The sequence below is a fragment of the Bos mutus genome, chromosome 3 (genome assembly GCF_027580195.1).
Source record: "Bos mutus isolate GX-2022 chromosome 3, NWIPB_WYAK_1.1, whole genome shotgun sequence".
Taxonomy (NCBI): Eukaryota; Metazoa; Chordata; class Mammalia; order Artiodactyla; family Bovidae; genus Bos; species Bos mutus.
Window position 1 is genome coordinate 110,733,145 of NC_091619.1, and position 110,410 is coordinate 110,843,554.

The window sequence follows — 110,410 nt, forward strand, 5'->3', positions numbered from 1 at the left end:
CCGTTCATTGCAAATGCATTTTGTTGCCATTTAATTGGCTGTGCATCTTGGCATCAGACCCTCAAGCAGCAAGGCAAAACTCAGATCTCATGAGGCAATGGTCTTGATGATGCCCAGGTTCGAAGACCACTGCGTGTGCCTGCATGCCATGTCTCTGCGCAGTCCTATGGACTGTAGCCCGCCAGGCTCCTCTTTCCGTGGGATTCTCCAGGCAAGAATACTGGAGTGGGTAGCCATGCCCTCCTCCAGGGGATCTTCCCCACCCAGGAATCAAACCCGGGTCTCTTATGTCTCCTGCATTGGCAGGCGGGTTCTTTACCACTAGTGCCACCTGGGAAGCCCCAAGGACCACTATTTCCTCATCTTTGACTTACCTGACTTTCAGTGACATGTGCAAAAGGGTTTCCGTTGTTCCTATAAATCATTATAATTGCCTGGAGAATCCTACGGACAGAGGAGCCTGGTGGGCTACAGTCCACAGAGTTGCAAAGAGTTGGACACGACTGAAGCGACTTCGCATGTACATGTGATAATACATGGCTTGAGGAATATTTTACATAGTATCATTACTAATCCTAGATGACATATAATAAGCTCCAAATTTTGTGGTCAGTAAATAGCCTATGAATACTGCTTGTTATGGGGAATAAATTTAAGCTGCAAACTGCTCTAAGCAAGCCATTCAAAACATTTATTTGTCACTTAGGTGCAGAATCTACAGTAACCTGTTAATGACTGTAAAATCTGATGTGGCTCTACTGGACCTTCAAACTCAGGTGTGCATAAGAATCATCTGAGGTGCTGTTTAAAAATACAGATTCTGTTATGGTTGCAGGGGCTGGAGGGGAGGATGGATAGAAAGGATAGTTAGGGAGTTTGGGATGGACATGTGCATACTGCTATATTTAAAATGGATAACCAACAAGGACCTACTGTATAGCACAGGGAACTCTGCTCAACCTTATGTGGCAGCCTGGATGGGAGCGGGGTTTGGGGGAGAACAGATACATGGATATGTATGGCTGAGTCCCTTTGCTGTCCACCTGTAACTATCACAACATTATTAATTGGCTATACCCCAACACAAAATAAAAAGTTTTTTAAAAAATAAAAATACAGGTTCTGGGGCCACCCACAGAGAAATTGACTCAGTAGCTCTGAGGACAGGGGAGAGGTAAACCCAGGAATGTGCATTTAAAACATCTCCTCCCCAGGTAAGGCTGGTGTAGCTAGTTGGGAACTAACTAGTCCATTTTTCCTAAAGACCCTCCTCCCTCCTCTGTTCCTGCCCAGGGCCACTCCCAACCCAGGTATCCTTTTCAGCACTGGCCTGGAGGCAAGTGTATATCTAGGATCATAGAATGTTCTTCCAGATCTCCAACTCTTGGCTTGCGCACATGCCAATCTAATCACAAGCAAGGTAAATTCACACAGATCCAGGAGGTTACCCATGGAGAATGCTCAGAGAAGTTCTAATACTGGATGCCTTCTGGCCAAAGAAAAAAAATGCAGTGTCACATGCGTTCATTTTTTGATCCTCATTACTCTGCAGGGTGGGTCTTATTTGTACTTTACAGAGGAAGAAACTGAGGTTCAGAGAGGTTCAGGGTACTTGGCAAAGCTCACACAAGAAAAGTGGAGAATCATGAGCCATGCGGCAGGCTCCAAATTGGTGCTTACCTTGTCAAGAGCTTGGTTATGTTGCCAGGATATGTGGAGGTGGGTTAAGCACTTTACATCAAAAAATAAACCAATTACCTATCAGAATTAATTTTCTGTACAAGAGGAGATTACCGTGTATTCACAGAACAGCAGCTACACAGGAAATGATTAAAATTCTAAGAAATGTCTCCCTCAGTCTCTAGCTTCAGACCTTTTACAATGCTTCCATCTTATGGTTAGGTGTGAAAATAGAAAATTAAGTCCTGGTTTGCCTCCCGTTTGTAAACCCTCCGTCAGTCGCCCAAGGACATCCTGGCTTGGGTGAGGGGCATTGCAGGAACTGTCTCCCAACAGGATCACAAAAGTGATCTTCACAAACATGAGGCTGGAGTTTTCAAAGCTGATGTTTGTGGTGCTGATGGTTTTGCAGTTTTGATGGTCTGCTCAGACTCCATAACAAAATATCATATCATTTAGTTGCTGGTGAGAGACTCCTTCCTGGTTCACAGATGGCTATTTTCTCCGAGTCTTCACAGCAGAGAGAGAGAAAGAGAATTCTCTGTCCCTTCTTCTAATAAAGCCATTGATCTTATTGGATTAGAGCCCCACCCTTATGACCTCATCTAGCTTTATCTCCTGAAAGCTCTTTGTTCACCTTGAGTTTAGGGATTCAAAATACGAATTTTGCGGGGGATATTGTTCAGTTCATAGTAGATGGATTCTGTAATCTTCTAGGAAAGCAACTTTGGAAAGATGCAAATAGGTAGCTTCTCCTAATTGAAGACAGAAAATTCTTTCTGAGAAGGTACCCTTCCAAAACTTAGGTGAAGGAATGGATGGTATACAGGGGCTTCTCCCATGGCTCAGCAGGTGAAGAAGCTGTCTGTGAGGCAGGAGACACAGGTTCGATCCCTGGGTTGGAAAGATCCCCTGGAGGAGGAAATGGCTACCCACTCCAGTGTTCTTGCCTGGGAAATCCCATGGACAGAGGAGCCTGGAGGGCTACAGTCTGAAGGATCGCAAAGGGTCGAACATGGCTGAGTGACTAAGCATGCATGCACAGATTGTGTATCAGGAAGTCACCTTGTGGGGCTACCAGCCCTCAGGCAGGAGCCCTGGAAGATGCCTTGGCTGCTGAATCCAGTTCCATAGTGTCCGAGGCAGAATTATAGGCAAGTGTGTTTGAATGTGTACATTCCTCCGGGAGGTGTGCTCTAGCACCAGTGGCTTCCTTGCTGGTTTTTGGACATTTGAGACAAGCTCTGGTCTTGGGGTTGTCTTAGGTCAGACTCCCTAGAAGCAGAGCCTGAGACTGGGCTTCTTGTGCCTGGCAATTTATTGACAAAATACTCTCACTCCAGGCAGCAGGGCAGGCATAGAGGGAAGCAGGATAGATCAGGGGAAGAAGCTAGGCAGAACTTGGAGAAGTCTATCTTCAGTCTGTCCTTGGGGCGCTCCAGAACACACGCTGCATCTCAGAGGCAAGGACACCGGGCACCTGTGCCCCCTCCCATCGGCCAGTCACTGACCACCGCTCAGGCATCTCATGGAGGGGAGATGGCTCTGGTCAGCCAAGGGCAGCCCTCCAGGGACGGGGACTGTCTTCAGCTTAATGCTCACTTCAACACAGGCCGGATGCACTGGCTGCGGAGGACCAGGTGGGCTCCTGATGCACCTGCTGCCGAGCCTGCGCTAGCTGAGCCCTCTGCCTGGCTGCTCTTCCCCCAGATAACCTCTTAACTGATTCCCTCCCCTCCTTCGGGTCTTTACTAAAACTTCACCTCTCAATGACGTCCACCACGCTGGCCATCCTGGCCACGCTACTGATAGACAAACTACGCCCCCACCCCCCACCATTGCCTGCACTCTGCTCCACCCTCTCTTTTTGTCCACAGCTCTCATCACACTCAGACATACATAACTTACTCCATTATATGTTTAGTTTTCACATCTCCCGTTAGAATGGAAGCTCTTTAAGGGCAGAAATTACTGCTCTAGCCTTAGTCCCGAGAGTAGTGTTTCACGTACACAAGGAACTTGGTAAATGTTTGTTGAGTTTATTATTTAAGTCACAAAGGGACCCAGATCCAAAGAAGAAAAGAGGTCAAGACTCTAAAGAAAAGATAGTCTAAAAAGCACACCAGCCAATCCAGTAGGTCCTACAGGAGAGGCACCACCACCTCCATCTTCGGGTCCAAATGAATGCAAAGCAGCCATCACCGTGTCCTCTGTGGACTGCTCAGAGCTGTCTGCCCAACACGGCTGCCACTGTGGAGGACTTACTAGACTACTGCATGTCCTTCTTAAATAGATTTGTCTAATTCTCCCTCAGAAGACCACCCTGATAATAATACCTTAGCAGAAATTTTCATCCAAAGATCCAGAAATGCTGTGCTGTGCTTAGTCGCTCAGTCTTGTCTGACTCTTTGCAACCTCCTCTGTCCATGGAATTCTCCAGGCAAGAATACTGGAGTGGGCTACCATGCCCTCCTCCAGGAGATCTTCCCAACCCAGTGATCAAACCCAGTCTTTTGCATCGCAGGAAGATTCTTTACCATCTGAGCCACCAGGGAAGCCCAAGAATACTGGAGTGGGTAGCCTATCCCTCTCCAAGGGATCTTCCCGACTCAGGAATAGAACTGGGGTCTTCTGCATTGCAGGCGGATTCTTTACCAGCTTAGCTACCAGGGAAGCCCACAGAAATGCTAAGCTATGGAAACACTCAGATATGACAACACTTCAAAAAAATAAAATTCCAAGTGAGGAACTTTCACAACTTCCTTAGAAGATGTTTGCTAATGTGCACACTCTCATTGGTTCAGCAACCAGTTTGACCACATCCTATCTGCCTTATAAAGAAAGGATCTGGACAAATTGTGAAAAAAAAATGTTTCTTTGATCAGCTCTTCCTGGCTTTCCCCCCAAGCAATTCACAGGAAATTGTCTATTTCTTGACTAGACAAAATGAGCAAAAGATTTAGATAGAGATCACCCCAAAGAGAATGAATCATGAATAAACAAGTAGATGGGAAAATGTTCAATTTTACCAAATTAAAGCAATTGTCAGGTACAATTGTCATCTGTCAAATAGCAAAGTTTTTTTTTGTTAATTGTACTACCAAAACTGGCAAAGAAGTGATTCTACACATGGATGGAAGTTTAAAATTGTAAAAACGTATGGAAAGTTACATGGCCAGATGTATTTAGACTTCTCCGTTTTTATAACCGACTAGAGTCAGAACCTTTGTGGAACCCAGTGCTACCAAAATGATCAGACATTCAGGGGGAGAAGCACCTTTTTAAAACCAGCCTTAGAGGGACTTCCCTGGTAGTCCAATGGTTAAGACTTTGCCTTCCAATGCAGGGGGTGTGGGGTTGACCCCTGGTCAGTGAGTTAAAATCCCACATACATCGAGGCCAAAAAAACACAAAACGTAAAGCAGAAGCATATTGCAACAAATTCAATAAAGACTTTAAAAATGGTTCACATCAAAAATAAATAAATAAATAAACGAAACCAGCTGTAAGTGTTTTCATCAGGACTAAAATACCAGCAAGAGAGAAGGCGAGAAGTAGACTACTTGGGTAAAGTGCTGCTGCTGCTAAGTCGCTTCAGTCGTGTCCGACTCTGTGCGACCCCGTAGACGACAGCCCACCAGGCTCCCCCGTCCCTGGGATTCTCCAGGCAAGAACACTGGAGTGGGTTGCCATTTCCTTCTCCAATGCAGGAAAGTGAAAAGTCAAAGTGAAGTCACTCAGTCGTGGCCGACTCTTAGCGACCCCATGGACTGCAGCCCACCAGGCTCCTCCATCCATGGGATTTTCCAAGCAAGAGTACCAGAGTGGGGTGCCATTGCCTTCTCCGAAAGTGCTGATAGATTCCTTCAAAGTTTCTCTTGGTTTAACTTTCCATCGCTAGGACACATTTTTCAAAAACCAAATCTGTCAATAAAAAGTGCTTCTGATCACAAGTGTGTTTTCAGGTTCCTAAGACATTTTATAAATCTCCAGATAATTGTGTGATGAAAGGTCATTTGCTCTGTCAAAAACGAATCCTATTAACTCAGGCTGAAATGTCACTTGTTTGCATTCTCCACATTTAACTTGACTCCGCCCATGAGTTGGATAATGGATCTGAAGCCAGCATCAGAATACGCACATCACTCCACCTGGGATACAGATGTCAAATACGCAGAGACAGACTCCAGAAAACATCTTGTGTGTGTGTGCGTGTGTATGTGTGCTCAAGGACAGCTTTCATCACATCTACCCTGTGACCCAGCAAGCACGCCGCTGATACTTAGTTTCAGGGTTGGATTTGCAGCTCTTACGTGCTCTTGACAGTTGCACCACATTTCCAGCAGTCCCCAAAACCTCCCCTGCAAGTGACTCTTATTAACCTGGAGCCATGTTGATAGCTTTTTTCAAAATTCAAGAATTCAGAATTCAAAACAGCCACTTAAAAAATTATGAATTTTCTTGATATTTTCTCTTTAAACCTCACTCACTAAATATCAGCAGAAATTATAGAGGTTTTTTTTTTTTTTTTAATCTCAGCCAGAATAGACTCAACAACAATAGATATTTTATCTTTCAGTAAAGGCACTCTTTTTTTGTTTTTGTTTTTTAAAGTAGCATCAGCCCATAAAACAAGCGCTTACCCACAATGGGATTTAAGTTTTTGTTTCTTAATTTTTAGCAGAAAAGCTGCTTGAAAGGTTGCTAACAGGTCCTGGTTTCTGGAGGTGGAACCTCCATAGCAGAGGCGTTCCCTGATTTTTTTTCCTTTAAAAGATCTGCCCAGACTGCATTTACTTTGGAAGAACTCAGAGAAATGGGCTATTTAGTTATCCAAAGGTAAAGCAAATTCACACTCATGGATCTTAGAGATGCTGTGATGACAGACCAGAAGTGCAGGATTGCTGGGGAGGAGTGGAGAAGACCCCATTCGCCCCCTCCTTGCCCTGCAGGAGACCTGCCTTCTTAGCCCTCATATGAGAAGTCACCCTGGGACCTGGCAGGCAGGGTGCCAGGGCCCCCCACAAGTGGTAGCATGAGGAGCTGTCACCTCCCCAGTTATGAACCCGGACCTGGGAAAGGACTCCGTGAGACCATCCTCCCCTGCTAGGAGCCCCTACTCCAGACCCAGGAGCTGAAGCCGCACTTGGTTCATTTCCTCTGATCCTGGCAAAGGAAGGCAGGACAGGGAGGGAACTCCCTGCTTTGAGTCTCTGCCATAAAGCTATGTTTAAGGGGCTTTCCAGCTGTGAGGTTCTAGATTTCCATTTTAGTCAAGGCTCTCTGCTTACAAGGAAGAGAAACGAGCTACAGGTGGAGACGTGGCAGTGCGAGGCGAGGAAGTGCTGATGACTCACAGGCTCCAGCACGCGGCATGGAGAGCAGGGCTCCTCCCTGACCCCCATCTTCCCTGGACTTTACCTCTGCCCGTGTTCCTTGCTCCTGTTCACAGTCAGCTCCCCTCTCACTCCTGGTCTCTCTGGCTTTGCCCTGGCTCCGCCTAGCTACTCCAACCCTACAGTCCAGCTCCCCATGCCTGGATCTCTGGAGGAGGAATCTGGCCCATCTTGGGTCGAGTGTCCATGGGTGCTCCCAAGAGCAATGGGTCAGAAAGGTCTAGCCCTGCCTGTGATGGAAACAAGGCCCCTAGACCCATGATGTTGTTAGAGGGAAAGAGGATGCACTTGGGGGCAGGACCCCCAAAGTGTCTATAGCAGGGCTGGCAGCTCCTTCCTCTCCCATCCTCCTGGTACTTGGGTTTCATCACCATCTCCTCTGCTTTCCTGAGAAGCACATGTCAAGGCAGGATTAGATGCAACAGATTTACACAGGGAGATGCCTGGGAGGAAAGCAGGAAGACGGGGGTCACTGGATGAGGCCGGGGGAGCTGTCAGACCACAGGCCGGCCAGACCCCAGGAGGGAGAGAAGGAAGAATGGAAATTACAAAGGAAGGCTGTCAGCCTGCAACAAGTTCTAGTGATGCTTCATTTAGATGAACATCATGTGAACATCTAGCACTAAACACGACTGGGCATCTGTCTTCATCAGCTCTGGCTGCTTTAGGAGGACACCACAGCCCGAGGGGTTAAATAAAGATATTTCTTTTTCACAGTCTGGAGGTCAGGAAGTCCAAGATCTAGGTGCCAGAAGTTTTCATATCCAATGAACGCTCTCTTCCAGGTTTGCAAACAGCTCCAAAGAGAGAAGTCATCTGTCAGACGGTCTTTTCCTATGGGGGCACTAATCCCATGCAGGGCACTAATCCCATTCAGTGGGGCTCCACCCTCCTAACCTAATCACCTCCCAAAGGTCCCACCTCCTTGGTTTCCTAGCATGCTCTGTCATGGTTGAGCTTCCATCAGAAGCATATGTATGTATGTTAGTTGCTCAGTCATGTCCGATTCTTTGCAACCCCATGGACTATAACCTGCCAGGCTCCTCTGCCCATGGAATTCTGTAGGCAAGAATACTGGAGTGGGTTGCCATTTCCTTCTCCAGGGGATCTTCCTGACCTAGAGATCAAACCCTGTCTCCTGTATTGCAGGCAGATTCTTTACCATCTGAGCCACCAGGGAAGCCCAAGGGAGGGAAGCCCAGGGAAGGCTTATTGTCCATGGTGGAGTCAGAGAGAAGCATCAAGGGCTGTCAGTCAATTTGACTGCCCAGTAGGAGATCTGAGGGACATAAGCTCAAGGCCAACTCAGGCCCTTCTTTATTTAAAAAATGCAAAAACTCTCCTTAGTCTGAAGACCACACAAAAGCAAATGGACTGGATTTGAGCTACTGGCTGTATTTTGCTAACCCCTGGTTTAAATTACAAGTTAAAGATTTCCGTTTGCAGCTGAAATCCTCCTAACTTCCACAAGGGCTGAGTACTGCTGACATTGGGAATGCTGACTTCAGTCTGCTTGCCATTCTAATTCCCCTAGTAAATTAGTCTACCCACACTCAGACTTACCACATCTTACTTAAGTTCTTGCTTGAGTGAGATGATGAGTGGTTTTTCTTTTTCTCCTGTCCACTCCTCACACCTCTTGAAGCAGGAAACGTTCAAAGTTTCGGTAATGGGTGTGGGGTAGGTGCAGGGTTTCCGTAAACAGAAGTCAAGACCTGAGAAGAGAAAGATGATCTTAAGCTTTTTTTTTTTTTTTTTCCATTTTGGCTATGATGCCTGACACATGGGATCTTAGTTCTCTGACCAGGGATCAAACCCGTGCCCCCTGCAGAGGTCCTAACCACTGGACCTCCAGGGAAGTCCCAATAAGCTTACAGTTTAATAAGGCGCCAGAGAGCCACTAGCAGGAATTCAAGATCTGATTGTCTTCTAGATACATCCCTACCACCCCTCTTCCCAACCAGAGCAGAAAGGTCATTCACCCTTGCCTCCCGGGCTGGCCAGCTCCACTTCCCTTTCTCCTCATCTTCTCTGCCGGTTTTTAAAAATAGCTACGCACTAACATTCTGGAAATGAGAGGAACATATTTTTTTTTAACATTTGGTAGCTAAAGTAGGCTATCGGTTCTATATTGTTAGTATTTCTTGAGGCATGTATTTAATTTTCTTAAACCCCCTTTAAGCTTAATTTTATGTTTTATTTCAGGTTACAAACATTGATATCCGCAGCAGCAAGTTCTCGGTTTTGCCACTTGTTTTACTGCCATGGAATCAACTAACATTGTCTATGGGCTCCAATGTGAGGTATGCATTTTACTTTATGTGTGTTTAATCATGAAATTTAATTTTGCAAGACCGTGATGCTGGGAGGGATTGGGGGCAGGAGGAGAAGGGGATGACAGAGGACGAGATGGCTGGATGGCATCACCGACTAGATGGACGTGAGTCTGAGTGAACTCCGGGAGTTGGTGATGGACAGGGAGGCCTGGCGTGCTGCGATTCATGGGGTCGCAAAGAGTCGGACATGACTGAGAGACTGAACTGAACTGAATCATGAAATTTAATTTTGCACACTTATTTGTAATTTTTTTAAACAAAAGGGACTAATTTTGTTGGAAACAAACACACACACACACCCACACACACACCCACACCCCCCCTAACTGGGGTGCGTCAGCGAATAGCAGACAAACACAGGACTCCCCAGGTGGCGCTAGTGGTAAAGAGCACACCCGCCCATGCAGTAGACGCAAAAGATGCAGGCTCCATCCCCGGGCGAGGAAGATGCCCTGGAGGAAGGCATGGCAGCCCACCCCAGCATTCCTGCCTGGAGAATCCCATGCAGAAGTGCCTGGCGGGCTACAAAATAGGGTTGCAGAGAGTCAGACATGACTGAAGCGACTGAGCACACTCATGCATGCTCCGGAAGGTGAAGTGTCCGGGCATCCGGATCTGTAGAGAGAGTTCAACACATTGCTGCCTCAGTTGTTGGCCTTTTAAAAGACAAAATGTCAACTTGTTATCTTGACAAAGAACCCCATCTCCTGATAGGCAATATTTATTTCAGTTCAGTTCAGTTCAGTCCAGTCGCTCAGTCGTGTCCAACTCTTTGCAACCCCATGAATCACAGCACGCCAGGCCTCCCTGTCCATCACCAACTCCCGGAGTTCACTCAGACTCACGTCCATCGAGTCAGTGATGCCATACTTTGTTGTTTAATCAAACACCTATTCCGAGGCTGGGTGCTTTCTATGCGCTTCTACCGTGTGAGGACGCAGTGGTGCCTAGACACTCTGCAGAACTATGAATATCCTGAGTCGTGGAAATGGTGTGCCTTCACTTTCCATTGAGAGGGAAGTGGCAACACAGTTCTAACACATGGCAATAGTGTTTGCTAATATCTCCAGGCTGACTAGGAATCACTTTGAGGTTATTGAAATTTTCTCTCACCAGCAGACACTATTATTCAGAACAGAGTTTCACTTGGAAGTTCATGAGACCTCAGATCCAGAAACTTTTCCCAAGAAATTTGGAAATGGGTTGATGGTAAATACAAAACATGCATGGTGAGAAGAGTGGGTTGACCTTCCTGCTTTTGTCAAGATTTTAAAGTGGAAAACCCACCTGTGGGGGCACTACTGTTCTGTTTTCCCAGTCCTAGTGTTTTCCTTGAGGCTTCCCTGGTAGCTCAGCATGGCAGGCGGATTCTTTACCAGTTGAGCTACCAGGGGTATTGATTCCTGCCCTTAGGAATGGTGGAAACTGGGACTCTAATGCCGTCAGGTTCTTGGTTTCTTGTCTCCTCTTCCCTCCATGTGCTTGCTCCATTTTTTTCAGGCTAACCTTTCCATGAGATCTGGGAGGGGACATGGCCACTAGCAGGTCCCCAAGCATAGCCTCACATCCTAACCAAAGGAGAAAAAGGATCTCTCTCCCAGATCCAGTTTAAAACTTCCTATGGAGGACAGTGACAGGCAAGGATTCCTGTGCTTACCCCTGGGCCCAGTTTGTTGCATGAAAGGTCAGAGGGAAAACAGGACTATAGCCAGGAGCATGCGTGCATGCTTGGTCGTGTCTGACTGTGGCTCCATGGACTGTAGCCCGCTAGGCTTCTCCGTCCACGGGACTTTCCAGGTGTCGAGGGAGTATGTAATTTCCTCGGTTCTGTCTTGTCACAACAAAAATTTGAAGGGACAGACCAACGTTAAAGCCCTTGGACAGATGTGTCACAGCTCTGGGACAGATCAGTGTTATAGCTCCGTGTTACAGCTCAGTTTTATTTAGAAAATAAAGGAAAATACACTCTCAAAGCATGAGGGCATGCCAACCCAAAGGATGTGAAGAGAAGAGAGAGAGAGAGCAAAAGAGAGAGAGCAAGGGCGAGCCCCGGCCCTTTGGCTCCTCTTTTTATATGTTTTTTCTCCCCCTGGGCCTGCCCTGTGGAAATTGGTCTAGCCAGGAGTGCTGTTTGTTCTACCTGAGGTCTTCACTCTGGTCCTCAGACCTTCCCTTGTTCTATTTTCACGGGCTTTTCCCTTCTTTGTCTTTTAGCCACCGCCATTCTGGACTCCTTTTTCCTATTCTAATTACCTAACACAGGCAAGAACACTGGAGTGGGTTGCCATTTCTTCCTTCAGGGGATCTTCCCGACCCAGGCATTGAAACTGCATCTCCTGCATTGGCAGATGGATTCTTTCAGCACTGAGCCCCCTGGGATGCCCACAGCCAGGAGGGTGGATTGTTAATAAAAGAATGGGGGTGTGGAGCTGGACAGCCTGAACAGTTGTGTCCTATACTTCCCTTCTCCTGGGAAATGTCCCTTCCCTGCCATCGGAGGGAAGACTGACCCTGCCTCTTTGCCACACGGATCGTTGGACACAGGCAAGTCCAGCAGCCTCTCCTCCCAGGAATTTAGACCTGGGACTCGGAGATGCCAACTTGTTCTACGGCTTGCTTGTACTGTGGAGATGCTGGAGGAGCCATTACCCCACCACCAGGGAAACAAAAAGAGCTGGACCACAAGACGAAGGATGCAGCAAGTGACAGGGAGACAGAGGCAAAGAGGCAGAATCTGCATCCGGGTTCCAGTCCAGCCACATCCTCCTGCCAGCCTGATGCTACACCCATACTTTCCCTTAAGGGAGTGCGAATTGCATGTCTGTTGCCTGTGATCTTAAGCATTCTCACTGATTCTCTCTCTCATCCTGAAAAACCCCAGCCGGAACCCGGACTCCCTGACACACAGCACAGACATGGATGGTTAAATGGCTGGGTTCTGGCAGAGAGCTTCCTCCACTGAATCCAAGCTCTGCCTCTTACGATGTGACATCAGACAAGCTACTTGAGCTCTGCGTGTCAATTCCCTCATCTGTAAGAGGAAATACTGACAGTACCTACATGGTAGTGTTGTGAGCATCCAGTAAGCTAATCCACGTACAACAAAGGGCCTGGCATGAAATATCATCAATTAGGTATTATTTACCTAATTTTGCAAACAATACTCAAGTTGGTATTATTTATATTGGGCTTCCCAGGTGGCTCAGACGGTACAGAATCTGTTTGCAACACCGGAGACCCAGGTTCAATCCAGTGGGAGAGGGCAGTAGTGTCTGGGAGACGTTTTATCATGTCTTCAAAGAGTAAAGAGGCAAATCAAGGGGGAAAATTCCCAGAGACACACACCCTCTCTAGCCGTTGTCCCAGCTGGTTAGATGTGCCATCTTGAATCCTCCAGCCACCATTCCAGACACTTGGCTGTTAATTTATAGAAGGAATAGAAGGACTTTCTCTTAAAAAGTTAAACTTTAACGCTTGCATTGGGGTATAACAATACCCCATGTCAGATAACACCCATGTCAGACAGTCATTTTTAAAATATGAAATCTATATGTCAATATATATATGGAGTGGATGAGGAGAACGGCATGGGGTTTAGTCCATGGGCACAGAGAGTCTTTATAATGAAAATGTTCTGTAGTACTTACTTGTATGTATGCAAACACAATAACACTAAGAAAAGGGAAACGAGGAAAAGCCAATGGTTAAAAATGTTGAGCGACACATGCCTGAAAGGGAACATCATTATCATCCAAAAAGTGACATTTGGATGAACCATCAGCATGTCTGAAAACCCATGTCAGCTGGATTCTTGGCTATCCTTGGTGCACTCTAGCAATCACTAGGTTTACTAGGCTACAATAAACAGTTAACACAGGAACATGGTTAACTTATCTTGTGTGCGAGCATGCTAAGTTGCTTCAGCCGTGTCTGACTCTTTGCAATCCCATGGACAGTAGCCTGCCAGGCTCCTCTGTCCATGGGATTCTCCAGGCAGGAATCCTGGAGTGGGGTGCCATTTCCTTCTCCATTACTTGGCTTACTTTCACTTTAAGTGATCTTTTGAGAAGGAGTGGAAATAGAGAATAAAGATCAAGAGCCATATTTTTTTAAACCAGGAAATTATATTTTTAAAAAAGAATAAAATAGAAAAAAAGAACAGAAGAGAATCAAAACCCCTGGGCACTGCCTTCCAGCTGGCTCTTTTTTACTTTGTAAGTCCTTATATTTATAAATAATCACATTCAGATTCTCCTTCTTGCATAGTGAGCTCCTTGAGGTCAGGATCCAAGCCTGGACCGTCTTTGTTTCCAGGCAGAACTAACTGTAAGCCTGACCCATATTAGGACCTGACTGTTTGACCACTTGCTGATTGAAAGTTAAAGGAAAGCAAGAGGACCCAAAGGGAAAAGACTGGAGTCAATAGGCCCATCCTCGGAAGGTTGGACTTGAGTTCCTCAGAACCAGAGCATAATTTTCACGTTTATCGTACATCCATTCCAGACTGTCAGAATCCATTTCATAGATGCTGCTGCTGCTGCTGCTAAGTCGCTTCAGTCGTGTCCAACTCTGTGCGACCCCATAGACGGCAGTCCACCAGGCTCCCCCGTCCCTGGGATTCTCCAGGCAAGAACACTGGAGTGGGTTGCCATTTCCTTCTCCAATGCATGAAAGTGAAAAGTGAAAGTGAAGTTGCTCAGTCGTGTCCGACTCTTAGCGACCCCATGGACTGCAGCAACCAGGCTCCTCCGTCCATGGGATTTTCCAGGCAAGAGTACTGGAGTGGGGTGCCATTGCTGCTCCCCAAAAAAGCATGCTGAATCCTTAAGACACTCACTATTTACCAGAAAAGCAACAACACAAACCACTCTTAAGATCCATAATTTGTTTCTGGAATATTCAGACAAGCCACTTCCCCCAGCCTGCCTATTACTCATCCCCCTCCAGCCATTCCCCTCAGGGCCCTGGGAACACACCTGCTCCCCGCCAGGATACCCTCTCTTTTGGGCCCTGGTTTCAAATCATTTCAATTATTCTTGGTTTTAAGTATTCTAGAGCCAAACTGCAATGTCAGCTGACTCAGAGATTGCACAGTGGAGTGCAGTAGTTCGGGCACAGAGGCTAAGGTCAAACTGCCTGCATTTGAACTCAGGTGTGCCCAGATCAGTGACTCAACTCCTGCATGTCTCAGATTCTTCATATGTAAATGAGGCTAAAGATGCTAACAGTAGTCAGTAACAACCTACTGAGCATGATTGTTGAGAGGGTTAAAAGAATTACAATACATGAAATTTTCAGAAGAGTGCAAGGCCCTTAATATTGTAGAAGTGTTTCTGCTTATTAGTTATCTCCCACAGAGCTGAAGAAATGATTTTATCAATAAATCTATGTTCATTTCTGATGCTAGGAAAGACTCTGATGCTGGGAAAGATTGAGGGTGACAGGGGAAGGGGGTGACAGAAGATGAGATAGTTGGATGGCATCACCGACTCAATGAACATGAGCTTGAGCCAACTCCAGGAGATAGTGAAGGACAGGGAAGCCTGGCATGCTGCAGTCCATGGGGCCGCAAAGAGTTGGACATGACTTGGTGACTGAACAACCCCAATTTTGTTCCTATAACTTTTTCTTGCGTATTTAGTACATGTATGTTGTTCAGTCAATAAGTCATGTCCAACTCTTTGCAACCCCATGCAAAGGACAGGCTTCCCTGTCCTTCACTATCTCCCGGAGTTTGCTCAAGCTCATGTCCATTGAGTCAGTGATGCCATCCAACCATCTCATCCTCTGCCGCCCCTACGTACACGTATAATGCACAACAATTAGGAAATGCATATAAAATATAGAAAATACATACAGTAATATAACACCAGCAATGCTACTGCCCAAATATTTTTTTTATATTTCACTCATTGTTTAAACAACATTTACTGAGCACTTAATATATGAAAGGCTTCAAGGGAATTCCCTGGCAGTCCAACTGTTAGGACTCTGTGTTTTCACTGCCAAGGGTCCCAGTTTGATCCTTGGTGGGGGAGTTAAGATGCCACAAGCCATGCCACAAGGCCAAGGTGGGAAAAAAAGAGAAAGGCTTCATACTCTTACTGGAGATAAAGTGATGAACAAAGACAGATGCCGCTCTTGCCATGGAGGTTACAGTCTGGTGGGGGTGGGGAGACACGCCTTAACCAAGTAATGAATGATAAAATACATGTAAAGCTGCAATTGTGTTAAGTGCTAGAATGGAGAGGCACACGTGTCATGGGGAGATCTGACCTGGATGTGAAGGTCAGTTATTTGAAGGTTGTGAGGAAGAGACTACTGAGCTGAGAATTAACTCAATAGGAATCAACTCAGAGAAGCCAGAAGGGAAGAGTTTGCCCAACAGAAGCACAGTAAACCCAACGGTGGTGCAGCGAGAGGGAGCAGAAGAGAGGAGGCGCCACCATTGAGGCTGCAGTGGGCACTAGACACAGCTGGCTGGTTAGGGAGAGGGCAGACCTGCAGAGCTTTATAACCTTAACTTAATCATTATATTCTCTATTCATTCAACAAACGTTGCCTATGAGGATCCAGGGACATTTACATCAATTCAATTTACATCATATACCGTTAAGTCGCCTATGTACAAACAAGTTCCATTCCAAGAGTGGGTTCGTGAGTCCAATTTGGTCGTAAGTCCAACAAAGTTATAATAACACTATCAGCTATGTAGTACTGTACCGTAATAGCCTTATAATACGTTTCACCCAAATAGTGCTTAACAAACACAAAAATAAAGAAAATATTTTAAACCTTACAGTAACATAAAAAGTACGGTATTACAGTACAACAGCTGGCATCGAGTGACCAGGCAAGAAGAGTTACTGACTGGAGGAGGGAAGATGGTAGAACTGAAGGATCACCAGCAACAGGAGATGGAGGGCAAGCTGCAACATCACTCATGCCTGACGTTGATGGAACATACATTCCCATCTTTGAAAGTTCAAAACGTGACGATTTGTATGTAGGGAACTTATTAATGCTTTTATTATAAACTGTTTTTGAACAATAAATATACAGTAATTTTATTCTAATTGGTGGAAATTAGGACTTCCCTGGTGGCTCAGGTGGTAAAGCATCTGCCTACAATGCGGGAGACCAGGGTTTGATCCCTGGGTTGGGAAGATTCCCTGGAGAAGGAAATGGCAACCCACTCCAGTACTTCTGCCTGGAAAATCCCATGGATGGAGGAGCGTGGTAGGCTACAGTCCATGGGGTTAGGACTTCCTTTCTTTCTGGTGAAAATACAGGTTTCCACCCCCGCCCCCGCAACTTTCCATTCTTATTAACAATGCTGATGGCTTCCTCTTTGTGGTCATTTGTCCAAGTATCTGTTGGATACATTCCTGTAAGGGGAACTGCTGTTCCTGAAAATTCATTAACGTGTTTTAATCACAGTCTTGTGTGTTGGGGGGGCGGTGGGGGGCGGGGGTGGAAATCAGCATACTCAGCTGTCAAGAGCTGAGGCTAGGCTCTTCTGAGATTGGTACCACTATTACACGTAGAGGCATTTTTGTTGACTTTCAGAACCTGCTTCTTCATTTGCTTCAGTGTCAGGAAGTCCCTGCTATTTCTGATCCCCATGGGTTTTTCCTACTCAGTACTGGCTGCCAACGAAATATCTTTGTGGCTCTAGAAGCTTAACCACCCTACTCCTGAGCTCCACAGGAGATCAAAGTCTTTCTTATCTGCTTGTGAAGGATCGTCCTCTGAACTTTAGACAGAGAAAGAGAAGGCAGTTTCTGACATTCCTTTTCTCTCCTCTGCCTCCTACTTCATCCAGTTCCAGGCAATAAATTCACTGACTTGTTAAAGACAGATGGAGCTCAAGTGATTCTACTACAGACTAGGTTTTCCATTCTACTTAGTTGACACATACCATATTCTCCTGAGACTTCCATCTCCCATTTTTCTCTACCAGCAAACTTTTTTTTTTTTTCCTTTCTTTCTTTCAAAATCCTGTTTGTATCCCCACCCTTAAAATACCTTCTAACGACCCATTTACTTTTAGGTCGTAGACAATTTCTAGGCTTCTAACGATTACATTTTCTTTACCTGTTCTTTGCAATCCATTTCTTCATTGAAAAAAAAAAGTCTTTTCCAAGACTAATGCGGTGCTCTTGCTAAAGCAACCAAACTTGATTAAGACTTAGAAAGAAAAGGAATATCTAGGTAAAGTTAAGCTTACCATGCACAGGCACAGTGTGAATTGCATTATATAGGTACTACTTTTAACCCTCACGGCAATCCTGTGCGGTAGGTATCATTCCTTCCCCATTTAGGGGCCGTCCCCATTTCACCTGGGCTTCCCACGTGGCGCTAGTGGTAAAGAACCCGCCTGCCAATGCAGCAGATGTAAGAGATGCAGGTTTGATCCCTGGGTTGAGAAGATGCCTTGGAGGAGGAAATGACAACCCACTCCAGTATTCTTGCCTGGAGAATCCCATGGACAGAGGAGCCTGGCGGGCCAAAGTCCATAGGGTCGCAGAGACTGTAACACAACTGAAGCGATTTAGAGCGCGAGCAATTTTACAGACTAGAAGCTGAGGCTTAGGAAGGTTGTCACTTATCCTTGATCACACAGTTACCATGTGGGGAGTTTACTTCTGCTCAGTAAACTGAAGAAAACAGAGGTAGGCTAGGAAAGAAAGTATAAAACGCGGAAAAGCAAGCAAAGGGGACAGCAAGTGGGCGGAAGCCGTCCTTTGTTTCCTTCCCCCACCCGCGGACCAAGCCTCCAACGTGGCCCCCACGCCTCCCAGCGGCCACATCTCTGCCACAGGCACTTCCGGTATAGGGATGATGTCATCAGCCAGCGCCGCAAGTCGGCGCCGGACGCCGGCGTGCGCGTGGCGCGAGACGTCTGATGAGAAGGCGGGCTTTCCGGCTCGGTTCAAAGCCATTTCCGTCAGGAGCCGGAAGTCCGTCCTGGATGGCTTCGGGGCGGCCTCTGCGTGGAGCTGATTGCAGGGGCCGCTGGCCTTCCCGCGCCCGCTGGTTCCCTCATGGTGCGGGCCGCGGCCGCCAGTCTGCGCTCGGATCAGCGGCGCTGAGGCGCCGGGGCAGCAGGCGACATGTCGTCGGGCCTCCGCGCTGCCGTCTTCCCGCGTTGGAAGCGCCACATCTCGGAGGAGCTGAGGCGCCGGGACCGGCTGCAGAGGCAGGCGTTCGAGGAGATCATCTTGCAGTGTGAGCGGCGGGCGGGCCCGGAGGGCGGGCGGGCCTCGGGGGCGGGCGGGCGGACCCCGCCGAGGCACGCGGGGCCGCCAGCAGGAACCCCAGGCCGAGCCCCGGCGCCTCTCGCGCGCCTCGATGCCGCCCCGGGTTCCCAACGCCTGGCACGGCCCCGTGCCTTTTTGTATCTTTTCCCCTTTTCCGTTTATCCTTGGGTGTTACTGTGGAGGGTTTCCCTGTAAGCCTTGGATTTTCTTCATGGGCAGGCGCCGTTCACGTTTGTATGTGTGAATCCCAGGTGCTCCGCACACAATACTTGTGTAATTAAATAGGCAGCTTCCAGAAACGGGCTATTTCGGGCATCGTGTTACTGAAGCGGTCACTGACTTGAAGCATTAGCATAGTGCTCTGAGTATCACGAAATGTTTGCCTTTCATTTCTCAAGACCTGTCCTTACGCTCCGCCTTGGTGTTCTTTGTGACACATCTTGAGTCTTAATTCACTTTTTAGTCGGGACATAGTAGGCTTTACTGTTACTGAAGACTTGGATATGAAAAAGGTGGCCCACACCCACCGCCGCCGCAGCAATTTGAGTACAAAAAAGTTTGTGCCCTTCAGTTCAGTTCAGTCACTCAGTCACGTCGGACTCTTTGTGATCCCATGGACTGCAGCAGGCCAGGCTTCCGTGTCCATCAGCATCTCCTGGAGCTTGCTCAAACTTACGTCCATTGAGTCAGGGATGCCATCCAACCATCTCATCCTCTGTCTTCTCCTTCTCCTCCTGCCTTCAGTCTTTCCCAGCATCAGGGTCTTTTCCAGTGAGTCAGTTCTAAGCTTCAGGTGGCCAAAGTGTTGGAGTTTCAGCTTCAGCATCCGATGAATATTCAGGACTGATTTTCTTTAGGATGGACTGGTTGTGCCCTTAGACGTCTTCTAATGAGCATTTCCTTACCTTGCCCCCCATTTTACCCTAACTGATGACACATTTGGGGGAAGAAACGGGCGCTCTTGGAACCTCTGGTTCCAGATCTACCCCTTGAAGTGTGCCTTTAGGTCTCAAATTCTGTTGATGATGAGGTTCAGTGTAATAGTAGTTAATGTCCTTCATTGAATTCTGATCCTGCTAAATTTGTGGTTCCTACCCATACCTGCAGGTTAGAATTAGATGGGGATCTTTTAAAAAATTAGAAAGTCCTGGCCATACCCCAGACCAACTAAACCACAGGAATGGGCTGGGACACAGGGGTCAGTATTTCTTGCTGCTCCCCAAGTAATTCTGATGTATAGACAAGCTTGAGTTCTGCAGTATTTGGCACGTATTGTTTCACTTTCTTTCTGAAAATTCCCTGAAACAGGTCCTGTTGCCCTTTATACAAATGAGGAATCTGAGACCGAGAGAGGTTAGGTAGTTTTTCTGGGCTCCGGGTAGCACGGCAGAGTAGATAGGGTCTGGATTAGGACCCAGACTTGATGGCTCCTAACTTTTTTGCATTTTTTGCTTTTCTCACATGTTTCCCCAAGAAATGGTTCTAGCTGAGCTCATCCTCTTAACTAAAATGGAGGAAAAGGGAGATGATGGGTGTGCCGCTGTTGCGCTAATTCCTTACACTCTTAAGAGACTGGCAGCCCAGTTCAGAAAGCCAGAAGCACAGGAAACTCCTTATTCAAATGTGACTCCTCATGGGTTACATAGATTCTAGTCACCAGGTATTTCATCACATGCTTATTCTTCAAAAGCTGATAACACACTAAAAGTCAAATCGGATTGACAGTCTGACCACAATCCCCTTACCAGCCTCCCTTACCTGCATCTATAAAATTGGGGTAAAGCTTGCCTTGCCTGCTTCATAAATGCAGTGCTGGGCATACAAGTGCTTTGAAAGCCATCTACTTAATTGCCTATAAATGGAAGGTGCTTGCTTGTCATCGCATTGACACAATTGAATGTTTTTCTGCACTTTGAAAATGGACATCTTGAAGGAGGGTGGAGGATGCTGAAGGCTAGTCAGAAAGACAGGTCAGTCCTGTTTTAAGAGGGACCATGTCTTAAAACAGCCTAGTGAGGAGTACAAGCCTGGGCGGGGGAGCGGTTGGAGAGGAGACCAGGGTGAGGAACAGTAGGACGCGGCTGCCCTGGCCTGTGCAGATCTCTGGGTTAGGCAGGGGTTGACTGCGAAATGGTCCCACTCTTCATTGCCCCGCTTCTCAAAGAGGGGGGCAGAGTTTGCTGTCAGTCCTGCCTCTGGGCCTGAAGAGGAAGATGAGAAGAGGCCGTGGGGACTGCAGGAGGCCTCCCCTCCCTCTCCATCCTGCTCTTGAGTGAGAGGAGCTTTTAGGAAGGATCCCTTTTGAATACCTCCTGTCCTTTGAAAGACCCGATATCACCAGGCATCCCTCTGTAATATTTTCGAAGATCTTTATCAGGGCTCTTTGACACAGGGGAACATTCAAGGTTGGAATCCCTTCCCTCTTCTGAGGTAGTTTATTAAATTAATATCGATGAAGACAGTGTTTCTGTTTCTAACCAGGCTTTCCGTCTTCAGAGATCAAAAAAGTGGGGCTCAACTCTTTAAGAGGAAAGACAAGCTCTTCTTGACCAGGAATGGTCCCTGGCATGAATCCTATGGCATTTTTGTCATGAAGGCGCTGTCATCTCAGACGTGTGGGGTTAGTGAAAGCCCACATCAAGTGTGGGTTTTCTGTAAGTTTCCCAGCGTCACTTTCTTGTTCTGCTTAGTGCACCCCCTTCCACTTCTGATCTCACTGGCCCCCTGCGTCCACGTCATTTCTAGCCCTGACTTGACTTTTGGCTTCCTTTATTGTGCTCCCTGTCACATATATTATGGTTCGAGAACTCCCTATTTTGAACTCTCTGCTCCTGTATTCTTCAGCGTGTTAGGATCTTGCACCTAGTTGGTCAAGCAGGGAACCTCAGGATAACCTTTGACTTCTTACTGGTTACTATCTGTTAATGTCACTTGTTGAGTTGCTAAGTCATGTCCGACTCTTTGCCACCCACGGACTATAGCACACCAGATTTCCCTGTCCTTCACTATCTCCTGGAGTTTGCTCAAGTTCAGGTCCGTTGAGTCGGTGATGCTATCCAACCATCTCATCCTCTGCTGCTCCCTTCCCCTTTTGCTGTCAATTTTTGCCAGCATCAGGGTCTTTTCCAATGAGTTGGCTCTTCGCATCAGGTGGCCAAAGGATTGGAGCTTCAGCATCAGTCCTTCCAGTTACTACTTGCTTTTAAACTCTGTTGTTTCACCGTTGCCAGTAAGAAGAGGTCTGAATTTTCTCATCCTGCCCTCTCATGTGTTGGAGTGACTTTATTTCTGGCCACCTGCTAGGCAGCTCTAGACCTTCTGCCTGGACTGTCTGTCTGCTTCACCTGTGAAACCATCTGAGAAAATGAGTAAAACTCACTTTTTCTCTTCCTTTTTATTCTTGACCTGCACCCTCCCCACCCGTGTGTATTTCAGCTCCTGTGGTCAGGGACTCTGGTTTGTGTCTGTGTCCCTAGCGCCCTGCCCTGACTTTAAGGTAGAGTTTTCCTCTTGCACTCAGTGGTGCACAGCACTTCATTTTCCCGTTGTGTTTTGGTGTGTTGTTTGTTTCTTCTTCCCCAGGTAGGAAGCTGTGGGGGTAGAAAGAATGGAGGGGGAATGTTTTGGGGGGAGTTTTCAGATTCCTTTGTCTGGCTGCCTGTGCTTAGGCCAGGAAGCATCTAAGGAGTGTATGTTCTGGAGTTTGGACGACTGCTACAGTTGGTGACAAAGTGCAGTATACCTAGGATTGTGATACCTCTTAAAAGTGAAACCAGCCCTGTCATCTTCTGATTATTTTTTTTTTTTTTGGTCCAGATCTCTATAAGAGATTGAGTAGTAATTAAGTGTACATAGGTTATATTAACTTTTTTTTCTTTGATAGATAACAAGTTGCTGGAAAAGTCAGATCTTCATTCAGTGCTGGCCCATAAGCTACAAGCCGAAAAGCATGACGTACCAAACAGGCATGAGATAAGGTATTTGGAAACTGTCCTCTGTTATTTATGTCCCCCTTTTAATTGAAACTTGTCTCAGTTCAGTTGTCACTTCTCTCATTTCGAAGCAAACCGAGTACTGTGTTTGTGCTCCAGTTTTGTTGGGGCCTCCCTTGTCACTCAGCTGGTAGAAAATCTGCCTGCAGTGCGGGGACCTGGGTTCCATCCCTGGGTTGGAAAGATTTCCCTGGAGAAGGGAAAGGCTACCCACTCCAGTATCCTGGCCTGGAGAATTCCATGGACTGTATAGTCCATGCGCTCGCAGAGTCAGACACAACTGAGCAACTTTCAGTTTACAGTTTTTAGTTTTTGTCAGTTCCTTTCAAATCGAAGCTTCTGAAGCCACATAGCTGAAATCTTTCTTTTTTTTTTTTGAAGGCATGTAGGTACTTCCCCACCTAGAAGGCTCATCATCAGTACGCTGTGAGCTTGAGAAACTGCTTCAGACGAGCGGCCAGGCCAGCTTCTCCTCTAGCCTACGAAGCCTCACTTTTTCTAAATAATAAGGTTTAAGTACTCTTGAACAGATTCAAATAGATCTTGCTGGTACAGGATTGAAAGGCCTGTAAACATAAGCGGTACAGGTCTGTTTAATCTTTTTTAGTTCAGTGTGTTGCAGCATATTTTAGTATGCGGTCACACTAGTGAGTTTCAGAAAGCTTTGTTTTTTGTTTTTTTAAAGAAAGACTAGGGGGAAGTCTGCATTTTAATAGGAAGGGTAAGTATTGCTTCATTAAATGTGTGAGTGTATGTTCATGTTAGGGAGTTTGGTGTGTTTACTTGGGTCATTCACTCTCTGAGGCTCCTAAGTAGCTTAAATGGAATCATTCTAGAGTCTTACTGTCCTTTTCCATTTGTTCATCATGTTTCTTCAATAGCTCAGTGGGTGAAGAATCCAACTGCAGTGTAGGAGATGCAGGTTCAATCCCTGGGTTGGGAAGATCCCCTGGAGGAAGAAATGACACCCACTTCTTGCCTAAACAATGCCGTGCACAGAGTAGCTTGGCAGGCTACAGTCCAAAGGGTTGCACAGGGTCAGATATGACTATGCATGCATACAACTTACATGGTAGCCATACCCATTCTTGCTCTAAAATCTACATGTTTTTTGGTATGTCAGTTACATTTTACCCATTGTAAAAGCAAAGTTGATGGTAACTTGGGGTTTTAGAAGAAAAACAGAAATGCTTGGGGTAGCTTATTTCATTTATTCCGGTCGCCATATCTGCTCATTACCTGCCATCCATGTTTCCTCATCTGGCGAGATGGTCTCCGGAAGGACTGGAGTGGAGAGAGGGACAGATGGCCCAGCCTCAGCTCCATTTCTGCCTAAGAACAATTCAGGAGATCGTGCCTAAGCTGTGGCCCTGGGAGGCCTTCTCAGTATTTAAAATAGTAGTTGCTGTGTTCTGGTCAAGTTAGGTGTAGAGAAGCCACGTGACCTTTTTTCATCTAAATTCAGTCAACTGAAATCCTGAAACATTTTATTTCTATTTAGACTCTTGGTGGCCAAGGTAATGGCGCTTCAGCATCAGTCCTTCAAATGAATATTCAGGCCCCAATACTTGATGCAAAGAGCCAACTCATTGGAAAAGACCCTGATGCTGGGGAAAATTGAAGGCAGGAAGAAAAGGGGGTGGCAGAGGATGAGATGGTTGGGTGGCATCACTGACTCAATGAACATGAGTTTGAACAAGCTCCAGGAGATAGTAAACAGTAGGGAAGCCTGGTGTGCTGCAGTCCTTGGGATCGAAAAGAGTCGGACACGACTGAGCGGCTGAACAACAAGACTCTTGGTGACTATAGTCCTGCATCTTTTATCTATCAGCCAAATTCATTTGCTTGGAAAACTACTATAAATAAATATACAACATTCTTTTAACTGAGTATCACTGGGGTGGTTGGGCTTCCCGGATAGCTCAGCTGATAAGGAATCTGCCTGCAGTGCAGGAGACCCCGGTTTGATTCCTGGGTTGGGATGTTCCCCTGGAGAAGAGATAGGCTACCCACTCCAGTATTCTTGTCTGGGAAATCCCATGGACAGAGGAGCCTGGCGGGCTACAGTCCATGGGGTTGCAAAAGAGTCAGATACGACTGAGCGATTAAGCACAGCACTGGGGTGGTAATGTAAATGGAGGTCCTTGCCTTCCTGCAAACTTGTGTTCCTAACCAGGCCTCCTCCTGACTGCCTCATTCCTGTGCTTATTTTCCACAAGTCAGCTATGGCTTCTTTGCCTCAGTGTCGCGACACTCCCCCTCTGCGGTCACTGGGCCAGTTGATTCCTTGCCCACAGCATCCTCTGCGTCTGACCCTTGGTTTGCCCTTGAGTGCCGCCCCCTTCCTTGCTTACCTGTGCTTCCATTCCGGACTGTGGCGGGGTCTTGTTCACTGAGACAGGTTGTGACTGCAGTGTGGGCCAGGCGCTGGGATATGAAGATGAACAAGCCAGAGTCCTTGTTCTCAAGGACCTGAGCCGCGTGGGGAAACCAACTCAAAGAGGTGTGTGCTGGCGGGTGTTCCAGAGACAGGGTCTGATGGGTTGCGTTCTATGTTTTCCCGGCTGTCCTTAAGTCCTGCCCTGCCCATCCCATTCTAGTTAATTCTAAAACACACTGTGCTTAAAACGCTTTCTGTCATCAATTATCTGGCTCCCCTCTTCAGTGTTTTAATCCCTTTGCTAACAGAAGAGATTAAAGTGAAACTCTTGGCCTGGGATGTAGTTGACTCCAACCGTTTTCTAAGTACGCTACCTGGACTGCAGCCTCAGAAATTTGTTAGAAATGTGGAATGTTGGGCCTCACCCCAGACCTCCTGTTTCAGAAGCTCTCGGGGTGGGGCCCAATAGTCTTGTTTCAGGAAACCTTTTAGGTGATTCTGATGGCCTCTAACATTCAGGAACGACTGTCTCAGTGGCTGCTCAGTCCTTGTGAGCCACCCGAAGGTCCCAAGAGCGTGTTGGAGACACAGACCATCAGCGCAGGTTATCAGCCCTTTTCTTGGACCTGGTGAGTCCATCTGGGATGAGGCCCAAGAGTCTCTTAAAACCTGCTGTCTGGATGATTTCTTTTTCTCTGCCTAGTAGAGCACTCGGCTTTTATGAGAAGTTTGACTTTTTTGGTGAGTAAAATTGGAAGCAGTGAAAAGGCTTTGAGCAGAGGAATGAGCGCCCTGGGTCCTTGCCTTTGTCTCAGGAATCTTTTCTCTACAATGCCAGCTTCTTGGAAGAAGGGACTAGTTTGATGTTTTGCTTTGCTTTGCATTACAATGAGAATTTGATAGCAGTTATTTCTTATCTTCCTAATTCTCACACACAGTCAGTTACCCAGGCCTGTTGCTTTTATTGCCTCATTTAGGGTGGTTTCTGATAAGGCATGTGCCACTTTCTAGTCTCCAGACTTTGACCTCTTGGGCCAAGATTAAGGAAGCACTGTTGCTCAGAGAACGCAGCATTAGGGTATCTTAGCACCTGTGATAAAAACACTTCTAGAGATGGAGGGAGCATCACTCTGCTCCCCTTTCCCTCTTTATCGCTTACTAGTCACTGGGAGGAGATGCTCCCCCCATCCACCCTTCAGATGGTAGTACCCTAGGTTGCCAGCCGTCTTTCCTCTGGGTGGTGGTTTCAGCTGCTCACTACAGTCTGATGATCTTCATCTGTAGCTCCAGCCGAGACCCATTTCCTGAATCACCCACCCACAGTCTGATCACCTACTTCTGGTTCTGAGGTAGTCTGCACACACCTGCAGACTCTCCCGAGCTCCGTCGACTCTCAAGGTGGCCTGAACTCAGTCCATGGCTTCAGATGCATTTGTTTGCTGACAGCGTCTCTGTGTCAGCCTCCAGCTTGGACCTCTTTACTTAAAGTCAGGCTCTAATAAATGTGCCGTTTCCACTCGGCGTGCCCTCATGGATGTCCAAGGTGACCTCATTCTTCAGCCGCCGCTGCCCCCCCCACCTCCTCCCACAGCCCTTCCTCCTGAGGTGGTGACATCTGCCTTTGATCAGCCTCTCAGGCCAAAAGCCTTGAAGTCATCCCCGACTCCTGTCTTTCTGTTGTTCCCCACGTCCAGTTCAGAGGCACGTCCTGCAGTCTCTCTCCGCGGTGGATCTAGCTTGGATCTGACCTCGTCTCACCATGTCCCCTGCCGCTGCCCTGTCCTGATCTGCACTTCCTCGAGTCCAGACTGTAAAATAACTTGCTAACTGATCTCCCTGTTTCTGCCCTTGCCCCGCTGCAGTCTGCTCTGCACCCAGCCGCTATAGCGATCCTTTGAAACGTAAGTCATTCCTCTGCTCAACACCCTCACTGGCTTCCGGTCATGCAGAGGAAAAGCCACAGCCCTCAGGGTTCTGGGAGACTGCGTGGCCTCCCTGCTCCTCTCTGACCCCCTGCACCCCTGCCCTGGGGGTGCAGGCACACTTACCCTGAGCAGCCCGCCTCCAGCCTCTGCGACCCTTGCTGTTCCCTCGCTCACACGGCCCCGTCCCCAGGCCCGCACGGCTAGTTCTGCACTGCTGTCACGTCTCCAGTCTGGCGTCACCTCTCGGGCTGCCTTGGTCACTCCACGTGGAGCAGGAGCCCTGTCGTCCTGTCCCTCTTTATTTACGCTGCTACGTTTTTCTTCACAGCGCATCTGACCACCAGCCTCTGTGCACCCTCTCGCTTGTGGTCTGTGTTCTTGGCCGATCGCAGCGTCACACGGGCACAGCTTCGTGTCCCTCCCTTCTGCCCACTCCCAGAACAGGCCCGGCTCAGAGCTGGCTCTCAGACACTTGTTGACTGAGGGAACTGCGTTGTCTCCTCCCTGTTCACCTGAACGTCATTCCAGAAGCCATCTTTTATTCCTGACACGGCTGGTGGTTTGGGTTGTGACTGGTTGGTTTTACCTGTGTCTCACGGGTCCCGCTTTCTACTTCAGGTTGGTAGTGACTTAGGACTCCACTGGCCTGGAGAACTGAACTGCTTTATTGGCTGTGTTGTCATGTACAGGCTTCAAATTCCAAAGTTACTATTCCATTGTCTGACGGAAGGGGAGTAAGGTCTTATTTTTTTCTTTTTTTTACCCCCTCTTTCTTGCATGTTCTCCTCATCTGCCTGGTTGGGGCATTTAGTCCCGGACATGATGGTTCATGGAATGATAGTCAGCTGCAAGAAATGGCCCAGCTGAGAATTAAACACCAAGAAGAGCTGACTGAACTGCACAAGAAACGTGGGGAGGTAAAGAAAGATAGCCCTTCTCATCTCTCCCTGCGGGTGGGGGCAGCGGGGGACAGGCACTTCACGGGCATTTGCAGCCATCCACGTTGCATACAGCATCGCCAGCTCTATCTGTGGGAATGAAACAACAGGAAAGGTGAGGACCCCCCCCCCCGCCAATATCAGCAACCCTCGAGTTAACTCCCAGGTGGCATGAAAGGGACAAGCGGAGAAAACGTGGAAAGAACCCTACTCCTCGATCGACTGAACATTTTACTGATAACCATCATGAACTGTGAACCCTGCAGTTTCAGGAAAATTCATTAGGATGAAGCACCTTCTGGGCTCTGTTTGCCCTGGATGGTGGTCTAATGGCAAGTTATAAAGATCTTCAGCTGCGTTGATGGTTTCATCAGCTAAAGAATCCGGAAAGGTAGCTGGGGTGGAGAGGTAGACAGGCGCTCTCAGCAGGAGCCCGGCAGGCAATCTGGAGCATCACGGGTCTGTCCCAGGCTGCCTGCAGTGGGAGGCACACGCTGAGCTTGTGAGCCTTCCCGTCGGCCCTTCTCTCTTCCACCAGCTTGTTTCTTCTTCCTGCCTTGGCCCAACCCCACAGGCACAGGCACCTGGTTTTTGTTTTGTTTTGTTTCCTTTAAAATAAGTCACTGTTACTAATTTCCAAGTGAAGTCCTAAACTGTCTTGTTAATGATGAACATGTTCTTTACCCCCCCCAGTTAGCCCAGTTGGTGATTGACCTGAATAACCAAATGCAGCAGAAGGACAAGGAGATGCAGATGAACGAAGCCAAGTGAGTAGAGACCAGGCCTCCTTCAGGACCGGGCGTGGGGTCACACTTGCTGTTCTGCCGCCCTCTTGCGCGTGGGACCCACAGCCCCCACACTGGACGCAGCACCAGCTTCATTTCTGTGCACTCATAGCACGGGGTCCTTTTCTACCCTCTGGGATGCGAAAGGCAAGCACAGTGCCCCCAGGCCGCCGGGATCCCTGCACCCACACACCCGCCTGAGGTGTAGGCTTGGCTCTGGGAAGCGAACGCGAGGCAGTCCCAGCTCTCCCCACGGCCACTGCCACCTGTGGGAGCGGCGTCTCCTGTGGTGGGCGTGGGACCGAGAAAAGGCTCAGGAACAGGGGCGCGCTTATGAGCAGGTTATCCCTCATCTGGGAGAAGCCTGCCAGACGAGATAAACAGAGCCTCCAGACCTGGGACCTTCGAGCTGGAGGGGAGCCTGGGTTTCCTCTGGGCCTGTTCTCCAAGTCTGCTGCGAGGGCTCTCCGGAGGCTTAGAGAGAAAGGTGGGGAGCTTGCTCAGCCTCAGTGAGGGCGAGATCAGTCGGAATGCATGGATCCCTGGCCTCCTGCTGAGCTCCCATCACCACTGTTATTCAGCATCAGAAGCTCCCTCTTCCTTCCCACCCTGTTTCTCTGAACGGTGCCTTAGCTTGTCATTCAGAGTCTGGAGAACTTTGCCCGAGGTGTTGCCTTTGCTAATGGAATTGTCCCTAAACCACGGGGGCTGGGCTTGGCCAGGTGAGGTGCCTGTGCTGGTGGCTGAGGTCACTGCAGGGCCCAGGCTCACGCAGCTCTATGGTTTCGCTCCTCTCATGCTTTCAGAATTGCAGAATACCTGCAGACCATCTCTGACCTGGAGACCGAGTGCCAGGAGCTACGCACTAAGCTTCAGGACCTTGAAAGAGCCAACCAGACCCTGAAGGATGAATATGACGCCCTGCAGATCACTTTCACCGCCCTCGAGGAGAAGCTGCGGAAAACTTCCGAGGAGAACCAGGAGCTGGTCACCCGGTGGATGGCCGAGAAAGCCCAGGAGGCCAACCGCCTAAACGCGGAGAATGAAAAGGACTCAAGGTGGGAGAATGAACCCGCAGTCTGAGTCTCAGCGTTGGTACAGTAGAACCTAGCAAAGCAAGGCACACCTGGCAGCTCTGACCACGGGGAGGGGGCGTCAGGGAACACCGACAGAAGGAGAAGGGACAGTTGTGGGTATAAAAGAGACTTGCGTTTATGAGAACACTTTTATAACTGAGCCAAGGATTACCTCCCTGAAGGGCTTTGGCACATTACTGTATTTGCCAGTGAATTCTTTCCATGTTTCAAGAAGAAAAGCTAATTCTTGAACATTATAAATTAAACCAGAATTAGAAAAAGATTAAAATCCTCCCCCCTCATTTTATAAAATTGATCCAACCAAAAATTCTGATCTTGCCAGTGTACAGAATGACTGTGGGCCAACGTCACTAGTAATAAGTCTAAAAGATTTAGAACATTTGATTTTAAATCCCCACGTCAGTAGTTTAGAATTTGAAAAGATTATCGTAGTTAAAATCTAAAAGCACAAATACACGGAATAGGAAAGAACCTTAATAACAATGAGCCTTAGTCCTACCAAATACTGTGTGCAGAAAGATTTTGAAATCTGTGTGAAAACAGAAAGCAAAAGGTAGAAGGAAGAAATTTTACTCTCTGTTGTTTTGTGAAAAGTTCCTAAATAGGAGTATTGGAAGGCTTTATAAACATGAAAGGTAATGGTAATAAAAAATGAACCGTATGAAAACCGTAGGTTTCTTAACATTGAAGGACACTGTAAAACAACCAACGAGGGTGTGCAGCTGTAAAATGCATGTCCTTAGTATAGTCTATTAAGAAACAGGTGAGCATTCAGACAGATGGATGTAAAGCATAGATCGTAAAAGAAGTGGATGGGCTCCGTGAATTTGGTTAAAAGGGTTGTTGGGAGGAAGGTAGGTGGGACATTTCTGATGGGAGGCGGGCTGATTTTCCAACCCTCTGGAGGGCTCTGGTTATGGCGGGTGCCTGCAAAGCGTTCCTCTTGCTGGAATTTATCCTAAGTGAGTCATTCATCCTAAGTGGCTCACAAATACGATTCCGTGATCATCTGTTATTCACAGAAGTGAAAAGTCAGAAGCAGTGTCTGCCTTGGGAGGAAAAGAAACTGATATTTTTGTACAGTGGGGTTTTATGAAGTCATTTTAAAACAGACATACTTAAGTTAATATTAAGAAAAAGTGAGCTATCCTTTTCATATTCTTTCTGTCTCACGTTTAAGTTAAATTGTGTAGCTTATAAGGGCATCCCTGGTAGCTCAGCTGGGAAAGAATCCCCCTGCAATGCAGGAGACCCCGGTGTGATTCCTGGGTCGGGAAGATCCGCTGGAGAAGGAAACAGCTACCCACTCCAGTGTTCTTGGGCTTCCCCGTGTGGCTTATATGTGGAGCTCTTAGGCAGCTGGGGAGCGGTGAGGACGCGGGGGTTTCCCTGGACGTTGATAGGCTGCAGGTGAGAACCTGCCTGACGGAGAAGCTGACCTGCGGCTACGCGGAGGGAGCGTGCTGGAACGTCTTGCAGACAAGAACAGCCCGGGCTTTCTGGTGACAGCGGGGCGTGAGGCGGGTGGCACACCGGCCCCAGGTGTGTCCCAGGAAATGTTCTCCTGGGAATGTGCCCTTGTGCGAATCACCCTCTGGCTGCGCCTGTGGGGCCTGGGCGTTCTTTTCACCACCTGACGCAGCTATTTCCTCCTTCTCGGAAGCCTCTCCCCTACCCCTCTTCCTACCAGTTTCCCAGATTAGGTATCCTTCCCCTTCTAGCAGCTTCTGTTTACCTGGGTTGCAGTGGAACGCTCTTTTGAAATAGCTCTCATCTGGGTGTGTCCCTGCAGGCACAGTGACCGCTGTGTGGGACGCTCCTGGGGAAGCTGTCAGCTCTCAGAGAAGGTTTCCTGTCGGCCTTTCTGATGAAAGCGGGCTGCGGCCGTTTTCTTCTCCCCGTGCCTTGAGCTGTGTGCCGTACCCGCCCCTGCCGGGTGGCTGCCTCTCCTGTAGAGGAGCGTTACACACCCCACGCTGAGACTCTGCTTTTCCCTCAGAGATGGTTTAGAGGTCACCTCTTAATTCCACCTACGAAAAATCTGTTAATTTTTGTGTTTTTTGTCACTTACCCTGTAAACTAAAACTGACTTTTCATCTTCCAGGTCAGGCATGGGATTGAGAGTGTAAAGCATTTTGTTAAGCTACAGCTTTGTTCTGTCCCAAATTCTGCTGTGTCACATGCAGGACCTTGCCCTATTTGAAAGTTCCCACTATGGTAGAAGCATTTTAGAAAAAAAATTTCCAGCAGAATTCTTGACCTGAGCTCAGGAGCAGGGCTGGAGTTGTAGGTTGGGGGGGTCCCCCCACTTTAAAGGCAAAACCACAGATAGAAGTGAAATCGCCGTGGAAAAGCAAGGGAGACCAAGGCTTACAGGCTAAGAAGCTCCTGAATTTAGGACTTGGGAAGGAAGGCCAAAAATGGTTCTGAGAGGTGGGAGAGAGTGAAGCAACTGCGGACCCCGTGAAACTTCTGCCACAGCCGAGACTTGGGTGTCAGCCCTAGTAAATTGAAGCTGCATACATTTTTGACAGCTGAAGAATCTCACTCTACCTCAGCTTCCGCATCTGTAAAATGAGAATCGTAGTATTCACCTTCAAAGCTTGTTATAAGTGTTAAATGAGTTAAAACCTGTAAAATAATAAAACTGTGCCAGGAATACGTACATTTTTATTTATCCGTGCTCTTGATATGTTAGTGTGAGACTGTTTACTGCAGAAAACTAAGTCTCCGTCATGACTAACCCTGGATGAACCTGGTGCACACTTCTGTCCTGAGAGGCCCTGGGTCCCGATGGACAGGCTTCTCTGCTGGTTCATTGCTTTCTCTAATAACATAATCCCTCCTAGGGCTTTGTTCTAAAATCCATTATAATGGGGTCCTTTCTGATGCAAAAGTGTGGGTTTGGGCCTCTGGGTATGGTTGCCCGGGGCAGTAGTTACTTGAATATTCAGTGCATCTAAAATATATTATTAGAGCTAGTAGTCTTTTGAGAGCCAAACCCCTTGTTGGCTTTAAGTAGACCTAAATAGTGGACTTTTTTTTTTTTTAATAGGAGGCGGCAAGCCCGGCTGCAGAAGGAGCTCGCAGAAGCAGCGAAGGAGCCTCTGCCAGTTGAGCAGTGAGTAGAGAAGTGCATATTAAAACTGTGCTCTTAGTCATTTGGTTTGCTCTTCTGAAATAGCTTTATAATGTTTTGTTTCTGTGAAACCATTTTATAGATTGTAGAAAGAAAAGTAAAAGACTTAGAGAAAATGAAAAACACTCATTACTTTCCAGGAAGTTGTTGGTTTCCAGGAAGGGTGAGTTCTGACTTCCTTCACCCTTAACCAGCGACAGCCTCGATGTCTTCCTGTTGACATCCTGACCCACTTTCTACCTCTAGTTGGAGCCGTTGCAGTGTGATGCTGGGCTCCGGTTGTGTCTCCTGCTCTCTGCTTGGTTTGTGACTTTATGTGGAGTTTGGGCAAACTTTTGAAGCCTGAGTAAAAACTGGGATCTCCTGGAACACAAGGAATTGAATCAAGATAGAGTTTTTCCTAATCTGGAGTCAGGTGGAGGGTCTTCCCTGAGATTTGAGGCTTTGTTTTGAGAGTGGTGGGTATTTTAGTGACTAAATTCCCTTTGCTCTGGTTCAGGATTTGTTTCCCCCTGCCCTCCCCCCCCCCCGCCCCCCTCCCGACACTGAAATAATATCGTGAAATACAGTATTATGGTTATGATCCTTTTAAAATGTTGGTTGCTTCCTTATAAAGGGAGGGGAATGGTTTCATTTCATCTAGGGGTCATCGGCCAAAGGTCTTGACTTATAGCAGATCTCACACCAAGCCTTTGCTTTTAGATGTAGCGTGTGTGTCTATCTTCTGCTTTCCCACATGGGGAAAGTGAATGTCAGGTATTTTTGCCCAGAGCTGCAAAGTAGATAAATAGTTGATCTAGAAGTGAGATTTGGTTCTCCTTAAAAGTAACAGCTGATGAAAGCATTGTTTGTCTTGCCTGCTGTTGGCCAGTGTGAACAGGTGAGTAGGTGTAGAAAGGTCACGCGTCCTGCCCCAGCCACAGAGCAAGTGGTGGGGCAGGCTGGAGACCTCAGGGTGTCTGTAAAGTCCTGCTCTTACTCTCCCGTGCTTCCCTAATTGTAGGGCTTCTTCCATCTTTGAAGGGTGTTGATAAGTTACCAGATGCTGGTGTTTTCTCGTGGTTCGCGGTCTTTGCGCAGTTTCAAGTACCTGCAACTATTCAGCTCTGTCTTAAACCATTTACATGGGCTCAGCTCATGTTTATCACTCTTGCTGTCTCTGCTCTTCTGTTGTTACCCTTGTGTGAACACAGATGGCTCTCCCAAACCACCAGTGAGAGGAGAAGAAAGCCCAGCCTGTTCTCTGTCTCCAGGCCCGCCTTTGTTCTCTCAGCCCTGGCCAAGATGGGGGTCAGTTACACGGGATCCTGGAATCAGTAGCCAAGGAAAATAAATTTACTTGCACTTGGTTTGACTTGCTTGGTAACAGGTTCTGAAGTATAGATTACATTTACATAATCCAGATAATTAATCATGGGAGAAGCTCTTCCAAGTTCCTATGAATCCAAACATTTGGTAATAAAGTCTCAGGTTATTAGTTTTTATCAGTTTACTTCTCCATGAAGATTGCAACTTGGTAGGAGGTCGTTAAGACCAAACTAATTACTTGCCTTTCCTCCAACCAGGAAAATGGGGAGGAAGGGGAATTCCAGAGGGGCTTTGCGTCTGGTGGGATAAACAGCAGAGGATCACATTCTTTTTTTTAGTATTTATTTGGCCATGTCAAGTTGCGGCACGCAAGATCTTTGTCCTTTGTTGTGGCCTGTGGGATCTTTAGCTGAGGCATGTAAACTCTTAATTGCGGCACGTGAGATCAAGTTCCCTGACCAGGGATCGAACCCAGGCCCCCTACGTTGGGAGCACAGAGTTTTAGCCACTGGCCCACCAGGGGAGACCCCAGGAGCACATTATTGTGACTTATTTTGCATGTAATGTGATGAACTTACCAAATGTCAGAAACACCAAGTACTTAAGCATCAAACAGCCAGAGTCAAAGATGAACTGCGTTTAGACTCCGCTGTCCTGTCTTCTGTTCTTAAGTGGTACTTAGCGCCGGGTTGTTTACGCGCCTATTGGTCTCTCGGCCCTTCAGCAGTCCATGTGCTTCCTGCCCTGGACGCTCCCCTCGTCCTGACGTTCTCCTGCGCACCGCAGCTGCCCCTCGCTGTCCTCCATGTGTTGCTGAGCCCGCCTCCTGGGAACTGTTTCTTGCTGAGTGCCGCAGTCTGGTGGTTGGCGTGCAGGAGACTTCTGAAAAGGAAAATCTTCCTTGCTCCTGGTTATGTGGTTAGGGACTTAATAAGCCATTATTTCAGTGCTTTTCAAGTGGGAGCTGTCTTTAGACCTGAAGAGATCCAAAGCTCCCTTCTCAGGTTATTTTCAGCTGGAGTTCTGGATCCAACTTAGATTGTTTCTTTTCATGTTGCTCTGATGGAAGTTCCTTTTTCTTCAGAGAAGCTGAAACCGACTCTGTCCCAGCCAAGACTCCTGGGCTGTGTGTGATTAGGAAGTGGTGTTGCCTGTTGGCCTTAGCAGAGCAGGCCCATCACAGAGCTTCTGTTCAGCAGAAGCAAAGGCTTGGCCTCTCGCCCTTCTTTCCAGGGATGATGATATTGAAGTCCTCGTGGATGAAACCTCTGAGCACCCTGAGGAGACCTCTCCCGTGCGAGCCATCAGCAGAGCGGCCACGTAAGTAGACAGGTTGTGCCAGGAATGGGGGGCACCCTGGCAGCCGCCGTGGGCAGGACCAGAGAGCAGTGCAGGGCCCCTGGCTGAGCGTGCAGCCCCCCTCACTCGACCATGGAGGGTATGGGCTCCAGAGCGTCCCCATCTTTCTCCAGTCGCCCCTCCGTAAGTAGGAGGGAGCCATCCCTCAGTGGTGCCTCCAGCCGTGAAGAGAAGCAGAAAGAAGTGGTAGCAACTTCCTGAAAGAGGGACCTTGTTAGGCTGGGTGATTGTTTAGCGCATACTGTTTAATTCTTACCAGGGCTCCAGGATTTTTTTTTAATTTGCCAAAGCAGGACCAAAACGATGGGGTTTGTCCTTAACCATACTAGAAGTTGTTAGGTCAGTTAGTTTATTGTCCAAAGCATCATTTCCGGGGAAGTTAATTTAAGCCTAGGGAATCTTACTCTTTTTGAGATTTCGAGGCTGAGTGTTCCCTTTATCTTCCCTCTGTTTTCTGGTGGTTCAGTCCCTGGAGGGTTTTCTCTGCTGGAGTTTGGGCACTCGGTGGGAAACATACCCCCAGGAACGAACTTTTGTGGACTGTTTTTGATTGATTGTTTGGGCAGAATGTTTCTAAGGTTTAAACCTATCCTCCCCTCCTCTTTAGTAAGCGACTCTCGCAGCCTGCTGGAGGCCTTCTGGATTCTATCACTAATATCTTTGGGTAGGTTAGAAAACCTTCACCTTTCCTTGTGTGTATATATATGTGTGTATAAATATACCTAAGTACATGTATATGATTTGTTAGTGTTTTTTAAACGTGCACCAGAATCTCAGTGCAGAGTATATGCAGATGCCTTAATTTCAGCTTTTCATTTAGCTTCTTCCTTTTTTCCCTCAACTTCCTCTCTTAATCCCGCTGCGTGCTGACCTCTGGCCTTACCCTTTAGTCTGTCCGAGTCTCCCCTTTTGGGACATCACTCTTCTGATGCTGCCAGGTGAAAACATTATCCTGTCCTAGCCCAGCATGCGAGTGTGGGTCACTGATAACCACGTTCATCACCGCTTCACTGCCCAGCCATCACGCGTCCGTGTGCCAATAACCAGGACGCTTTGCATGCGCCTAGACACCGCGTCCGCCCTCTGAGCGGGGCAGATAGGTTGAGCTCTTTGTACAGTTAACTCAAGCTCTGGCCGCTCTTCCTTTTGGCATGTGTTCAGCTCCACCCTGACCACAAGCGTACCCCGAGGATGATGGTAACCAGGCATAGGAATCATGTTGAAATAGTTTTGTGAAAATACCCACAAGCCCCCTTGGAGCACGTGGTCACTTTAAGCTGAGGACGTGTCTAGCGGTTTATTTGATGGGGGCAGCGGTTGTTCAGGCTTGCTTTTCAGTGTTGTGTTTTGGAGTCCGTGAGTTAGCGAGGAGGAGAGCGAAGGTAAGTGCTGTCTTTCCAGTTGTCACTGCGTCAGGGGGCTTCCGACTCGGGGGGCTCGTTCTGTGGTTTGGAGGGTCTTGAAGGGAAAAGAAGCTACTGATAAAAGGTGTCTTTGAGTCCCTGCTGAGAGGTGGGCGGACAGTGAGCCCACACAGTCCTAATATTGTCCTTTATGTTACTTCTTAGGAGGCGCTCTGTCTCTTCCTTTCCAGTTCCCCAGGATAACGTGGATCCTCATCCCGGTGCTGGTAAAGAAGTGCGAGTGCCGACGACTGCAATGTCTGTCTTTGTAAGTGTGGTTTATCATCCCCAAGCCTCATCCAGCTTCTCGTGGAAACAGAACCTGACCATTGAAGGATCTTTTCTCCTGTTGCAGCTAAGCTTTCTGTTCCTATTTCATTTACATGGAACTTTTACACCCGTTGGCTCTCTGATAGAAGCGATTGATAATATTTTGATAAGCAAAGCAAGATTGCTTTGTTAAAATAAGCAAAATACATTAATTTTCCTCATCTTTAGAGAACAGAATTGATTTCCAGCCACCCTCTGTGATATGTGGGACTGGCTGAGAGAAAGGATGGGAGGGATGGGACAGGGGAGCACTAACTTGGGATAGTGAAACTTGAGAGAATAACTGTCATTTCTTGTCACTGGTTGGCTCCAGTGCAGAGTTTTTAGTCAGCTATCTGTTCTGGAAGGTCCGTTGGGCAGCTCTTGGCTTAATTATGTGCACGTCCGTATGACTTCTGACCATCAGGAGCACCTGGTTGGAAGCAGGACACAGGCCTGGGCGAAGCTGCTGTGATGCCAAAGCCGACACTGGTGTCAGAAGCTGGGTCCTAGAACTAAAGGCTGATCCAGGTCCCAGCTGGTGTGATTGAGCAGGCATGAGACCTTCCCAGGGAAACAATCCCTGGCTCAGGGCTAGCAGAGGGGGTCGGGGGGTCAGTGGGGACAGCAGAGCCCAGTTAGTTGGGCTGATGCTCGGATTGCACTGGGAGAGCCAGCTTTTGGAGAGAGAAAGACTTGCTGTTAAAATGGGATGGAGTTTACATGGCGGGAGCTTTCAGTTTCAGGCATAAAGGGGAACTTTTAATAGTTACTTCTGTCCAGTGAACTGGCTGACTAAGTGGCCACCTTGGTCATTGTAAAGAGAGTCCTGCTGTGGAGGAGGAGGTAGATGGGGAACTATTACAGCCCCTTCCCAGTGCTCCTGTGCTTCTCTTAACGGGCCGGGCCCCTCGGAGGTCAGTGATGATTGGTAAAAGGTCTGATTGCACGTGAGGTCACAGTCCCTGCCCTGCCCTCAGCTCCCAGCAGCCCATTTTTCCCTCCCATCACATTTAAGTCATGTGTATGGGGTAATGGAGCAGCTGACAACATGGGATTCTGTCAGTGTGTGTTTCTGAAGAGTCGGCAGTGCACAGCAGACCAGTATCCAACAAAACCAGCTACACAGGGGCTTGATGAGCAGCAGCCGCGGGTGTGATGGTGCATGATCTCAAGTTTTCAATCTGAGACCTCCCAGTGAAAGGGAGCACTGGGAAGAGAACGGAGTCATGTGGAGGTGGAAAGTTGGACCACCTGTCAGATGGCTTTCCAGCACTGGGACTCAAGAGGATGGTGAGAAGGCAGAGCAATCATAAGTGTTGTTTATATTCCAGTCAGCTTTACGAGTCACTTTCTCAGCAGTTGAGGTACCTTTTTCAGTCCCAAGCAAAGGCGAAGATGAGATTTTGTGTTCCTAAAGTGACCTTTTTAGGCAAGTGATTGACCTGTTTAATGATTTAATATTTATAATCCATGTGTTGAAGTCTTCCCCTTCCCCTGCCTTGTTATTATGAAAATTTTCAAATATAAGCGGAGATAGGGATTAAAAACTGCTGTTGGGCAGCTTCAGTTAGTCATATTAGCCAATCTTATGACCACACACATACACAAACTTTGGCTGGAGCAATTTAAAGCCGATCTCATAGTGTTTTTTACTCATGGATATTTTGAAATCCATAGTCTTTTCAGACAGGAGATGATAGTGACGTCCACTATTCTCTCACCCCATTCTAGGCTGGGGAGCTTCCTGTCTGGTTTCCCTTCTCAGCTTAAACACAGATGCCATCTTTTCAGACGTGTCCAGTGTGGATGCCAGTCTCAAGGCATTTCTCTGAAAATTATTAAGTTCTCCCAAAATAACACCTGTTACTTTTATTGAAGGCCTGGTCGTGGTCAGATGTGGTCTAAGCTTACAGGAGCTGCGGAAGTCTTTATTGTATAGATGAGCAAACTAAGGCTTCAGGAAGTTAAGAAACTTGGCAGAGGCCCCCTGCTGCCGACAGTGCACATGGGTGCCGTTGTCCCCAGAGGGAGCTCCGGAGCCCCTCTGACACTGACTGTGGCAGGACCGGCGCCTGCTCTTGTCAGGACTCTCCCTATTAGGGCGCACTCTCACTGGGACGACCAAAAGGAAAGGCTTTTTTAAAAAGAAAAGGATTGTTTTCACTAATTTGATACAGTTTCATGTGTGTTATTAATGCAGTCTGGACCAGAAGAGAGGCAGTTAATCACAGACTTACTTTTAAGCTGTGAGGATCATAGTATAGATTAACATTACTTTATTCTTAGAAGAAATAAAATTAACTCAAAGACAAACTTTAGGCAGTTAGTCTCTGTAGGTTTTGAATGCTTTTTAAGAAGTTTGCACAGTATTTAAATAAATAGAAAAAGAACTGTAAGAGTTTAATGATAATAGAATCTTTGGAGACTCTGGGCTGGGAACCCAGGAGTGTGACTTAATGACCAGTGTTTACCATGTGGTAAGCGTCCCCGTCTGTATTAGCCCCGTTCTTGGGGGTGACAGTTAACCCAGTTTGAAAGTGGGCGTTTGTTGTCTTGCAGGACGCGCATGACGGGGAGGTCAACGCTGTGCAGTTCAGCCCAGGTTCCCGGCTCCTGGCCACGGGAGGCATGGATCGGAGGGTGAAGCTCTGGGAAGTGTTTGGAGGTGAGGTCCCACCAGAGTGAGAAACAGAAAGAAGCGTGTTGGGGATGTCTGGTTGGCAGTCTGAACTGTTCATCTTCTTGAAACGTGCAGTATTTTGTGTCAGGAATCGTCTGACCAAAGCATTGTTGCTCTCTGTTACCCTTTACAGCTGACACAGTCGAGTCTGTGTTTGTTCTGGGTTTCCAAGTAGTGACCAGAGAATGCTCTAAATTCCAGATACTTCAGCGTTTGTGTTTTCTCAAGTGTATAGCAATGAGAGCGTCTTCTAAGATAGGGCAGGTTTTAGATTTGAAATAAAAAAGTCTTAGTCATGGACTAGTAAAATTGTACATAAAAATTAGGAATAAAATTACATATCAAGTTGTGTATTTAATAATGCCAATGGCCATCGCCTAGGAAAAAAAATGACATTGTATCTAAGCTTGAGACTAAAGAGACGAGTATGGGACTTCCCTGGTTGTCCAGTGGTTAAAGGTCTGGCCAGTGCAGGGGACATAGGTTCGATTCTTGGTCCAGGAAGATCCCACAGGCTGAGGAGTGACAAAGCCTGTGCACTGCAGCTACTGAAGCCTGCTCACCCTCGAGCCCGTGCTCGACAACTAGAGAAAGCCTGAGCGCTGCAACGAAGACCCAGCACAACCATTAATTAATTTAAAAGGAGGGTGTATCGTCTTGCTGCTGTTGTTGTTCAGTGGCTAAGTCATGTCTGACTCATTGCAACCCCATGGATTGCAGCATACCAGGCTCCTCTGTCCTTCACTGTCTCCCAGATTTTGCTCAAATTCACGTTTGCTGGAGTTGGTGATGCCATCCAACCATCTCATCCTCTGCCGCCCTTTCTCCTTTTGCCTCCATCATTGGTGGTGGTTTAGTTACTAAGTCATGTCCAGCTCTTGTGACCCCATGAACTGTAGTCTGCCAGGCTCCTCTGTCGATGGGATTCTCCAGGCATGAAAACTGGAGTGGATTGCCATTTCCTTCTCCAGCCTTCATCAGGGACTTTTCCAAATGAGCAGGCTCTTTGCATCAAGTGGCCAAAGTATTAAAGCTTCAGCATCAGTCCTCCCAGTGAGTATTCAGGGTAAATTTCCTTTAGGATGGACTGGTTTGGTCTCCTTGCTGTCCCAGGGACTCTCAGGAGTCTTTTCCAGGACCATAATTCAAAAGCATCAATTCTTCAGTGTTCAGCCTTCTTTCTGATCCAGCTCTCACATCCATACGTGACTACTGGAAAAACCATAGTTTAGAGCAGACAGACCTTTGTCAGCAAAGTGATGTCTCTGCTTTTTAATGTGCTGTCTAGGTTTGTCATAGTTTTCCTTCCAAGGAGCAAGTGTCTTTTAGTTTCATGACTGCAGTCGCCATTCACAGTGATTTTGGAACCCAAGAAAATAAAACCTGTCACTGTTGCCACTTTTCCCCCCTTCTGTTTGCAGAACAGAACAGTCCCATGAAGTGATGGGACTGGATGCCATGATCTTAGTTTTCTGAATGTTGATTTTTAAGCCAGGTTTTCACTCTCCTCTTTCACCCTCATCAAGAGGCTCTTGTTCCTCTTCACCTTCTGCCATTAGAGTGGTATCATCTGCATATCTGCGGTTGTTTATATTTCTCCTGGCAGTCTTGATTTCAGCTTGTGATTCATCCAGCCCAGCATTTTGCATGATGTACTTACTCTGCATAGAAGTTAAGTAAGCAAAGTGACAATATACAGCCTTGTATTACTCCTTTCCCAGTTTTGAACCAGTCAGTTGTTCCATGTCTGGTTCTAACTATTGCTTCTTGGCCTGCATAAAGATTTCTCAGGAGGCACATAAGTATTCCCATCTCTTTAGAGGTCTTTAGTGGTCTGGTATTCACCTCTCTTTAGAATTTTCCACAGTTTTTTTGTGATCCACACAAAGGCTTTCACATAGTCAATGAAGCAGAAGTAGATGTTTTGTGGAATTCCTTTGCTTTCTCTAGGATCCAGTGAATGTTGTCAATTTGATCTCTGGTTCCTCTGCCTTTTCTAAATCCAGCTTGTACATCTGGAAATTCTCGGTTCACATACGGCTAAAATCTAGTTTGAAGGATTTTGAGCATTACCTCGCTAACATGTGAGATGAGTGCAAATGTCTGTTAGTTTGAACAGTCTTTGGCATTGTCCTTCTTTGGGATTGGAATGAAAACTGACCTTTTCCAATCCTGTGGCCACTGCTGAGTTTTCCACATTTCCTGACACATTGAGTGCAGCACTTTAGTAGCATCATCTTTTAGGATTTGAAATAGCTCAGCTGGAATTCCATCACCTCCACTAGCTTTGTTTGTAGTGATGCTTCCTAAGGCCCACTTGACTTCACACTCCACTCTGTCTGGCTCTAGGTAGGTGACCACACCATCATGGGTTTGGTCATTAAGACCTTTTTTGTATTCTTGCCACCTCTTCTTAATCTCTTCTGCTTCTGTTAGGTCGTTACTGTTTCTGTCCTTTATTGTGCCCATCCTCGCACAAAATGTTCTCTTTATGTCTCCAGTTTTCTTGAAGAGATCTCTCTTTCTCATTCTGCGGTTTTCCTTTATTTCTTTGCAATGTTTACTTAAGAAGGCCTTAGGTCTCCTTGCTATTCTCTGGAACTTTGGATTCATTTGGATATATCTTTCCTTTTCTCCCTTGCCTTTTGCTTCTCTTTTCTCAGCTATTTGTAAGGCCTCCTCAGACAATCACTGTGCCTTCTTGCGTTTCTTTTTGAGATGATTTTGGTCACTGCCTCCTGCAGAGTGTTACAAACCTCCGTCCATAGTTCTTCAGGCACTCTGTCTACCAGATCTAATCCCTTGAATCTGTTCATCACCTCCACTGTAAATTCATAAGGAATTTGATTTAGGTCATATCTGAACGACCTAGTGGTTTTCCCTACTTTCTTCAGTTTAAGCCTGAGTTTTGCAATGAGGAGTTCATGATCTGAGCCACAGTCAGCTCCCGGTCTTGTTTTTGCTGACTGTATAGAGATTCTCTATCTTTGGCTGCAAAGAATATAATCATTCTGATTTTGGTATTGACCATCTGGTGATGTCCACGTGTAGAGTCTTCTCTTGTGTTGTTGGAAGAGGGTGTTTGCTATGACCAGTGCGTTCTCTTGGCAAAGCTCTGTTAGCTTTTGTCCTGCTTCATTTTATACTCCAAGGTCATCTTGCCTATTACTCCAGGTATCCTCTTGACTTCTTTTGCATCCTAGTCCCCTATGATGAAAAGAACATCTCTTTTTGGTGTTAGTTCTAGAAGGTCTTGGAGGTCTTTGTTGAACCGTTCAACTTCAGGTTCTTTGGCATTACAGTTGGGAGATAGACTTGGATTACTGTGATACTGAATGGTTTGCCTTGGAAATGAACTGAGTTCATTCTGTCATTTTTGAGATTGCACCCAAGTACTGCATTTCGGACTCCTGTTGACTATCGGGCTATTGCATTTCTTCTAACAGATTCTTGCCCACAGTAGTAGATATAATGGTCATCTGAATTAAATTCACCCAATCCCATCCATTTTAGTTCACTGATTCATAAGAATGTTGATGTTCACTCTGCCATCTCCTGCTTGACCACTTCCAGTTCACCTTGATTCATTGATGTGACATTCCAAGTTCCAATGCAGTAATGTTCTTTAGAACGTCGGACTTTACTTTCACCACCAGACCCATCCAGAACTGAGCATCATTTCCACTTTGGCCCAGCCACTTCATTCTTTCTGGAGCTATGGTAATTGCCCTCTACTCTTCCGCAGTACATATTGGACACCTTCCTACCTGGGAGACTCATTCTTCTAAGATCAAAACTGAGTCTCTTTGATTACGTTTTATTTTAGGAATGAATGACCTTATAGTACTCAAAATGGGATGGCATTGAAACAGGAGAGGGGAGTTAGTGAACCCTCTCGCAGATGTCTGAACTGAGGCATAGCCCACTCGCCACATTTTGATACTCAGTTCAATATACATGTACTTTTGACAAGACGCGGTCAGAGAACAGGCTGCAGGGCTCTGTAGGGAGCATGTTGCCGGGCTTCCTTAGTGGGGCGCACGTGTGCTCGTGGTCCAGCTGAGGCAGCACGGTCCCGCCTGTGTCTGCTTCATTTCCTCTGAGCCGCGCCATAGCCCTGTGCTGTTAGGCAGCTGGGCGTCACCCCTGTGTGAGAGGTGGAAACTCAAAGACGCTTCTGGATTTGTGTGGGTGATTTACGTGGACAGAGTGGTGAAGTAGGACCTGAGCTTGGGTGAATTGCTGAAACTTAACAATAAAATGATAAGAACAGAGATTTGGTGATTAAAAAAAAGTATCTACACAGATAGTCTGTTTCAATTATACCTTGCAAATAAATACAAATAGCTCTAGAAATACTTTTATTTTACTCCTTGGTCAGTAAAAATACCTATAAGAAAATTAGAGATACCAGCCATTAGTAGAAGTATTACCTTTTTGCTGTCGAAGAGGAAGTGAACACTAATCAGAATTAATACTGACATAATTTGTGCCGGAGCATAAACTGTGTTAGTAAAATGAGAGTTTCTACTAAATCTACAGAAATAACATAGAGCATCTGGCAGCATTATTTTTTATAGTTTTCAGGAACAAGTATCAGTCATGTTCTAACTAATTATAGGACCTTTCCTCCACAGATGGCTTACTTGGTGTATAATTTTCTCCCTCTTTGCTAATATTTACTGAATCTTGGAAGAGACCAAGTCCAAAAGGCCTTTCATGAAATAAGACGATCTTTGGTCTTTTGAGCTCTGTCTCTTGGTAGACTGGCACTTAGTGATCATTTCTGAGGTTTTGGCACTTTGTCACCTGCCAGACAGAGCAATGTTTTAGGCATGAGCCACGGAGATATTTTTTAGAATTTGCAGTAGTATTTTTGTCTGTAAAGATCTAATCTAAATAAAATCTTTAATTAGTAGGTGTTGACCTTTTTTAGACTCATGAAAATCTAATGAAAGCTAGGATCCAGGAAAAGGCATTAAATGTGCTGTATTTTGCAAATTAATTCAGGGATTTACTCACCAGCTTAATAGTGCTGGCCATAAATGTATTTGACAGCTCCAAATCCACATTTATGTCATTTTTATTAGCATTCAGAAGTCCTGAAAGAAAAGGCTGTCCATTGAAATGTATACTATTCTGTGCTCCTATCTTATGAATTTGATTTGAATGGTTCCCTAACTATTTCCCTAGCTTCTCTATCTAGGTTATCCTTAAGATACCTTTTAAAGAAGGAATTTAATCACAGCATCATTGGGATTTACCCTTTGATCTGTAAAGTTGCCCTCAGGGTGGCCAGAGTCTGAAAGCAGAGTCCAGGGATGAGTGGCTGGGCCTGGGGGTGAGATGGGCTTCAGGAGAGCACTGGCAGGCGATTGGTTCGCTGGAACCTTGCTTCACATAGGTAGAGTGGACAGATAAATTCCAGAAACTCCAAACTAGTTTTACTGGAAATCTAATGACTAGCCAGTTTATATAACTACAAGTAAAACTGTTTTTCGTACTTGGGTTCTGAAATTTTAATGGTCAGTTTCCATTAAAGTGATAGTTAAATTGACAGAGATGTGTTTATGTAAATTAAATAGCTAAATAAACTCTAGGTCAGTTGACATGTTTTTAAATCCCTGCACTTTTATGAAGGGAATTGATGACACTAAATTTCTTAAAAAGAGCAGTGTAAGAGCCAACCGGAAAATGCTGGGCTCCGCACCCTCTTGTGCGTTCGTTGCTTTGGGGACTGGTCAGCCGAACATTCCCGTCTCATTGTGCTGTTTGTCCTGCTACTTGATTCTGTAAATATGCGGGGAAGTTGCTTTTGACCATGTAATTAGCTTCCCTTGTGTTTCAAGTGCCTCGTTTTAATTGGTATGTTGGCATCTTTGTTTTTATGCAGACAAATGTGAGTTCAAGGGCTCCCTGTCTGGCAGTAATGCAGGAATTACAAGCATTGAATTTGATAGTGCTGTAAGTACCTAATATCCATGGAAATGGGTGAGTTGAGAGGTGTTTAGAAACCATTTTTGACATCTGGTTCTTGAAATTTAAAAATAACCTACCTGGTTTCTCTGCTGTTTTCTATCTTAATGTTAGAGAAGGATGCCAATAGGTTAAAAATTCAGTGCTGATCACGAGTAGGTTGAAGATGGGTAGGGGAGACAGGTCTTGGTAACCCGGTTGGTCAGCATCTCTCCAGACTCGATAAGGCTCTGGTTTGGGCCGAGTCGGTGCAGGTGGAAAGGAGAGGGTCTACAGCTGGGGGACAGTGGGGAGGTGAGGCTGGGGAGTCGGCGCCTCTGGGCTCGTGGACTTGGGCGGGTGTAGAGAATTAGTACTTGATCCTACCGAAGTGGGGTGGAAGTGAGCACAGGGGGGTGAGTTCCATTTTGAGCTGGAGGTGTAATATCTACAGCCATCAGGCGAGGTTGAGCAGGCTCAGGAAAGAGGCCTGAAGTTAACGGGATTGATTAGTTAACAGAATTCTGGTTATGACGGTATTCAGATCAGGTATGTAGCTTTAGTCATCTAAACAGTCTTGAGTTTGGTATGAGGAAATTTGTATCATGTGAACTAAAGTTCTGTTTTTCCTTCTCCCCTTCTTTCCTGTAGGGATCTTACCTCTTAGCAGCTTCAAATGATTTTGCAAGCCGCATCTGGACCGTGGATGACTACCGGTTACGGGTAAGACCCAGTTAAGAAAGAAACTACAGCCTCCAGGCTTCCTGTGGGTGCGTATCAGTCACAAAATGTAGGAAATGGCAGGGTGATGCGTTAGGAGAATTTGTGTTGTCTGACCATCAGACTTGATTCCCCTTGCCCTTTCCTCGTTAGGGAAATTGATGTTTCCACTTCACGTTCTTTGTCCAGTAGTCAGCTTTGAAATATTCGTGATAGGAAGCCATCACATTTCCATGAAAGACTTTGGATACTCCTGTTCATAAGAGCTAAGGTTTTTAGGTAGGTGTCAGTGTTAGCTTAACTTCAGCTATTTTAGCACCAGCGTGTGAAAGGTTGTTGTTGAATCATGCGAATACACCAGGATTCTTGGCCCCCGGAGGAGAAGAATTCAATCCGGGACCAGAGATGAAGCTTGATCGCTCAGAGCTTTTGTGTAATAAAGTTTTATTAAAGTATAAAGGAGATAGAGAAAGCTTCTGACATAGGCATCAGAAGGGGGCAGAAAGAGTACCCCCCTGCTAGTCTTTAGCTGGATGTTATATAGTCACTAGCAGTCTGTTAATGAAAGAAAGGAATGTCTTAAAATTCAGAATGGCACCAGGCCCCTCACCCATAAGATGCATTTTGGGATAATCTTGGCACCAAATGGTTTATCCTGGGCCATAAAACGATTAACTTGAATCTTGAAGAAAGGCAGACCACCATACAAATAGTTTCATTTACATAGATTAGGGGAACAATATCCATACTGGTTTGTCAAGTAGGTTCTGGGCCAAGAGGCGGAACAGACTTGGAGACAGAGTTTGGGGTAAAGGCATAGTACATTAGCATAGCTTAAGACGGACATTTCCATAAGAAAAAGGCATTGGTTATCTCTAGGCTCGAGAATAGCTAACTTCAGGCAAAACCAGGTGTCATTATAGCAACACAGTATTTTAAGAGAAACCTCCCTTTAAATTTGTATAGAGAAGGAAAAAATATTGCTAGTTTGTTTCCTCCTGCCGCTTAAGAGAGATAAAAATGTCTGACACTTGCAGGCTGTTTCCTCCATTTGGAGACCCCTGGCCTTCCTGCCTGTTACCCTCTCATTGTAAGCTGTGTTTCTTAAGGACCCCAAGACTTAATCACCTCACAAAGTAGAGCTGGAAAGTAGGCTATGGAGAAGTTTTTTGGGTGCAGTTATGATAGAGTTAAAACACCTCACATGAAGCCAGGAGGACGATGTACAGGAAATCAAGAACTGTGGGTTCAGATGTTGAAGAAATCTGCAGTCTGAACCCACACTCGCCAAGAAGTCTCTTAGATTCTAAAACAAAGACAGAAATTTAATGGTTATATCCCTTTTGTTCTAGTTGCTGCTAAGTCACTTTGGTCCTGTCCGACTCTGTGCGACCCCAGAGACGGCAGCCCACCACGCTCCCCTGTCCCTGGGATTCTCCAGGCAAGAACACTGGAGTGGGTTGCCATTTCCTTCTCCAGTGCATGAAAGTGAAAAGTGAAAGTGAAGTCGCTCAGTCGTGTCCGACTCTTAGCAACCCCATGGACTGCAGCCTCCCAGGCTCCTCCATCCATGGGATTTTCCAGGCAAGAGTACTGGAGTGGGGTGCCATTGCCTTCTCCATTGTTCTAGTTAGAAGACATACATTAATTTAAAGACAGGTTTTTCTCCTTAAGCTTGAAGCAACCTTCGCATGAGCTTATTAAATAAAGGCTACAGAAAGATGAGGTGGAGGATTTGCTTGACACTGATAAGCATTTTACCCCTCCAGAAAAACTTGACACAAACCTGAACTCACATGAAAAGCAAAAGCATGATGTGAAGATGAACTTTGTAGAGATAATCTACAGGGAGGTGGGGAGCTGCAATACAGTGGTCTGTGATGTGTTTCCAATGGCCTGAGGCTGGTGCAGGGACGGAGCCAGAAGAATGGCTAGAAATCCACTGCTCAGTCACCCCTGGTCTTTCCATTTCCTTCAGGGAACTGTATGGAAAATAGCCAGTGTTAGGTGCTAGCTAGGAAGATCCCCTGGAGGAGGGCACGGCAACCCACTCTGGTATTCCTGCCTGGACAGTCCCCGTGGGCAGAGCTTGGTGGGCTATAGTCCGCGGGGTCGCAAAGAGTCGGACATGACGGAGCAACTAAAGCATGGCATAGCACAGGTGCTAGCTCACACATACAGGGTTGTAATTCCTGATTCTTAGTTGAGAGACGATCCGCGTGCAAAGCACGAGGTGTGAGGATGACAGAGACGGCTGTCTAATGGCAGCTAAAGGGCCTGTTCCTGGAGAAACGGGGGTGGGTGGACTGCTGGACGCCTGTGGGCAGGGCTGGGCGCCAGGGGAGGGACTGCTGGATGCCTGTGGGCGGGGCTGGGCGCCAGCAGGGGGACTGATGGACGCCTGTGGGCGGGGCTGGGCGCCAGCAGGGGGACTGATGGACGCCTGTGAGCGGGGCTGGACACCTATGGGTGGGGCTGGACACCAGTGGGGGGATTGCTGGATGCCTGTGGGTGGAGCTGGACGCCGGGGGTTGGGGCAGGGGGCGCTGCTGCACGCCTGTGGGCAGGGCTGGGCGTCAGGGGGGGCTGCTGGGCACCTGTGGGTGGGGCTAGGCGCCTCTGAGGTCCCAGTGCACGTCTGTTCAAAGGCTCAGATGCGTTTCCAGTTGAGGCCCGACGGTCCTGCATCCTCAGCCGGGAAGGCTGGTCTGGCCTGCTCTGGTAGTGTCACGGTCAGTCCTGGGGCATGCCTTCTCTAGGTAACCACCAGTTACTCGGTGGAAATTTATGGTGGGGTTGGTTACTTCTGCAGGCATTAATTTGCCTAAAGGAGAGGGCATTTACCTGGGTACCTTCTGTGTGTTAGACCCAGTAGTCAAATGTGTTATGTGCATTGTTGCTATTGTTCCGTCACCCAGTCGTGTCCGACTCTTTGCAACCCCATGGGCTGCAGCACGCCAGGCCTCCCTGTCCCTCACCACCTCCCAGGGTTTGTTCATTTGATCAGTGATGCTATCTAGCCATCTCATCCTCTGATGCCCTCTTCTCCTTCTGCCCTCAGTCTTTCCCAGCATCGGGGACTTTTCCAGCGAGTCACCAATACGCATCAGATGACAAAAATACCGGAGCTTCAGCTTCAGCATCAGTCCTTCCAGTGAATATTCAGGGTTGATCTCCCTTAAGATTGACTGGTTTGATCTCCTTGCTGTCCAAGGGACTCTCAGGAGTCTCCTCCAGCACCACAGTTTGAAGGCATCAATTCTCTGGTGTTCTGCCTTCTTTACGGTCTGCCTTCTTTACGGTCCAGCTCTCACAACCGTACGTGACCACTGGGAAGACCATAGCCTTGATTATATAGACCTTTATCGACAGATTAGTCTCTGCTTTTCAGCACACTGTCTAGGTTTGTCATCGCTTTCCTGCCAAGAGGCAGTCTTCTAATTTCATGGCTGCAGTCACAGTCCTTAGTGATTTTGGAGCCTAAGAAGAGGAAATCTGTCACTACCTTTTCCCTTTCTATTTGTCATGCAGTAATGGGACTGGATGCGATGATCTTAATTTTTGTTAATGTTTAGTCTTAAACCAGCTCCTTCACCCCCATCAAGAGGCTCTTTAGTTCCTCTTTGCTTTCTGCCATTAGAGTGCTATCATCTGCATATCTGAGGTTGATGTTTTTCCCGCCTGTGTTGATTCCGCCTTGTAACTCACCCAGCCCGGCATGTCTCATGATGTGCTCAGAGTATAGGTTAAACAAACAGGTGACAGCAGACAGCCCAGTCGTACTCGTTTCTCGATCTTGAGCCAGTCGGTTGTTCCATACAGGGTTCTCACGGTTGCTTCTTGACCCACATATGGGTTTCTCAGGAGACAGGTAGGATGGTCTGGTATTCCCATCTCTCAGCTTTCCATAGTTTGTCATGATCTTCACAGTCAAAGGCTTTCGCGTAGTCAATGAAACAGATAGATATTTTTCTGAAATTTCCTTACTTTCTGTATAATCCAGTGAATGTTGGCAATTTGACCTCTAGTTCCTGTTCCTTTTCTGAACCCAGCTTGGACGTCTGGCTGAAGCCTAGCATGCAAGATTTTACTTACTAGCATGACCTTAATAGCATGGGAGGTGAGTGCGGTTGTACAATGGTTAGCACATTCTTTGGTACTACCCTTCTTGGGAATTGGGTTGAGGATTGATCTTCTCTAGTCCTGTGGCCACTGCTGGGTCTTCGAGATTTGCTAACGTAATGAGTGCAAAAACTTGATGGCATCATCCTTTAGGAATTTGAATAATTCTGCTGGAATTTGATTGCATCCACTGGCTGTATTATGTTATGTACGTTACTGCTTTTAATTCTCAGGAATCCAGGGGAGGTAGGTGGGAGGTAGGAGGTAGATGGGAAAACCAAGGGTCAGGTAAGCCCACAGAATTGCCTGGGGTCATGCAGTGAACACATGAAAAGATGAGACTTGGGAATGAGGCCTGTGCTATTTCCTGTGTTCCATTGGCCTGAATCATTTTCAACTGAGATACAGCAAAACTGTCTAAAGAGTGCAAAGGGACACACAGCCTTCCTTACAGTTTAGGCCCTTCGATGAGTGAAGCAAGGAGTTGGGTGCAGGATGGTATTTGTAGCTGGTAGAAGAGTTCTGAACAGGTAGGTGTAAGTTTTTGGGTCTGAATTAGGAGGAGACCTGGAGGTGGAGTGAGCTGGTTTGCAGAGGTGGGCACGTCTCGCTGGAGGAGCTGCTGGAGCCCCGAGCTGGGTGCTGACGAGCTGGGGGCTGGTGCCAGGCCTTGTAGCCGCCTGTGCTGGACCAGGGCTCACAGCCATGCCTGCTCACTCGGTAAATGTATGACGGAGGTCAGGAGGCCTTTTTAGCAGGTTCCTATGCCCGCAGAAACCACATGAAACCCTTACCAGGGCCCAGGAAGTAAGTAGGCTCCCTGTCCAGGAGGCTCTGGCTTCTTTAGTTCGCAGAGGATGTTAGCGGGCTTGAATGGGCATCCGTGTTCTGAAACACGAGATCCAAGCCCTGGTCGGCGTCTCCTCAGCTCGTATGCTGAGGGGTGGTGTTGGGCGAGACCAGAAGGCTGGGGAGGCTGGGCAAGTGCTTGCTTTAAATCCCATCAGGAAAGGGGGCCTAGAAACAGCCTGGCACTGAAGGGGTCCCTTGCAGAGGACGCCTTTCACGGCGGGGTGTTTGCAACTGCCGAAAAAATCTTAAAGTGAAGTTGCTCAGTCGTGTCCGACTCTGTGACCCCATGGACTGTAGCCCACCAGGCTCCTCCGTCCACGGGGATTCTCCAGGCAAGAATACTGGACAGGGTTGCCATTTCCTACTCCAGGGGATCTTCCCAACCCAGGGATCGAACCTGGGTCTCCCGCATTGCAGGCAAACGCTTTACCATCTGAACGTCCAGGAAAGCCAGAAAAAAAAAAACTCAAAAGATGAGTGTAAAACTGAGGAACTGGGTTGAAGAAGCTGCCCTGTCGACTTCTGTAACGCTGATGTGGATAAAGGGCCTCATTGTGGACTGACTCTCAGATGATGGTTTTTATTTCAGAAACCTCCTCATCAAGGTCTGCATTTCTCTGAGGTCACTTGTCTTAGTTGCCGTTGATGGTTACTGCCTGCGTCGTGGGCGGCCCTGCAGCACGGGGCAGGCCGTGCAGAGCCCGAGGACAGAGAGCGCTCTGCTGGGAGACTCGGGCTGCTCTGACTTCAGAGCCCATGTCGGCTCTGAAAGAGGAAGATAAAACCTTGAAGTAGTGTTAGAAGTTAAATGTTAAACTTTTTTTGTGTGGCTGTTCTGGGTCTTTGCTCGAGCTTTCTCCAGTTGAAGCGAGCAAAGACAGCACTTCCTTGTGTGTGGGCTTCTCTTCGTGGTGGATTCTCTTGTTGCGGAGCACAGGCTCTAGGGTGTGGGGGCTCAGTAGTTGGGGCGCACAGGCTTAGTTGCTCTCCAGCATGTGGAATCTTCCTAGACCAAGGCTCGAACCCACGTCCCCTGCATTGGCAGGTGGATTTTTATCCACTGTGCTACCAGGGAAGTTCCAGAAATTAAACGTTAGATACTAATAAGTGTCAAAAATACTGAATGGGTAAAAGAATTGGAAATAAATCTGATCCACTTAAATTAACTTAAAAATCAATTTTTAAGTGAATCACTTCAGTGCAGTTCCATTACTCAGTTGTGTCCGACTCTTTGTGACCCCATGGACTTTAGCAGGCCTCCCTGTTCATCACCAGCTCCTGGAGTTTACTCAGACTCATGTCCATTGAGTCGGTGATGCCATCCAACCGTCTCGTCCTCTGTCATCCCCTTCTCCTCCCGCTTTCAATCTTTCCCAGCATCAAGGTCTTTTCAAATGAGTCAGCTCTTCGCATCAGGTGGCCAAAGTATTGGAGTTTCAGTTTCAACATCAGTCCTTCCAATGAATTTCAGGACTGATTTCCTTTAGAATGGACTGGTTGGATCTCTTTGCAGGAGCTACATTCCATACCATTGAGAGCATGGAGATGGAACTAGCTAGCTTCATTGAGGTTTTTCTGACTGGACAAGAACAAGATAAACAGAAATCCAGAGTTTTTAGAAGTAACACATGTGAAAAGCTAGGAAATAAGTCACAAGGAAGCCTTATAATCATAGATGTTCATTGCAGTATCATTTCTGATTGTGAAACTTTTAAAGGGATCTAGGTGTCTGCTGGCCAAGGAAGTTTCAATTAGATTATAATCTCATTACTTGAAGACCTTTTACCTATTATAGACTGTTTGCCTATATTAATTACATTACAAAAACTCTAGAGGGTCAACTGTGTGCGTGTGCACGGGTCACCCTTCTAAGCAGCATGAGGAAGAGATTAGTGTTTTATAGACTTAGAGACCCAGGGTATTCTGGCCAAACAGCGGGAACCCCAGACTGTGTATTTTCAGCTGTCACATGGAAAATTGCTTGTGCTGTGAAGTTAAAAGAGGATTCCCAGGCTATGTGGTTTTGAATGCAGTGGGTTACAAAACTAAAACAACATTGTAAAGCAGTTATACTCCAATGGAGGGAAAAAAGTGTACAGAAACAAGCAAAAATGTAGTGGATAAATATGTAGGGATATTTCCATATTAACATGTAGTTAGGGTCAGCACACGGAGAAGGCAATGGCACCCCACTCCAGTACTCTTGCCTGGAAAAGAGCCTGGAAGGCTGCAGTCCATGGGATCGCTGAGGGTCGGACACGACTGAGCGACTTCACTTTCACTTTTCACTTTCATGCATTGGAGAAGGAAATGGCAACCCACTCCAGTGTTCTTGCCTGGAGAATCCCAGGGACTGGGGAGCCTGGTGGGCTGCTGTTTATGGGGTCACACAGTCAGACACGACTGAAGCGACTTAGCAGGGTCAGCACAATGAGTGCATTGGCATTGCCCACTTAATGAGCAGTGTCTTTTCCTCCCTGTGTGTGTGAAAAGTGATTTTAAATTTTTGGTGAAATAGTTTTTTACTAACAGCTTACATAGCATGAGAAGTACCTGCATGAGTTTTTGGTCTCTCCCCAGGGTTTGTGCAGATTAGATGACATCTACTGAGCATTGCTCAGTAGAGCAGGTTAAATGTACTGTACTTAACATAAGCTTTGTTGCTAGAGCTTTCTTGATCTTTTCAGAAGGATCAGTAGGGAGTTGTCACACAGCCTCAGCGTGGCTGCCACCTGGCTGGCCGCGACTGTAGGATGCTGTTCCAGCTTCAGAGGTTTAAACGTGAGAGGAAGGAGTCGGGGAGTCCGGGCAGACTTCCCTTTCTAAAAGGGGAAGCACATGCCGCCCTGAGTTTTCTGCTCCTGTGATAGTGTGCAGTTGTTCTACCGGGCAGAGAGGGAAGGTTGGTTTCTAAAATGTTAACTCTCAACTTTGAGATCTCAGCTCAGGGATTTGGAGTGAAACCCAGGAAGGTAGCAGTTACAGTAAGTATATTAGGGTCTTTCAGAAGCTGCTTTTTGGGGTGGTGAGGATGGTATTCCCTGGCGAACCAGTCACTGCCAAGGGCCCAGGTTCAGTTCCTGGTTGGGGAACTAAAATCCTTCATCAAAAAAAAAAGCCCCTTTAAAAAAAAATTATAAAAAAACACTGGTGAATACCTGAATGCCTTCTGAGCCTCTGAGATTTCCACACGTAAATATGTTGATCCATGTTGAGAAATAGGAAAGGGGCTGACTCCCCAAATCTTTTCCTGGCATCCCTGCCACCCCCAGCCGGCTCTCCCCTTGGGCTCCAGTAGTGCAGGGATGGGTAGAGGGCAGCGATCCTCAGTTACGACTCAGTGCTGCGTTCCTTGGCCACTCAGGGGAGATGCCATGGCTGGCACCCCACAGCTGGTCACAAAAAGATGGGATTGTTGGGAATACTGGACTCTGTGGCTGTGGTCTGACGTTTCAGGCTGAGACCTCTGATTGAAAAACTCCTGGAAGTCTAAATTGTTTATTTAAAGAGTCCTATGTTTCCTTTTATAAATTATACCTCCAGTGATCCTGCCTGGTCTGACTTTAAATAGGAAACTGACTTTTTATAATTCAGACTTCCAGAAAATGGCAAGAATAGTACAGACAAGTATCTGTAATAGAGCTTATTTCAAGAAGGTGCTTATCCCCTCCCCCCTTTTTGAAGTTGTGTAATTAGCCTCTATAGAGGATGCAGATTCAGGAAGTTTCTACATGTATTTTTGTTTTAACGCTTAGGAGAAGACAAACGTTATTTTTCTGTAATACACAAGATGAAAGAGGCAGCGTAAATCTAATAATATTAAATAGATACCATTTGTGTATGCATCGTTCTTTTCCATTTCGTTGGCTGATAAGACTAAACGCAGGTATCCTGTTTTTATTTGCGTTCTGTGTGCTGTCTTTAGTAGAGCCTTTACTGAGTACTTCATTATACTTCTTTTATGCGTCCTTTTTTTTTCAAATTGACCTACCACACTGTTAGTCCCAGATGCACAAAATTGCAGTTCATTATTCCTATACATTGCCAAACGATCATCACCATACATCCAGCTATCATCTGTCAGCGGAGTCATTGCAGTATTATTAACTGTACTCCCGGGCTGCAGATCCCATCCCTGTGAATCCTTTTGTAACTGGGAGTTTGTACTTCTTAATCTCGCTCATCTTTTTTCTCATACCCCCCACTCCCCCCACAACCATCAGTATGTTCTCTGTATCTGAGTCTGTTTCTGTTTTGTATGGTGTTAAATTTGGTTTTTAGATCCCTCATATAAGTAAAATTGTAAGGTATTCGTGTCTGTCTGACTCATTTCACTTAGCATAATACCATCTAGGTTCCTCCATGTTTTCACAGATGGCAAAATTTCATTCTTTTTTTATGACTCGATACTCCATTGTATATATTTACCGTGTCTTTATTCATTTGTCTACCACTGGGCACTTAACTTGCTTCCGTATCTTAACTGTTGTGATTAATGCTGCAGTGAAAATAGGGGTGCATGTATCTTTTCAAATTAGTGGTTTTGTTTTCTTTGGAAAAAGTACCCAGAAATAGAATTGGTGGGTCATATGGGGTTTCAGTTTTTTTAATTTTTGGAGGGCTTTTTCGTACAGTTTTCTTAGTGGCTCCACCAGCTTACGTTTCTCATATATCTGTTGGCCATCTGGTGTGTGTTTTTTGGAAAAATGTCTGTTTGGGCCCTCTGCCTGCTCTTCCCTTATTCTGAGGATGTGGTCGTGTGAAGTTTGCTCTAGTGGTGCTGGATTTTTTATTTTTCTATTACCTTTTTTTTTTTTTAACTTTTATTTATGATGGGAGATTCATCTCTTCTTCTTGATACCTCATCCGTGGGAAGTACCCAGAAACAGGCTTCCTGGGTGTTTCCCTGAGCCGCTTGTCCTTCTGTCTCAGTTCTCCTGACTGAACCTCAGGGTGTTTGGAGGCACTGGCTCCCGGGCAGTTGGCCCCTGACTCCCAGTGCTGCGCCCAGAGGCTCACCCTGGCTGTTCTGTCTCCTAGCACACGCTCACGGGACACAGTGGCAAAGTGCTGTCTGCCAAGTTCCTGCTGGACAACGCGCGCATCGTTTCTGGAAGTCACGACCGGACCCTCAAACTCTGGGATCTACGCAGCAAAGTCTGTGAGGAAATTCAGTCTCTGTGTCTGTGAACGATTCGATACTAATCGCGGAGCCATTTGTTTCTGTGTTAAAGCCCACATCTAGTGTGATACACTTTGAATTTCGAGTCTGGTCTCATGTTGGGTGGCGATGATGTAGGGACTGTTTTCCAAGTTTGAAGCTTCGTTTAAATAAATGGTTCTGATGACCTAAGTAAGGGTGAGAGGGCAGCGGTGCTCGGTGCGCAGCCACGGAGGGGTCTCTGCTTGACTGCTCGTGTTCGGTTTTCTTTCAGGCATAAAGACGGTATTTGCGGGATCCAGCTGCAATGACATTGTCTGCACAGAGCAGTGTGTGATGAGCGGGCATTTTGACAAGAAAATTCGTTTCTGGGACATCCGGTAAAACTCCCACGAGCCTGGTGGGGAGGCAGATGAGAGGGCAGAACTGTGATGGTGTCTCGTGTGTGGGTTGTGCTTCTGCCCTGGAAATGGCAGAGACGGGCTGCAGTCGACATTATCTTCCCCGTTGGATAGTCTTTACCCTGAAGTAGAACGTCACAGTCGTCACGCCCTGTGTCCTCACTAGTCACTTTGCTGGCTGCTAGGTAAACAGGTGAACAACTAGGTTGTCAGGTAGATTCAAGTGTAACTGGGGAGACCGCCATACAAGTCTGCAGGGTGTGCTGAAGCAGGGCTGGGCACCGCTGTCCAAGGACGTTAAAGACTGTCTCTCAAGATGAGTCTAGAGAAGAGCCCCAGAGGGCAGCGAGTCAGGCGAGGGCAGACGAGACTGACAGGGTGGGTAGGATCGGATTGCCGCAGGCTTTGGACGCCATTGATGAATGACTTGATCTTATAAGCTGTCGGGTGTTTAGCCAGAGATTCCTTTGCTAGAGTCTGGTAGATTACATTGGCAGTTTTAGAGGGTGTCTGAGGAGCAGGGACGTCACTGAAGTCTTGAGGAGCTGAACTCAGGGCAGTAGAGGGCGATGTGGAGCTGGAGTCGGTTCCTGGGAGACTTCAGATGGAGCTCCTTACAGACTAGATGTGGAGAATAAATGACAGATTTAGGGAGAGGATGCAGTGAACATATTCAGAAAAGGGCATTAATTGGCAGCTTCTAATAGAGTATTTGGGAAAACGGAATTTTTGAGAAGTTGGATGGGAGAGAAATTGAGACATCCTCACAGGAGGACTTTGAAGACATGAGAGTGGATTTATCAGAGCTGGTGTGTGAAACGACAGAACGGCAGCGCCCAGGGAGCTGTCAGGAGAGCTGAGTGGCTGGAAATGGAAAGAAAGCTGAGGTCTCGGTGATGGGCCAGGTGTGGGGAGTAAAAGGGGAGGTGTCTAGTCAGGATGAGACTGGGTTGGTTAGAAGTGGGTAACTGGTGATTAGTTTCAGGTGTACTGGTTGGCTGACAGTTGAACTGAAGTATGGAATTATAGAGCTAAACTGGATGTTAAAAGGCTCCTGGTCCATCCCCTAATTTAACAGATGAAGGCCCCGAGTCCTAGGAGGTGGAGCAGCAGCAATAAAGTAAACTCTCTTACTTCATTGTGGTTTGGGATAGGAAATCTTTTCATTGAAAGTTTACAACACAGTGACCACAGAAGGGTTTGTAGCTCCTTTGGCTGTATCACCAGCAGGGCCCAGTCCAGGATTGCTGTTCACAGACCTGGCATGGACCGCGGCCCAGAGGAGAACTGGGAGAAGAAAAGGAAGAAGAAGAGGTGGCCAGGTGTCCAGGCTCCGTGTCTAGAGTTGCCAGGATGGGTTGGAAGGCCTGGGAGTTGAACTTTGTACGGCAGGATTCCCGGGAGAGTCCACACTTGTCCATAGAAGGCAGCCCAGACCCACTAAAGCAGATTTACATCTCTTTGGATAAGCTGAAATGATAAAATTGAAGTAATACAAATTAAACAGTAGCCCTACTTAGTTCATACTGATCAGAAGCTCTGATCGGCAATTACTGTATTTCAGAAATGAGCAAGGAAATTAATTCTTACCAGTTTCAGAGTTCTGATACAACTACTTAATAGAATCTGTTGATGGCAAAATTATAAAAGCCGAGGCTGAGGTTGTTTGTGTGAGGTTTGGAGCGCTTCTGCTGTCCTTGAAGAGTAGTACGTTCTCGTTGAATTGACTACCTTTCCTGCTCTATGGCATGCCAATCTGCTTGGAATGGGGAAGTTCTGACCTTTCTGTTACATTTTCTCAGATCTTCCATCTTTTTTGTAGATCAGAGAGTATTGTCCGAGAGATGGAGCTCTTGGGAAAGATCACTGCCCTGGACTTAAATCCAGAAAGAACTGAACTCCTCAGCTGCTCTCGAGATGACCTGCTGAAAATTATAGACCTACGAATAAATGCTGTCAGACAGACATTCAGGTAACTGAAGACACTCTGGTGGGGTTTCCGGAGGCCTGCCTGTGCTCACGCCCTGAGTGGCGTGGACTCTGGGGTAACGGTGTCGTCGTCTGTTTCAGCGCGCCAGGCTTCAAGTGCGGCTCCGACTGGACGAGAGCTGTGTTCAGGTTAGTGGGGAGGCGCGCCTCCTGCCCCAGCCTGCCCACCCCAGCACCGCTCATCTCAGTTTAGAGCAGGGGCCTCCTCCCACTGGAAATGAGCTGAATCTGTACAGTGTCTCCATGCGAGCAAGTGTCCGGGAGCAAACCTGCAAGTTCAGTCCTGGACGTTGCTGTCACTCCCTCTTTCTAAAGCGTCCCTTCTGTGACTGAGAACGTGTGCCATCCCGGAAGCTGCGGTGATGGACTGGTTTGTTCACCTCTGTCTACTCGTTACCGTAGGGCTCTGAGAGCTTTTCGGGAAGGGTGGGGAGTCTCTTGGAGCACAGCGGAATGGCTCCCTCCCTTTCCTGTTCTCCCGTCTGAGTGTGGCCGTTCTCACAGACACACTGCCAGGGTCAGGGCCGGTACTGTGGAGAAGGTCCTCCACAGTCCACACGTTGTTCCTTTTCTGCTTTCGCTGAACCGTGTGACCAGGCAGTCCACCAGCTGAGGGAAACCCTTCACCACTTGGGGTTGCCTTTGACCTCCCTGTGTGCTCGAGATGACTGGGGGCTTGTGCCCCCCAGAAGTACTGCGGTGGCACCATTTCTCAGTAGCCAGTGAGGCCAGATAACGGTCTAGCAGCTTCAGCCAAAATGGCTGTGAATAGCATCTCGGGGTTCCTGGGTACTCAGAAGTGGTCATGAGTTTGACTCGTAAGCGAAGAGCAAACCTTGACTTCCTGGGGAGAGGTCCGTGTGAGGACGTTGACTTGAGAGTGGGTGACGGACGCCGTTTCTCTTGTGTGTCCTCTAGCCCTGACGGCAGTTATGTAGCAGCGGGCGCGGCCGAGGGCTCGCTGTACATCTGGAACGTGCTGTCTGGGAAAGTGGAGAAGGTCCTCTCAAAGCACCACAGGTGAGACAGCAGCCCCTCTGAGGCGCTGAGCAGGCTTGTGGCTCCATCCCAGGGGCCAGTGCTCTCCTGGGCGTGGGCCCGGGTCGACCCTACGAGGGCCATGTCCACTCGGGTGCTCTGCTGCTGGTGAGGTCAGTGCAGAGAAGCTGGGGCCGTTCTCACCGGACCGCAGACCCCTGGGTCCTGCTCATTTATGTTCCAGGACGTTCCAGTTAGGGCGGCCACTGGAAAAAGGCTTGGAGCCCGCGTTCTGCCTCTTGGATCATGTGTGCGCCCCCGCTTCCTCCCGCCCCTTCACTGCTCTCCTCCCTCTCTGCGGCCCTGTCTCCCTCCTAGTCCCTTTCCTCAGGAAGTTGACTGCTTGTGACCACTGGTTTTCGCATACTTTCCCCCAGGCGCCTTTCTCTCTCAGCTTCGTCCTGTCCCCACAAGCTCAGCTGCTGCTGAGAAGGCAGGCCTGGGGCCACCACTCACTGCCCGTCCAGTGCCAGGCGCCCTGAGGTGCTCCTCAGAGGCTGCGGTGTGGCTCTTAATTCACTCAGAGCTACTCCCTGAGGGCAAACGTGATGAGGCCTGGCTCCCTTTCTTCCTAAACTGCCCACCGTGATTCCTCCTAGTTCTGCTCTGTGAGCGCCTGCCTGTGCGTGGGGGGCCACACTGGCGTTAAACCGGGTGCTGGGACAGGCCTGACTGCCTCCCTGCTGGCGAGAGAGCCCTGGAGGGAGCCTGGCGCTCGGCTCACTGAGGTCTCACCCATGTCCCCACCTCTCCCTTTGAAGCTCGTCCATCAACGCGGTGGCCTGGTCCCCCGCCGGCTCCCACGTGGTCACTGTGGACAAAGGAAGTAAGGCTGTGCTGTGGTCGGAGTATTGACAGCCCCTCGTCGGGAGAGAGCGATCTGGAGCTGGAGGAGCAGGCGGGCCCCACGGCTCTGTCCTGGCAGGTGGCGTGTTGGGTGTGGCTTTGACCTCCCGAGAAGAGCTTGAGCCGGGGCCCTGAGGCCTGCCTGCAATCAGGGTTCCTGAGGGTCGCGGCTGAGGCCCCTCCCAGCCTGAAAGAGTTAACACTGCAGACACTGACACTGCGGTCCCTCAGCCAGGGGCTCGGGGTCCTGCCCTGATTCGAGGGGGAAACAACACTACTGGCGCCCGTCTCGCATACCTCAGTGCGGGCCGCGCGGGCGCCCGCGCGCTCCTCCTGGGCGGCAGTGCCAAAGGCGCCCCCACGCCGGGGCGTTGGTCCTCCCCCATGCTTTCTCCCATCCTCCAGGGTCCGTCCTGTCCTGATGCATGTCCTGTCACCTTGGGTCGTTTTCCCAGGGAACCTGCTTTAATCATCGGATCAACAGAAACCGGAACAGGAACCACCCCCCCCCGCCCCCCCACCCTCAGGTAGCCTGTGGGGGCTGCCCTGGTCTCTGAGGAGACGTGGGCCTGGGGTCCTCCCTGCTGCTCTGTGTCTGTATTAGAGGCTCTTACTCTGGTCTCATCTGATCGCTGTTGGAATTCCCTAGCTCTCCCGAAGTGTTCTTGGAAAGCAACTGTCCTTCAAAACTGCCTCTCCCTAGCCCTGCCGCCAACAGTTCTACATATTTATTTCTTGACTAAGAAATAAATCTGTTTCATTAAAAAAAAAAAAAAAACTGGGGGCAGCGGTAGCAGAGGAAGCGCAAAACACTTTTTCCAGAAGAGCGGGTGTGCTGTCAGTCAGCGAAGACTGATTTCCCGAATCACCTGGAACTTGCCGGCCGCCGGCCCACCACCTTCTTCCCGCCACGCTGGGGTGAGGGTGGCTGGCGGGTGGGATCGGAGGCCTCCGGGGTATTATCCCCGAGCCAGCAGTTCTGGGTCATGCCCCTTTGCCAGGCCTACGTGCAATACCCCCTCGGTGCTTTAGTGCAGGAAGCCCATTCCAGGAAGCGTGGGAATGCCATCTTTAGATTTCAGGACGTGTGACAAGGCCAGGGAAAAACTGGCCTGTGAAGTTTAAAAAAAAAAAAAAACCATGGATCTTTACCATCTTAGTTGTTTGTAAAAATTTAGTTTCTTGAGCGGCTGAAACACCATTATTTTTTGTCACTTACTCATTTGCACTTTATTTTTTTTCCTTCCATACTTGTTCTCCAGGCAGTTGTTGGGGGTGAGTGCTAGGGCAGGGCAAGGGCGGGTGATTCACGTGCCCCATTTCCCCTGCCCTCGCCTCCCTCATTTGCTGTCCAGAGGACTCGCGTTGAGAGGAGTTGAAGTTCACAGGCCAGGGCACATCTTTTATTTATTTAATTATGTTGCCCAACAGAACTTGATTGTAAATAAAAGAAGAAATCTGTTATATACTTTTCAAAACTCCATGACTCTTGGTGGTTATTTTATCCTTCTTCATCCTAAGGGCAAAAAGCTGTTTCTTTCGTTTATTTTCCTGGCACTCATTTGTAAATAATGGTTAATACTTCCCAGTGCCTTACCCCGTGGTTCATTGTTACTGTTGTCTATAAACGTCAGTATTCCAGTTCCATGTTACTTGCAGATCTTAACTGAATCTAGAAAAGGCTGTCTTCGGGATTTTGGTAGCTGTGTGGTGTGCTCCACACTGTGGCCGTAGGAGCCCCGGTCCCCACGCTGGAGACGCTGTCCATAGGATAGATCGTGAACTGTCTGAGTCTCCCAGCCTCCAGGCCTCTTCTGTGCTGAAGGGGCATAAATTTTCTCACTGAGGAGTGATTTATTCAGAGCAGCTCAAGATATCTAGAAGCAGCCTTGTGCCATAACAAATTAGAGTCTCCCTGGAGCACCCCCCCTGCTCCCGAGGACCTCTGTCCAGCCTATCACCACTCAGTCGTCCAGCAGCTCGAGTTGGGGTTCCATCATGACCTGAAGTCTCAGGGGCAGCCAGACAGTGGAAAGAGGGGAGCCCATGGCAGTCACCTTCAAGGAGGTAAGTCATTCTTCAGAAAGGCTGAAAGCAAGCAGGCCAGTAGCCTGATGGTCCTGTTTTCCTTCACTTTGCAGGGGAGCATGTCTGCTCTCTTCAGCTCGCCCAGCCGTCAAGGCTGGGGTACAGGGCGGGCTCCCACCATGGTGGAACATGCTTCCCTCCACCTCATGGTCTGTTCTCGGTCTCTCAGGTCCTCTGGGCCCCTCCCCCAGTGCTCCTGGTTCCATTGGTCAGGGCAGTAGTGGTCATGCTGGTTGGAGCTGGAGTGGGCTTTGATCCAGACATTAGCCTGTCTCAGGTTGACAGTTCAAGACTTAAAATTATATTCTCAGGAACTTCCTGTCCGGTGGTTAGGACTCGGCAATTCTTCTGCAAGGGGCATGGGTTCAATCTGTGGTCTGGGAACTAAGATCCTATATGCCACCTGACACAGGCAAAAGTTTATATTCCCTCAGTCATTCCCCAGAATTGTGTGATATATCAAGTTCTGTATTTGTCTTAAGGCACATACTGTGCACACATTCACCTTTATCTGACAAATCTAGTAAAGCCCTGATGTGTCCTCACATCATGGCACACAGGAAATTTTGTGTGGACCCTGGGCAACGGAGAGGCCCGCCCCGACCCCAGGAGCATGTGTGCTGGGAAAGGCCGCATTTTGCAGGTGTGCCAAGCTACCTGTGTGCCTTCACACCTATGGCATGGCCTCGGTCAACCATGATTTTGGGGAACAAGACCATGGACTTGAAGCTCACGGCCTGGGCGGAGCCCTGAGAGAGGAAGGGGGCAGTGAGGAAACCTGCAAGTCGTGCCTGTTCTCACAAGGGGTCTCGGATGGTAAGACAGAAGCTGCAGCTCTCGAATTCTGTCAGAGCTGAAGGGTCTCCTGTCACAATTGGGGGAGAGCTTCCCAGCTAAGCAAAAAGATGTTCTGGAGTCCTGGCCCACAGGTGGGCACTGGTGCCCGGGGACCTCCACTTTGCCCGCTCACAGTGTGCGGCAGCAGGAGGCGCCTCTTAGAAATCCCGTTTTCAAGCCAGTTAACCTTGGAAATCCTGTGTAAAGTGAGGTGCACCTGTATTCACATAGATTCTGTGGAGACACGTTGGATGTGTGGCGCGTGCCAGTAACAGCGGACTTGGATCCACAAGACGATTCTTGCCTCCTGGAGCTCTGGTTTCCACCTGTGCCTCTGAACTTCCCTGCATGCTCTCCAGAGGCTCCTCCATCCTCTCAATGGTCTGGTCCATGGTGGGGCCTTCAGCTGCTCCCAGCTCTCCTTCACGGATCCTGCTGGGGGCCGAGCTCCCATCTTCCAACCCTGAGTGAAGGGCGTGATGGGAGCATCCACGTCTGGAGGATCCAGAACCCACAGGAGTGGAGGAAATGCCAGTGTCGGAACCCGTTTCCTGCCTCTCAGCAATTTTGACAGAGTATTTTACAGCAAACCTCAAGTATGACATTGCTCCCATAGATCAGCATGCAACCTAATAAGGACACCATGCCATAATTACACCTCAGAATTAACAGAGTCCCAGTGTCATCCACCCCTGGGTCAGGAAGATCCCCTGGAGAAGGAAATGGCAACCCACTCCAGTATTGTTGCTTGGAAAGTCCCATGGACAGAGGAGCCTGGTGGGCCACAGTCCATGAGGTCACAAAAGAGGCGGACACGACTGAGCAACTAGAGAACAACAGTGTCATCCAGGATCCAGTCCATTTCGAATTCTTCTGATGGTGCCAATGTTTCTTATGATTGGCTTGCTTGAGTCAAGATCCAGTTAGTTTTTGCTGCGTAACAAAGCGCCATGACACGTAATGGTTCCAAATGAGCATCGTTTGTGTGAGCGGGCCTAGCCAGCCGGGTTCAGGGAGACTGGTAGCGGGTGGCCCCCTCTTATCTGGCCGTTCCTTTGCCATCAGCAGGGGAAACGAGGAGGATGCAGTAAGAAGGCAGGCGTCTGTGGAGTCACTTGTAGCTCCACCTGGTCACCTTTGTTACCCACTGGCTGGAGCAGATGGCATGAGCAGCCCTGCCTGCCTCTGAGGGGCACTGCCCAGCAGCATGGGGACATGGAGGAGAATCTCCACAGCAGTTCTGGCACATGAGGTCCCAGCTGGATTTGGTTGACTTTCCTCACGTAAATGATGTTTGTATCCCACATGCGAACATTGTGGGTTTCCCTGGTGGCTCAGTGGTAAAGAATCTGCCTACAGTGCAGGGGACCTGGGTTTGATCCCTGGGGCAGGAAGATCCCTGGAGAAGGAAATGGCAACCTTCTCCAGTATTCTTAGCTGGAAAATCTCCTGGACAGAGGAGACCCTCGTGGGCTACACAGTCCATGAATTCAAAGAGTCGGACACGACTGAGCCCCTAAACCACCACCACCACCACCACTAGGAACATTCGCCCTGGAGGCTGCTGTATGCCAGGCCCAGTGGATTTGCTCCCACCCTAGGACCTGGGGAAGAGAGCAGGGGAAGTCAGGCTTTGGGCTTCGTTTCTCCAGAGAGACAGACTTAAACAGTAGATAGGTATGCTTGTGAGCCAGGCCCATAAGAAGACAGGCTGTACGCAGACCGGTTTCTAAATAACCGTACGAGGAACTTCCTAGAGGTCCAGTGGCCAAGAGTCTGAGTTCCCAATGCAAGGAGCCCAAGTTCAGTCGATGGTAGGGAACTAGATCCTGCAACTCAGTTCTCATGCCACAACTAAAGATCCTGCAGACTGTAGCTAAGACCCAGCACAGCCAAATTGAAAGAAAGCCATAGGTTCTGCTACTCCCTGAAGGGGCAGCAGAGGTTCTAAGAGGGCACAAGCCAGAGATCTCAGAATCAACCATATCTTTGACTTTCAGGTCATGCTAAGCACAGAGTGGGTACTCTAAAGTTTTTATTTAATAGAATTGAATCAGCAAAAAGAAAAGACAGGCTTCCCTGGGGGTCCAGTGATTAAGAGTCTGCCTTGAAATGCAGGAGACATGGGTTCAATCCTTGGTCTGTGAAGATCCCACATGCCATGGAGCAGCTAAGCATGCATGCGTAGAGCCTGTGCTCCGTAACAAGAGAGGCCACTGCAACGAGAAGCCCATAAACCACAACTAGAGAAAGCCCGAGTGTGGCAATGAAGACCCAGCACAGCCGAAATAAATAATTTCCTTAATGGCAACCCACTCCAGTATTCTTGCCTGGAAGATCCCATAGATGGGAGCTTGGCGGGCTACAGTCCATAGGCTCGCAAAGAGTTGGACACCCCTGACGTGACTTAGCATGCAGACACACACTGGGTCACAAGGTAAAAATAAATGAGTTTCTTTTTCTACTATTTTTAAATGTATTAAGTTGAAATTAACATAAAATTAGTCATTTTAAACTGAACAATGGCATTTAGTGCATTCACAGTGTTGTATGAGCACCACATCGAGTTTGAAGAAGAAAGACTTATTTCTTAAGCTAGATGAGTGTCTTTTTTCTTTTTTTCTAAACTTCTGATCTCTCCGTAGGGAAGTGTGGGCCCTTGTCTTGCTCATCTTGGGCTGCAAGGCTGCAAGGTCTGCAGCCTACATGGCTTAAACAACAGAAGTGTCTCACACCCGGAGACGGGAGTCCTGGCCGAAGATGCTGGCAGGTGTCCTTCATCCTGAGGCCTCGCAGCCACTGAGCTGTGTGCTCACGGGACTGTTCGTGCAAGGAGAGCGGTGATCCTGTCAGATCAGGACCATGCTGATGACCTCGCTTGACGGCCCCACCTCTGAATACCATCACACGGAGGGGTAAACGGGCTACAACACGGGAGTCTGGGGAGACACGCTGTAACAGACTTCTCCAGAAGGCTCTGCCTAGCTTTGCTCAGCTACAGGAGTACGCGTCTCAGTGTGGTGGTGGTGATGTTGTTCAGCTGCTAAGTTGTGTCCGATTCTTGGCAACCCCATGGATTGCAGCACGCCAGGCTTCCCTGTCCTTTGCCATGTCCCAGAGTTTGCTCAAATTCATGTCCATTGAGTCAGTGATGTCATCCAACATCTCATCCTCTGCCGCCCCCTTCTCCTCTTGCCCTCTATCTTTTCCAGTGAGTCAGCTCTTTGCATATCAGGTGGCAAAAATATTGGAGCTTCAGCTTCAGCTCAGCTTCAGGAGGAAGCACCTCAATGGTGTCATCTCCAGGCTCGTTGGCATTGAAGCCCCCTCCAGCGTCGGGATCCATGTGGCAGGACCAGAAAGGAAGAAGCGCTAACCTCAGGGCGAAGGAAAGTGGATCAGGACCTTTTCAAGGTTTCCCCTGTATGTTTGATGCCTTTCCTTGACTCCTTCTGCAGATGGAGAAGAGAATACAGTGAGGCGGATCTAGTTTCTCAGGATTGGAGTGGACTCATCAGTGAGCCATGACCATCTAGGACTCTAGTCTGGGGCGTTTGTACAACTTGCTTCCCACACACAGAAACCTTCAGTGTTAGGCACCCTTGTCAGCGTGATGCCTCAGGAGGGATATTTGACATCTGTCTGAGGGGAGAACCCCAGTGGTGAGAGAGTTTCAGTGCCCATGAGGATTGAGCACCTATATTCTAACAACAACAAACAACATTCTAATCAGGAGAGACTGACATGTGGAAGAGACTGGATTAACTTAGACCCATGCAGAGAGGTAGAAGGGAGGCTGATTTCCATCCTTACAAAAAGTTTCCTCACACTTCCCGTTATTTCAAATAAAAGTGGTAGTGATTTCCCCGTCCCTGGAAGCATCCAACAACTTCCTATGGGTATTGTAGAGGAGCGCGACACAAGGTCCGCCCCTGGCAGGATGGCATGTAGACTAGGTGTTTTTCAAGGATCTCTGCCCATGGGGTTCCACTTGGGATTTCAGATATTAGCCAGCCCAACCCATAACAACAGCCCTCTATTCTTACGGCCAGTTGACTAAGGGTACATGTTGGAATTAAGGTATTTCTGGTTCCCTGGCACTCTTCATAAATAACAGTAACCTCAGACTTGTCCAGTGCTCTCTGCTTCAGTAAAACTAAAGCAGTTGAGGACACAGGTTTTCATTTTGCAGTTGATAGGTTAGCAGACTGAACCAGTTTCCCTCATGCATGTGCCCTAATAACCCCCTAAGACGATCACCTAGCCCCCAAAGCCTCTAAGACGCTTAGCTGCACATCCCACCCCCCACCCCCTCGAGCTGGCACTGCGTTTGGTGTTGGGAAATGAAACGCGGGGCTTGTAGCTGCTTCTCACTGGATCTGACGCAAGAAACAAGTAATGCATAGCCAGGGAGTGGTTCCTAGACTCTGAGAATTAATAGACCAGTAAATTTCCAGAAGAACTGTAGCAAGAGTTGGAAAACTTTTCATTTTGGTCAAGTAAGGAATTTTTTTTTTTTTCCCTGAACTGCCATCTACACTCATCTCTGTTTTATAAAAGGAAGAACACTTTGTTCCCTATGCTTAGCAGCTGCATTCTGAAATATTTATGGGTAAAGTGTGTGTCTGCAGTTTACTTTCAAATGGTTCAAAAGGAGAAAAGCAAGAGAGAGATGAGCACATGCAGTGAAATGTTGAATCTCCGTGTTGACTATGGGGGTGTTTATTATTATACTATTCCAGCTTTTCACTCTTTGTTTAAATTCATAATCAATTCTAGAAAATGCAAAACAAATGACTGGAGGCAAATCAGTGATCACCTGGGACGGGAAGTTGACTGAAAGGTATGCCAGGGGACCTTCAGGGGCGACGGAAATGTTGGGTCTTCATCAAACTCTGTACTTAAGATGAGTAGATTTGGTTGCATGTAGAGTATGTATCTATAAAGATTGGGGAGGAAGAAGAAGGACATTTATATTTAAAAATTTAAAACTTCAAATAAGGAAGAAAAAAGAAAAATTTAGAACTTCATAACCTTAGAATAAAGAACCACCCTTTATATTGAAAACATTTGGGTCTATGAAAAAACTGACAACAATGTCCTTATTTTCCTCAATTCTTCACCAAGCGGAGAAAAGTGCATTACAGACCAGGGGCTGGGAGGGACTCCCAGAGACTATGATTTCCAAAAAGAGTGAGGTCTGGCGTGCAGTGCACCCCAGATTCTCCTACCTGTCCCAGTGCTGACAGGTCAGTGACTGAGACCTTGGGGACCTGGGGCTAACACAGCTTCAGGAGAATGGGGGTCCCAGGGGCACCCACGGCTCAGGGCAGCCTATCTGATGGAGACACTAGAAGGGCCCAGTCGTTTTTCTTCCTCTTCAAAAAAAAAAAAAAAAAAAAAAACGCACCTCACAGCTTGTGGGATCTTAGTTTCCCAACAGGTATTGATCCCGGGCCCCCGGCAGTGAGAGCTCGTCAATTACTGGACCATCAGGAAATTCCCTTATTTCTTTCTTTCTTTTCTTTTAAGGGAAAAGAGAAGATTTCTTAAGAAAACCTAGCATTCCCTTCACACAGACCACCAATGTCAGCTCCTTGGTTCCTATCCCGAAGATTGCATATGATGTGGATGAAAACACACGTGTCCACATATACCCACACATAGACTTGTGCATTTGCAAAATGTGATCATACTGCACACACCATCCTGTGACCTTGTTCAGTCACAGTCTCTACCTTCCTCATCCAGTAATTTCCATGCTACCTGTCTGAGGTCAAATAACAAACATATTCCAGGGGCTCTTCCCAACCCAGGGATTGAACCCGGGTCTCCTGTATTGTAGACAGATTCTTTACCGTCTGAGCCACTAGAGAAGCCCCAACAAACATACTACTGACACATTATTAGATTATATTCAGATTTTCCCAGTGGGCCCAAAATGTCTATGCATCCTGTTTATTCAATGGGGACCACACAGTACATCTGGATGTTGAGTCCCTTAACTGTCTTTTAATCCAGTGCATCTCTTTTCTATGACATTTACTTATGAAAGATACCAGCTACTTTCTACATTCATCTGGTAGCTTTCTTGTGGTCTCATCTAGCTATTCTTTGTATGTCCTACAAATGAGAAGTGATGTCTAAAGGCTTGATGGATTCCAGCTGTCTTAAGATGATACATCACGGTGGTTGACACTTTGGAGATGCTAAGATTGACTTCAGACCACGCCTGGTCCCCCTGTTATGTGATTGCAGAAGGCTTGCACCTTGTGAAGTCTTGATCCATATGGCATCACTTTAGTGTCAAAGGAACAGACATTTCCTCTTCAACTCTTCACATAATGGTTTTGATACCAGTAGTAAAAAATCGCTGCAGATGGTGACTGCAGCCATGAAATTAAAAGACGCTTACTCCTTGGAAGGAAAGTTATGACCAACCTAGATAGCATATTAAAAAGCAGAGACATTACTTTGCCAACAAAGGTCTGTCTAGTCAAGGCTATAGTTTTTCCAGTGGTCACATATGGATGTGAAAGTTGGACTGTGAAGAAAGCGGAGCACTGAGGAATTGATGGTTTTGAACTGTGGTGTTGGAGAAGACTCTTGAGTCCCTTGGACTGCAAGGAGATCCAACCAGTCCATCCTAAAAGAGATCAGTCCTGGGTGTTCTTTGGAACAACTGATGCTAAAGCTGAAACTCCAATACTTTGGCCACCTCATGCGAAGAGTTGACTCATTGGAAAAGACCCTGATGCTGGGAGGGATTGTGAGCAGGAGGAGAAGGGGACGACAGAGGATGAGATGGCTGGATGGCATCACCGACTCGATGGACATGAGTTTGGGTGAGCTCCGGGAGTTGGTGATGGATAGGGAGGCCTGGCGTGCTGCAATCCATGGAGTTGCAAAGAGTCGGACGCGACTGAGCAACTGAACTGACTGAAAGAATCCTCATCTGAGTCAATAACGTCATCAGTGTTTTACAGTGTTAAGCTTTACTGTTATTCAGCTCTGGTGAGATCAGTGGCTCAGAAGACATTATTATTGAAAAGATAGTTTACTACTTACAGTTCCCCAAAGTGGGGCAGGCCACCCATGGAAGCACCAGGGGCCAGTCGGGCGGTAGAAGGATCAAGGAGAAAACACGGGCAAGAGGTTTTTTGTGGTTTCCCTGAGAAAGAACTGGTGAGACAAGATAAGCAGACTTACGATGGGCTCTGGGGTGCAGGCGCTGTCTCTAGTTGTCTGACACCTGGCCCCAGGGTGACTGACGGGGACAAGGCAGTAATGGTTCAGAGTGAGACCCCCAGCAAAGCAGGAAAGGAGGCCTTTGGTGTGTTCCCATCCTGGGTGGGCTGATACGGATGTGAAAAACAGTCACTAGGAAAAAGCTAGCCCTGGGATGGTAGTCTCTCCAGGGTCAGCAAAGCCCCAGGTGTCAGAGCATCAAAATTATAGAAAATAAAAAGGCACAATTAGTACAGTCAGAGTTTATCAAGTGGTGTTTTTCTAATTCTATCACTCTCTTTACATTTCTTAGCTGACATTCCTCCGTTAAAATTTTTAAAAGTTGGGACTTCCCTGGTGGTCCAAGGGTTAAGACTCCCTGCTCCCAGGGAATCCTGGTTTGATCCCTGGTTAAGGAACTAGATCTGTTTATCTAGATATATTTTTAAATTTTTATTCTCAAAGAATTTCCCAATTTCAGCTGTTGCCAGCCAGCATACTGTTGCAATCCAATGACTCATTGATTTTCTCCAAGCTTATGGAGGCCCCTATTCTAGATACTGGAGATGGGAGAGGAACTAAATAGTCAAGAATCTCTTCAGTCCTGGAACCTACAATCTAACAGTGGTGGGGTGGGGGACAGACAATAAACAAGAAATTAATCAGTTCTCCTCTATGTTAGATGGTGGTAGGTGCTACAGGAGAAGGGAATGCTGAGGAGGAGGACAGAAGTGTTGGATGGGGTGGTACACCAGGATATAGATGGACAGGGTGACAGTGACGTCAAGACTCAAAGGAATAAAGGGAATGAGCCGAGTGACTATCTGTGGGGAAAGTGTTCCAGAAGAAGAAATAGTAGGTACGAAGGCCCTGAGGCAGGTTTGAAGAAAAGCCAAGAGGCCTGCTGATGGGAGCAAAGTGAACAAAGTTATGAAAAGGGGACCCAGATCATGCAGGGTTTAGATGGGAAGCCAGTGGGGTGTTTCAATAGATACTAACACCCCAAACATCAGAACTGGCTTTCTGCTTAGACTGGCTTCATTTCGAGACACCAGCTCAAGTCCAAAACACACACGTGTTAGTGGCCACACTATGCCCTGCATTCATTCCCTGAATATTCTGTTCCAGGCACTGGAATATAAACAGGGGAAGCAAAACAGCGTGGGGTCCCTGACCTCATGGAGCCTAGAGTCAAGTATGAGACGAGAGACCATAAAATTATCTTGCAGACAAGCATCAAATGCAGAAGAGCCTCCAACCTAGTCTGGAGGTGGGGGAAGGCTCCCCTGAGGAGGTGACTGAAGTCTGAAGGGTGGAAAGAATCAAGGAGTATGGGAGATGAGGGTGGTTCCAGGCAGAAGCAATGATGGGTGTGCATTGCAGGGAGATGGGGAAGGGCGGCAGAGGCTGGAGTGTGTGACTTTAAAGCTCTGTACCTAGGACTCCCGTGGGGGTCCAGTGGCTAAGACTCCACCTCCCAATGCAGGGGGCCCAGGTTCGATCCCTGGTCAGGGAACTAGATCCCACGTGCTGCAACTAAGGCTGAAGATCTCACAACTAAGACCCAGTGCAGCCAAATAAACAAATAATTTTTTCAAAAATGAAGTTCTGTGCCTGTAGCCGAGAACAAGGTGAGATGCTAAGCGGGAGGGTGGCTACTCAGGGCTCGGAAGGATGTACTTAGACAGCAGGAGACATTATAGTCTGGGAAAGCCGAGGGGCTGGTGTGGACCCTGCGGGGGTGGGAGGACCAGACTGATTCAGAGGACGCCGGGGGCAAAATTGACAGGACTCATGACCTAATGGATAGGACACGGGGAGGAGAAGAAGGATAGCACCCGTTTGGCTTGCGTAACACCAGGATTCATCTTAAGGTTGACATTTCTCCTTGACCTTTTTGTCTCTATCCCCACCCCCAAGGTTGCATTAGCTGCCTGCTGAGTTTAATCAAGTTGGTTGAGCTCTGGAAAATCCCTTCTCCTGGTGATAGCGGGAGGAAAGGATAATCAGTCTATTTCCAGAACCCAAAGTGGGTTAAGATAGAAAGTAGCTTTAGTCTAGCTGTCATCCCTCCCCCCCACCACCCTTCCCTGCTCAAGCTGGTTGGCTCCTGCGAGCCCATCGTGAGCCCCTCTGGAGGGAGACCGAGAGGCCCTTGCCTAATGCTGAGAACTGCTGAAGCTACCATTCCGTCCGCCTCAGCACTAATCCAGTTACCACTCTGCTCCTTCAATGGGATTTGGCTTCTAGACACTGAGACGTGGGTGCGGGGCACCCTCTCCCAGTTCCCTACAAATCCCCCTGAGCGGTCAGCCAGAGCCCGTGCGGAGTTGTCTGGGTAGACGGAACAGGGGTTGGCTGTCTGCTCACCCTGGAGGGCACGCACACCTTCTCCCCACCTCCTGGGCCCTCCCGGCTGGTCGCACAAGGTACGTGACCATCCTCCAGCAAAGCCTTCACAGAACCTTGGGGCAGGTCAGGAAAGAGCCAGGACCAGGGAGACTGGCATCTTCATGCAGTCAGTCTGACCCAGTTACTTTCCACGGACATTACTTGTTAGGGAAACTCAGAAGGCGTTGAATTTCAGACAGCTTGGACAGCCTCTTTGTTGTGGATAGAGCTGGGGATGGTGAGAGAGAAACTCTGCTTAGTGTAAATTGCTGAGCAGAACTTTTAGGGGATTTAACGGATTTTTCAAATGATATTCATGAAGTGGTTAGGTTGTGGTTTGCAGGAACTTTTTCTACCTTAATTGCCATGATACATCGTCAAGATAGAATTTTAAAATCAATCTGGCTTACTGTGATGGTACCAAAGCTTAGTCTCAAAGTAAAACCTTCTCATGGGAATCTATCTGAAGTGAGTTTTACTAAGAAGTGAGGTTTGCTGGTGAGGCTTACTAAGAAGTGTATGAGGCTTATCAAGAAAAAATAAATACCTTTAAAAAAAAAAAAAAAAAGGAGCTCACTAGTGAAATACAAACCAGACAAAGGCCTTATTGAGTCAAACATGGATATCGAGGTAAAAGGGAATGTCTAATGCCTGCACAGTATCTCATGAGTAGGTTTTATTCCGATAATGTTCTAGATGTTATATTTAGGATGGCTCTACCTTTCTGCAGCCCTGTAACACCTGACGTACACCTTAAAGTGGAAGAAACTGCCAGGGTCAGTTAACACGGCAGCCAGTATGAAGGCCAATAAGCCCGCACCAAACCACGTTATCTTCAAGAAGATCTCCCGTGATAAATCGGTAAGTGGGGCAGATGTGAGGGGCTTGAGTGATGATTTTTTTTTTAAGGAGCTTTTTGAATAGATGGGATCAATATCAAAACCCTGTGAGGTCAATGGAAGCGATGTGAGTGTCATCCATCTCTGTCTGCTGGATGATAGATGAGATGTAAAGGGATGACTTGCAGAAACAGTACTTCTCTTCGATCTCAACAAGACTTCAGCCCCAGGACCCTTCATTTTCTCCTGATCTCTCAGTGCCCAATCCCTCTCCTCCAATTTTACTCTTTTTCTAGCCTTGAACCCTTGACTTACATTTCAGACGTTGTTTTGGTAACGCCTATAATTTACTTGGGCCTTTTTCTACCGTCTTGCCTACCTGCCTGGGGAGAGCGCTGATGCTGGGTCATGCAATTCTCTACCATCTGGCACCCACCCCAGGCGCCAAGCTCTCCACCCTAACGGGCCTCCAGGACCACTGGATGAGGGCGCGTCTCTCGAGGCTCCACAGTGCTCGCTGTGGCTGCACGGCCACCACTGCCCTGGCACCCTGCATCAGTGCTCGCTGTGGCTGCACGGCCACCACTGCCCTGGCACCCTGCATCAGTGCTCGCTGTGGCTGCACGGCCACCACTGCCCTGGCACCCTGCATCAGTGCTCGCTGTGGCTGCACGGCCACCACTGCCCTGGCACCCTGCATGCCCGGCAGAGGTGATGCCACTGTTGGCTCCACCAGGGGGTGGTAGGCGGTCTAGATGTGCATGTGAACTTCCTGGCCTGGGAGACCCAGTCGAGGGCCCACCCCACAGCCTCTGTGGGTGGTGTCTCCTTGCACGGCTCAATGGATTCTCAGGGCTGACAGTCTAGTTCTGTGCCATCCATTGCAAGCTGCACTTGTAATTTAAAATTTTTCTATTAGCCATATTAAAATGGTAAGAAGAAACAGGGAATTCATTTTAATACTACATTTTATTTAACCCAATATAACCAAAAAACTATCATCTCAACATGTAAACAGTATAAAAAGTATTGATAACACTTCTTTGTTCAGTCACCAAGTCATGTCTGACTTTGCAGTCGCATGGACTACAACACACAAGGCTTCCCTGTCCTTCACTATCTCCTGGAGTTTGCTCAATCTCACGTCCATTGAGTCAATGATGCCATCCAATCATCTCATCCTCTGTCATCCCCTTTTCCTTTTGCCTTCAATCTTTCCCAGCATCAGGGTCTTTACCAATAAGTCGGCTCTTTGAATCAGGTGGCTGAAGTATTGGAGCTTCAGCTTCAGCATCAGTCCTTCCAATGAAGATTGATGACATATGTTAAATTTATTTTCTAAGTTGTTAAGACCTGGTATGCGTTCTACATTCACAGCACATGGCAATTTGGTGTGGCCATATTTCAAGTGTTGATGGCCACCAGTAGATAAATATTGGAGGATGTGGACTTAGGTCATTCTTCTGGTTGACTCCTGAAGCCTACACTGGGCCTGAAAGAAACTCTCAGAAGCTTCTCATGCCTCACGGGCTCTGCACACTCTCCCCTTCCCCTCTCCTCTCCTCCCTGAGGATCTCCATCACTTCCATCCAGTCCTCTGATTCTTCAGGGTGACAAGTCAGGTACCCCGAAATATTTCATCCTCCCAACTCTCTTCCAACTTGTGTCTTTCCAGTGAACTTTATCTTGACTTCCGGCAAAAGAAGAGAGAAACCACTCCTGCTGGGCATTATCACTTTCTGACTTTTTCCTTACTCCCACCTAGCTAGACCTCCATTGACCTGGGAAACTTAGAATTTTTGTATTTAGGAGGAAAAAATGATTCATCCACGACTCTCTCCGTATTAGGATCATTCCCACTGCAAGTCTTTGTCTGGCCTCGGGCGTGGTGTGCCAGGGCCCTGGGTCAGTTTCTCTCCGAATCTCTCCGCTCCTCCATCTTCTACTATCTTCATCCTCTGGCTGGTGGCAAGACGGCTGCCCCAGCTTCAGGGAACTCACCTTCACTTCCTTCCAGAAGGAAAAGACTGTTGATTCCTGGGGTCTCTTAAGGGTGAGGAGGTATTTCTCCAGAAGACTTCTCTTTACCTCGTTGGTCAAAACTGATTACATGCCCACCTTCAGCCCATCCTGAGCCAAAAGAGTGGGAGCAGGCCATTCAAGAATCATCCTTAATGATGGATATTAACTAAATTTATTGTGGCTATTCAGTTCAGTTCAGTTCAGTCACTCAGTCGTGTCCGACTCTGCGACACCACGGACTGCACGCAGCACACCAGGCTTCCCTGACCATCACCATCTCAAATGCTTGTCCACTGAGTCGGTGATGCCATCCAACCATCTCATCCTCTGTCGTCCTCTTCTCCTCTTGCCTTTAATCTTTCCCAGCATCAGGGTCTTTTCAAATGAGTCGGCTGTTCACATCAGGTGGCCAAAGTATTGGAGTTTCAGTTTTAGCTTATAGCTTTGTGGCTATGGCTTTGTGATTTACACATACATCGTTATATTGTGCACCTTAAACAATATGTCAATTATATCTCAGTAAAACTGGGCGGGGAAAAGAACGATCCTCTGGGGTGGCCTTCTTAACACAACTGCTTGGGGATGGTGTGCCCTGGATGCGATGATTGGTGACTGTTATCCAGGAAGATGTTGTGCGTGGCTGTCGGATGGGTAAGCAGCAGACCGGCTGGAGCCTCGCCTCATCCACCCCACTCTCCCCACCTGCTCCTGTCTCTTCTCCTCATTTGCAGTTGCGGCAGAGGACGTGCTATTGCTTCCACTGAGGTTCATGCTACTTACAGCCTGGGTCGTGGCCCACCACCTCCTCTGGGTCCGATCCCAAAGCCTCCTCCCTCTGGGGCCATCTCTCTTTCTCTACCAGTACCATCCTAAGCATGACAACAAGGACTGACCTCATGCATCTTAAACACAAGAAAAAGAACAGCAAATGCCGCTTGACCCCATCTCCTTTCTAGCTCTCCTTCCTTCACAGCAAAGCTTGAAAAAGAGGAAGACATTCTCTGTCCCCCTACCGTCTCCCTTCCTGTTCATTCCTCAGTTCGCCCTCCTCCCGACCACTTTCAGCTGCCTACCTGGCTTTCCTCTCGCCAACCCCTTCTCCACTTTGCTGCCAATGCAACCAGAGCCTCAGTGTTCTCCTCCATAAAACGGGCTTAATCCCTAGCCCATAAAGTAGTTGTGAGGATTAAATGAAATAATGTGCTCCATGTACTTAGCTTGGCGCCTGGTACAGGACAAGCACCACGTACCCCTTATTGCAGGCCTTTCATCCTGTTTCAAATGCTTCCACATCCTCCTGGAATCTTTAGGGTCTGGTCCTGTAAGACCCTTTCTGGCCATTTGCATCCCCATTTGGTGGCTACGCACCTGCAGGTGAAACCGTAGGCAGTTCCAGAAGTGTTTTCTTGGCTCTGGGCTTTTTACACGCTGAGTTTTTTTTTTTTTTTTACCCAGAAAGCATCCTTTCACCATAAGCTACCCCCAGCACCTGGTTATGATCAGGTGCTTCAACATCAATCACACAAATAACCTTGAAGCCACGGAGATACATTCCTGGATGACCGCTACAGGGGAGCAGATATAGGAGATGATTTAATGCCAACAGAAATTATTTTAAGTGTCCACGGAAAGAGACATATGAATTTCAGAGGCTTGGGGAAGAGGGAGCTAGCCAGGATCCATGCATTCACTCACAGATGCACTTAGCAAATGTTGATTAAATTCCTGCCTGTACCAGACACTGCGCTAGACACGGTGATGGCTGCAAGATGCGTGAGAGAATTCTTACCACCACGGTCACAGTGCCATGGCTTAAGGTGGTGGGCGGTGGTGAATCCAACCCACGCTCTCCCACAGATGGGGGTGGTAAAGGGACCTTTGCTGCCAGGGGCGTTGAAACGGACAGGACAAGGGCTGGGAGATGGTTATCTGTCCCCAGCCAGGACGCTTTCCCCGCTTCTTCAGGTGTACGTGTATAGATGCTCACCTGATAGGATTTCAGGGACGCCAGAACATCTGCCTCTTGCTGAGTCCAGAAATTCTTCTAACAGTGAGGAGAAACATTTCAATCACAGCGAGAAATGAAAGGTTCAACGTGCAAACAGCTGACAGGAGCCTCATGCACATAAGCGTCACTTTCCACTAAAGAATCAGCAACGAATCCACCAAGTTTGCCTGGTTGACAGCAGACCTGGGCTCGGTGGGAAAAGGCGGGGAGAACAGGGTCTTCCCGAAGAGATGGGAAGAATTCCTTGGAGCAGTTTCAGGGGCTGAGAAAAGACCACACCTTGCCCGCAGTCCGTCGTCTCTGCCTACAGCCTTGCCTACAGCCAAGCAGGGCGAGAGGAGGACAGGGAGGCCGAGCAGCAGCGCCAGGCGCCTCCCCTTCTCCAAACGAGGGCAAATGTTTCCGTTGTTGCTGTTTTTCCTCTTCCGTTGTTGCGAATTTTTAACATGAATACCTGCGGGTACTTTGACCACTGAGAACCCATCTCTGTTCTCACAGGTGACCATCTACCTGGGGAAGAGAGATTACATAGACCACGTTGAACGAGTAGAGCCTGTGGGTAAGTCGAGTTTGGGGTGAGATTCTTTTTAATGTATTTATTTATTTTTTGCTTGCACTGGGTCTTTGTTGCTTTGCACAGGCTTTCTCTAGTTGCCGTGAGCAGGACTCCTCTCTAGTTGCTTCTCATCTCGGTCCTTCTCTGGTTGTGGAGCATGGGCTCTAGGCACGTGGGCTTCGGTAGCTGCAGTTTTCGGGCTCAGTAGTTGTGGCACACGGGCTTTAGTTGCTCCCCGGCGTGTGGGAATCTTCCCAGACCAGGGATCGAATCAGGGTCCCCTGCATTGGCAGGCAGATTCTTATCCACTGAACCACTAGGGAAGGTCTAGGGTGAGACTAGTTTTGTGTTTTTTTTTTTTTAAAAATCTGACTTTGTTAATAATCTAATCAAAGAAATGCAAATTAAAACATCATCCAGGCACCACCGGCTGATTGGAGACAATTTTAAAGAGCGTGAGAGAGACAAAGGACTCACCTCTGGAGTATATAAAGAAAGCTCAAAACTCACCAGTTGAAAACGAAAACAAGATCCAATTAGGAAATAGACAAACAAAACGAAAAGACATTTCACTGAAGAAAATATACGAGTGGCACGTGAGCACACAGGAAAATGTTCAACAACAAGAAAAGAAGAAACATGTCCAACAGCATTAGTCGTTAGGGAATGCAAATTAAAACCACAATGAAATATCATTGTACGCCCGTTGGAATGACTGAAATGAAAACAGTGACCATACCAAATGCTGGCGAGAATGTGGAGACACTGGATCACTCAGGCGTTGCTGGTGGGAATGTAGAATGGGACAGCCACTCTGGAAATCAGGTTGGCAGTTACTTTAAAAGCTAAACGTATGCTTAGTATATGACCCGGTTTGCATTCCTGGACATTTATCACGGAGAAATGAAAGATTACGTTCACACAAAAACTTGTATGTGATTGTTCACAGCAGCTTTATTTGTCATGGCTCCAAACTAGGAAGAGCCAAAATGTCCCGCAATAGGTGAATGAGGTTAAACACGCTGGGGCATGTCCAGCCTTGGGATGCTACTCGACAGTGGAAAAGAATGAACTACCAGGGACTTCCCTGGTGGTCCAGTGGTGAAAACTCCGGGCTTCCACTGCAGGGAGCATGGTTTCCCATCCCTGGTCAAAGAATTAAGATCCCACGTGCCACAATGCACCATCAATTTTTAAAAAAAATTTTAACTCAATTTTAAGTTAAAAAAAAAAAATGAATGAACTACCAACCCATGCTACAGCTTGTTAAGTGTCAGGGCACTATGATGAGTGGAAAAAGCCAATCTCAAGAGGCCATATGCTTTACGATTCCATTTTTATAACATCTTAGAGATGACAACATTATAGAAAAGGAAAACTGAATAGTGGTTTCAGGGGGCTAAGGTTGGTGGGGGGAGGTAGCTGGGTGTGACTACAAAGGCTCAGCCCCGGAGGGATATCATTATGGTGAGGGGACAGTTCTGTGTCCGCACTGCCGTGGTGCTAACACAAAATCTCCATTTGATAAAACGACTTAGAACTATACACACACTGTACCCATGTCGACTTCCTGGTTTTGAGATTGTATGCAATTATCTAAGATGTAACCATTGGAAGAAACTGGATAAGGGATACATGGGGACCTCTCTGTGCTATCTTTGCAGCTTCCTGTGAATCTATAATTACTTCAACTCAAATTGTTCTTTGTTTTTTTTTTTTTAAAGAGTGTAAAAGACTGGCAATTTAGGCAGTAAGATGAGCATGTCCTTCAACAATGTCCTTTCTAGAAGGTCATTTGGCATTTATATTATTAAAAGCCACATTCAATTCTACCGTGGATAGAGATTTATCTTTGAGGATGTTCATTGTGATTTACTTATAATGGGGAAAATCAGAAACATCCTAAATACCCTAACAAGAGAAGCTTGATTAAATAATTTATAATACATCTGTTCATTGGAGCAAATGTGTGGCCATTTGCTCCAATTTAAATGATTAATACATACTATGTGAGTGTGTGTGTATGTGTGTGTGAATAGATGTTTGCAATATACAGTTGAGTGAGGAAAGCAGTGAGCTGAACGGTATAATAGGATCTCATTTTTTTTTAGTGAAAACTTTTCCATAAGTGCATCTAATCTGGATAAATCTTTCTGCATCAATATCTCAACAATGGGTGTCTCTGGGTAGTGGAAATGGGGTGACTTTTTTCCCTTTGTTTACTTCCGTTTCTAAGGTTCCCGTAACGAACATGGATTCCATGTGATGTTCTCTCACACACACACTTCAGGAAGTCTCCAGCCTCCTCCACATCCTCCACCCTCACTGTTCTCTCTCTCTTGGTTTAGATGGCGTCGTGCTGGTGGATCCTGAGCTCGTGAAGGGCAAGAGAGGTGAGGGATGCTCCTCCACCCTCCAGGGAGTGGGGGTCTGGTCTCGGCTCGAAGCAGGAACGGGATGTGTGTGTGTGAGCGTGCAAGAAGAGATGGGGAAGCCCTTGCACACCCATTCTCACTGCCAGCGCCTCGGGCTTCTCATCCACACTCCCCTGTACAATCCTCGGGACATAGGCTCTGTCCTCACCAGAGCCCACTGTCCACATCTCCCAGAAGGAGGTGGAAACTCAGGGAAGCCGCTTGCTCGAGCCGACCAGATAAGGGATGGCAGACGGAGCCCAGAGCCCAGGGCTACCCCTCCGCAGACTGCATGCTCATGCCCCTCTCCACCGTGTCCTGTGGTTCCATGTCCAGGCAGACTCAGGAGGGCTCCTTTCTGAGTTTACCTGAAAAGCGAGGCATGGAGGCTGCTGGAAGGCAGAGTTTTTTATGCTGACTCGGGTGGTTCTTGGCTTCCCAGGTGGCACTCGTGGTGAAGAACCCGCCTGCCAGTGCAGGAGATGTCAGGACCTGGGTTCCGTCCCTGGGTCGGGAAGATCCTCTGGAGGAGGGCATGGCAACCCATTCCAGGACCCTTGCCTAGAGAATCCCCATGGACAGAGGAGTCTGGGGGGCTACAGTCCATGGGATCGCAAAGAGTCGGACTGAAGTGACTTAGCACATGCTGGTGGTTCTGGACCACAGCAGCACAGCATGCTCAGTGATCTCTGGCTGCTGTGAAGTGTGTGGCAAGGAATTTGATGCTAGTAACGGTTGTGTAAATTAAATGAGAGCCCATCTGAGTTATCACTCAGTTCCATTCAAAAATGTGCCTCTTAGAGTCGTTGCTGTCGGCAACCCACAAGGATTGTTCCTACCCCTAGATGTGCTCTGGAGTATGTCAGTTGTAGGGCCCTCAGCATCCCGGGGACAGGGCAGAAACAGGCTGACAACTACCCTCCTCTGCTTTCTCCGGAGAGCCCTGCTCCTCTCTTATACCAGGAGGAGCCCAGTTCCAGCCCTGAAAGCCCACACGCTTGGCCAGGAAAGCATTTTCCGGAGAGGCAGGCATAAACCAGGTCATCTCTGGGCACCTTGTTCCTACAAATGTCGGCTGAGGGATAAGCAAGTGATCAGTGACTCTTCTGAGCTTAGCGCCAAGGGCACTTATCCTTGAAGCGGACACAGACAAAATCCTCAACCCACGGCTCCCAAGGACGTGGGTGGACGTGCTTTCCGTTCAAGCACAGGGCACCTCGTGCGGTTATTTAGCACATTAACGCAGCTGTAAACAGTCCACCCTCAAAACACATGTCGTTCAGTCGCCAGGTCATGTCTGACTCTTTGAGATCCCGTGGACTGCAGCATGCCAGGCTTCCTGTCCCTCACTATCTCCTGGGGCTTGCTCAAGTTCACATTCACTGAATCACTGATGCCATCCAGCCATCTCATCCTCTGTTGCCCTCTTCTCCTCCTACACAAGAGGTGTAGTCTCATATAATTCCTCTGGTCCGCCGGGGGCACCATTTACATCCGTCTAACCACAGTGAATTTTCACAAGTGCGGCTGATTTAGAGAAAGCTCGATGAAGTTTCCGAGCCATGTGAAAAGACGGATTTCCTCTGGGACTTGGTTTCATCTCTCCACCTGGTCCCTGAGCGCCAGCTCACTCCCCTCGTGGCCACGCCCAGATCAGGCAGTCCTTTCCCTAGCTCTGTTTCCCCTCTGCTTCTCACCTTCCCTCTCAACTCTAGACAGACCTCCCACCCTCAGACCCTGAGTGACCTCACCCTGCTGAAAAGCCTCCTGAGGTCCCTGAGCTGGTGGATCAAGAGGGAAAGTGGGGAGGATGTGGGAAACAGTGGAGTCAGGAGACAAAACCTGGCCCGTCTGAGGGGCCTCGCCGCCCTCCAAGCCAGCCCTTTGGAGTAATTAACACAAGCCAGAGGGAGAGAAGGGCCAGCTGGGTGGTGAGGTCCCCAGGTCCCATCCCCTCGGGATGCTGAAGGTTGAATGCCGAGACCACAGGCAGGCGGTGTCAGCCCAGGCAGGCGCGCCGGGCCGACCGACCGACTGGCCAAGCGCACCCTTCTTGTCTCTCTCCCAGTGTACGTGTCTCTGACGTGTGCCTTCCGCTACGGCCAGGAAGACATCGACGTGATGGGCCTCAGCTTCCGCAGGGACCTCTACTTCTCCCAGGTCCAGGTGTTCCCTCCCGTAGGGGCCTCGGGCGCCACCACGAGGCTGCAGGAGAGCCTCATCAAGAAGCTGGGGGCCAACACCTACCCCTTCCTGCTCACGGTGGGTGACGTTGCGCGCCCCCATCCCCACCACTGCACTGGTTCCTTCCGCCCCCAGCACCTTGTGATGTGACCGGTGGCCAAGGAACGGGGCCAGAGAAATGGCTTCACATATGCGGGCCTTCAAATTGCACCCTTCTATAACTGAGGAAATTCTAGATTGCCTGGGCTGTCATTGTCTTTTTTTTAAGTCCTTGAAAATAGCCTCCTAGCCTTTGAAGGCACGGTTTCAACCTACAGTTTAAATATTTAAACTGCATCCGACCACCTAATTATACGTGCGTGTCACGCCTTCACTCTATAAAAAGAAAGAAGTGCCCCTCAGTTGGCCCTGAGGAGTTTCTAAGCAGGCAAGAGTTTCCCGTGAGCCAGGAGATCTTAGTGAGATGAGATCCTGGCTGTAGCCTTGAGCACAGCCTGGGGGGGTCACGGAAGAGAAATCCTTGGTGGAACCGAGGGACCCTGGGGCCAGAGTGCCTGCCTCTGATGACTCCATCCTGGACTCGCTGTGGGGTAGCCACCCTCTTCACTAGCATGTTTATGGGTCTTAAGATTACATATTCCTCCAAAGTTATACAGTTCAGGCTTAAAACGGCAGGAGATTCTGACACAAGCTACGACAAGAATGAACCTTGAAAACGTGATGCTAGGTGAAAGAAACCAGTCGCCTAAGGACAAATGCTGTGTGATTCCACTTACATGAGGGATCTGGAGGAGTTAAATTCATGGAGACCGAAAGTAGAAGGGTGGTCTCCAGGGCATGGGAGAGGAGGGAATTGGGGAATTGATGTTTAATGGGTACAGAGCTTCTGCTTGGGATGACGGAAAAGTTCTGGAAACGGATGGTAGGGACCATTGCAGGACAATGTGAATGTCATTAATGCTGCTGAACTGTATGCTTAAAATAGTAAGGTTTATGTTTTGTGTATATATATATATTATATGTGTGTGTGTGTATATATATACACATTACATATATAATACATACATATATATATGTATTTATGGGCTTCCTAGGTGGCACTAGTGGTAAAGAATCTGCCTGCCAATGCAGGAGACACAAGAGACTCAAGTTCAAGCCCTGGGTCAGGAAGGTCGCCTGGAGGAGGAAATGGCAACCCACTCCAGTATTCTTGCCTGGAGAATCCCTTGTTCAGAAGAGCCCAGTGGGCTGCAGTCCATGGGGTCACAAAGAGTCAGACACGACTGAGCGTGCATGCATGGTGTAATACACGAGGAATAACATTCTCTGAAAGAAATGATCTGTTGTCTCTTTCCACAGTTTCCTGACTACTTGCCCTGTTCGGTGATGCTGCAGCCAGCTCCGCAAGATGTGGGCAAGGTTGGTTCCAGAATGAATCCCAGGGATTCATTCATTCCTTCAAAGGGCTTTTTAAAATAGCCTCTTTTTTTTTTAGCAATCTGTTTTATTTATTTATTCTTTAATTTTAAACGTTTTATTTTGTATTGAGGTGTAGCCAATTAACAAGCAAGGTTGTAATACGTGAGCCTCTTGTTGTGGAAGAGTTCAGACACACCCCAAAGTAGAGAGAACGGATAACAGATGAGTCCATCACTCACCCTGCGCATTTCCTAACCGTGAGCAGCCCTGTGAGTGAAACAGACGGTCTCTCTCCTCCCTGAGAAGGCTTGGGTGCTGGTCTAGGAGCACGCACAGGAGCTGCTCAATATGAATAGAGAGAGAGAAGTGATAAGCGTTTCACAAGGAAGGAACAGCACATGCCCCAGGTAGACAGGTGGGAGAGCTCGGCTTGGGCGGGAAGCGGCATGGGGTGGGCGTGGAGCGGCGCGGCGAGAACACAGGGCTAAGAACTCCAAGTGCTGGTGGGTACAGATGCGTATTTATTTTCAAGCTAGGTTTTAGTGTTGTTGAGAGTCCACAGTTTCACAGGACTAGTAGGACTGTGACTCACGTGCTAGCTGGTGGAGGGCCCATCCCCACGCTGGTGCCCCCATGCCCACCGTGTCGTGTTAACACAAGAGAGAAGGAGGTTAACGTGGGGTGGGGGATCATGCTGGGGCCAGGTGGGGAGCGGGCAGAGGGGCTGGCAGATGCATCTGTTCCACCCGTGCAAGATTTTTTAGTTTTGTTGATTTAAAATTCAGGAGCCTTCTCTCCAAGTTCCATTTCCAGCTTCTCTTCAGAAGTTGGGAGAGCTGCCAGTGCCAGGTCCCCTGGCAGCCTGGCCATGCTTGGCTGCAGCCGCAGAGCAGCTGCCCGCCGGGGTCGGGTGTTGGAGCCCCAGCAGGGGTGTCCATGGGCCCCCGAGGGCCCTGGGAGCACTGCGCCTGTCCCCAGCTGCAGGCAGTGGACCGTCAGTAACATAACCGCATGGCCACTTCCGAGGGCAGCTGACCGAGGGCGGGCTGGACGCCATGAGAGGCGGAGGGAGGCGAGGACAAGTCAGGATGCCTGATTCACCCTCTGCAGCTGCTGGTGGGGCACGGCCTGCAGGCTGGTGCCCTTTGCTAGGGCCTCAGGGCCCCTGGCACTCTCCTTGCACTAATGCCATTATTTCATCATGAGTACACTTCCAGATCTAGTCTTTATTTTTTTAAGGTTTTTTTTTTTTTTTTAATGTGGACCATTTTTAAACTATTTATTAAATCTGTTACAATAGTTAAAATTTTTTTATTTTATTTTTCGGCTGTACTGGGTCTTCGTTATGGCCTGTGGGCTTAGTTGCCCCATGGCATGTGGGATCCTAGCTCCCCGCTCAGGGAACGAGCTCATACCCCCTGCAATGGAAGGCGAAGTCTTAACCACTGGACCGCCAGGGATGTCCCCAGATCAAGTCTTACTGGTGCAGCTCTGAAAAGCAGATGGCTGATGTAGAAAAAAAAAAAGTGCCACGAAACATCCCCCCGAGTGAGCTGTGACCCCATCCAGCTCTGGAAGGGAGGTGCAGACCGCAGCCCTGTCTCATCTCTTGCCCCCTTGCAGAGCTGTGGGGTCGACTTTGAGATCAAAGCATTCGCCACGCACAGCACAGATGTGGAAGAGGACAAAATTCCCAAGAAGTAAGAGTGTGGCTGTGGGAATAGGTGAGGGGTCTGGGGTTAAGGGGTGGGGGTAAGAAACCGCCCCTTACTTTATGTTTGCAAGACAGACTCTTCCCACTAGGCTGGTGTAGTGGGAACCAGGTCAGGACCATCAGGAGGGACCATCTACAGTTGGGGTGGGTGTCCATGGCTGACCATCTAGTGGGAAGGCAGCAGAAAATAACAGGAGCGTTCAACCTCAAGGGTTCGTGTAAGCTCCTGAAAGCCTCCACAGCCCCTTGAGTTTCCTTCTTCTTTTGCGTTTTGTTGTGGTGGTGGTACACATAACACGAAATTGACCATTTTAACCATTTTCAAGGGTACAGCTCAGTGGCATTAAACATAGTCATTACCTTGTATAACCACTTGTATACTGTCTGCTATCTATATATAGCATTTGGGATATATATGATAATACATATGGGATATATATACATATATGATGATATATCTATCCTGAATGCTATATAAATGATGATAGCATTTGGGAAATATCCCCAAACTCTCTGTATCCCAAATGCTATCATCACCCCAAACAGAAACTCTGCCCACTAAGCAGTGACTCCTGTCCTCCCAGGCCCTGGCGTTCATTTTCCTTGTTCCTGAATAAGGTTTCCAACTGTGCCCTCAACACTTGCCCCTCATACTCAGCATTCACACTTAGAGGACACCTGTACTGAATGGCAATGACAAGGCATCAGATTTGTAGAGAGTTCTGAAACCTAACGTAGGCACACATTCCCACCGCAGCTTCACCCCAGAGGAGCCCGAGCTGGGGTCCTCACGGAGGGTGAGAGGGGCCCACGGAGAGCAGACGGGTCCACACCACCCGCGAGGCCCCTGCCCCCAGACCTGACCCGGCTACCAGTCCTTCTGCATCCATCGGGAACATCCCCGAGGGATCCTAGCCTGGGGATGAGGCGGGGGGTGGGGGGTGACCTGGTGGGCCATGCCGAGGAGGCCCAGGTGCTGATCCTGGGACCGTCCGTGACGTCTCATCCGCAGGAGCTCCGTGCGTTTGCTGATCCGGAAGGTACAGCACGCGCCACGCGATATGGGTCCCCAGCCCCGAGCCGAGGCCTCCTGGCAGTTCTTCATGTCGGACAAGCCCCTGCGCCTTGCCGTCTCGCTCAGCAAAGAGGTGACTGTGGAGCCGGCCTGCGGGGAGCCCGCCCGGGCCCTCAGCTGGGGGTGGGCTGTGGGCAGTCTTGGGTGTAGTGGTAAATACCGACCTATGAGGATGACTGAACTTTTTCATAACTTGGAGTCGGTGAAGGTGACCCTTAGACTAGGGCCAAACTGGCCTGCATTCTACTCATCATGGGTCCCGGCAACCTGGGGAAGGCTTGCTCCCCCCACCCCATCGCTGCCTCAGGGAGCCTCTTAGTGCCGCGTCAATGGGTGTTACAGATTGTTTGCTTCCCTCAAACTGAAGTTGGGCAGTAACGGTAAGGGGGTGGCTGTGTCACGTGTGAGCGTCATGGCCAAGAAAGGTGAAGAACCGCTGACCAGGGCTGTCTCCGGTCCCTCTGGTCAACAAGAGTCACACACACATTGACAGAAGCCCAGCAGACCGTATGTGTGCATGTGTGTATGTACACGCGTGTGTGCATGCATGTGTGTCTATGCATACATGAGTGTGCATGTGTGGTGTGCTCGCATGTGTGTGCATGTATGTCTGCACGTGCATGCATGTGTGTGCATGCACGTGTGTGTGTGTGTGTGTGTGTGTGTGTGTGCAACAACATGCCCGTCTGGTATAACATGGAGTCATCACTGGACCAGCTCCACCTCTGCCCCCTCACCACATTCTCCTCTCTTTTCACTCATTCTGCCCCAAATAACTTCATAACCCCGCTCAAGCGCCCTGGGGCCAGCTCTGCGTGACACTCAGGACTTGGGTGTTGTGGCTGGAGCCCATGCCATCTCCTCGGCCTCCCACACACAGGGCAGAGCCTGCTCCAGACACATCCCCACAGGAGCCACGATGCCTTCACCTTGCCTTCCTCAAAAGCGTGGGAATTCAGCCACTTTGCCTCCAGTTGAAGGACTGGGATGAGTTTAGAAAGACATGACCAGGCTCTCTTCCCCTTTTCTGTCCCATCTGCTAACTTCTTCAGATCTATTACCACGGGGAACCCATTCCTGTGACCGTGGCCGTGACCAACAGCACAGAGAAGACAGTGAAGAAGATTAAAGTGCTAGGTAGGACCTTCTGCTCCAGGCTGGACGGCAGAGCCTTGCAAGTCCCCAGTGGCCATGTTTCCCGGGTCTCTCCTCTGGTCTCTCAGGCCCTCCTGGGTCCTTGGAACCTCCCGTTTGTCTCTGTTGTCAGGGCAGCAGGACCTTAGAGGAGGAGGTCCCTTAAGTGTCCTCTCTGTAGCCTCCTGCCCAGCTTAGAGCCGTCTTCCATCCTGGGACAGCACCCCCGACAGGATGTCTTCCCATCCTTCCTTATCCTGCCTTCCTGGAGGGTCCAGGTCTCGGTGGGGAGGGAGGAGGGGGAGGGTTTCCCTTCTGCACAGAGTAGTGGGAGGGACCTAGCCTGGGAACCCTGGGCTCCCCTGTGGGCTCGTGCTGTGCACATCCTCTCAGAGTCCAGCGGGCAGTCACAGCAGGCCTTCCTGGTCTACCGTCCCGGGTTTCGTGATCTGTTGATTGAGCGCACTGGACATGCTTTGTAAATGGTCATCCCCACTGTCACTGCTGCTGTTGTGTCACCATGTAATGGCCCGGCCTCCCGTATATTCGGGAGAGGGGCCTCTGACTTACTGGTCCACTGGGCCAGCACACTGCCTCAGGACAAAGGGCGTCAAAGTGAGGGGGGTGCTCCGTGAACTCGGTCTCATGTGGGCGAAGTAAAAAGATGTGATAGAATGACCTGGAAGGGAGACCTGTCCGTCCACTTCTCCCTCAGGCCCTTGATGACCGAGACAGACTTAGGGTGACCAACCGTCCTGGGTTAACCAGGACCCAGGACCAAGGACTTCCAGTGCTGAAACGGGCCAGTCCCAGGCAGACCGGGACAGCTGGTTACCTAAGTGCCATCCACTACGTTCCTCTCTCCCTCTTATCCATCATAGATAAGGCTCAGGAATCGGATGCACTCATACTGAAATATTCTAGGTTTTTCTTAATGCTAATATACATGTTTACATTAAGGCTTTGTTTTTATGTGAGTTTAGTTTCTATGCCTTTAAGTCTCTGTAGGACCTGGTGTGATTTATTTAGCATGTTGTATGTAGTGTTCCATATGGTATTTCACAAAGCAGCAGGATGGAGAAAGTACCATTTGATAATTATTTTTTAAGTTGTTTCTCAAAATTTTATGAATACTAACATCTGGACCCCTAATGTTTGAAAGAAGCTATTGAATTTCTGAAGCCAGATATTGAGAACTTTGTATAGGCTATGCGCTGTGTTGATCAGTTTACACAAATTATTTCTTTTGATTCTCAAATTTGATTTACATGGAAATTAAAAATCATCTTTTTGAGGGCTTCCCTGGTGGTTCAGGAAGCTCCATACTTCCATTGTAGGAGGTGTGGGTTCAATCCCTGGTTGGAGAAATTATTCATGCTACAAGGTGTGACAAAAAAAAAATTAAAAATCACCTTTTTAATCATCATAACAACTATATAAGTTAGATGCAGTTATCACCCCCATTTTGCTGATGGGGAAATTGAGGCTCAGGAAGTTCTACTACCCCAGCGCTGATGGCTAGGCAGGGATTTGAGCCCAGGTAGTCTGGCCCCAGAGCCCACCTTCCTATCCACCACACCACAACCACAAACAATTGTGTGCTGCACAATTCATCAGGCAAGAATACTGGAGAGGGTTGCCATGCTGTCCCCCAGGGGACCTTCCCGACCCAGGGATGGAACCTGCCTCTCTTATGTCTCCTGCATTGGCAGGTGGGGTCTTTACCACTAGCGTCGCCTGGGAAGCCTGGCCTGAGGCCAGAACAGGTATCTCAGCCTTAAAGCTGAGCCTGAGAGGTGCACTCAGATGGCCATTAGAGAGGGAAGGCCAGCCAGGTCCCCCAGAAGGCAGCATACAGGACCCCACACCGAGCCTCCCTATGCTGTCCCCCCTTTGCAGTGGAGCAAGTGGCCAACGTGGTTCTCTACTCGAGTGATTATTACATCAAGACGGTGGCTGCGGAGGAAACACAGTGAGTAGCGGGTTGGGTTTCTATTTCCTGGGCGGTTCCGGCTTCTTTGTCAAGTTCCCCTTTTCGGTCATTGCTGAAGAAGGAAGTAGAGCGGTCAGCCAGCTACCCAGCCTGCCACGTCCTTCCCCTTTTCTCACTTCAAGGGCTGCAAAGTCACAAGAGTTCTGAGAGCTGGGTCGAGCTAGGAAATGATGGGGAGCAGAAAAAGGAAGCCTGAATCGTCACAGCGGGAAGGGCTAGAGCTTTCTATTGATCCTTAAATAAGTGGGTAGGGATCGGATACTGTTTCTGACCCCCAGAACAGGTCATCAAATAACCTGTCAGCCCACATGAGGGTTCTCTATCTTTTGATCTCCACAATCTGAAAATCTGATACCATGATGAGGAGATTAGAATGCTATCTCAGTACTCCACCACTTGTCATGAGTGACTTTTCTCCCTCCATTAGAATAAAAATCAAATGGAAAACAAACAAACAGTAAAACCCAAATGAGAATCCTGCGATGGCTTCTTCACGGTGCAGCAAGAGACCTGACCGGTTTTGCTTTGTGCTAGGCACTCAGGTTCACAGCTTTCGGGGGGTTACCAACCCCCCCACCCAGGAAGGATCATTTGGGAAGGTGTTTTCCTGTTTTCCAAGCCCCATTGTAGGACAAAAATACTCTCATCGTTGGAGGAAGGCGGTGGAGTGAGGAAAGACAGCAGATTCAGCAAGAAAACATTACATAATATTTAAAAGGCCACTTCGGGATAAACTGTTACTTAAAGCAGAACCTGGCCTGAGTTTACATCTCAGGGGAGAAGAGGCAGGAAATGAACCTCTGACTGCCTCCGCCAGGCCAGGCCTGGGCTCAGTTCTACTTTCAGACGGCATCCTTGCCCATATCGGTGCCTGGAAGTCTTCCTGGCTCACCTGTTGGCATGTGCCCAACAACGATAGGAGGAAATGGTCCCCAGCGGAGGTTTCCCCTAATATACCCCATTATCCGGTCCTCTTTTCAGCTCATTTTGCATCAAAGAGTCCCAGAAAACTGGACACCATCCTCAGTACCCTCAAAAATGTGGGAGTGAAAGTGAGGCTCTGGGGGCTCTGGTAGGCAGGCCACCTGGGAACCAGGTCAGCCCTGATGCCCCTGCTGTTACCCACCACGCAGTCCCAGATCCCGAAGGTGCTGGGACATGGCCAGGTGGGGCTTTGGTCCAGGGTCTTGGCAGAGGCTGTTGGCCAGGGTGCAGCAGGACAGACCATAGTCCAAGCCCAGCCCCGGGGCCTCTTTCTACGGTAGTTATCTTGACAAGGTAATTTCTGCTTCTGTCACTCTGCTGCCCAAACCAAGCTTATTAAGAGAAGATTCCCCCCGGTCCCAAATGCAAGGATGCGGGCCACCTTGTCTCAAGCAGGATTCTGTAAAGGGTGTGCCCAGGAGCCTCTTGTGTGCACTTGGAGGCTAGAGAAGCCACAGCCGCCTTCAACTCCCCAGGGAGATAGAGGAGGCTGGCAGTGGGGCTGCCCGTCTGTCTGGGGGCAGGCTGAGGAAAGGGCCCGAGGCTGGCTCCTGGGCAGGGCTTCTGGGGCCCTGTCTTCTCCTGACCGGGCACAGGGACGAAGGTTATGCCAGGAACATGGCTAGAGCCTGCCTGGGCTCTGCGATCAGAGAGCCCGTGAGGCTGCGCAGTGGCTGTTGGCATAGGCCTGGGGGCAGCTCGCGGGCGAGCAGCAGAGCTGACTCTCCAGCTTCCGACGCTGCCTGACCTGGGGAAACCACACTGAGGTGCCCTCCACTACACCCAGGCCCACCGTCTGGCAGGGGGTCCCTGTGTCTATCAGATGCTGGGGAACGCCCTGCCGGTTGGTGATGGAGGAGATCTGGGGGAGAAAGAGCCTGTGCTGCTATGAACCCCAAACCTCCCAGTCTGTCCAGCTCACGTGGGAGACTCCCAGGGCACACATTGGTCCTCCTGACCGGGACGACACCCAGCCCGGGTTCTCTGCTGGTACTGACCAGTTGCCCTGTAGCCCATCATGTGCTTCACAGAGTCTTGGGAGAAAACAGGGTGTGGTCCCTGATCCTTGGGCCAGTCGGTCTCACTTCACCCCACAGAACATTCCAGAAATTCAGCCATGGGAGCAGGCTGAGAAATGCTCCAACGTTGCTGCCAGCCTGTTGTGAGATGTCACTCATGCTCTCCTCCTTCTCATAAGACATGCACAGCCCCTCTGGGCTGCCTTTCCCACAAGTTGCAGGGAACGTGGGTTCTGGGAACTGCGTGAGCGTAGACAAGGTCTCCTGGGGGCCCCGGTGGCCTTAAGCCTGTAAGAGCAACTGGCTAAATCGGCCGTGTTTCTTCCTGCAGGGAAAAAGTGCCGCCAAACAGCTCGCTGACCAAGACGCTGACGCTGGTGCCCTTGCTGGCCAACAACCGTGAGAGAAGGGGCATCGCCCTGGACGGGAAGATCAAGCACGAGGACACGAACCTGGCCTCCAGCACCATGTGAGCCCCCGAGACTCGGTGCTGGGGGAGGTGGGGGGAAGGGGTCTGCGCTCCTTCTCGTCCTAGCCCTGGGCTCACGGCTGGCACGTGGTGTGGTGGCCGGCGGTGCAAAGCCAGCACTCAGTGGCCCACCGGGGATCCCTCGCCCGCACCTGCCATGATGTAGCGACTGCAGCTCTGGGCTCTGGAGACAGCCTTGTGCCGAAGCCCCGCTCCCTTGCTCTGTCTGGGCCACCCCATCAGCTGTCTGAGCGAGGACCTCAGTTTCCCCATCCTTAGGGTATGAGAGCTGACATGGATTACGGGAGACAGGCCACATCAAATGTGGGGCCCAGCACACAGCGAGTGCTCCAGAAAAGTCAGCTAGTACCTCTGAGAAATAGCATCAGCTAGCATTGAACTGAGTGCCTCATGAAAGATGGAAACATCATTTATTCATTTCCATCTGGAAAGGTAAGGAACAGGGGGTCCTGAGGGCTACGGACGTCAGCTCAATTTAAATGAAGCTAAGCACTGATCTGCTGACCCAGCTCAGAATGTTGGGCTGAATTGAGCCAGCGGATCCAGTAAAAACTAGATCGAAGCTTCTAAGTCAAATACCCCTGCCACTCCTCACTGCCCTCCGGGGCTTCTGTTCCTGGGAGCGTGTGTGGGATGAGCCCTGAGGGTTGGGGTAGGAGCTGTGACCAGGCTGGGGGCTCACTGCCAGCTCCCCATACCACCCCCACCCCCATCCTGTGTGACCCACGGCCCCAGTAATCGCCTCCAGGTGATGCTGTCTGGAAAAGCTCTGAGACGAACAGCTGGGGCAGTGAACATCAGGCAGAAAGGAGGATCATGGGAGTCAAAGGGTTTCTGAGGACGATTTTCCAGCTGGCGTGTTAGATTCTAAGCATGTCTGTGAGCTCTGGGAGATGGGCAAACAGGAAGACAACACCCTAGATCCAGGAACTCAGGGGTGAAGGAATCACAAAGTTCAAAATGGCATGTGCGTTTGTAAAGACCTTCTGTGATTCGTGGAGTAGTACATAAACAGCCCGTCTCTCCATGCTTTCTTTGGTAAGAAAGGTGAATTTCTACTCATTTCATGGATGAGGAAATTGAGGTTTCACCAGATGAAAGGCTCAGCCAAGGACACTGGGTCAGTCAGTGGTAGAGCAAAGCCCATCCCTAGTCCCCAGCCTCGAGTTGAGGCTTTCAAATTGTGGTGCTGTGGAGAAGATTCTTGAGAGTCCCTTGGACAGCAAGGAGATCCAACCAGTCCATCCTGAAGCAAATCAGTCCTGAATATTCATTGGAAGGTTTGATATTGAAGCTCCAATACTTTGTCCACCTGATGAGAAGAGCTGACTGATTGGAAAAGATTCTGATGCTGGGAAAGCCTGAGGGCAGGAAGAGAAGGGGGCAACAGATGATGAAATGGTTGGATGGTGTCACCGACTCAACTGACATGAATGTGAAAGTCGCTCAGTCGTGTCTGACTCTTTGTGACCCCATGGACTATACAGTCCATGGAATTCTCCAGGCCAGAATACTGGAGTGGGTAGCCTTTCCCTTCTCCAGGGGAACTTTCCAACCCAGGGATCAAACCCAGGTCTCCTGCATTGCAGGTGGATGCATTCTTTACCAGCTGAGCCACCAAGGGATCCCAAGAATACTGGACTGGGTAGTCTACCCATTCTTCAGCAGATCTTCTTGACCTGGGAATCGAACGGGGTCTCCTGCATTGCAGGCAGATTCTTTACCAACTGAGCTACCTGGGAAGCCCATGAGTTTGAGCAAACTCCAGGAGATAGCGAAGGACAGGGAAGCCTAGCATGTGACAGTCCATGGAGTTGCAAAGAGTTGGATACAACTTAGTGACTGAATGATGACAAATCCAGAGCCCCCGATCCACCGAGTGTCAGGGCTGCCTTCCAGCTCCCCAGTGAGGACGCAGCAGAACATGAATGATCTGGTCTCTTGGAGAGGGTGGTCCCCTACTTGGGGAGCCTAGGGAGAAGGGTTGATCCATCGGGTCTCTGCTTCCTACTGCTCCTCTGCATTCTTCCATTTTGCTTTTCTGTTTGAACAGCATAAAGGAGGGAATAGACAAGACCGTCATGGGGATCCTGGTGTCTTACCAGATCAAGGTGAAGCTCACGGTGTCAGGGTGAGTGTCCACGCCCCAACATGCCACCTGCTCTGTCTGGCTGTCAGCCATCTGAATGGTTTTGTTCCCCAGCGATTGGGAGACAGAAAGCAAGAAAGGTCCACAAATTCTACCAATTACATGGTAGGGTTTGAGAAAGACTCTATTTGTCTAGTTTCACAATTCTGCCTGATGTAACATTACAGAGAAAAAGGTAGAAAAGCAGACTGCAAAACACATACACTACGGGTACCTCCTTGCAGTCCAAGGGACTCTCAAGAGTCTTCTCCAACACCACAGTTCAAAAGCATCAATTCTCCGGCGCTCAGCCTTCTTTATAGTCCAACTCTCACATCCATACATGACCACTGGAAAAGCCATAGTCTTGACTAGACGGAGCTTTGTTTGCAAAGTAATGTCTCTGCTTTTTAATATGCTGTCTGGGTTGGTCATAGCTTTTCTTCCAAGGAATGTCTTTTAATTTCATGGCTGCAGTCACCATTTGCAGTGATTTTGGAGCCCAAGAAAATAAAGTCTGTCACTGTTTCCATTGTTTCCTCTTCTATTTGCCGTGGAGTGATGGGATCAGATGCCATGATCTTAGTTTCTTGAATGTTGAGTGTTAAGCCAGCTTTTTCACTCTCCTCTTTCACTTTCATTCAGAGGCTCTTTAGTTCTTCTTTGCTTTCTGCCATAAGGGTGGTGTCATCTGCATATCTGAGGTTATTGATATTTCTCCCAGCAATCTTGATTCCAGCTTGTGCTTCATCCAGCCCAGCATTTCGCATGATGTACTCTACATATAAGTTAAATAAGTAGGGTGATAGTATACAACCATGACATACTCCTTTCCCAATTTGGAACCAGTATTTTGTTCCATGTCCAGTTCTAAATGTTGCTTCTTGACCTGCATACAGATTTCTCAGGAGTCAGGTAAGGTGGTCTGGTATTCCCAACTCTTGAAGAATTTTCCACAGTTTGTTGTCATCTCCCCAGTCAAAGGGTTTGACGTTATCAATAAAACAGAAGTAGATGTTTTTCTGGAACTCTTGCTTTTTCTATGATCCAACAGATGTTGGCAATTTGCTCTGTGGTTCCTCTGCCTTTTCTAAATCCAGCTTGAACATCTGGAAGTTCATGGTTCACGTACTGTTAAAGCCTGGCTTGGAGAATTTTGAGCATTACTTTGCTAGCGTGTGAGATGAGGGCAATTGTGTGGTAGTTTGAGCATTCTTTGGCATTGCCCTTCTTTGGGATTGGAATGAAAAATGACCTTTTCCAGTCTTGTGGCCACTGCTGAGTTTTCCAGATTTGTTGGCATATTGATTTTAGCACTTTCACAGCATTATCTTTTAGGATTTAAAATAACTCAACTGGAGTTCCATCACCTCCACTAGCTGTTTGTAGTGATGCTTCCTGAGGTCCACTTGACTTTGCATTTCAGGATGTCTGGCTCTAGGTGAGTGATCATACCATCATGGTTATCTGGGTCATGAAGATCTTTTTTGTACAGTTTTTCTGTGTATTCTTGCCACCTCTTCTTAATATCTTCTGCTTCTGTTGGGTCCCTGCCATTTCTGTCCTTTATTGAGCCCATCTTTGCATGAAATGTTCCCTTGGCATCTCTAATTTCCTTGAAGAGCTCTCTAGTTCTCTTCAGAAAAGCAAGGCTGCTGGGAAATGAGGTCACAGTGTGTCTCAGGAGGCTCCATCCATGATGGGGGGCCTTCTCGCCCCCCAAAATCATTACAGGACTGGGTAGTCTCCTTTTCACACTAGAGCACAGATATCTCATAGTTCTGAGGAAATGGTTTTCCATCTTTTTTTTAATTCAATTTCTTTCAATTTAAAAATCTCACCAAGGTACTTCCCTGGTGGTCCTGTGATTAAAATTGTGTGCTTCCAACTCAGTGGGTGTGGTTCAATTCCTAGTTGGGGAACTAAGATCCTACATGCCACGTGGTATGGTCCAAAAAAAAAAAAAAAGAAAGAAATCTCATCAAAAGGGAAAAACTCAACTTCTCATTTTCCTTTTCAAATTCCATTGCCAAAGGCCAACTGGCCTTTTACCTTAATGAGTCCTGGGTAGTTCAGCCATCAAGGCAAATCTATGTGTATATTCCATAAGTCTCAGTGGACGAAGAGTTCCCCCAAATTTTGGTTGGGACCACAAAGTAGAACATGGGTTGATTTTGCAGATTTTGTTAACACAGCATTGTAGTTGTCCTGTTTTACAAAGCGTATAGTGTTGAGACTTCCCTGGCAGTCCAGTCGTTAAGACTCTGTGTTTCCAACGCCAGGGACACAAGTTCGATTCCTGGCTCTGGAATTAAGATCCAAAATGCGCTGCAGCAAGGACAAGATATATATGATATGAGATGAGATATATGTATATATATACACACACACACACATATATATAGTGTCTATATCTATAAAGTGTATGGTGCTTTCTTTCACTTTCTCTCAGAGGCTCTAAAACAGAGTCGAATGTAGCAGTCAAGGTAAGCATTTAGCAGGTATTTCATGGTGACCTTTGTGGCCACGAGAGAAATTCTGGACTGGGGTTTATTCTTGAACTTTAGGGCTTTAACTAATCCACTTGAGAAAGACATGGAGTCACAAGCAGAGAGGAATAGCGGAGTGCACCGTAAGGAGCACAAAGAACCTGAAAGTTGTGGGTGATGAAGGACCCGAGGGGGGTGTATCCATCTCTGAATAACGGCAAGGAGGGGTGTGTTGCCACCGTGGACAGTCCCCACAGCCCTGTTTGTGTTTTTGTTTCCTAGCCTTCTGGGAGAGCTCACCTCCAGGTAAGCCTCGTCGCCGTCCTTCTCTGCCTGATTCCAGGGTCTGAAGGGGACAAACCCGGGGTTTAAAACAGGACCGTGAAGGCCAGTTTCCCAGTGTCGTGCTCAGGACGTGGGGAACCTTGCCCGCTCACGCTGTGCGGACCTTGGCTGACGGGTGTGAGGCTGGGGTGTTTCGTGGAGACTAGCTGGGTCTGCCCCTGGATGGAGACACACACGTAGAGCCACCCTCAGAGAACAGGCACACTCCACGCAGTTGCCCCTGTGTGTACGCACGTGTGTTCAGGGGTGAAATGGACATAACGCGAAGTCTACCATTTTAACCATTTAAACCTGTGCAGTCGAGGAGCTTCCCTGGTGGTCCACCGGTTAAGACTGTGCTTCTAATGCAGGGGGCACAGGTTCAGTCCCTGGTCAGGAAACAGACTCACATGCCGCTCGGTGCCACCAAAACAGAAAAAAACACCACACGATAGAGTTCAGTGGCGTCAAGGACACTCACAGAGTTGCGTGACTGTCCCCATTCTCTGGTCCTTGTACCCGTGCCCGTCCCAAAAGGAAGCCCCGTGCCTGTGGAGCCATCTCTCCCACTCTCCCCACTACTCGGCAACTGCTTACCTACCTTCGCTCTGCAGATTTGCCTCATTTGGACACTTTGTATGAACGGAATCAGGCAGTTGTCCCCTCGTGACCAGCCCCCGCTGGGTGCGTTCGCAGTGTCCCTGTCGTCAGTGCTTCTCTCCTGTTTGTGGCTGAGATTCAGCCCATGCTGTGAGTGGACCACGTTGTGTTCGTCCATTCATGGCGGCTGGACACTTGGGTTGTCTCCATCTTCGGGCCTTTGTGAATAGTGACAGTGGCCTTTTAAATCAGGCACACAGAGGCAGCAGGCAGGATGCGTCTGAGGCAAGCGCTGGCCTTACATACTCCGTCACTGACTCTGTCGCCCCTGCTCCCGTGGAGCCAGGACAACCTCTCTCCTAGGCCCTGGCCACACGGGGACCCACCAGGGCGCCTTATCAACAGATGAGATCTGACCAAAGCAGTGACCCCAGGGTGGGAGGCGGTGGGTCCTGGGTGAAACAGGGAGTAACCCTTGTCCCCTGCCAACCCCCCAACCCCTTTCCATTCTTCCTGTGTCCAGATTTTCCTTCTGCCCCTTCCTGACTCCCTGCTCTCCTTTTTCTGTATAAATTCCAAGCCACCTCAGAGTCCTGTAGCTTCTGGAATTGGCTGGACTCTGCTCATCACAAGGGACTGCTCTCCACAAGACCCAGGTCTCCAGCATTGCAGGCCGATTCTTTACCTCCCCTGAGCCACCAGGGGAGCCCAGGTGGCACTAGTGGTAAAGAAATCGTCTGCCAGTGCAAGAGACTTACGTTCGATCCCCGAGTTGGGAAGATCCCCTGGAGAAGGGCATGGCAACCCACTCCAGTATTCTTGCCTGGAGAATCCCATGGACAGAGGAGCCTGAGGAGGCTACAGTCCACAGGGTCTCAAAGAGTCAGACATAACTGAATTGACTTAGCATACACTATGTCCGTGGACGTCCCACTACTTAGCATGTCCCTGAAACTAATAACCAGGAGGAAGGGGGACCCCAAAATCCTGGCCGCCTCAGCCTCATGCAAGTGGAGTTTCCGGACCACATTCCAGGGAATACATTTAAAAATTCCTTCCTGACCACTTCCTGATTTCTGGTTTGTTTTGTTTTGGACCTCGCTGAGTCGTCCTTCAGCTGAGGCCTGGGGATCTTTCTCGAAGCTCTGTAGCCACAGCTCTCGGCTGTGCAGTTACAACCATGTGCATTCTGACCGCTCTGCCTCCTTTGCTTCTAGTGAAGTGGCCACTGAGGTGCCGTTCCGCCTCATGCATCCCCAGCCAGAGGACCCAGGTCAGTCACGCCTCGTCTTGGCTTTCTCTAGTCCTGTGCCACCCACGGATTTCTTACTTAGCCACTGCTAGTTCTTCCTTGACCACATCTCTGGGCATGGACGGGGCCAGGCATCCGAGGTTGCTGGCCACATTCAAGTGCCCTGGGCCCTCCCAGAAACCAGGGCTCAGCAACTATGTCAGGGCGCTCGTCCAGTGGTCCAGGCGGTTTGTCCGGATCCAGTGAGTGCCCAGAGGATGTAGCATCCTTGCTTGGATGTGGGCTATCTTGTTAGGTTTTGTTAGGAATGATTTAAAAGCAGACGCTTTGCTATAAATAGGCTTGGGTTGAGATTTAAAGAAAATTCAGGCAAAAGATAAATTTGACAGCCTGAGGCTTTCGTGTTTCATTTGAGAGCATTAATAAGAATTTAGAAAGTGAGTGTTTCTGAGAGTGGCAGTTGTGATGAGAATACAGACGTTACTACAAATGAGGGTCAGGCTGGGATCCTAATGCCTGGGCTCCTTTGAATTGTCAATCCATTGGCTCTTGTATGGATGTTAAAACCAAATGAAGCTGTGGTTGTGCAGCTCTGTGAGCAAGCTAAAAACCAGAGGGCTTTAGCTTGTAAAGCTGCACATGTAAATAGGTGAATTGTATGACACGTGAATTGGACTTCTCCAGTGGCTCAGATGCTAAAGAATCTGCCTGCAATGCAGGAGACCCAAGTTTGATACTTGGGTCGGGAAGGTCCCTTGGAGAAGGAAATGGCAACCCACTCCAGTATTCTTGCCTGGAGAATCCCATGGACAGTGGAGCCTGGTGGGCTGCAGTCCATGGGGTCACAAAGAGTTGGACACGACTGAGCAACTAAGCACAGCACAGCTCTTTTGAAAGAGATAAATGAACCAGCAAAATTAATATGGATGCAATCTCAGAAATTCTGAGGAAGAATTCTCCACTGTGTGTTAAGGTGGCTTAGTTGGCAGGAAAGAAAAATGGACCTGTCTGGATGAGAACCCTCCAGAGTTATAGTAATTAAGAACATTTTAAGTAAAAGTGGTGTAAACAAGTGGGGTTTATTTTTCTTACATTTTATAAAAAGCCTTTCTACACTGATAATGAGACAGCATTTAAACATCAGAATGAGCCCCCATATTCATTTTGGCTTTTTCTCAAAACTATTTTGTCTCAAAGTATGTCTTCCAAATATTTTGGATTCAAATATTCAATGTGCTTTGCCAAAAACTTCCCTTGGGGGAAAAACACACAGCCTAACCATATTTTTTTTTTTATTATTATTATTCATTTATGCTTGTGTCATTAAAGCACTATTTTAAACTCTGTGAGACTGAGATGCATTCTGGTCCCTTTCAAGGACATTTTAAAAGGCCATTTTAAAACTATGACCGGAGTAGATGTCATCGCTGGTGTCACATCCTTTTCTGGCCCTGTGAACAGGCTTTAGGACTTCTCTTGGGGGAAGTGGGGTTATTCCTTTCCTGGGTATGACGTCTTCATGTTCCAGTCATTATGGCCCTTATACTGAACATATTACAACATCAAGGCTAAGACAATGATCTTTCATCCTGCCAGATTTCAGGGAGAAAGAACAAATTACCCCACGGACTAGGAGTTCTGATTCCCAGAGGTTTATTTGCAGATGCACGCTCATATCTCTCTCACTAGCCTGGTCCCCGACTCCCTGAGTCTAGACGAGGAGATGCTAAACAGATGAAGCATAAACTAGAGTTAAGAAGGCCTGCCAGGGCTAGAGGCCAAGTGATCTGTATGCAGCAAGTGCTAGAGAAATGCTACTGAGTTTTTACTGTCCTCTGTCTAGAACATTCTTAGAGAATTCAGGTGAAGAGAATTCAACTCTCTTCAAGGCTGTTGGTCGCACTTAGTGTAATTTTATGCTCAGCACCAAAGTGGGGTGTCCAGGATGGTTCTTGCCCAGTGTTGTTTTTGATGCATCAGCCTCTTGGTAGGTCCCCTCATCCCTCAACAGCCTCTGGGGTGCAGGTTCAGTGTCAAGTCCCAGGACTCACCCCTAGAGAGCAGGACATGGAAGGTGGACCCGGTGTACTTCCACCACATGGGGTGGGCCATTAATAGCTCCCGGGGACTCTGATCTGGACAAGGTCCAAAGGGCATGTCGCAGGGAGAAAGGCTTTGAAAAGAGAAGCCCAGCCTCAGAGGGGGTGAGGTTAAGCAGGGAGAGGGTCTAGAGGTGAGGTTGTGGCTGTTCCATCTGGGGAGGTGTAGGTTGTGGGGGCAACTTTTGGAGGAAGTGATGGTTAGAAATGCAGGGAGAGGGACGTCCCTGGTGCTCCAGGGGCTAAGATTCTGTGCTCCCAATGCAGGGGCCCGGGTTTGATCCCTGGTCAGGGAACCAGATCCCATGTGCCACAACTAAGACTCTGAGCAGCCAGATCAATAAATGACTGTTTTAACAAAAACAACGAAAATGCAGGGAGGAAGGCCCTCCGAGGGGGCCTGGCCAAGAAGCAGGAATGACATGCAATTTTCATGAAATGCGTGTTTCCGGGCCTTTTATTGCTCCACCTGTAAAGTGACCTAATGAAGGAAGAAGAGTTCTGCTAGACAGGACGGATGCTAACAGATGTCTCTCCTCTCTTCCACGCTCACAGATACCGCCAAGGAAAGGTGAGCACTGCCCGGCATTATCCCCGTTCTGTGACCTCCTCCTCCGCAACCCTAGAGCGAGCCTTCACACTTGCGTGTGTTTTGTTTTTTCTTCTTCTTTTTTTTGAAATGCAAGTGCCTGACTTAGGCTTTGATTGCCGAGGCATCCACTTCAAAAAGGCATCCGCTCCAGTGATGGCTATCTTGAATAAACACATTGCCAGCCACAGGACTAGAGCCCAGCCAGGCCGGCTCTCCCCACTGAGGCGCCTCTGTTTTAGAGATTTCGGTTGATTTCAGTAGCAGATCCTTCGAGCCACTTGTTCTTTTGTCTTGGTACGCTTTAAATTCCCCTCTCTTCTGTTTTAAAACTCACCAATAAAGAGTGAGCCCTCGGAACTCTAGACCCCGCCCCCACCTCGACCCAAATAAAGGGAGAACACCCCAGGCCCGTGTCCCTGAGCTCTCTTTATCTGTGACTTTGCTGTGTGGTCCCAGGTGTGCTGTGTACCTTCCAGGTCCTGTAAGTAATAAACCTTTATTTTCTCAAAGTTTCTGGATGGTTATTGCTGAAGGGTGTCTTGCAATCCTAACAGGAACCACGAGGGCCGGGCCAGCCACAACAGTGGTTATTGATAGGCTAAGACCTGCACAAAACAAGCACTCACCCCCTTGAGGGGGCGGTTCTTTCTGTAGACGCCCACGCTCTCAACACTGGCGCACGCCCTGGCTTTCCTTTTGCTCCCTACTATCAGGGCATGCACACATGTGGACACACACACATGTCCACGCACGCATGCACACAGTTATCCCAAGCATGTATGTGTGCTGTGTGGGTTCCTTCATTGTTTCATATTTTTGTTTGCTAAAGCGATTTTACACGGAAAGCTAGGAGGAGGACGGCCTTGTCCCCTGTTGCATCAGTGGGAGAATCTTGATGGGTTCCTCTTGCAAAAGGAAGATCAAGGACCTTGTTTTTCCTCCAGATTTCATCGCAAGCGCCAAAGAACATGCCTTGATCAAAATGTTCTTTGTTTTTATTTTAGTTTTCAGGATGAAAATTTTGTTTTTGAGGAGTTTGCTCGCCAAAATCTGAAAGATGCAGGAGAATATAAGGAAGAGAAGACAGACCAGGAGGCGGCTATGGATGAGTGAAGAGGCGGCTCAGGACGTGGGATGCGGGGTCGCTATCCGCATGGTAGCAGGGCTCCAAGTTAGTCCTTTAGTGACGCTGAATTCCAAAGTGCGGGTCTTCTTCACAGAAATAAAGCTTGTTCTGCCCTGGCTGTGAGTCAAGCTGACTTGTTGGGGAGGCTGAGTAAGTTAGTAAGACACAAGGGGCAGCCTGGAGTCTGGGGGTGCGGGAGCATGGGAGAGTGGGTTGGGGGGAGAAGAACCCATCAAGGTTAGAAGGCACCCCAAAACCATGTGCTCGCCCGATGTGGGGCTGGTGTGTCCCAGGCTTTCTCCAGGGCCTCTGGGGTAGGCTGTTTCGCTGGAAACTTGGGGAAGGGGGCGGTGCGGGGCAGTGTGTCTAGTGACCCGAGCTATCCTAGCTCCAGGGCACCCACAGGGCCCCCCTAGAGAAACAGGGCAGTGGACAAACGTGGGCAAAACCACTCTTCATCTCTGACTCAGCTTTGGTGAAGAATCCTCCTGCAATGCGGGAGACCGGGGTTCGATCCCTGGGTTGGGAAGACCCCCTGGAGAAGGGAAAGGCTACCCATTCCAGTATTCTGGCCTGGAGAATTCCATGGACTATACAGTCCATGGGGTCACAAAGAGTCAGACACGACTGGGCACCTTTTTCACTTTCACTTTCACTTCACTTTGGATCCAAGTCCTGCTTGAGCTCTGGATTGTTTGGCTGTTTCTATTGAATGCAAGCAGTGAAATTCGAGTTGTCTGGTATAACGGGGGAAAAGGAATGCATTGGAAGGACTCAGAGTGGCTCAGAGAACTTACTTAAAGGAAGAATCTGAGCTGCCACACCTGGGGTGGGTGGAAATCAGAGAAGCCCCAGGGATCATGGCCCAGGAGCTCTGGGTCCTGCCCTCTGGGTTGGCCATTCACCCCTGGTGGCCTAGCACCAAATGCTCCTAGTCTCTGGTTCCGGTGTGCTATTCCTGGGAAGGAGACTCTGGCCCGATTTCAGCGAGGGGATCAACGCCTAGGGGCCAGCGATGGCAGAGCCTAGCCCTGGGAATGGGTTGTCCTACAAGAGGGGATTCTCCGTGAGCCCCATGGGCTTCTTGGTTAGACTGCCTTCACTGGGTTTGGGCATTGAAGGGGTCAGGGAGAGGAAAGCTCTTGTCCAGGAGGAAAGTGAAGCTGAAGAAGGAGAAGATGTAACAGAGGTGATGCCAGGGCCCTGTCTTCCCTGAGTCCTCTTCTTGGCCCATGGTACCCCAGCCTTGGGGTCTGCTGCTGATGGCAGAGAGACTGAATGGCTCTCTTGGTGCCCACAGAGGGCCTGGGGGATGTGTTGACCCCCCGGTCCATGCCTCAAGGGGATAGGATGAAAGGGGATTGGAGCGTTCTACACAGTTTAACCCACTCACAGGAAGCGTGAGGGTGGACGGGCGGGGGCCAGTGTGGGCTGGACACTCAGGGTCAGGTCTCCAGGACCAAGAGCAGTGGCAGAGGACCAGAGCAGGAAGGCCCCACACCTGGGTTTGTTCGGCATGATTCCAGGCTGTCTGTGTCATGGGGGTTGGGATTTAGACCGGAGGGAGGCTCTCGGGAACCTAGGATGGGATCCCATACTCACAAATCAAAGTCTGAACTTGAGTGTTGGATAGGAGGCCTTCCGATATTGATAGCAATGAGGAGTAATTTCTGGAGAAGAGCTAATTATAATACAGGCAGAAAACTGGGCCTTTGGCCCGTGGGTGAGCAGGGTTGGACACAACCTCCCTGTTGTTTTTTTCTGCCTTGCTAAGGGAACAGCAAGCAAGCTTCCATTCCAGCCACGCCCCTTCTCAAGACACTCAGGGTTGGAGGCACGCTCCTCAGGATCGGAGCCCTTCTGCTGCCTCCCCACTGCCGAAGCCCACAGGTCGGCTGTGGTTGGCTCCCGCCGGAGATCCTGGGCAAGACGGGAACCTGGGACTGTGCCCGGCGGGTCTGGTGAGAGGATCAGTCACTCGGTTCCTGCATTGCTCGACCCCAGGATATCCTAAGTCAGGGTGGACAGTAATAGGCCGGACCTTTGAAAGCGTGTGGGTGTGAGAGCCAGAGAGGAAGGCCAATCCCCGGAGAACAAAGGTCAGAACAGCCCTGGCCCTTCAGGTTATTTTGGTAACAAAACGCCTGACTTTCGCGTGCTGGCTAGTTTACCATCTGCGGCTGGCCACCCCCGTGAGAATTCTGGGATGGGAGCAGGAAGTGAGCCACTGCTGCCTGACCAGGATAAGGAATCTCGCCTGGCCGAGCCTGTGCGCCAGGGATGTGTCTACTTGGCGTGCAGACCCCTGGCATAGAGAGGCAGGATGTCCGTGTGCAGGTTGGATGGGCGGCCCGGGGCTTTCTAGGTATGTGCGGTGGGAGACACGTACCAAGTGTGTGCCAAGGAGCTGAGGGTGTTGCAGGGAGAAAGTGGTGTCTAAGAACTTGGGGCAAAGTTTGCAACCTGCAACTTTGCTGGAGAAGAAGGGATCGCTGCTGTTTTTTGGGTATCTGTACCATGCTTGGGAAGCACCAACCATGCCTCCCATTCATTAGATGAGAAAACTGCAGTTCAGAGAGGTTATGTCCCTTACCCAAGGTCACACAGCTAGTGAGAGTTGGAGTGAAGACTTAAACTCTGCTTTCCTGGAGTCGATAGGAATCAGAACTCTCCTCACAACATTTTTTTTTTTTGGCTGCACCACAGGGCATATGAGACTTTAGCTCCCTGACCAGGGATCCAACTTGTGCCCCGACAGTGGAAGTGTAGAGTCCTAACCACTGGACTACCAGGAAATTCCCTTCACTCATCTTTTGATGCTGAATCTGTATTTGAGAGTTTGAGGGGGAGGAAGGGGAAGATTGGCATTTATGATTCAACAAATGGCTGCCCTTAAGGTTTTTTAAGTTGAAAATATTAATATTATTGAGGTAGTTATAGATTCACATGCAGTAGTAGGAAGCAATACAGAGGGATTTCCCAAAGGTAACATCTTGCAAAACTATAGCCGATACCAAGATCAGGAAATTGACACTCACACAGTCCGTCCGTCTTTTTCATATTTCCCCCATTTTAGTTTTTACTTGCATTCATGTGTGTGTCTGTGTGTCTTTTATCGTGTGTAGATAACTTCTTTTTAGAGCGTCTGTTTTCCTATTCCTCTAAGATTTTTCACTGCTTGCCTCCCAATCTAACCTCACGGCCCTAAGGGTCTAGTTTACTGATCCTCGGCAGGTGGGCAGGGAGGGGGCATTTGGAAATGTACGGGGGGCAGCTTTTGGTGACAGGGGTCCCTGGGGGCCAGGGAAACTTTACGGTGCACACAGCAAAGAAACGTCCTGCTCCAGATGTCAGTCATCACCCTAGTTCAGGGTAAAATAATTCCCATGTTTTCCAGTGCACCGTTTTATCCATTCTAACGCGGAGCGGTTCTTTCTGACAGGAGGTGCACTTCTGCGCTGACAGGTCGAGAAAAGAAAGATTAGGTTGGATGTGAAGTGTGTTATTACTGCCACCTCGAACATGCCCTTAAGGTGGGGTAGACTCGGGGAGCAGTGTATTGTTAGCGGTGATTCACAGCGTGACTCACTCCATCAGGAGGCGCCCGGTGACTGTGCGCTTACAGGCGCCACCTCGGGGGAGGTCTCCAAGGGAACAACTCGGCAGCCACCCGGGAACACAAAGCCTTCTTCGATCATCAGAGAAAATATGCCAGTTATGTGCCTCTGATTGCAGAACATAACACAGTTCTTACTAAGCCTAATATTCTTTTTTAAAATATACTTTATTTTCAAATAGTTTTAGATGTACAGAAAAGTGGCAAAGTACAAGTAAGTCCCTCCACACGCTGCGTCTCCTAAATTATTAACATCTAACACTAGGATAGTACATTGGCCACACTGAATGCATCGTGTGTGTGTGTGTGTGTGTGTGTGTGTGTGTGTGTTAGTTGCTCAGTCTGCCCAATTCTTTGCGAACCCATGGACTGTAGCCCACCAGGGTCCTCTGTCCGTGGAATTCTCCAGGCAAGAATACTGGAGCAGGTAGCCATTCCCTGCTCTAGGGATCTTCCCCACCCAGGGATTGAAGCCAGGTCTCCTGCATTGCAGGCATATTCTTTACCATCTGAGTCACCAGGGAAGCCCTAGAATGCATCAATATTGACACATTATTATTAAGCAGAAAGTACATTCTTTATTCAGATTCCCTTAGTTTTTAACCTACTGTCCTTTTTCTGTTCCAAGATCCCACATGACATTTGGTGGTCACGTTTCCTAAGGCTCTTGAGGCTGTGACAATTTCTAGGACTTTTTCTTATTGCAAATAGACTCCTCTCCAGCTAGATTCCATCTCCCAACTCTCTCTTGAGTTCACATCTATGCCCTTGGCTTTTCACCTCTGAAATGATGGATTCTGGATCCCAGGTACCCCGTGAGCATCCAAAAGGTATAGGCAACAGCACTGTCTCTTCCCCCAACACCCCCAGGTTTTTGCACTTATGTGTCACTGCTGCTGCTGCTGCTAAGTCGATTCAGTCGTGTCCGACTCTGTGCGACCCCACAGACGGCAGCCCACCTGGCTCCCCCGTCCCTGGGATTCTCCAGGCAAGAACACTGGAGTGGGTTGCCATTTCCTTCTCCAGTGCATGAGAGCGAAAAGTGAAAGTGAAGTTGCTTAGTCGTGTCCGACTCCCAGCGACCCCGTGGACGGCAGCCCTCCAGGCTCCCCCATCCCTGGGATTCTCCAGGCAGGAGTACTGGAGTGGGTGCCGTCGCCTTCTCCGACTTACGTGTCACAGTATACGTTATTGTCTTCCCAAGTAGTGCTAGTGGTAAAAAAACCCACCTTCCAATGCAGGAGACTTAAGAGATACGGGTTTGATCCCTGGGTCAGCAAGATCCCCTGGAGAAGGAAACAGCAACCCACTCCAGAATTCTTGCCTAGAGATTCCCAAGGACAGAGGAGCCTGGTGGGCTACAATTTATGGGGTCACAAAGGGTTGGACATGACTGAAGCATCTTAGCATGGCCATGTTGCAATTAATTGATATAAAATCACTAGTCTCTGTGGAGGGGAGAAGGCAATGGCAACCCACTCCAGTACTCTTGCCTGGGAAATCCCATGGATGGAGGAGCCTGGTAGGCTGCAGTCCGTGGGGTCACGGAGAGTCAGACTCGACTGAGCGACTTCACTTTCAATTTTCACTTTCATGCACTGGAGAAGAAAATGGCAACCCACTCCAGTATTGTTGCCTGGAGAATCCCAGGGATGGGAGCCTGGTGGGCTGCCGTCTATGGGGTCCCACAGAGTCGGACACAACAGCTTCCCCTTTGTGCCCTTATCAGTCAGCTCCTTGCTGTCATAACAAGGTACCTCGGACCTGGGAGCCTAAGCAACAGGATTTATTTTCTCAGGATTCTGGAGGCCAGAAGCCTGAGGTCAAGGTGTGGTCAGATTCTTCTGAGGCCTTTCTCCTTGCTTTGCAGATGACTTCTCTGTGTGTCTTCACGGGGTCTTCCCTCGGGCCCTGCCTGCCTCCACATTTCTTCTTTCAAGGACACCAGCTGTACTGGGTTGGGGCCATCCCAATGGCCTCATTTTAACTTAACTACTTCCTTAAAAGACCCAGTCTGCACACACAGTCACATTCTAAGGTCCTAGGGGATTAGGGCTTCAATGTATGGCTGTTAGGGGACACAAGTCAGCCCCTAACAAGACCCTTCTCTGCTCCTTCTTTGAGCTTCAGCTTCCTAGGAGGCCTAGCCGTAGAGGGTCAAGGACTTGGAATCACATGGTCCAAGTGAAGTTCTGCCTCTCTTGCCTTCCTTAGGAGAGGTGTCTGAACCTCAGGTCTTCATTTCTAGAACGAGACCATCGAGCTTGCTCTGGGGGACTCGTGTGCAGACTAGAATTGCTGGACAAGTGTTTGGCATGTGCCTGGTGGTTCGTCGATGGGACTCGTGCACTCCTGCATTGGCAAACTTTCTGGCACCAAGGAAATGTTCTATCTTGTGCGGCCCTGGGTGGTAGCAGCTAAACTGCATTTACCTACTGAGCAGTTGAAACGTGGCCACTGTGGCTGAGAAACTGAAGATTAATTTTAATTAATTGAAATAGAATTGGAAGTAGCCCCGTGTGGGTAGTGGGTACAGCAGTGGGCAGTGTAACCGTGGGCCAGGGGCCCCCAGCCTGTCCCCAGAGAGTTCCTGCATCAGGCCGCTCCAGGCCCTGTCCTGGCTGTGAATCCATTCCCCTGGCCATGTCCCCCTATCAGATGTATTTTGTGGCCCCCAGGGGTGGTGGGTCTCCTGTACTTTGCCTCTGGAAAG

The 110,410-nt window shown here is 48.6% G+C and overlaps 2 protein-coding genes and 2 non-coding genes across 10 annotated transcripts; all 4 read left to right on the forward strand.

Annotated features, from left to right (window-relative positions):
- The first annotated feature begins 18,351 nt into the window (after positions 1-18,351).
- ATG16L1 (autophagy related 16 like 1) lies at positions 18,352-61,855 on the forward strand. 7 transcript variants are annotated; one of them, XM_070368497.1, is made up of 19 exons: positions 18,352-18,643; positions 22,559-22,652; positions 27,784-27,889; positions 28,604-28,677; positions 29,502-29,753; positions 32,848-32,913; positions 35,473-35,559; positions 36,206-36,262; positions 36,489-36,536; positions 37,167-37,269; positions 39,873-39,978; positions 45,887-45,957; positions 46,600-46,671; positions 56,683-56,803; positions 57,078-57,183; positions 59,027-59,176; positions 59,275-59,322; positions 60,112-60,213; positions 60,993-61,855. In XM_070368497.1, exons 1-19 carry the CDS (start codon positions 18,529-18,531, stop codon positions 61,084-61,086), a joined length of 1,872 nt encoding a protein of 623 aa, XP_070224598.1. In that variant the 5' UTR covers positions 18,352-18,528; the 3' UTR covers positions 61,087-61,855. The 7 variants fall into 7 exon arrangements, with proteins under 7 accessions (XP_070224598.1, XP_070224600.1, XP_070224599.1 ...); XM_070368502.1 differs by lacking the exons at positions 18,352-18,643; positions 22,559-22,652 and adding exons at positions 23,122-23,388; positions 26,742-27,590; XM_070368501.1 differs by lacking the exons at positions 18,352-18,643; positions 22,559-22,652 and adding exons at positions 23,457-26,948; positions 27,301-27,590.
- On the forward strand, positions 38,227-38,502 carry LOC138987348 (small Cajal body-specific RNA 6). The gene has a single exon (XR_011463833.1). It is a non-coding gene; the product is annotated as a small Cajal body-specific RNA 6 (non-coding RNA).
- On the forward strand, positions 54,846-55,107 carry LOC138987349 (small Cajal body-specific RNA 6). Its single transcript, XR_011463834.1, has one exon. It is a non-coding gene; the product is annotated as a small Cajal body-specific RNA 6 (non-coding RNA).
- A 143-nt stretch (positions 61,856-61,998) lies between the features above and the next one.
- Positions 61,999-104,197, forward strand: SAG (S-antigen visual arrestin). Its single transcript, XM_070368505.1, has 17 exons — positions 61,999-66,439; positions 66,648-70,847; positions 74,351-74,481; positions 78,988-79,048; positions 81,394-81,438; positions 83,528-83,721; positions 85,003-85,062; positions 86,686-86,762; positions 87,789-87,924; positions 88,904-88,988; positions 90,885-90,957; positions 93,313-93,450; positions 95,525-95,602; positions 98,371-98,394; positions 100,230-100,285; positions 102,919-102,934; positions 103,960-104,197. The coding sequence occupies exons 3-17, from the start codon at positions 74,419-74,421 to the stop codon at positions 104,066-104,068; spliced, it is 1,215 nt and encodes a 404-aa protein (XP_070224606.1). The 5' UTR covers positions 61,999-66,439; positions 66,648-70,847; positions 74,351-74,418; the 3' UTR covers positions 104,069-104,197.
- The last annotated feature ends 6,213 nt before the right edge of the window (positions 104,198-110,410 follow it).

What these genes read in the sequence shown, in the direction of transcription:
- ATG16L1 (XM_070368497.1), top strand. Translation starts at nt 18,529, where the DNA reads ATGTCGTCGGGCCTCCGCGCTGCCGTCTTCCCGCGTTGGAAGCGCCAC. An exon ending in GAGAATGAAAAGGACTCAAG is followed by an intron (nt 29,754 to 32,847) that starts GTGGGAGAATGA and finishes TTTTTTTAATAG; the next exon opens with GAGGCGGCAAGCCCGGCTGC. An exon ending in GCTCTGGGAAGTGTTTGGAG is followed by an intron (nt 39,979 to 45,886) that starts GTGAGGTCCCAC and finishes GTTTTTATGCAG; the next exon opens with ACAAATGTGAGTTCAAGGGC.
- SAG (XM_070368505.1), top strand. Translation starts at nt 74,419, where the DNA reads ATGAAGGCCAATAAGCCCGCACCAAACCACGTTATCTTCAAGAAGATC. An exon ending in GTGAAGCTCACGGTGTCAGG is followed by an intron (nt 95,603 to 98,370) that starts GTGAGTGTCCAC and finishes TTTGTTTCCTAG; the next exon opens with CCTTCTGGGAGAGCTCACCT. An exon ending in CTGGGAGAGCTCACCTCCAG is followed by an intron (nt 98,395 to 100,229) that starts GTAAGCCTCGTC and finishes CTTTGCTTCTAG; the next exon opens with TGAAGTGGCCACTGAGGTGC.